Genomic DNA, 105,952 nt, shown 5'->3' on the forward strand with positions numbered 1-105,952 from the left:
AGTGAGAACATACAAACTCCATGTCTTTGGTTGGATTTGAACCCAGGACCCCAGCACTACAAGGCAGCATTGCTAACCACTGAGCCACCGTGCTGGCCTTGAAAAGAAACAACTAAGGGGGGACATGATTAACTTATATAAATATATGAATGGCACATACAAAAAATATAGTGAAATCCTGTTCCATGTAAAACCCCCTCCAAAAACAAGGGGGCACTCCCTCCGTCTGGAGAAAAAAGGTTCAATCTGCAGAGGCGACAAGTCTTCTTTACTGTGAGAACTGTGAATTTATGGAATAGTCTACCGCAGGAGCTGGTCACAGCAGGGACAGTAGATGGCGTTAAAAAAAGGCTTAGATAATTTCCTAGAACAAAAAAGTATTAGCTGCTATGTGTAGAAATTTTTCCCTTCCCTTTCCCAATACCTTGGTTGAACTTGATGGACATGTGTCTTTTTTCAACCGTACCCAGGGTACTCATGGGCTAATTTACATTAAAGTCCGGTGCACACGCTGCCCCTTTAAGAGCGGGCACGAGCTTGCACGCGCACCCTACGGGACATGGCCAAGTCGAGCGCTGGCTTCTCCTGAGGAGGAGACTGGGGCCAGCGCTCGCAGACCCATGGCTGCGGCCGTCAGGAGGTGAATGAGCCTGACGGCCCGCGGCCATGTACATGACAGAGATACTGGCCACCATAGCAGTTGTCAGACAAACTAGTGCAGACATTTTTGTTTGTTTATTTGTATGCAGAAACTCTGGGAAGAAAGCCACTCCCCATTAGCCACACCCACCAGAAAAACCATGCCCCATAAGACACACCTACCAAAGAAGCCACACCCTAAGTGTCCCTGAAAAAAAAATATGTTGGCAACTATGGACTTTGGCAAATTAATCACATAGATATATGTACATAGATTAGAGACAACGTAACTTAACTGTTAACAGGAACATAGATAGGATAATGTTAACGGGGAATCGGTTAAAGCGGTTTTCCACGTTCTGACAACTGATGACCTATCCACCGCATAGGTCATCAGATTATGATCGGTGTCCAACACCCGGACCCCGCACCGATACCGCCACTCCCGCTGCCTCAGGGCACCGGACGATATTGCCGGAAGCAGATGGCTCCAGTCAAGGAATAGCAGTACTGCAGCTCGGGTCCTATTCAATTGAATAGCAGCAGAGCTGCAGTTCTGCCGCATGGCCGCTATGCAGTGGTCGGAGCCATCTGCTTCCGGCTCCAACTACTGCATACCATTCAAAATATCCATTGCACAGAGGCAGCCAGAGTGGCACACACCAATCATATACTAATGACTTATCCGGAGGATAGGTCATCAGTTGTCAGAAAGTGGAAACTCCTTTAACATACACACATGTGCAAGTCAACAAAGAAATGCACACACGCCACACACATTAAAGACAATCTGTCAGCAAGTTAATGCTGCCCTAATTGAGAGTAGCATAAATTAGTGACAGACCCTGATTTAATCGCTGTATTACCTACTTTTCAATGATCAGTAGTTTTTATCAAATTCCCTTTATCTCCTGCAGCCCAGATTCATGAGCTGCAGCTAGTCCTGCCCTCCTGCTGATGATCGACAGCTATCTCTCCATTCTGTGCATAGGAAGAAAGCTGCCAATCAGTGGCAGGTTGGTGGGGCTAGCCACAACTCATTAATATTAAGGTCTGCATAGAGCGTGCTATGTAGTCCTCATTATTTATTTGCTGTGGCTAGCCCTGCTTATTCAAGGCTCCCTATGAACAATATGGGGAAAAATCTGGGGAGCTGCAGCTCATGAATACAGGCTGCAGCGCATTTTTTTTAAACTACTGATCATTGAAAAGGAAGTAATATAGCTTTGGAATGAGGGTTTCCGTCACTACTTCATGTTGCCCTCAGATAGGGCTGAATAAACCTGGTGACAGAATCCCCCTAATTGCCCCCATAACATTTCCAGTTACAATCAGTGCCTCCATAGCATTGCCTACAACAGTCAGTGTCTCTATAACATTTCTAGCCATTGTCAATCACCCTATAACATTACCAGCCATAGTCATTGCCCCATAACGGTTGGTCACGGAGCTCCAATTAATGCAGGCCACAGTGCCCCCACAGCAGAGCCAGCAACATAGCCTCTGTATAAGCCACGGAGCCCCAGGGCAGCTCTCCTCCACAATGAGAAACATTTCAGCTGTGCTTCACATCGAACCTCCTCTTCATTGCCAGGCCCTACAAAATCAAGCTGACTGATAACTTCTACAGCGAGAATATCATGTCCCCAAATAGTGGGACAGTAATAAATTAATTTGAGATACAAGGTGGGGTGCGGTTTTAATAAAGAGACTCAGTATCAAACTTCCTTCTATTCTGTGTTATACTCTTTGAAGTCCAGGAAACTCAGATACACTATATGGACAGACGTATTGGGACAAACCTCTTAATGATTGAATTGAGGCGTCTCATTCAGTCCTATTGCGACAGGTGTATGAAATCCAGCACCTAGTTATGCAGTCGCCTTTATAAACATTTGTGAAAGAATGGGTCATTCTAAAGAGCTCACTGAAGTCCAGCGTGGTCCTGTAATAAGATGCCGCCGTTGTAACAAGTCAGTTTGTGAAATTTGTTCTCTACTAGATATTCTATGATCAACTGTGAGTGGTATTATTTCAAATTGCAAGCGTTTAGGAACCACAGGAAGCAGTGGACCACGTAAAGATACAGAGTGGGTTCGCCGGGTGCTGAGGCGCATAGTGTATAAAAGTTGCCAATGCTTTGCTGATTTAATAACTGCAGATTTCCTAACCTTCTCTGGTATTGACATCAGCACAATCCATGCCCGGGAGCTTCATGGCATGGGTTTCCATGGCCAAGCAGCTGCATGAAAGCCTTATATCACCAAGCACAATGCCAAGGGTCGGATAGAGTGGTGCCTGCCACCACCGGACTCTGGAGCAGTGGAAACGTGTTCTGTGGAGTGATAAATCATCCTTCTCTATCTGGCAGTCTGATGGACGAGTCTGGGTTTGGGGAATGCCAGGAGAACGTTACCTACCTCACTGCATTGTGCCAACTGTAAAGTTTTGTGGAGGTTAATTTTTAGTGCTTGGACTACACCCCTTAGTTCCAGTGAAGGGAAATCTTAATGCTTCAGCATAACAAGACATTTTGGACAATTGTATGCTTCCAACTGTAACGTCCACAGCTGCGGACCGTTGTGCTTAGCTGCCCCCTGACGGCAGTGGCCATGGACAAGTGAGTACCGGCGGCATCTCCCTCCTGAGAGACGCCGGCACTCACTTCCGCATCGCTGCACTAGTTCCCGTAGGGTGAGCGCGTGCGCTCTGCCATAAAGGGCCAGTGCAAACACATGAGGAAGATCTGTAATTAGCCCATGACCACCCTGGACTATAAAAACGGCTCTGCCATTTCATTCATTGCCTGAGCGTTGTTGTGTTTACCCATATTAGTTTTAGCAAATGGTCCCTTAGTGTTGTCCTGTTCCTGTTGTTCCCATGCCCTGCTACCTGTATCCCGTGCTATATCTGTTCCTGTGCCTTAACCTGTTGGAGTCGTGTTGTGCCACCGGTCACACATGCTGATATACACCACGTCTGTTGTCTACAAGTTCATCTGTGCCGTGCCGTGCCTCCTGGCAGTGAACTCCATTGCACAGCGACTTGATGCGCAAGCTGCAGCCATCACGGCACCTGTTCCTGTTTCTACTACTAGACCTCCTGTCAGTATCAGTACCAACTCCCGATTCTCGCTGCCACTACCTCCTCGCTACGATGGAGACGCAAGTACCTGCAGGGGATTTCTGATCCAGTGCCAGATCCACTTTAGTCTACATTCTAGAGCATTCTCCACCGATGGCGCATCATCTCCCTCCTTACTGGCAAGGCCCTAGCATGGGCGAATCCTATCTGGGAATGCCAGGGACCAAAGACCCGTGACTTGCAGTGTTTCCTATGGACTTTTCACATGGTATTTGTGGAACCTGGACGAGTCTCGTCAGCAGCTGCATCTCTGCTGACCCTTCACCAGGGAGATATCTCCATGGGCGAGTACGACATTCAGTTCCGCACCCCAGCGGCAGAGCTGTCCTGGAACAACGAGGCCTTGGTGGCTACATTCTGGCAGGGACTGTCATCTGAGATTAAAGACGAACTTGCCGCTTGAGATCTGTCACCTACCCTTAATGACCTCCTTCTGCTTGCTACCCGGATTGGCATGAGCTATCCCAAGAGGTTCGTCGGGAGAGAAGATTTCCCAGGCTGGTGCCTACATTCCAGCAATCCCTGTCATCCTCACCAGTTGTTCCACCAGAGGAGTCAAGTGGATCGGCTCAAATTGTCAGCCCAGGAGAAACAATGCAGACGTTACGCAGACTTTGTCTGTATTGCGGCCTCAGAGACTATGTTGTACGCTTGTGCCCTCAGAAGCCAAAAAACTCCAGTGCCTAGGATTGGTTGGAGAGACAACCCTAGACGAGACGGCGCTGAACAAAAGATTCTCTTCAAAACTGTCCATCCCCGTGACCATAGTGTCCGGCGAGAAGACGCATCGGGTCTCTGCCTATCTGGACTCCAGGTCCACGACAAACTTCATCCAAAAACACCTAGTGGATCATCTCCAGTTGCCCACAGTTCCTTTTGAGACGTCTTTGTCTGTTGCCTCGGTGAATGGACTGCCTCTGCCCGATCCGATTGTATTTGAGACCAAGCCGCTGAAGCTCCAAGTTGGAGCCCTTCATCTTGTTTTGTCCAAAGCTGTCAATCCTGTTCTGCTAGGTCTGCCTTGGCTTCAACTACATGCCCCAGTCCTGGACTGGAATTCCGTAGAGGTTCTCCAATGGGGCTCAAGATGTCTCAAACGCGGTCTGTTGCAGAGCCATCCTGCCCAGCCTCCTCTGCCTCAGTCATTTGCAGGATTAGCCCCTCATTTCACTCAGTTTGCGGGTGTCTTCAGCAAGATGGAGACTGAGACGCCGGCCCCACACCGAGCTTATGACTGCCCCATTGAACTGGTTCCAAATGCGTCCCTTCCCCGTGTACGGGTATACCCTCTCTCCTTGCCAGAGACTCAGTCCATGTCGGCCTATATCAAGGAGAATCTGGTTTCATACAAGAATCCTCCTCTTTGTCAAGAAAAAAGACGGATCTCTTCGGCCTTGCATCGACTACCATGGTCTTAATCAAATCACGGTCAAGAAAAAATATCTGTTGCCAATCATTTCCGAACTATTTGACCGCATACGAGGAGCCGAGATTTTTTCTAAACTAGACCTACGTGGGGCTTACAACTTCCACCGGATTCGCCGTGGTGACGAATGGAAGACGGCATTCAACACTCGAGACAGGCAATATGAATACCTGGTAATGCCCTTCGGTCTGTCTAATGCTCCCGCGGTCTTCCAAGAATTCGGCAATGATATCTTCCGAGATCTCCTCTATGCCTTGTTGTGGTCTATCTCGATGATATTTTCATTTTCTCTCCAGATCCAACGACGCATCGGAGGCATGTCCGTCAAGTTTTCCTGCGATTAAGGGAGAATCGTTTGTATGCCAAGCTGGAGAAATGCGTGTTTGAGAGGAACTCTCTACCCTTCCTGGGCTACATCATCTCGGATCACGGCCTCAAGATGGATCCTGAGAAAGTAAAGTCCGTCCTGGAATGGCCACGTCCTCAAGGCCTTAGGTCCATACAGCATTTTTGGGGATTCGCCAACATCTACCGGCAGTTTATCCCAAACTTCTCTTCACTGACGGCTCCCATCTCTACTCTCACCAAGAAAGGTATGAACGCTAAGGTGTGGACCCCAGAGGCAGAATCTGAATTCAATAGCCTTAAGAGACCCTTCATGTCAGCCTCAACCCTCCATCATCCTGAAGTGTCTCAACAGTTTTCGTTGGAGGTGGACGCCTCCTCTATTGGTGCAGCTGCACTTCTGTTCTAGAGAGGTTCCAAAGGGAAGGCAGTGGTCTGTGGTTATTACTCTAGACTTTTTTCTCCTGCAGAGCGCAATTACTCTATTGGGGATTGGGAGTTACTGGCCATCAAATTAGCTCTGGAGGAGTGGAGACATCTACTAGAGGGCGCAGCTCATCCCATCCGGATATATAACACAAGAACCTCATCTATCTCCAGTCGGCCCAGCGTCTGAACCCCCGTCAAGCCAGGTGGTTGCTGTTCTTCGCCGGTTCCAGTGTGTGCTCCACTACCGGCCCGCGGACAAAATGTGAGGGCCGATGCCCTGTCCAGGTCATTTGAAACAGAGGACACTGTGGAGCCTCCGCAAAGTATTATTGACCCATCCTGTATTATTATTGCTAATCCTCTGCAAGTTAGTGACGTTCCTTCGGGGAGGAATTTTGTGCGGTTGGCAGACAGGAGGAGAATCCTTCGCTGGTGGCACAGCTCCAAGCCGGCTGGGCACGCGGGTGCTCGTAAAACCCGAGATCTAATTGCCCGTCATTTCTGGTGGCCCACGCTGCCCAAAGATATTGTGGAGTTTGTCTCGTCCTGCACTGTGTGTGCTTCCAACAAAGTTTCTCACTCCAAGCCTGCTGGTCTGCTCCAACCTCTGCCTGTGCCCAATGCTCCCTGGCAGCATATAGCAATGAACTTTGTCACTGACCTTCCTCCCTCTGCAGGATGCAATACGGTTTGTGTGGTGGTGGACCGGTTCTCGAAGATGGCTCATTTTATCCCGCTGACCGGCCTACCTTCTGCTCCTCGACTGGTGAATCCCTTCATCCAGCACATCTTCCGTTTGCATGGCTTGCCTCTTCACATCGTGTCTGATCGGGGGGGTTCAGTTCACCTCAAAATTCTGGAGAGCCCTCTGTAAACTCCTAAATGTGAAGTTGGACATTTCTTCAGCCTATTATCCCCAGTCTAATGGCCAAGTCGAGAGGATTAACCAAATCATGGAGAATTATCTTCGCCACTTCATCTCAATGCAGCATGATGACTGGGTACAGCTTCTTCCATGGGCCGAGTTCTCGTACAACAACTATACAAGTGAGTCCACTGCTTCTACACCGCTCTTCATTGTCTACGGCCAACATCCACGAATTTCTATTCCTGTTCCGGCTACATCCCAGGTACCCACAGCTGACTCTGCATTTGGAGATTTTCTACAGGTCTGGCAGCAAACCCGGTCCTCTATTCTACAGGCAGTCAATCGCATGAGCGAAAAGCAGGTGCTAAGAGAAGAGAGCCACATCTGTATCTTCCAGGTACCAAAGTCTGGCTATCCTCAAGGAATATCCGGAAGAGGGTGCCGTCATACAAGTTTGCTCCCAGGTTCCTCGGACCCTTTGAGATCCTACAGCAAATCAACCCTGTCTCTTACAAGCTTCTGCTGCCTCCTACCCTCAGGATCCCCAAGTCCTTGCATGTGTTCCTGAACCGCACACAAAAACGCCTAACCCTGCAGTTGCTCCCTAAAGGTACTATTGTACTAGGACTGTTGTCTGGCCAGCTGCTACTCGGCTAAGGCAGTGCGGCCTAGTGGGTCCACATACCCACGGATCGTGACACCAACTTTGTGGGAACAGATTGGGAAAAAATTTCTGTTCCAGCATGATTGTCCTCCAGTCCACAAAGCAAGGTCCATAAAGACATGGTTGGGTGAGTTTGCTGTGGAAGAACTTGACTGGGCCGCACAGAGTCCTGACTTCAACCTCATCTAACACCCTTGGGATGATCTAGAATGGAGATTGCGAGCCAGGCCCTCTCATCCATCATCAGTGTCTGACCTCACAAATGCTCTTCTCTATTCCTCTTCTCTTTTCCCACAGACACTCCAAAATTTCTTCCCAGAAGAGTGGAAGCTGTTTTAGCTGCAAAGGTCCTCCAACTTCATATTAATGCCTATGGATTTAGAATGGGTTGTCATAAAAGCTCCTGAAGGTGTGAAGTGTAGGTGTCCCAATACTTCTCTCCATGTAGTGTATATGGAGTTGTTTGCCATGGTCCTCAAACTGACAAAAGAGTTGATCTGCAGGGTCACGTCTATGGAAAATATCTAATAGCCGTATAAATAATGGACAATAAACTATAGATTTCAAATGAATTTGCACGTCTCATATGAGTTACTGTGGTACTTTGTTTTCTAAAATTAAAAAAAATATCTGGGGAAGGGAAGCAAAGTAGAAGCTCACACGAATCTCAAGAGTGCCAATCATCTCCTGTAACATAGAATTATTTATCAAAGTTCTCTGGTGCTCAGAATATTGTGCGCATCGATTTGTAGGCCATGTAGAAAGTATTGCTGTAATATAAAGCAAAAATAAGACATAAAAGTAGCGTTTGTAGTCTGTGAAGAGTGTGAAAAATGTAATTTCTAAAAAAGAATGTTTTATGTTAACTGTCAAAATGGTAGGATACAGTTGCTTTCAAATGACTGCGAGACTCATCACCCAGCAACATAGAGGTGCCAACTAACCGGCAGGAATCTGGATATTTTATTCATGTCTAGGGCCTCTGGAGGAACAATAGGATCATTTGTACAATTCTCTGTAAGTCTATGCTTCTATATTATGTAATGTAGTTATAAAAAATGTACATCTCTAGTTTGGAGGTGTATAAATTCTTCAGGTGGTATGTTCAGGCATAGATCTGTACAATATAAGCCAATGGATCTGCATACATCTAATCTATGCCAAAAACTTGAGGTGGGTAGAGCCTTAAAGGGGTATTGCAGTTTCAGACGCTTTCGGTCCTACTCATGTGATGATCACACAGGTGCAAACTTATTACAGTTACAGTACAGTTATCAGAGCTGTGTCTTGTAACAAACCCTGCACCTGTGTGTCCATGACCTGACCAGGACAGATTTTAATCACCTGGAAGTAAACAATTAATGTTCCTGTTAAATGACTGCAATCAGAGATCTTGAAAAGTGTAAAGAATTGATAAGATATACTTTTAGAACTTTTCATTATCCAAACAATAACATTTATTTGCTGTAACTAGGATAACCCTTTAATATTAGTCAAAGTAAAGTTTATGTTGTATACCTGCTTATTCCTGGACAAAGAAATTGAGTACATCAGTTTTGCCTAGCCTTAGGAATTGAGTTCCTTGGTTTAACCCAATTTTCCACTCTTTTGTCGGCTTGACACCAATGGTTTTTAGCTATGAAACTTTATTAAACTCACTTTATTGTCTATTTCAAAGGTTTTACAAAAACATCATATTAACGATATAAAACTATTTCTACATGTTTTATACATAATTAAGCAATCAAAATGTTGTAAAAACACGATGTTCTTCAGTCCTGCAGAAAAAAAACAGAAAAACTGATATTAGTGATGTCCCTAAAATATGTATTGGATCATAATATTGAAATACATTTCTCAGTTATAATAATAAATAGATGAGGTCTTAATAAAAGTATTTATCTTTAACATCGAAAACCAGGCTTATAGGTGTTTGTCTCATAATAAATATTACATTTCTCTGTTAGAACTTACACAACAAACATTTTGTAATTGTGTAGATATTGCTGTTACATACTTGTTATATCGCCCCATGGTGTTCTTTAAATTCTCTCTCAGTTTGTATACAAGGAGAACTGTCAATCAATCTTTATGGGGGGGGGGGAGAGCAAGATTCACCATCCTTGCAGCATTTCAAGGGGTTGTCTCACGATTAATCCCTTAGTGACCAGCCTATTTGACCGTGCCATTTTTTAAGTTTTTCCATCGTCGCATTCATAGAATTATAACTTTTTTATTCTTCCAACTACATATCTGTATAAAGATTTTCTTTGTTTGTTTTTAGCGGGACAAGTTGTATTTTTTAATAGCACCATTTTGGGGTACATATAATTTATTGATTAACTTTTATTAACCTTTATGGGGGGGGAATAGAAAAAAAAAAGCAATTTCGCCACTCTTTTTTGCTTCTTAAATTTACACCATTTACCATGTGGTATAAACATAATAACTTCATTCATATAGTTTTTTATGTTTTGCTACTTTTGGGCCTCATGCACAGTACGGATCCGCAAATACGGATGTACATCGTCCGTGCCGCCATTGCGGGCAAGAATGGGACATTTTCTATATTTTGCAGAACATTTCTATGGGCCGGACACACATCCATAAATATACAGAAAGGTGTCTGCGGCCAATATAAATTAATGAGTCTGCAATTTTATTCGTAATTACAGATGAAAATTACGGTCTTGTGCATGGGGCCTTACACAGTAAAAACACTTTTAAAACAAATTTTGTTTTATAGTTGGGTCATTACGGACACAGCACTACCAAATATGTGTAACTTTTTTTTTTTTCATAATAAAGCATTTTTTAAGGGAAAAAGGTTTGTTTGTTTTTTGTTTTTTTTTTACTTGGGATTTTTACTTATTATAAACTTATTATCCTTTTATTTTAGTCCCACTGGGGGACTTCACTATGCGATCATTTAATCGTTTTTATAATATACTGCAATACGTCTGTATAGCAGTGTATTATTGCCTGTCATTGTAAAACTGCCTAATGACTATCATGCCTAACATGTATTCACTAAAGGCAGACTTGGGAGCCTTTGTTAGGCCCACGGCTGCCATAAAAACACCTGATGGGTTGAGAGGGGGAGCCCCCTCCACCTAAAACCACTGAGATGTGGTGGTTGCTATTGAGGGGTTAAACAGGCGGAAACTATGCTGATTTAGATCCCGGCTGTTTGAGCAGGTGTGCTCCAAGCCCTCAGCTACCTCTTGTAGCTGAGAGCAGGGAGCTTTCACTCCTCCCAGCAGTGCTGCTTTATTCTATTGCAGCACCATAAAAAGGCTACTGCATCAGAATAAAGCCTGTTAGTGACCGCCGTAAAACACCTATGGGCGGTCACTAACGGGTTAAATATTACATTTCACTGTTTGATCACCCAAAACATAAATTTTTTTCCACTTGGAATAATATATATACACCGTGTTCCAAATTATTATGCACATTGGATTTAAGTGTCATAAACATTTAATTATTAGTTTTTCAATTAAACTCATGGATGGTATTGAGTCTTAGGCTGGGTTCACACGAGCACATTAACGTCCGTAATTGACGGATGTATTTCGGCCGGAAGTCCCGGACCGAACTCAGTGCAGGTTATGTACGATGCTAGGAGTCCCTGCCTCTCTGCAGGACAACTGTCCCGTACTGTAATCATGTTTTCAGTACGGGACAGTAGTTCCACGGAGAGGCAGGGACTCCTAGCGTCGTACATAACTATGATGCTAGGAGTCCGGCTCCCTGCACTGAGTTCGGTCCGGGACTTCCGGCCGAAATACGTCCGTCCATTACGGACGTTAATGTGCTCGTGTGAACCCAGCCTTAGGGCTCTTTGGATCATTGTAATCAATCTCAGACACCTGTGATAATTAGTTTGCCAGGTGTGCCAAATCAAAGGAAAACTACTTAAGAAGGACGTTCCACATTATTAAGCAGGCCACAGGTTTCAAGCAATATGGGAAAGAAAAAGAATCTCTCTGCTGCCGAAAAGCGTGAAATAGTGCAATACCTTGGACAAGGTATGAAAACATTGGATATTTTAAGAAAACTTAAGCATGATCATTGTACTGTGAAAAGATTTGTGGCTGATTCAGAGCACAGACGGGTTCATGCAGATAAAGGCATAATGAGGAAGGTTTCTGCCAGACAAATTAATAGGATTAGGAGAGCAGCTGCTAAAATGCCATTGCAAAGCAGAAAAACAGGTATTTGAAGCCGCTGGTGCCTCTGGATTGCCGCGAACCTCAAGGTGTAGGATCCTCCAGAGGTTTGCAAGTGTGCATAAAGCTATTATTCGGCCGCCCCTAAACAATGCTCACAAGCAGAAACGGTTGCAGTGGGTTCAAATACATGAAGACTAATTTTCAAACCGTGTTGTGTACTGATGAGTGCCGTGCAACCCTGGATGGTCCAGATGGATGGAGTAGTGGATGGTTGGTGAATGGCCACCATGTCCCAACAAGGCTGCGACGTCAGCAAGGAGGTGGCGGAGTCATGTTTTGAGCTGAAATCATGGGGAGAGAGCTGGTAGGCCCCTTTAGGGTCCCTGACGGTGTGAAAATGACCTCTGCAAAGTACGTAGAGTTTATGACTGACCACTTTCTTCCGTGGTACAAAAAGAAGAACCGTGCATTCCGTAGCAAAATTATCTTCATGCATGACAATGCACCATCTCATGCTGCAAAGAATACTCTGTGTCATTGGCTGCTATGGGCATAAAATCAGAGAAACTCATGGTGTGGCCCCCATGTTCCCCTGACCTCAACCCTATTGAGAACCTTGGACCATCCTCAGGCAAAATATCTATAAGGGTGGGAGGCAGTTCACATCAAAACAGAAGCTCTGGGAGGTTATTCTGACATCCTGCAAAAATATTCAAGCAGAAACTGCCCAAATACTCACAAATTCAATGGATGCAAGAATTGTGAAGGTGATATCAAAGAAGGGGTCCTATGTTAACATGTAACTTGGCCTGTTGATTTTTTTTTTATTGAAAGAGCTTTTGATTTCCGTAAATATGACCTCTTGATGCTGCAAATTCAACAAATTACCATTTTAGTTCTCTTTACAACCTTTAAAATGTTTTGATCTCTGTTGTGCATAATAATTTGAAACAGTGCATTTTGAGTTTTTTACTTCTAAAAAAAAATCTGTTATCATTAGATTTGTTCAATAAAATTTGCATTATACTCCAACGGTTAATGGCTTGAAGATTATACTGACTGTCATTTGTATCGACTATTTAGGAAAATCAGCGAAAAATAACATTTGCATAATAATTTGGAACGCGGTGTACATACACCTGTAAGAGACAACGATAGCTTGGAGACCAAGACCGAGGACACTGCTGCTGACCCGACACGCGTTTCGCAGAGGCTTCGTCAGGGGGTGTACTTTTACATAGTAACCGCTTCCCTGTTTGTCGTATGGATAATGCAATTTGCGGGAAGCACTGGCTTTCCATGACGTATCCATACGACAAATGTTGGGAAGGGGTTAAAGTTCTAGCCCTATTGAACCTAATTTATATGAAATCTGTCACTGGGTTTATGCTGCTTTATCCTAAGGCAGTATAAATTAGTGCCTCAAACACTGATTTCATTGATATACACATACGTACGTTGGTACATACATACATATATTAGTGCTGGTTATCACTTACCAGTCGACCAGTCCGCAATATCTTGCTATTGAGAGGAGACTGAATAGACTCCGCTTGCCGGCTTTCCCTTCTTACATGCAACACAGCAAACATATTTTAAAAGTGTGGTGGGCCCCGCAGACTCCCACCTAGCTTTTAAATCAACTTTTTTTATGTAGTGACACAACGTTGGCATCACAATAAATCGCTAGGTCACCCTGGAGATGGAGGCAGTGGCTGGAGCCTGGGTGAGGGCGTAGCTAATGGCTCATGGGCCCTGGTGCAAAAGTCCTTCTTGGGCCTCCCCCAACTTCTCATGGCTGACGGCCCACAGCTTTCAACTGCATCGCTGGGTCTCCTAAAAGACCCAACGATGCAGCACTAGCAGCCAGGTCTTAATATGCCAGGGTACACAGCATATGTATAGCACTACGACCCTATAACTATGTATAGGATTAGATAGAGTGGCTCAGCAAACTCGCTCGCTGGCATTGTGGCTCCAGCACTGGACCCAGAAAAGGTAAGATAATGATTGCTTTGCTTTTTTATGTGTTACTAATTTTTTTGTGTGTTTGTGTTTTTTTTACTGGTTTGGTTGTTGGACTACTTCAGATTCGAGGACTACTTCGATTACTTTTTTTTTATTTTCAATAAAATGGTTAACAAGGATTGTGTGTGTTTTTTTTATTTCAATAAAATATTTTTTCTATGTCGTCGTATTTTTTTAAAACTTTATTATTACCACCTTAGTAATGGCCGCTGGCTGACTGACAACGCCCATTACTAAGACGGGGCTTAATGTTAGCCAGTGAAAAGGCTAGCAATAACTCCCATTATTACCCAGGTACCCACCGCCACTAGGGGTATCGGGAAGAGCCGGGTGCCCAAGAACAGTGAGCCTTCTCACCCTGGTAATTCTAGCCTGCTGCTGCTATTTTGTATCTAGCTGGTTATGAAAAATGGGTGCCATGGGTGCTTATTTTTCATAACCAACTAGATACAACATAGCAGCAGGCTAGTATTACCAGTGTGGGAAGGCCCACTGTTTTTGGGCTTTCCCAGCCTAATAATACTAGTGTGCGGCTGCCCCAGTGCCCGACCATCACTACAGATTGTCGTGTACTGGATCGCATCCGGCTCTTCCCAGTACGCCTGGTGGTGGTGGGTACCAGGGTAATAATGGGGGTTAGTGTTAGCCTCTGCCCCATCTTAGTAACGGGCGCTGTCAATCAGTCAGCGGCCATTACTTAGGCAGCAGTAATAGAGTTTAAAAAAAATCAGACGTAGTCCAACAACCGAACCTGTAAAAAAAACACAAACACAAAAAAAAACCATTAGTAACACATGTGATAGGCTTAGATATAGGCTCAGATGTGTGATCCTGTCTGATGGGCCCTGTATCTAAGCCTACCACATGGTAGGCACAGATACATGGTCCTGACAGACAGTAATCAAATACAGTATAAGATTAATATCTGCTGGGGCTGTGTATCTAAGCCTACCATGTGGTTGACTTAGATACAGGGCCCGTCAGATAGGATCACACAGGGCCTGTTAGACAGGGGCTTGTATCCAAGCCTACCATGAGGTAGGCTTAGATACAGGGCCCCAGCAGACAGTAATATTATGCAGTATAGATACAGGGCCCATGCGTAATCCTGCCTGCTGGGGCCCTGTATCTAAGCCTACCAGGTGGTAGGCTCAGATACAGGGCCCATGTGTGATACTGTCTGTTGGACCCTATATCTAAGCCTGCCACAAGGTAGGCTTAAATACAGTGCCCAGCAGAAGGATCACACCATGTGTGATCCTGTCTGATGGGCCCTGTATCTAAGCCTACCATATGCTAACGTTATAATTACCCTCCTCTTCGGCTCCGTGCGCAGCGGAGGTCCTGACGCCACCCAGTGCCGTGACGTTGTGCACGGCATAGAGCGTTGTGTCGTCATAGACATCGGGACCACCGTTGCGCTAGGAACGAGGATGGTAAGTATACTGTTACTATAGTAACCATGGTAATGGAGGCCCGTGTAGTTTACTACATAGACCCCAGTTACTATAGTAACTTTTCATAGATGTGGTGCGGGGGGCCACGGGCCCTGCTGGGTCCTCGCAACTGCGACCGGTGCGACCCCTATATCCAGCGCTTGTGGTGTGCCTCTGTTGAGCCCGGGTCCCTGACAGGAGTACCATCTGTACTGCACTGATAGCGGCACTGCCTCTCGTTTTTTCGTGAGATGATGTGAAAAGAACAGAGTGTGTCTATCTGTCTGGAGACAGTAATACGGAGGGCTGCTGGCGTTTCCATATAGTGTGAGGTTTCACATGGATTTTGTTTTTGTTTTGGGTGGTTGGTAGTATGTCAGCCGCATAGTGAGGGAAAAGCGTGATTAGTTAGAGCCGAGCAGAGGTTACCTTATGTTTTGTTAACTCAAAGTTAAAGAGGCTCTGTCACCAGATTTTGCAACCCCTATCTGCTATTGCAGCAGATAGGCGCTGCAATGTAGATTACAGTAACGTTTTTATTTTTAAAAAACGAGCATTTTTGGCCAAGTTATGACCATTTTTGTATTTATGCAAATGAGGCTTGCAAAAGTCCAAGTGGGTGTGTTTAAAAGTAAAAGTCCAAGTGGGCGTGTATTAGGTGCGTACATCGGGGCGTTTTTAATACTTTTACTAGCTGGGCGTTCTGATGAGAAGTATCATCCACTTCTCTTCAGAACGCCCAGCTTCTGGCAGTGCAGACACAGCCGTGTTCTCGAGAGATCATGATGTGTCGTCACTCACAGGTCCTGCATCGTGTCAGACAAGCGAGGACACCGGCACCAGAGGCTTCAGTTGATTCTGCAGCAGCATCAGCGTTAGCAGGTAAGTCGATGTAGCTACTTACCTGCAAACGCTGATGCTGCTGCAGAATCAACTGTAGCCTCTGGTGCCGGTGTCCTCGCTCGTCTGACACGATGCAGGACCTGTGAGTGACGACACAGCGTGATCTCTCGAGAACACGGCTGTGTCTGCACTGCCAGAAGCTGGGCGTTCTGAAGAGAAGTGGATGATACTTCTCATCAGAATGGCCAGCTAGTAAAAGTATTAAAAACGCCCCGATGTACGCACATAATACACGCCCACTTGGACTTTTACTTTTAAACACGCCCACTTGGACTTTTGCAAGCCTCATTTGCATAACTACAAAAATGGTCATAACTTGGCCAAAAATGCTCGTTTTTAAAAAATAAAAACGTTACTGTAATCTACATTGCAGCGCCTATCTGCTGCAATAGCAGATAGGGGTTGCAAAATCTGGTGACAGAGCCTCTTTAAGACTGTACGTTTATTTTGGATTCTGTTGCAAAATAAATAACAGGCAAAGTATCTGTTTTGAAAAATAATTTCTGTGTCACTGTCTTTGACTGCTTTTTGCCTACCGCTACAGATATATATGTGTTTATCAGGTTGATCAACAAGATTCATCCAAGGCTAAGAGCTACTGTACTCCCAGTCTCATGCAAATTTGCTGTATACTCCCATCTGCACTAGAAATAACACCATACAACCATCTACACATCATGATGTGAGCTTTTATTTGAAAGAAATCCATCATCTGCAGCTGTGTGAGATATATGAGAATGCAACAGCTTTTATCATTGAAAAACACATTCTTATAACAAAGATCTGTCTACAGGTAACTGATGAACAGATACAAAGAGATACCAAGACTGCAGGGAGCAGCTGCTCTTGTATTATTAGAAGAAGGCTGATATCAGAAGGGCACCAACAACAATTACATACAATTGTCATGTAAATATCCTGAGAAAAATTGCTATTGATCTCCAAACCAAGATACCAGAGAGAAATATAACTTTATATAAACAGTGGACTATCTAAGACTGGTACTTTTCTATGCAACAAGCACCATCATATTGTATGAGGTGAACATGATATTACTATATGTACAAAATGCACCAATGGAGAGATATAAACAGCACTTACAATCCAGGATGAATCTACACAGATAAGCAGTACAACAGTAGCAGGATACACAGTGGGGAAACACTTAGGGTATGTGCACACACACTAATTACGTCCGTAATTGACGGACGTATTTCGGCCGCAAGTCCCGGACCGAACACAGTGCAGGGAGCCGGGCTACTAGCATCATACTTATGTACGATGCTAGGAGTCTCTGCCTCGCTGCAGGACAACTGTCCCGTACTGTAATCATGTTTTCAGTACGGGACAGTTGTCCTGCAACGAGGCAGGGACTCCTAGCATCGTACATAACTATGATGCTAGGAGCCCGGCTCCCTGCACTGTGTTCGGTCCGGGACTTGCGGCCGAAATACGTCCGTCAATTACGGACGTAATTAGTGTGTGTGCACATACCCTTATTTGGCTCAGTGAAGGACATTTTTAAAACGACATTAGGGGAGAATAAGGTAATTCATTTTTCATTCGTGGCCCGAATACAAATGTTCTTACATAAAGCTACTAAAAGTCATCAAATTATTAAAAATGACAGGATCCAAGATGAAAGCACGCTTTTTTTTTCATGCTGGATATGCTGCGGTGGAGCTGCTCTAAAATTACCTATTTTTGGATTGATAATGGGAGAATGTGGTCAGAGTCCATGCCAAAGGGTTTCATCCTAGCCCCCAAATCACTCCCCTCAGCCCGCTGCTGTAGGAGCTAACTGCTGTGAGAAGACTGTGGGTATATCGGAGCTTTATTAGAGAGGTGCCTGACTTCTAGACATTTATCAAAGGTTATGTTTTAAGATTAGCTTGTTCAGTAATAAATCAGTTTGTTGAGCTATCAGTTGCTAGCTGCTAAGTTAGGTTGTGTGTCTGTGATATTTTTGGGGGTTTTCTTCCAAAAACCAGGAAAGTCACTTATTTCACATCCTCTGGTCCTGCACATTCATAAAAGTTTTACTTAACCCCTTCCCACTCGTGGGCGCTAGTTTCTTAGCGCTTTCCCATGCAACTGTACGTGAGGGTGATGGCGTGGGGTCAGAAATTGAGCCCCCACCATTACCAGCGTGTGTCAGCTGTATATTATAGCTGACAACCTGCTGTAAAGACAGGAACAGGAGCCAGCTCCGATCCCCGCCGATTAACCCATTAGATGCCGCTGTCAATAGCGACCACGGTATCTAAAGGGTTAGAACGCCATCAGGCCCCCTCGCGAGGCAATTGCAGGGTGCCAATAGTCGGAATGGCAACCAAAGGCCTAACAATGGACTCCAAGTCTGCCATTTACTGAAGCCTATTAGGCCCTGTCAGAGGCAGGACCTATTAGGCTGCCTGTCAGTGTGACACTTACAGCTATAATACTAGTATTATACCAGCGATCAGACAGCTGGACTTTCAAATCACCTAGTGGGACGGAAAAACAAAACCATAATCATCAACATTAAAAGAAAAAAATGCTGGAAATAGATTACCCTGTGTGTAATGAATCTATAGAATATATGAGTTTCACTTTTTGAATTGAATTACTGAAATAAATTAACTTTTTGATGATATTGATGATATTCTAATTCATTGAGAAGGACTAGTATATTCCTATACCCGAGATAACCCGCTTAACAGTTTATGAGGTATTTGACTTCAGTGGTACAACCTGGACACAATATATTGTGTACTAAAATGGCATATCAGTGGAAAATGTCAATTTTTTCACCATCCGCTGCGCATTTATTTTTTGTAAAAAAATACCTTTTGGGTTAAAATACTCACTACACCACTTGATAAATGCATTACAGGGTGTAGTTTCCAAAATGGGGTCACTTCCTGGGGGTTTGTTTTTTACTATTTGGCCTCAGAGCCCTGCAATTCTGGGCCACTGCTGTGAAAACAGTAAAATAGGCCTCGGATGCCCATGGTGCTCTTTCATTCCTGAGTCCTGTCATATGTCCAGGCAAATGATAAATGCCTTAAAGGAATGTAGTTTCCAAAAATGGGGTCACTTCTCTGGGGTTTGCACAGTACTAGTACCTCAGGGCTCTGCAAATGCGACATGGCACTTAAAAACCAATCCAGCAAAATATTTATGCCAAAGAGCGCTCCTGTATTTGAGCTCAGCCGTGTGTCTAAACAGCAGTTCATGACCACATATAGAGGATTTCTGTACTCAGGAAAAATTGATTTACAAATGTTAGGATTCTATTACTCCTTTATTCCTTTTGAAAATGAAAAAATTATAAATTTTAGTGGTAAATTAAATTTTGATTTTCACTTCCTAATTCCAATAAGTTATGCAAAAAACCTGCGAGTTATGAATGCTCACTATATTCCTAGTTAGGTTTCATGAGGACTTTAGTTCCCCAAGTGGAGTCACTTTTGGGTGGTTTCCATTGTTTTGGTCCCTCAAGAGCTTTGCAAATGTGACATGGCACCCGAAAACCATTTCAGAAAAATGTGAGCTCCAAAATCCAAATGGCGCTCCTTCCCTTCTGAGCCCTGCCGTGTGTCTAAACAGCTGTTTCTCTCCACATATGGGGTATTGGTGTACTCGGGAGAAATTGCTTTAAAAATGTTGGGGTGCTTTTTCTTATTTAACCCTTGTGAAAATTAAAAAAATCTGAGCTACAACTACATTTATTGAAAAAAATATACATTTTTATTTTACTGCTTAAGTCAAATAAATTCAGCAAAAAAACCTGTGTGGTCAAATGCTAACTATACCCCTAGATAGATTCCTTGAGGGGTATAGTTTCCCAAATAGAATCACTTTTGGGGGGTTCCCACTGTTTTGGTCCCTCAGGGGCTTTGCAAATGTGACATAGCACCTGAAAACCATTCCAGCAAAATGTGAGCTCCAAAAGCCAAATGGCGCTCCTTCCCTTCTGAGCCCTGAAGTATGTCTAAACAGCAGTTTATGACCACATATGGGTTATTGGCGTACTCAAGAGAAATTGCCTTACAAATGTTGGGGTGCTTTTTCTCCTTTATTTCTTGTGAAAATTAACAAAATCTGAGCTCAATCTACATTTTACATGAAAAATTAAAATTTTCATTTTCACAGCTAAATTGTAATAAAATCTATGATATTTTGTAGGGTCAAAATGCTTACTGCACCCCTAGATGAATTTCTGAGGGGGTGTAGTTTCCAAAATGGTGTCTTTTTATTCTTTTTTCCTATGTTTTGATGCCACAAGACCTCTTCAAACCTGAATAAAAATAAGGCCCTAAAATCACCAGGTGCTTCTTCATTTCTGAGGCATGTGTTGCAGTCAAGTAGCACACTAGGACCACATATGTGATATTTCTGAAAACTTCAGAATCAGAGTAATAAATAACTAGTTGCGTTTCTCTGTTAACACTTGCTGTGTTACAAGAAAAAAAAGGATTCAAATTAAATATCTGCAAAAAAAATCTATGAAATTTCTACATTTCACCTTCACTTTGCTTTTATTCCAGTGAAACGCCCAAAGGGTTAAAAAGCTTTCTAAATGCTGTTTTGAATACTTTGAGGGGTGCAGTTTTTAAAGTGGGGTGATTTATGTTTTTTTTTTTAATATATAGGCGTCCTTAAAGCCACTTCAGTACTGAACTGGTCCCTAAAATAATAAGCTTTTAAAATTGTCTTGAAAATGTGAGAAATTGCTGCTAAACTTATAAGCCTTGTAATGTGCTAGAAAAATAAATGCCAAAAAATAATGCCATCATAAAGTAGACATATGGGAATTGTTAACTAGTAACTATTCTGTGTGGTATAACAATCTGTTTTACAAGCAGACATATAATTCTGGCAATAACAATTTTTCCAAATTTTCTTTACATTTTGGTGTTTTTCACAAATAAATACTGAATGTGTCTACCAAATTTTACCACTAACATAAAGCACAATGTGTCATGAGAAAATCACTTGGATAGGTAAAAGCATTCCAAAGTTATTACCAAATAAATTGACACGTCCGATTTGAAAAAAGGGGCTGTGTCTATAAGGCCAAAACAGGCTCGGTCCTTAGGGAATTAAATATTTTATAGCAGCTCTACTCTGGCTTCCCTAATGATATCTGTCTATAATTCACCATGCTATGTTAATGGTTTTAGCTGCTAAACTATTAATACTACTAAATTGGCTCAAAAGTACCCCCTAATGATTTACCTATGACATATAAAGTTGAATCAAATATTTCATCTCGAAGACCTAGCAAGCTGGGAATCCAGCCCATACAAGTTCATAAAAATATTGCAACCTTGGATAACTCACAAACATAGTTTCCTGTAAACTCCCTGATAAACTTTCTAAAGGTTATATTTAGGGTTCTGTCAACTTACATCTTATAGAACTACCTAATTTCTTCAGAACAGTCAGTACTGTGCAAAAGTTTTAGGCAGTTTTGTAAAAATGCTTTAAAAAATTAGAAGTTTTTTTTTATCAATTAACAAAATACAAAGTGAATGAACGGAAGAGAAATCTTAATCAAATCAATCTTTGGTGTGACCACCCATTGCCTTCAAAACAGCATTAATTCTTCAGGGTACACTTGCACAAAGTCATGGATTTTGTAGGATTATAGTCAGGTGTATGATTAACCAATTATACCAAACAGGTGATAATGATCATCATTTTCATATGTAGATTAAAACACATCATTAACTGTTACAGACACAGCGGTGTAGGAGACTTAAAACTGGATGAGGAACAGCCAAACTCTGCTACAAAGGTGAGGTTTCACAAAGGTGAGTTTCATGTCACAGGACCACCATGGGAAGACTGAGCACAGCAACAAGACACAAGGTAGTTCTACTGCATTAGGATGGTCTCTCCCAGGCAAAGATTTCAAAGTAGACTGGGGTTTCAAGATGTGCTGTTTAAGCTCTTTTGAAATACACAAATAAACGGGCATTGTTGAGGACCGTATGATGCACTGGTCGGCCAAGGAACGTTAGTGCAGCAGATCAAAGACACATCATGCTTACTTCCCTTTAAAGTCTGAAGATATCCAGCAGTGCCATCAGCTCAGAACTGGCAGAAAGCAGTGGGACTCAGATACACCCATCTACTGTTCAGAGAAGTCTGGCCAGAAGTGGTCTTCATGGAAGAATTGCGGCCATAAACAAGTCTCAACTACAGTGAATATAAAAAGTCTACACACCCCTGTTAAAATGCTAGGTTTTTGTCATGTCAAAAAATCATTAAAAAATGAATTATTTGAGAACTTTTTCCACCTTTAATATGACCCATAATCTCTACAATTCAATTGAAAAACAAAGTGAAATCATTTAGAGAGGAAAAATAAAAATAACAAAACTCCAATAATGTGGTTGCATAAGTGTGATCACCCTCTTATAATTTGGGATGTGGTTGTGTTCAGAATTAGCCAATCACATTTAAACTCATGTTAAATAGTAGTCAGTACACAGATGCCATTATTTAAAGTGATTCTGAGTAACCCTATATAAAGTTCAGCTGTTCTATTAGGATTTTCCTGACATTTTCTTTGTTGCATGTGACAGAAAAATCTGTGGTCCGTAAAGAGCTTACAACACATCAAAGGGGTCTGATTGTTGAAGGGTGTCAGTCAGGAGAAGGGTATCAAAGAATTTCCAAGGCATTAGATATACCATGGAACAAAGTGAAGAGGGTCATCAAGAAGAGGATTACATTTCGCTCAACAGTGACATTACCAACAACTGGACATCCCTCAAAACTTAATGAAAAGATAAGACGAAAGTTGGTCCGGGAGGCTACTAAGAGGCCTACAGCAACATTAAAGGAGCTGCAGGACTTTCTGGCAGGTACTAGTTGTGTAGTGTATGTGACAACATTCTGCCATATTCTTCATATGTCTGGGCTGTGGGGTAGGGTGGCAAGACGGAAGCCTTTTCTAACAAAGAAAAACATCCAAGCCCGGCTTTGTTTTGCAAAGACCTACATCAAGTCTGCCAAAAACATGTGGGAAAACGTGTTATGGTCTGATGAGACCAAGGTTGAACTTTTTAGCCATAACTCCAAAAGGTATGTTTGGCGCAAAGCCAACACTGCACATCACCAAAAGAACACCATACCTACAGTGAAGCATCGTGGAGGCAGCATTATGCTTTGGGGCTTTTTTCTGCAGCTGGAACTGGGGCTTTAGTCAAGGTGGAGGGAATTATGAACAATTCCAAATATCAGTCAATATTGGCACAAAACCTGCAGGCCTCTGCTAAAAAGCTGAAAAAGAAGAGGAATTTCACCTTTCAGCACGACAACGACCCAAAGCATACCTCCAAATCAACAAAATAATGGCTTCACTAGAAGAAGATGAAAGTTTTGGAATGGCCCAACCAGAGTCCAGACCTGAATCCCATTGAAAATCTGTGGGGTGACCTGAAGAGGGCCGTACACAGGAGATGCCCACGCAATTTTGCAAGGAAGAGTGGGTAAACATTGCCAAGTCAAGATGTGCCATGCTTATAGACTTCTACCCAAAAAACACTGAATGCTGTCATAAAGTCAAAGGGTAATTCAACAAATTATTAGTTTAATTGCGTGCATATTTATGCAACCACATTATTTTTGTTCTTAATTTTTATTTTTCCACCATAAAAGATTTCAGTTTGTTTTTCCAACAATTGTACAGATTATAGGTAACATTAAGGCTATGTTCACACGGAGTATTTTGCCGAGTTTTTTGACGCGGAAACCGCGTCGCAAAACTCGGCAAAAACGGCCCGAGAACGCCTCCCATTGATTTCAATGGGAGGCGTCTGCGTCTTTTTCCCACGAGCAGTAAAACTGCCTCGCGGGAAAAAGAAGCGACATGCCCTATCTTCGGGCGCTTCCGCCTCTGACCTCCCATTGACTTCAATGGGAGGCAGAGAAAGCGTATTTCGCGCTGTTTTATGCCCGCGGCGCTCAATGGCCGCGGGCGAAAAACGGCGCGAAAATCGGCGTGCAGGGAGAGGAAAATCTGCCTCAAAGTTCCAAACGGAATTTTGAGGCAGATATTCCTCCCCCAAAATACTCTGTGTGAACATAGCCTAAAGGTGGAAAAAGTTCTGAAATGATTCATCTTGGACTGATTTTGTGTGTAGGTTCAGACAGCACCAGATACGTGGAAGGGTGAGGTTTTGCACGGATAGGGGCCCAACCCAAACATAAATATAAAAGAGTATCCTGCACACCAATTTTGAAACAAAGGTATTTTTTATTTTGTGCACCATGATACAGCGGCCAGCCGCTATCAGCACCACTAGCGCTCGTCTATTCAGTTTCCCAGCACGGCTCAGTGCCTGATGAAGGTCACTTAGACAGAAATGTCGCACTCTGCCACTGGCCTTTAAAACAAAAACAAAATAAAAAATACCTTTGTTTCAAAATTGGTGTGCCGGATACTCTTTTATATGGACTGATTTTGTAACATGACAAAAACCTGGCAATTTAACAGGGGTGTGTAGACTTTTTATATCCACTGAAAACATAGGAACTGGGGTGTTAAAATGGCAGCAGGTGCTCTGGACTGATGAATCAAAATGTGTCTTTAGGGAACAATGAAGCATGGTGGAGGTTCCTTACGAGTTTTGGGCTGCATTTCAGCAAATGGAGTTGGCTCCAAATTTAATCTGCAGCAGGACAACGACCCCAAACATACAGTCAATGTCATTAAGAACTATCTTCAGCGTAAAGAAGAAATGGAGCCTTGCAAGTGATGATATGACCCTCACTGATCTCAGCATCATCGAGTGTGTCTGGGATTACATGAAGAGACAGAAGGATGTGAGGAAGCCTACATCTACAGAAGGTCTGTGGATAGTTATCTAAGATATTTGAAACAACCTCCCTGCTAAGTTCCTTCAAAAACTTAGTGCAAGTGTACCTAGAAGAATTGATGCCGTTTTGAAGGCAAAGGGTGGTCACACCAAATATTGATTTGATTTTTTTTCTGTTCACTTTGTATTTTGTTAATTAATAGAAAAAACTATTAACACTTCTATTTTTAAAAGCATTCTTACTTTGCAGCATTTTTCCACAACTGCCTAAAACTTTTGAAAAGTACTGTATATACTTTTACAATGTTTGCATCATACCAGCAAATTCTAGCTTTATAAAGGTTTATGGATATAACTACTATTTATTGTATAAATTATTGTGTACCTGATTAAACAATTACTTCAGAGCTAGAACGATGGTTCTTCTTCATCCTGCGTATGCTATGTTCGGAAACCTTGATTGACCCTTCAGCAAAGGCATCTCCAACCATATTAGTTGCGTGACATTGGTAATTTCCTTCATCTTCTTTTGTCAATGGCTTAATCTAAAGAAAACACCAGCTGATATGTATTTCCAAATAAAATATCATGAGTATATCTAAATCATATAATTGTTATGGTGGCATTAAACAGGTTTCTTTGTATATATCAAATTGCTCTGAACTCACCATAACCCAGCTCGAGCTTTCATGACGGGAGGGGCCACCACGGACTTGAACAGCGACATTGACTCTGTCTCCAGGAAGCTCTTCAAATAGCCTTATTCCCTTAGGAGACTCAGTAACCTCCGAAAAAAAGTAAATATGTAACAAACATCAGTACTCACTGGGGGGAATATATTAAAAGGTTTACGCCAGTTTTCTGGTGAAAAAAAGTTGCACATTTTGGCGCCTGCCAGTGTTGCACTAAAATTTGTGGCCTTTTAGCTTTCTTGCCACATCCCAAAAATGGCAAGAAAAGGGGCCGGGTTTAATGGGATGGGGCAGTTTCTCCAATGGAAGGACCGTAAGTTATGCCACAAATCCACTCCAGCTCTTAGTAGGCGTAGATTTGCTTTTCTGCCACATGAATGGCCAAAGATGCACCAAATTTATTAATTAATTTAGCAATTTTCCTGCCTACATAAATTAGTTGTAGACTGGCATTGCGAGAAATTTTGGGGCGTTTGGGGGAAATTTCATACGCCAGCCTTAATATAAAGATTACTGGGGTAAAATATGCCTAAATTATTAAGAAGCACATGCCTCTTAATAATTTAGTGCATCTCTGCCATTTATTAGCTGGAGAAGATTCCTGCTATAATTTACGCCAGTTTCTGGTGTAAATTATGGTGAATTTTCTGGTCGCAGCTGGCCAAGCCCCTTCCTGCTAAATCTCCCCTGTGTCTGGTAACCGCTTATTCACTGCCCCTATTGAGATAAACATGCATGCTTGGCCAATCAATGTGTAAGGTAAAAAAGGACAGGGATTGCCATAAAACAACGAAGGGGACATGGCAATCACATGAATTGTCACGGTTCCTTTGTTGTGCTAATTGGCGGGAGTCCCATAGGTCAGAACCCCATTAATAAAACATTGATGGCCTATCTTAAGGGTAGGCGATCACAGTTGTAGTCCCAGAGAACCCATTTAAATGTTACAATTTCTATATACACGCAGTATTTCAATATCCTCGGCTTCTAAGAAGAACATTTGATATTATACATTACCTAATACGTTTTTTGCCATTAAAAAAACACGTGTTAGTATACTGTTCACCTATTGAAAAATATTATATACATCATTGTGCACTGAATACCCATAATGACAAAGTGAAAATAGAAAGTTAGCAATCTTTGCTAATTTATTGAAAAGGAAAAACTAAAATATTGCATTGACAAGTATTCAGACCCTTTAGGCTACATTCACATGACAGTGAGAAAAAAGTGGCCATTATAAACTGATCAAATTTTCATCCAATTCCAGTCCGTTTGTCCTTTTTTAATGGCCGTTAAAAAACAGGATGGATTTCATATGTCAGGGATTTTTTTCTCCTCTCTGTGTGTGTGCTTGGTTAAATTGTGTGACCATATATGGACAGTGACTCTAAGGCCCTGTTCACACAGAGTTTTTTTGCAGGAGGAAAATTCTGCCTCAAAATTCAGTTTGGGATTTTGAGGCAGATTTTGACCTGCCTACATGCCGTTTGCCGTGATTTTTGGAATGGGAGGTCAGAGGCGTAAACGCCCGAAGATAGGGCATGACGCTTCTTTTTACCGCGAGACAGTTTTTCCGCATGAAATCAATGGGAGGCATTTTTGCCTGTTTTTTGGCGCGGTTTCCGCGTAAAAAAACTTGTAAAAAAACTCTGTGTGAATAGGACCTAAGAGCGGAATCCCCTGCTGTCTAAAGCGCTCTGGCCGGGGATGCTGCTCCAGAGTTAACCCCTCGACATCACTGACTATATATGGATAGTGATGACGAGGGCTTCTCCAGGAGCGGAATCCACGGCCAGAGCGGGGCCTGGCCGCTGGGGATTCCGCTCTTATAGGGAGCTACAGTGGCGCTATCTATCAGGGGCGTTGCTATCTACAGGGGGTGCTATCTACTGGGGGGTTGGTGCTATCGACAGAGGGGTGCTATCTACATGGGGGGTGCTATCTACAGGGGGGTTCAGAGGGAGCCCCTGACTCCACTGTCCATATATGGACAGTGACATCAAGGGCTTTCCCAAGACAGGAGTCCCCGGACAGAGATCTTGAGTTTGTCTGGCCGGGGACTCCATAGCTGAAAACCCTGACTTCACTGTCCATATATAGACAGTGCTGTCAGGGGCTTCCCCGGGCTTAGCGCTCAAAGAAGAGCTGTCTGTGGGGAGTCATCGGCCAGGATCAGTTTTTACTAGCTGTTACAAGGATTAATTCCTGAAAAACGGCCGGTAAAAACTGATTTATTGACTTCTATGGGAGCCGTTTGACTGTGAAAATAGCCAATAATAGGACATGTCCTTTTTTTGACAGCTGGTATTACTGGCCTGTTAAAAAAACAGACATGTGAATACACCCATAGAACTTCATTTGTCTGAAAATGGACGTGTGACGGCCGTTAAAAAAATGTTCGTCACACGGCCGTTTTTCAAAACTGTCCTGTTATGCTGTCAGTTTGCTCCCTGAAGAGCCAGTAAAATAGGCTGGTGAAACATGTTGGAGCAGTGAAATTAATATAGGGACTATCTACCAGTATAGTATAGAAGATCTGTGAGTCTGGAGGCCGCTCTTGTCAGAGCAAACCAGCAACCTCCAACATATAGGCTGGGTTCACACGACCTATTTTCAGACGTAAATGAGGCGTATTATGGCTCGTTTTACGTCTGAAAATACGGCTACAATACGTCGGCAAACATCTGCCCATTTACTTGAATGGGTTTACCGACGACCAGTAATTTACGCGTCGTCGTTTGACAGCTGTCAAACGACGACGCGTAAAATGACTGCCTCGTCAAAGAAGTGCAGGACACTTCTTTGAAACGTAATTTGAGCCGTTCTTCATTGAATTCAATCAAGAACAGCTCAAATGTTCGGCCGTCAAAGACGCCTCGCATAATGCGAGGAGGAGCTTTTACGTCTGAAACGACGCAGCTGTTTTCTCCTGAAAACAGCCTGTCATTTCAGACGTAAAAGCCAGTTCTCGTGTGCACATACCCTTACAGAGAAAAGGGCTTCAACTCTCACACAAACAAGAGGAATTGTGATCAGGGTCCAGGCTAGTGTGGGAATTGTATAGATGTTAGTCAGTCCCTAGTGCACGCAAAAAGAAAGTGACACTAGTGGATACAGTCCTGAGATTCTAACTCTGGTAAGAAATGTATTTTAACCCCTTACCGCACCAGGATACACCGGTACGTCCTGTATTGCAGTGCTTTAAGGCACCGGGACGTACCGGTGCGTCCTGGCTAAAAACTGTCACCCTATCAAAGGACAGGGTGACAGAACTGTGCCGTCAACTGTTTATGACAGTTGATCGGCACATTGAGAAGGTAGGGAACAAATGACACCGGTCCCCGGCCGGCGATTGCTGTGATTGGTCAGTCACAGCAGACTGACCAATCACAACTCCATGAGGTGGTGTATGCGATGGCAGAAGATGAGCCAGCGCCAACACCGCCGGTTATCGGCTGTCTGACACCCCACTGTAACGGCCAGGACCGGAGCTAGGCTCCGATCCGGCCAATTAACTCCTTAGATGCAGCGATCAAAGCGATCGCTGCATCGAAGTGTCTTCTAGCCTGTCGGCAACCATGATGGTTGCCATGGGCACGGGTGTCAGCGGTTTGTCACAGCTGACATCGTGCTCTAACAGCCAGGACCGGAGCTAGGCTCCGATCCGGCCGATTAACCCCTTAGATCGCACCCTATGGTTGCTAATGGCAACCATCGGCACCCGCGGGGGTTTCGATGGTTGCTGTGGCAACTGTAGACTAACAATCGCTTTCTAGTACGGAAGCATATTAGGCCCCGCCGGGAGGCGAAGCCTAATAGGCTTGCTGTCAGTGAATAGCTGACAGCTCTAATACACTGCACTATGTAGGTAGTGCAGTGTAATAGAATAGTGATCAGGGCTTCCTGCCTTCAAGTCCCCTAGTGGGACAAAAAAAAAGTTAAAACAAGTTAATAAAAATATTGTAAAAAAGTAAAAAAAAATAAGTTTGATGTTAAAAAACACTAACAGCCTTTTTTCCCAAAACGGAAAACATTAAAAAAAAGTACAGATGTGGTATCCCCGCGTCTGTAACGACCCAAACTATTAAAATATCACGCTATTTTACCTGCACAGCGAACATCGTAAACATTTTTTATAAAAAACTATTCCAGAATCGCTGTTTGTTAGTCACTACCCCTCCCAAAACAGAATAAAAAAAGTGATCTAATAGTTGCATGTACTCCAAAATGATGCCATTAAAAACTGCAGCCCGTCCCGCAAAAAAACAAGCCCTCCCACAGCTTTTTTGATGGAAAAATAAAAAAGTTATGGCTCTCAGAATATGGTGACACAAAAAATAAATAATTTGAAACAAAAGTGATTTTATCGTGCAGACGCTGCAAAACATAAGAAAAACTATATGCATCTGGTATCGGCGTAATCATAGCGACCCGCAGAATAAAATAAAATTGTCATTCATAGCGTATGGTGAACTCCGTAAAAAAAAGACTGAAAAACATCAGAATTGCTGGTTTTTGGTCACCTTGCTTGCCAAAAAATGAAATAAAAAGTGATCAAAAAAATCGCATGTACCATAAAAAGGTACCAATTAAATCTACAGATTATCCCGCAACAAATAAGCCCTAACCCAGCTCCGGTGGAGAAAAAATAAAGAAGTTCTGGCTCTCAGAATATGGTGATGCAAAATGTGCAGAGTGTCCAAAAGTGGTTAAGATTGGGCACCATTTATCAGTGCGACACCGGCCACATATCTATTAAATATTATTTATTTACCCCATTATTATACCCTCTTATTATGCCCTGATGTACTCTGGACAGCTTACATATACCCTGATGTACTCCACACAGTTTACATATACCCTGATGTACTCCGCCCAGCTTACATATACCCTGATGTACTCCACCAAGCTTACATATACCCTGATGTACTCCGCCTAGTTTACATATGCCCCCACATTATAAGATAAAATACCACTAAAACACCAAGCAAAATCTGTGCTTCAAAAGCCAAATGGTGGTCCAACTGAGCCTGGCAGTGTGCCCAAACTCAAAAAACAACAAACCAAAATCTACATGCCAAGTAGCACTCCTGCCATTCTGAGCCCTGCCGTGTGTCCAAACAGAAGTTTATTATCCCATATGGAATATTGCCGTACTCGGGAGAAATTGCTTTACAATTGTTAGGGCGCTTTTTCTCCTTTATTCCTTGTGAAAATTCACTGCCTATTTCCAATACATTCAGCAAAAAAACAGTGCGGTCAAAATGCTCCCTATACCGCTAGATAAAATCCATGAGGGGTGTAGTTTCCCAAATGGGGTCACTTTTGCGGGGTTTGCACTCAGAGGCTTTGCAGATGTGACATGGCGCTGCAAACCATTCCAGCAAAACTTGAGCTCCAAAAGTCAAATGGCGCTCCGTCCTTTCTAAGCCCCGCCGTGTGTCCAAACAGCAAATTATTACCACATATGGGGTATTGCTGTGCTCAGAAGAGTTTGCTTTACAAATGTTGGGGTGCTTTTTTTATAGTGGGAACGTAGTGAAACGTAAAAAAAACTATATAAATTTGGTGTCGCTGTAATCGTATCGACCCACAGAATGAAGTTAACATGTTGTTTATACTGCACGGTGAACACTGTAAAAAAAAAAAACCGTGCTAGAATTGCTGTTTTTTGGTTTCCTCATCTCCCAAAAAATTGAATAAATAGTGATAAAAAAATTGCATGTACCCCAAAATGGAACCAATAAAAATTACAGCTCGTTCCCCAAAAAACAAGCCCTCACACAGCTCCGTCAACGGAAAAATAACACGTTATGACTCTCAAAACGCAATGATGCTAAATGAAGGACCAGACTAATTTTTTAGGTCCAGTAGAATTTCACTAAATACCCCACATCATCATTTGCTGGACCCCACAGGTGGACCCCGTAGATGCAGCGGAGATGAGGAAACTTTAGGGCCTTGTGCTGCTTATAGGGCTAGTGAAGAAGTCAAAGATTAGGCAATACTGGAGCGCAGATATTTTGTATAATACCCAATAAACCCGGCCTGTGCATAAAGGATTGGTTCAAAGCGTACCACACCAATCCATGGATTATTCATTCACCCCATTATTACATCATCCTATTATGCCCTGATGCACTCCGCCCAGCTTACATATACCCTGATGTACTCCGCCCAGTTTACATATACACTGATGTCTGGAGGCCGCTCTTGTCAGAGCAAACCAGCAACCTCCAACATATAGGCTGGGTTCACACGACCTATTTTCAGACGTAAATGAGGCGTATTATGGCTCGTTTTACGTCTGAAAATACGGCTACAATACGTCGGCAAACATCTGCCCATTTACTTGAATGGGTTTACCGACGACCAGTAATTTACGCGTCGTCGTTTGACAGCTGTCGAACGACGACGCGTAAAATGACTGCCTCGTCAAAGAAGTGCAGGACACTTCTTTGAAACGTAATTTGAGCCGTTCTTCATTGAATTCAATCAAGAACAGCTCAAATGTTCGGCCGTCAAAGACGCCTCGCATAATGCGAGGAGGAGCTTTTACGTCTGAAACGACGCAGCTTTTTTCTCCTGAAAACAGCCTGTCATTTCAGACGTAAAAGCCAGTTCTCGTGTGCACATACCCTTACAGAGAAAAGGGCTTCAACTCTCACACAAACAAGAGGAATTGTGATCAGGGTCCAGGCTAGTGTGGGAATTGTATAGATGTTAGTCAGTCCCTAGTGCACGCAAAAAGAAAGTGACACTAGTGGATACAGTCCTGAGATTCTAACTCTGGTAAGAAATGTATTTTAACCCCTTACCGCACCAGGATACACCGGTACGTCCTGTATTGCAGTGCTTTAAGGCACCGGGACGTACCGGTGCGTCCTGGCTAAAAACTGTCACCCTATCAAAGGACAGGGTGACAGAACTGTGCCGTCAACTGTTTATGACAGTTGATCGGCACATTGAGAAGGTAGGGAACAAATGACACCGGTCCCCGGCCGGCGATTGCTGTGATTGGTCAGTCACAGCAGACTGACCAATCACAACTCCATGAGGTGGTGTATGCGATGGCAGAAGATGAGCCAGCGCCAACACCGCCGGTTATCGGCTGTCTGACACCCCACTGTAACGGCCAGGACCGGAGCTAGGCTCCGATCCGGCCAATTAACTCCTTAGATGCAGCGATCAAAGCGATCGCTGCATCGAAGTGTCTTCTAGCCTGTCGGCAACCATGATGGTTGCCATGGGCACGGGTGTCAGCGGTTTGTCACAGCTGACATCGTGCTCTAACAGCCAGGACCGGAGCTAGGCTCCGATCCAGGCCGATTAACCCCTTAGATCGCACCCTATGGTTGCTAATGGCAACCATCGGCACCCGCGGGGGTTTCGATGGTTGCTGTGGCAACTGTAGACTAACAATCGCTTTCTAGTACGGAAGCATATTAGGCCCCGCCGGGAGGCGAAGCCTAATAGGCTTGCTGTCAGTGAATAGCTGACAGCTCTAATACACTGCACTATGTAGGTAGTGCAGTGTAATAGAATAGTGATCAGGGCTTCCTGCCTTCAAGTCCCCTAGTGGGACAAAAAAAAAGTTAAAACAAGTTAATAAAAATATTGTAAAAAAGTAAAAAAAAATAAGTTTGATGTTAAAAAACACTAACAGCCTTTTTTCCCAAAACGGAAAACATTAAAAAAAAGTACAGATGTGGTATCCCCGCGTCTGTAACGACCCAAACTATTAAAATATCACGCTATTTTACCTGCACAGCGAACATCGTAAACATTTTTTATAAAAAACTATTCCAGAATCGCTGTTTGTTAGTCACTACCCCTCCCAAAACAGAATAAAAAAAGTGATCTAATAGTTGCATGTACTCCAAAATGATGCCATTAAAAACTGCAGCCCGTCCCGCAAAAAAACAAGCCCTCCCACAGCTTTTTTGATGGAAAAATAAAAAAGTTATGGCTCTCAGAATATGGTGACACAAAAAATAAATAATTTGAAACAAAAGTGATTTTATCGTGCAGACGCTGCAAAACATAAGAAAAACTATATGCATCTGGTATCGGCGTAATCATAGCGACCCGCAGAATAAAATAAAATTGTCATTCATAGCGTATGGTGAACTCCGTAAAAAAAAGACTGAAAAACATCAGAATTGCTGGTTTTTGGTCACCTTGCTTGCCAAAAAATGAAATAAAAAGTGATCAAAAAAATCGCATGTACCATAAAAAGGTACCAATTAAATCTACAGATTATCCCGCAACAAATAAGCCCTAACCCAGCTCCGGTGGAGAAAAAATAAAGAAGTTCTGGCTCTCAGAATATGGTGATGCAAAATGTGCAGAGTGTCCAAAAGTGGTTAAGATTGGGCACCATTTATCAGTGCGACACCGGCCACATATCTATTAAATATTATTTATTTACCCCATTATTATACCCTCTTATTATGCCCTGATGTACTCTGGACAGCTTACATATACCCTGATGTACTCCACACAGTTTACATATACCCTGATGTACTCCGCCCAGCTTACATATACCCTGATGTACTCCACCAAGCTTACATATACCCTGATGTACTCCGCCTAGTTTACATATGCCCCCACATTATAAGATAAAATACCACTAAAACACCAAGCAAAATCTGTGCTTCAAAAGCCAAATGGTGGTCCAACTGAGCCTGGCAGTGTGCCCAAACTCAAAAAACAACAAACCAAAATCTACATGCCAAGTAGCACTCCTGCCATTCTGAGCCCTGCCGTGTGTCCAAACAGAAGTTTATTATCCCATATGGAGTATTGCCGTACTCGGGAGAAATTGCTTTACAATTGTTAGGGCGCTTTTTCTCCTTTATTCCTTGTGAAAATTCACTGCCTATTTCCAATACATTCAGCAAAAAAACAGTGCGGTCAAAATGCTCCCTATACCGCTAGATAAAATCCATGAGGGGTGTAGTTTCCCAAATGGGGTCACTTTTGCGGGGTTTGCACTCAGAGGCTTTGCAGATGTGACATGGCGCTGCAAACCATTCCAGCAAAACTTGAGCTCCAAAAGTCAAATGGCGCTCCGTCCTTTCTAAGCCCCGCCGTGTGTCCAAACAGCAAATTATTACCACATATGGGGTATTGCTGTGCTCAGAAGAGTTTGCTTTACAAATGTTGGGGTGCTTTTTTTATTGTGGGAACGTAGTGAAACGTAAAAAAAACTATATAAATTTGGTGTCGCTGTAATCGTATCGACCCACAGAATGAAGTTAACATGTTGTTTATACTGCACGGTGAACACTGTAAAAAAAAAAAACCGTGCTAGAATTGCTGTTTTTTGGTTTCCTCATCTCCCAAAAAATTGAATAAATAGTGATAAAAAAATTGCATGTACCCCAAAATGGAACCAATAAAAATTACAGCTCGTTCCCCAAAAAACAAGCCCTCACACAGCTCCGTCAACGGAAAAATAACACGTTATGACTCTCAAAACGCAATGATGCTAAATGAAGGACCAGACTAATTTTTTAGGTCCAGTAGAATTTCACTAAATACCCCACATCATCATTTGCTGGACCCCACAGGTGGACCCCGTAGATGCAGCGGAGATGAGGAAACTTTAGGGCCTTGTGCTGCTTATAGGGCTAGTGAAGAAGTCAAAGATTAGGCAATACTGGAGCGCAGATATTTTGTATAATACCCAATAAACCCGGCCTGTGCATAAAGGATTGGTTCAAAGCGTACCACACCAATCCATGGATTATTCATTCACCCCATTATTACATCATCCTATTATGCCCTGATGCACTCCGCCCAGCTTACATATACCCTGATGTACTCCGCCCAGTTTACATATACACTGATGTACTCCACCCAGCTTACATATACCCTGATGTACTCCGCCCAGCTTACATATACCCTGATGTACTCCGCCTAGTTTACATATGCCCCCACATTATAAGATAAAATACCACTAAAACACCAAGCAAAATCTGTGCTTCAAAAGCCAAATGGTGGTCCAACTGAGCCTGGCAGTGTGCCCAAACTGCAATTTATGACCACATATGGGGTATTACTGTATTCTGGAGAACCCGCTTAACAATTTATGGGATGTGTGTCTACGGTGGAACAAGCTAGGCACAACACATTGGGCACTGAAATGGCATATCTGTGGGAAACTGCAATTTTCAATCTGCAACATCTATTGTTTACTCATTTTTGCAAAACACTTGTGCGGTCAAAATGCTCACTACACCCCAAGAAAAAATTCTTTGAGGGATCTAGTTTCCAAAACGGGGTAATTTTTCGGGGTTACCACTGTACTGGTACTATAGCTCAATGCAACATGGTGTCAAAAAACGAATCTTGTAAAATCTCCACTCCAAATACTAAATGGTGTTCCTTCCCTTTAGAGCCTTGCTGTGTGTCCAAATAGCAGTTTATGACCACATGTGGGGTATTTACCTACTCTGAAGAAGTTGCTTTACAAATGTTAGGTTGCTTTTTTTCCTTTATTTGTTGAGAAAATAAAAAATGTTGAACTAATGCTACGTCTTATTGGAAAATAATGTAATTTTTCATTTTCACTGCCCATTTCTAATAAAATCTATGAGACACCTGTGGGGTCAAAATGCTCACTACCCCCCTAGATGAATTCCTCAATGGGTGTAGTTTGCCAAATGGAGTCACTTTTGGGGAGTTTCCACTGTACTGGTACCTTAGGAGCTTTACAAATGCGACATGGTGCCGAGAAATCAAACCAGCAAAATCTGTACTCCAAAAGCTAAATGGCGTGCCTTCTCTTCTGAGTCCTGCCGCTTGTCCAAACAGCAGTTTATGACCACATATTGGGTATTTCCGTACTCTCGAGAAGTTGCTTTACAAATGTTGGGGTGCTTTTCCTCATTTATTTGTTAAAAAAATTAACAATTTTGAGGTAAAACTACATATTATTGGAAAATAATGTAATTTTTCATTTTCACTGCCCAATTCTAATGAAATCTATGAAATACCTGTGGGGTCAAAATGCTCACTACACCCCTAGATTAATTCCTCTAGGGGTGTAGTTTCCCAAACTGAGTCACTTTTGGGGGTTTCCTTTGTTTTTGCACCACAAGACCTCTTCTAACCTTACATGGTGCCTGAAATATAATTTAAGAAAAGGAAGGCTGAAAAATCCACTAGGTGCTCCTTTGCTACTGGGGCCTTTGTTTCAGGCCCGTAGCACACTAGGGCCACATGTGGGATATTTCTAAAAACTGCAGAATCAGGGCAATAAATATTCAGTTGTGTTTCTCTGGTAAAAACCTTCAGTATTACAGTAAAAATTGAGTAAAATGGAATTTCTGCAAAAAAATGAAATTTTCAAATTTCCCTTCCACTTTGCTTTAATTCCTGTGGCACGCATAAAGGGTTAAGAAACTTTCTAAATGCTGTTTTGAATACTTTAAGGGGTGCAGTTTTTAAAATGGGGTGATTTGTGGGGGTTCCTAATATATAAGGCCCTCAAAGCTACTTCAGATCTGAACTGTTCCCTAAAAAAATAGGCTTTTGAAATTTTCTTGAAAATGTGTGAAATTGCTGCTAAACTTATAAGCCTTGTAACGTCCTAGAAAAATAAAAGGATGTTCAAAAAAATGATGCAAACATAAGGTATACATATGGGAAATGTTAACTAGTCACTATTTTGTGTGGTATAACTATCTGTCTTACAAGCAGATACATTTGAATTTAGAAAAATGCTCATTTTTGCTAATTTTCTCTAAATTTTGGTGTTTTTCACAAAAAAGATTGAATTTATCGACAACATTTTTTCACTAACATAAAGTACAATATGTCACGAGAAAACAATCTCAGAATCGCTTGGATAGGTAAAAGCATTCCAGAGTTATTACCACATAAAGTGACACATGTCAGATTTAAAAAATGAGGCTGTGTCATTTGGTCCAATAAGTGGAGGCATCCTTAAGGGGTTAAGGGTTTAAACACTTTCACACCAGGGTGTTTATTTGTATTTTTTTTTGTATCTTTTTAAACAAATCCAATAAAGATTACGTTGTAGATTAAGGGTCACGTCCTGTCACTTTTGTATATCCTTTAGGCAGAGGCGTAGCTTGGTTCTCCTGCACCCGGGGCAAAGATTCAGATTGGCCCCCCCCCCCAACTTATTTCCCGACATCTCCTTCCCCCTCGCCATGTTTGTTTTCTCTACCAATCAACGAGGTGTAATTTTTTTTCCACAATTTTTTTAATGTAACTCGAGCATAAAAGCATTTCTACATTTTATAAGCGATATAGTTATATAACGTAGTTAATATAAAAATAAATTAAAAGAAAATAAATGAAAGAGGCCACACACAGCCTCCTGTAGATAGCGCCTCACACAGGCCCGCTTGTAGTTAACGCCACACAGCCCCCCTGTTGTAGATAGCGCCACACACAGCCTCCTGTTGAAGTCACCCCCACACACAGCCCCCCCTTGTAAATAGTGCCCCACACATCCCCCCTTGTAGATAGTGCCACATACATCCGCCTTGTAAATAGCGCCACACACCCCCCCTTGTAGATAGCGCCACACAAATCTGCCTTGTAAATAGCGCTACACACACCCCCCTTGTAGATAGTGCCACACACAGCCCCTCTCTTGTAGATAGCGCCACACATCCCCCTGTTGTAGATAGCGCCACACACTGCCCCCCCTTGTAGATAGCCCCACACAGCCCCCCTTGTAGATAGTGCCACACAGCCCCCCTTGTAAACGGTGCCACACAGCCCCCCTTGTAAATAGCGCCACATAGCCCCCTGTGTAAATAGCGCCACACAGCCCCCCTTGTAGATAATGCCACTCTGCCCTAAAGCCCAGATTGGTGGAGTGCTGCAGTGATAGTTGGCCTTCTGGAAGTTCCTCCCATATGCATACAGGATCTTTGGAGCTCAGCAAGAGTGACCATTGGGTTCTTGGTCACCTCTCTTACCAAGGCCCTTCTCCCCCTGGCCAGCACTAGGAAGATTCCTGGATGTTCTAAACTTCTTCTATTTAAGAATTATAGAGTCCACTCTGTTCTTGGGAACTTTTAATGCAGCAGACATTTTTTTTGTACCCTTCTCCAGATCTGTGCCTCAACACAATCCTGTCTCTGAGCTCTACAGGCAGTTCTTTCTTTCTCATGGCTTGGTTTTTGCTCTGATATGCATTGTTCACTGTGAGACCTTATATAGACAGGGGTGTGTCTTTCCAAATCATGTCCAATCAAATTAATTTACCACAGGTGAACTCCAATCAAGGCGTAGAAAATTTTTAAAGATTATCTAGAGAAATGGGAGGCCCCTAGAGCTAAATTTCAAGTTTCATAGCAAACGGTCTAAATACTTATATCCATGTGAAATTTGAGTTATTAATTTTTAACAAAATTGCAAACATTTCTAAATTTCTGTTTTCACTTTGTCGTTATTGGGTATTGAGTGCAGAATGATAGGGAGAAAGCTGATTTTTTTTTTATTTTAGCACAAGGCCTCAACATAACAAAATGTGAAAAAAGTGAAAGGGTCTGAAGACATTCCGAATGCACTGTAACCCACATAAAATCTTGAGAAATGTTATAAATAGATTTAATGAATTATCTTGCACTGATCCTGAGTTAAACCTTGTATTAAAACCTAGAGATGGATCTACAATCATGCTGCTTACTATTGTAAACAAATCTAACAGACACATCCCTCACAGAATAGCTGAGCTCCATTGGCGCAACTATAGCCGTGGCAGCCATAGCAGCAGCTCACTCAGGGACAAGAACATTGTTCCCTTTTGTAGGGAATAACAAGTTGGTCACTTTCTGATATTTAGCCCTACTATGTGGGTTCTCCTATACAGATGCAGCAAGGTTTAACTTGACTTTGATAACTTGCTGTAGCGTGATATCACACAACAAACGCCATTGAAAAAGTCAAGTCAAAGTTTCTTGCCAAAGTGTATTTAACATGTCAAGTTAATGATTGCTACATCTGTACAGTAAAACCTTTTTGAGCTGACTACCCAAAATTTTCTTTTATGGGAGTGGCGCTCTCAAAGGAAAAAGTACTCAGAATGCAAGTTAAATTGTCTGATGCAGTCGGCAAAGATATGCAGCACATATGGGACTAAGAAGGAAACCATGCATGTTTCCTTCTTAGTCCCCAGCATGGTTTCCCTCTCATTCCTGGTCCCCAGCATGGCTCTTCTCTGATTCTTATACAGTACAGTACACCAGCATGTGTCCCCTCATTTCTAGACCCCAGTCAAGCTCCACTCTCCATATCTCCCCTCACTGCTAAATTTCACACGTCAGTGGTAGTCTACAGGCTCCCTTGTTTAGCTATAGTATGGTCAGTTCAGTGCAGCAGGACGCGTGCTGCACCCTCCCCTTTTTCTGACAGCCGTCCTCCTCCTCCCTTCGTGGTGCTAGAAATGCTCCTCCTCCTACTCCAATGCTGACAGCTTCTTTTCCCTAATGAGAAGTCTCTTGCTCTCTCTGTCCAGTCTGGCGATTTAGTACAGACCTGCATCCCGAGGATTCACCTTGCATGTAATTCCAATTTGTGGTCTTTTCAAAAGAACTCTAACTGATGTTCTAATAGGGGGTGGTCTAGATTTATAGAGCGGCATCTTCCATAGACTATAATAGTGGAAAAATGTATCAAAAAAAATTTGCTCGGGATGGGGGCGTCTGGGGAGGTTTAGGGGTTAAAGCTTCGTCTCTTTGGATCTTTTTTAATAATTTTTATTCTGCCCTGATGTACACCGCCATAGGTAAATAGCAAGAAAAAGGGACGGGGATAAGAAAAAGGAAGGGCAAAAGTTACTTGGATCATTCAATTTCTTATAGTATGGAACCAGCAATAGAAGGCAGATTATGCCTACCAAGGGGATATATGGCAAACAGTCCCTCTGTTGCAAACACCAATAATTAATTTTCAAATCCCATTAATATTTCTATTATTATTTTTTAATTTTTGAAATATTTTTATGTGGTTATAAAATCAAATATTATTCCTCCTGAGCTGCCATTGGTACTTCCAATAGCCAGCAGAGGTGAATACAGAAATAAGAATGGGAATATATTATTTAAAAATAATAATAGAATTATTAATGGGATTTGAAAATTAATTATTGGTGTTTGCAACAGAGGGACTGTTTGCCATATATCCCCTTGGTAGGCATAATCTGCCTTCTGGTGCCGGTTTGATACTATGAATGATCCAAGTAACTTTTGCCCTTCTTTTTTCTTATCCGCATCCCTTTTTCCTACTATTTACCGTCTGGGGAGGTTTCATTGTATATGATGTTATCATCCATATTTTTAATTATTTATACTTATGCTGCTGTTTCAGTTCCTTTTACTAGGTGCTGGGGGGCCCTTTCCTTTTTTTCTATGGGAGCCAATGTATTCTAGTTTTGCCCCTGCTGAGCTCCCTTTAATGCAGGGAAACAGTTGCATTTTCCTTTATCAGATTACTATACAGTGACTGATGTAAAGATGGCACTTCCCAAAATACAAAAGCTCTTTGAAAACATTAAGTCAGCAAGGAATGCAGAATGGACAGCAATATAGGCTGTAACTCAGGATCAATCCGAAATAAAGACATTTCAAAAGTGCCTAACTTTTTTATGTAGATTAATTATATCTGAAAATTGCAAAATGTAATCACAAGTCATTACCAAGCACTGCAGTCCACAAGTATTCTTTTTACCTTTCTCCAGGAGATGCTGGGAGTTGGAATTGCCTTTACTTCACAAGATAAATAAACCTGGGCTCCAGTTACATTGTGAATCTTTTTAGGTGCCACAGTAATCACAGGAGCTAAAGGGAAAAATAAACAGAAAATTATTAAGAATACATATTCATCTTAAAATTTAATTTTATGTATGGAGTTACAAAATTATACAGTAACACAATAGAAAAGTAAGGGTATGTTTTAATGAGATTTTTAGGGGGCCTTTTTTACCATGATATCCATAGTCGAAGTAAAACTACATTTTTGTAAAAAAAAGGCAGTAATATTGCCGCAATTCCCCAAAAAATTCCACCAAAACAAAATACAACAAAACCGCAAAAACAGGTCTCTAAATGTAACAATATTCTTACTCTGCAGGCAACAAACCAGTAGTCAGTTGCGAAAAGTTTTTCATATTCTTCATGTAGCAGAAGTAATCTGTGTTCTTATAATGTGTTATTTTAGAAACTGAAATCCCTTTATGTTTTGAATTGTTGACACCAAATGTATACAGCACCACAGCTGTGTATATACAGTCATAAAAAAATATTCCTTCTTTATCCTGTCACCAGAATAGAAAATTATCATTTATAGGAAGTGGATGCCATGTTTTGACAAGCAGAACAGCTGGTATAAATTGGTTAATTGGTAACATTTTGTGTATTATAGGGGGTTTTCCTTTCTTAGCAAATGACAACATATTGGTTGGATATGCCATCACTTGCTGATGGGGGGGTCTGTTCACAGGGACCCTAACTGATAACGAGAATGAAGGGGCCAAGAGAATTTTCTCTGCACAGCACCATACCCGGCGAGGTTCTGTGCAGTGAATTGAAACGCAATCCCATTCAAGCTGATGAGGCTGAATTGTAGTTCCTGCACAGCTCTTGACGGGTGAGTTGCACTGTGGATGGAAAAATTCAGAAAGAGTGGCGGTGCTCCAGAGACATGCTGGCACTTGCTTAGATGTGAAAACCCATTTAAAGTCCTGCTCCACTTAAAGCCTCACCCCCCTTGTCCTCTATTATCACACTAACAATGGTATGTACGAGTTCCATCCTTAAATGACCTAAATGTTTTTACAGTCAATACGTTCTTATACTTATAGAAACAAGGAACAGCACTGATGTCCTACATAACCACACACCTAATGGTAATTCAAATAATAATAATTAAAATAACCTTTTAGAATCTATGTTTCCAGTGAAGGGTTTAATATACCAAAAAAAAATTCCACCAACTTCTGAATTGACTAGCCATACTCACAAAACCACCAGTTTAAAAATATTTGATAAACTATACAATGCCCATACAGTGTAAACAAAAGACTGTCCCTCACAACTCCATGTATGACGAAATCAGCAGTGACGTCAGCCATGGCATCATCACTCAGTTCAACAACTGTGGCTGTCTGGCAATTTTTAGGGTCGGCACCCTTAGGGACTTCATCAACTGTGATGTCACAAACTGTTCTGGGGCTTTAAAGGTAGCATGTCAGGCAAGGTCCCTATTGGTGCCAATTATGATGTCCTCATCCCTGTGATGTCATCACATGCACTAGAGTCATACGTGGACCCACCGGCTCCATGACAACCTCCCGGATTATCTCATTAGCAGTGACATCATGAAGAACGTGATATTGGCCCTTGTGACCACACACCCACAGCATCATCACCTGCTATGGAACCTTAAACATATAGAATCCCTCCTCTGGCATGGGCCACACCAGCTTTTTGATGAAGCTGTTGTGAATATCTGGCACTTGCAGTTACCGGTGCTCAATTTATAAGGCCAGCACCCCTTGTCATGTCACTGCCTGACACCCACCTACCTGGGACATCACCACTTTGGGGCTTTAACGGGGACAGTTCAGGCAATGTCACTACTAGTACTCATTATGACATCACCGCCCCTGTGATTTCAGCACATACCCTAGTGAACTACATGGGACCCACTAGCCCATGTTCATGACAAACCCATAATGATATCATCACCCTCAATGGAGTCTTAAAGGGGACAGACTATGCCTCCCACATGGGAAACTCCTGCTTCCAGGTGCAGCAACTGTGGTTGTATAGCAGCTGTGGGCCCCGACACACAACTTATAGGGCCGGCACCCCTTGTGACATCACTGCCTGTCACATCCCCACCTGTAACATCATCACCTGCGATGTCAGCACCTGTTCAAGGGCTTTAAAGGGGATTCTTCAAACTATGACCGTATAATGAGCAATGTTAGTGTCATAACCAGTTAATCTCCCTAAAAACCCTCTCAAAGATGTCATCAGATATGAGAGCACCAAGGTAGTGATGTGCCCCCCCCCCTCACTATCGTCATGCCCATGACATCATTACCCTCAGTAGAGCCTTAAAGTGGTACACACCATGCCTCTGGCATCACCCACCCCTGCACCCAGGTGCAGTCAATGTGACTGTCTGTAACGGCTGCCGCGCCGTTCCCACGTCCTCCGCTCCAGTTCCGGCGCCCTCCCTCATCAGCTGCTCGTCCCGTGCTCCACTTACCCGGTCCGGACGCTCTGCTGGCCCTGGACGGCATCAGGTGAGTGCAGCCATTACCTCCTTCCACGGTCGGCATCCCCGATGTGTGGCTGCTGTCACTAAAGGGCGCGCGCGCTGACTCGTCCTGCCTTAAAGGGCCAGCGCGCTCCTTAATTCCCTGAACTTCCTATTTAAGGTTCCTCCTCCCTTCTATCCCTGCTTGTTCAACCAAGTTCCCCGTGAGTTCCCTGTGCCCTAGTTCCGTTTCAGTTCCTTCTGCCTTTGTCTGGATTTCCCGTTACTGACCTCTGCTTGAACTTGACTATCCTTGTCTGCCGCCTGCCTTGACCTATTGCTGCCATACCCGTTACGACTTCTGCTGCCTGTCTTGACCTATTGCTGCCATACCCGTTACGATGTCTGCCGCCTGTCCTGACTTCTGCCTATCCATCCGACCGCCTCTACCCGCTGGGCCAAGCGTTGCCTGGGTTCCAAGCACCATCTCCCAGACGACAACGAGAATCCACGAACAAACCGGTGAGAACCGTTATAGTCTGGCAGTTGTTGGTGCTAGCACTCAATTTATAAGACCAACACCCCTTATGACACCACTGCTCACCACGCTTTTGCATGAACTAGTGCCGTACAGTGGATCCACCAAGACATATCCCAGATAACCTTCTCAATAACGTCAACACCCACATAGCATTGTCATCCAGCACTTGAGCTCTTCTGTCTCCTCTCCTGCTGTCTCTGTGGCTATCAGCTGCTGTACAGTCTAATGACTGACTATTAGCCAATCAGAGGGATGTTTATTCATTCTGGTTCAATGTGTAAGCTCTCACCATTAGCTAGTTTGACAGTGAATCAGATTGCACAGGCATACCTCTGTTACACTGCCTGGCAGGCACAGACTCCAGAGCACGACTTTGGGTAATTCTTCTTTGTATTGTTTGTTTATTTAATAGAAACTCGCATTGGAGTGAATAATAAATATTTGGTAGGTACCTAAGTGGGCCCAGGGTACAGTAGAGCCCAAACCAAGAGCTCCAACATCACCTATAATGACCCTTCCCTGGTAGGGAGCATTCAGACAGACTAAAGGCTCATCAGTGCAAGCAGGTGCAAAAGCAATTCTTCTTACATTGATTTCTATGTAAGCAGGCTAATCCTTGCAAGCTAATCCACTCATTAGCGAGAAAAACTATAAATGAATAATAAAAGATTAACAAGAAAAAAAAGGAAAAATATTTTACCTTTCCTATAATAATAAGGTAAATACTGTATAATACTTAAACATTCAGATGTTACAAATTCAATATATATTTGCATTAATACTATCATTAATAATAAAATATAGCTCTGAACATAAGGTGCAAATAAATGTGAACTGACTCTGAACAACCTGCCCCAGTACTTGTCAGCTCAGCACTTGGAAAGCCATAAAAGCTACCATAGGTGTGTACATTATTCATACCATTGCCCAAGTGCCCAGGATACAATAAGACAGACTGCTTACAGTCACATCACCATTGGACCAGTTCAAAAGAAAGGAACCTAAGACTCAGTGACAGAAACCAACAAAAAAGGACAAAAAAAGATAATAAAGAATGGTATGATTTGTCAATTCTCAACAAAATAATCTGAATAAAAGAACTCCATTAAATATTTATGGTATGATAATAACACAGTACATAAAAATAGTAGAGAGAGACATTACTGGTAACCCCCTGGTGTTCATTTATTATACTAGTGAATGACAATGGCACAGTATGGAATGGTGTGTTTGTATACTGTATGCACATGAAATAATGAGCAATCCGCATAGGAGCCTAGGACTCCCACAGATACTTTGGCAGCTGCAAGAGGTCACATCATTTCTCCAAAATAGATGTGAAGGAAAGAAGGACCATCTGTTAAAAGACATGTCTTCTGCAAATTTACCATTGAGACAAGTATATCTGCATCTGTAAGTGCCTAATTGACTGTGCTGAAAGATGATGTAGCTCACACAAAATCCCCAAATTATACCCCTTGAGAATAAGCATTAATACCTGCCAAATGCCTGCTGGCCTTCTTTGTTGTATGTGTGTGCGTGACTGTTTGAAACTTACAGCAATCTAAGCACATCTGAGGTCGTTTATTGAAGTGGTTAGAACAATAACAAAGTATTCATTTAGGATAGATAGATAGATAGATAGATAGATAGATGATAGATAGATAGATAGATAGATAGATAGATAGATAGATAGATAGATAGATAGATAGATAGATAGATAGATAGATAGATAGATAGATAGATAGATAGATAGATAGGATAGATAGATAGGAGTTGAGCAAATTACCCAAAATTTATTTTGAGGCCGATTCTATCGAATCGCCTGTCCAGTTCAATTTGGCCCCAAATAAATTTGCCAAAAATCACAAGTGCCCCGATTGCCCTATCTGACTCTCTGTTGTATTCTAGGACTGTTTTAAAGTTGGATAATACAAGCCTAGAAGACAGAGTGTCAAACAGGGCAATCGGGGCACATGCGATTCCACACCTAAAATAAAAAAAATACTATACTCGCCTCCCCTGGTCTCCCATAGAGACGCGTCCCTGTCGGCCTTTTATATGCGCTTCACCCCTAATTTTTTTCATCTATAAAATGATGGCCACGGCCGCTATTTTACGTATTCGCGCGCCACAAACCCCAAGTTTCAGATTTTGAGGAATCCTAAACTTTATGAAAATTCAGACCGAATTCGATCCACTCATCTAGATAGACGGTGTCCTTTGTTTTGATGGGAAGAATGTATCACTATTCCTTCCATCAAATCTGAATTTGCAACGAAGCCTTACTGAATTATGGGGTGTACATATTTTTTCACATTTAGATTCTGAATGTTGGTTAAAATTTGTAAACAATTATTACATATTGAAATCTATTGTGGTTTTTTTTTGTCACCGGAGGTTGTTTGTTTATAGAAGTTGGTGAGTACAATTGTTATTTAGGCCCTGATAAATAAAAACATAGCATTTGTAATGATTGTATCTACATACACTATCTGGCCAAAAGTATGTGGACACCTGCCCATGACAATTATATGAGCTTTTTGGATGTCCCATTCCAAAACCATCAGGGTTAATATGGAGTTGGTCCTCTCTTTGCAGCTGTAACTGTGATGGCAGGAAGGAGGTGAAGGGAAAGTGAGCCCTAATCTACCCACCGCCCTGTCCCTGCCTACTTGCAACGACCCGCCCTAGGCGACGAGGTACAACTGGGCGGCGGTCCCTACGCTGTCTAAGTGCACAGGAAAACAAACAGGGAACACGCAAGGGAAGGGGCAGTAGCCACGGAACGCCACGAGGAAACGGAGCGGCGAACGAACAGTCAGGACCAGGACGAAGTGAGTAACCCGAGCGGGCACGGAGACAGAAGCAAGCCAGGGGCAAAGCAAAGCAAGACAAGGGGAACTGCAGCAAGGCAGAAGCACGGCAGAAGCAGGCTGGAGCAAGCAGCAGTGGGGCCAGGAATCCAAAAGAATAACAAGCAATGAGGAAGAGAAAACTGCAGGTATAAATGGACAGGGGGCGGAGCTAACTCTGACTGACCAGGCCGCGATAGGCTCTCCCACTCCTGAGCCTGCCACCCTGATTGGTGGGAGCCGGTGTCAGTCTAAGAGGTCTGGCCTCAGGTGTCGACTGATTAACCCTGGGAGTCTCCACAGACGTAGTGCCTGGCAGATCCATTACAGTACTCCCCCTTTTATGAGGGGCCACCGGACCCTTACTAAGAGGACCCGGTTTAGTGGGGAAGAGAAGGTGGAACCTCCTGACCAATACCCCAGCGTGAACATCTCGAGCAGGTACCCAAGTCCTCTCCTCCGGCCCGTATCCTCTCCAATGGACCAGGTACTGGAGGGAGCCCTGGATCATCCTACTGTCCACAATCTTGGCCACCTCGAATTCCACCCCCTCAGGGGTGAGAACGGGAACAGGAGGTTTCCTAGAGGGGGACCAGGACGGGGAGCAGCGTTTAAGGAGGGAGGCATGAAAGACGTCGTGTATGCGGAAGGATGGGGGCAGCTCCAGACGGAAGGATACAGGGTTGAGGACTTCAATGACCTTATAAGGCCCAATAAATCGGGGAGCAAACTTCCTGGACGAGACCTTAAGGCGCAAGTTCCTGGACGACAACCAGACCAAATCCCCGACGACAAACCGGGGGTTAGCAGAACGTCTACTATCTGCCTGAATCTTTTGTGCGCTCTGGGACGCCTCTAGGTTCTTCTGAACCTGGGCCCAGACAGTGCACAGTTCCCGATGAACATCCTCTACCTCAGGATTATTGGAACAACCAGGGGAGACGGAGGAGAACCTTGGGTTAAACCCGAAATTACAGAAAAACGGGGAGACCCCTGACGAGTTACTGACCCGGTTATTCAGGGAAAATTCAGCAAGGGGAAGGAATGAGACCCAATCGAATTGACAGTCAGAGATGAAACACCTTAAATATTGTTCCAGGGATTGGTTGGTCCTTTCCGTTTGGCCGTTAGTTTCGGGATGGAAGGCGGAGGAGAAGGACAGATCAATCTCCAACTTTTTACAAAAGGCTCTCCAAAATAAGGAAACAAATTGTACCCCTCTGTCCGAAACGATATTGACTGGGGCCCCATGGAGACGCAGGATGTGCTTCACAAACAAAGAAGCTAACGTCTTGGCGTTAGGTAGCTTCTTAAGGGGCACAAAGTGGCACATCTTGCTGAAGCGGTCGACTACCACCCACACCACCGACTTGCCCTGAGATGGAGGCAAATCGGTGATAAAATCCATGGAGATATGGGTCCAAGGTCTCTGGGGAATGGGCAAGGGACGTAGTAGGCCCGCAGGTCGGGACCTAGGGGTTTTGGACCTAGCGCAAACCTCACAAGCGGCGACGTAAGCCCTAACATCTTTAGGCAACCCAGGCCACCAATAGTTTCTGGTAATGAGGTGTTTGGTGCCCAAGATGCCAGGATGACCAGATAGAGCGGAGTCATGGTTTTCCCTGAGTACCCTCAGCCGGTATTGCAGGGGAACAAACAGTTTGTCCCCAGGGGCGTTCCCGGGAGCTGCACCCTGATCAGCCGCGATATCAGAAGCTAAATCAGAATCCATGGCAGAGACGATTATACCAGGGGGTAAAATACAAGCGGGATCCTTCTCGGAAGGAGGATTGGCCATGAAACTACGTGACAGAGCATCAGCCTTAATATTCTTGGACCCAGCCCTATAGGTAACCAAGAAATTAAATCTGGTAAAGAATAGTGCCCACCGAGCTTGTCTAGGATTAAGCCTCCGGGCCGATTCTAGGAAAACCAGATTCTTGTGATCCGTAAGGACCGTTACCTGGTGTCTGGCCCCCTCCAGGAAGTGCCGCCACTCCTCAAAAGCCCATTTAATGGCTAGAAGTTCGCGGTTGCCAATATCATAGTTACTCTCCGTGGGCGAAAACTTCCTAGAGAAGTAAGCACAGGGGCGGAGATGGGTGAGGGAGCTGGTACCCTGGGACAAGACGGCCCCCACTCCCACCTCGGAAGCGTCAACCTCCACAATAAATGGCTCCTCTTGGTTGGGCTGAATCAGCACGGGGGCCGAGATAAAGCACTTCTTGAGAGTCTCAAAGGCCTGGACGGCCTCAGGGGGCCAATGGAGGACATCAGCACCCTTGCGGGTAAGGTCCGTAAGAGGCTTAGCGACGACCGAGAAGTTGGCAATAAATCTCCTGTAATAGTTGGCGAACCCTAAAAAACACTGTAACGCCTTAAGGGAGGCAGGTTGGACCCATTCCGCCACAGCTTGAACCTTGGCAGGGTCCATGCGGAATTCATGAGGAGTGAGGATTTGCCCTAAAAATGGTATCTCCTGTACCCCAAAGACACATTTTTCAGTCTTAGCAAACAGATTATTCTCCCGAAGGACCTGGAGCACCTTCCTGACATGCTCCACGTGAGAGGACCAGTCCTTGGAAAACACCAGTATGTCATCAAGGTACACAACAAGAAAATTACCCAGGTACTCTCTCAGGATTTCATTAATAAAATTCTGGAAGACAGCAGGGGCGTTACACAACCCAAAGGGCATGACCAGGTATTCGAAATGACCCTCGGGTGTGTTGAACGCAGTTTTCCACTCATCCCCCTCTTTGATGCGGATAAGGTTATATGCCCCCCGTAGATCGAACTTAGAAAACCATTGGGCTCCCTGAACCTGATTAAAAAGATCCGGAATCAAAGGAAGTGGGTACTGGTTCCTTACAGTGACCTTATTCAGGTTACGATAATCAATGCACGGCCTAAGACCACCATCCTTCTTCCCCACGAAGAAGAAGCCAGCACCTACAGGAGAAGTCGAGGGGCGAATGAAACCCTTGGCCAGGCATTCCTGGATATACACCCTCATGGCTTCACGTTCAGGACATGAAAGATTAAATATCCTACCCTTAGGAAGCTTGGCACCAGGCACCAAATCGATAGCGCAATCGTAATCTCTATGGGGGGGCAACACCTCGGAGGCCTCCTTAGAAAACACATCGGCGAAGTCCTGAACAAACTCAGGAAGCGTGTTTACCTCCTCCCGGGGAGAAATAGAGTTAACAGAGAGACATGACGTAAGACATTCATTACCCCATTTGGTGAGATCCCCAGTATTCCAATCAAACGTGGGATTATGCAACTGCAACCAGGGAAGACCTAATACCAGATCAGACGATAATCCCTGCATCACCAGTACAGAGCACTGCTCCAAATGCATGGAGCCAACAAGGAGTTCAAAAACAGGAGTATGCTGAGTAAAATAACCATTAGCAAGGGGAGTCGAGTCGATACCTACTACAGGGATAGGATAAGGTAAATCAATACAAGGCATCTTTAGAGACATAGCAAATTCCACAGACATGATATTAGCAGATGAACCAGAATCCACGAAAGCACTGCCCGTGGCAGACCGGCCAGCAAACGAGACCTGAAAGGGAAGCAAAATTTTATTGCGTTTCACATTAACGGGAAATACCTGTGCGCCCAAGTGACCTCCCCGATGATCACTTAGGCGCGGAAGGTTTTCCGGCTTCTTATTCTTGCGCCTGGGACAGGTGTTCAGTAGATGCTTGTCGTCCCCACAGTAGAAGCAGAGACCGTTCATTCTGCGAAACTCCCTACGTTGTCGAGGGGACATGGAGGCCCCGAGTTGCATGGGTACCTCCGAGTCCTCCGTGGAGGGGCGAGGAGGCGGGACCTCGGGGGGGATCGCAGAAAAGTCAGAGGGGAGCACACTGAAGCGTTCTAGCTGACGTTCCCTGAGACGTCGGTCAAGTCGTACTGCTAGGGCCATAACCTGGTCAAGGGAGTCAGACGAGGGGTAACTAACCAGCAGATCCTTCAGGGCGTCAGATAATCCTAACCTAAACTGGCACCTTAGGGCCGGATCGTTCCACTGAGAAGCTACGCACCACTTCCTAAAATCAGAACAGTATTCCTCAACCGGTCTCCTACCCTGACGTAAGGTCACCAGCTGACTCTCGGCTAAAGCAGTCCTGTCAGTCTCGTCGTAAATGAGTCCGAGGGCAGAGAAAAAACGATCAACAGAGGAAAGTTCAGGGGCGTCAGGAGCCAAGGAGAAGGCCCACTCTTGGGGCCCTTCCTGGAGTCGGGATATGATGATACCCACCCGCTGGTTCTCGGAACCTGAGGAGTGGGGCTTAAGTCGGAAATATAGTCTGCAACTCTCCCGGAAGGAGAGAAACGTCTTACGGTCCCCTGAAAACCGGTCAGGTAACTTGAGGTCGGGTTCTAGAGGTGAGGTGGTGCGCCCAACCCCTTGGGCCAGGGCCTGGACCTGTAGGGAGAGGCCCTGCATCTGCTGGGTCAGGGTCTCAAGGGGGTCCATGATAGCGACAGCGTAGGAGAAATGGTAGACTAGGTAAGGGCTTGTTATTCTGTGATGGCAGGAAGGAGGTGAAGGGAAAGTGAGCCCTAATCTACCCACCGCCCTGTCCCTGCCTACTTGCAACGACCCGCCCTAGGCGACGAGGTACAACTGGGCGGCGGTCCCTACGCTGTCTAAGTGCACAGGAAAACAAACAGGGAACACGCAAGGGAAGGGGCAGTAGCCACGGAACGCCACGAGGAAACGGAGCGGCGAACGAACAGTCAGGACCAGGACGAAGTGAGTAACCCGAGCGGGCACGGAGACAGAAGCAAGCCAGGGGCAAAGCAAAGCAAGACAAGGGGAACTGCAGCAAGGCAGAAGCACGGCAGAAGCAGGCTGGAGCAAGCAGCAGTGGGGCCAGGAATCCAAAAGAATAACAAGCAATGAGGAAGAGAAAACTGCAGGTATAAATGGACAGGGGGCGGAGCTAACTCTGACTGACCAGGCCGCGATAGGCTCTCCCACTCCTGAGCCTGCCACCCTGATTGGTGGGAGCCGGTGTCAGTCTAAGAGGTCTGGCCTCAGGTGTCGACTGATTAACCCTGGGAGTCTCCACAGACGTAGTGCCTGGCAGATCCATTACAGTAACATTCTCCACTCTTCTCTGAAGACTTTCCACAAGATTTTCCAGTGTGTCTGTGGGAATTTGTACCCACTCAGCCAGAAGAGCATTTGTGATGTTAGGCACTGATGTTGGATTAGAAGGTCCGGCTCGCGGGTTGTGGTCAAGGACCTCAAGATCCTCCACACCAAACTTGTCAAACCATATCTTTATGGACCTCGCTCTGTGCATAGGGGCGCAGTCATGCTGGACCAGGCAAAGGCCTTCCCCTGTTGCCTCAAATTTGTATAGCGTACAATTGTCGAAAATGTCTTTGCATGCTGCAGCATTAACATTATCTGTAACATTCCGTCATGGACTGTAAGCTCAAGAGCATACCTATATGCTGGTCCCCTTCTTGAGTGCTGGTCTGGTTCGCCAAAGACGTTGAAGCACAGTAGCACAGCATAGCGGGATGTCTCATGGACACTGAAGCAGAGTAGAGCAGCCTAGTGGGAACAGACTTCAGTGGCACCATGCAGACTCGTTGGAGAAAGAGTTGCACACAGAGCAAGAGACGTTTTAAAGGCAAGAGCAACAATGAATTACTGGGACCTTTGTTGATTTAGCACAGGTTAACCTGGCGTAGGTAGTCTAAGGGTATGTGCACACGAGAACTGGCTTTTACGTCTGAAAAGACAGACTGTTTTCAGGAGAAACCAGCTGCTTCGTTTCAGACGTAAAAGCTCCTCCTTGCATTATGCGAGGCGTCTTTGACGGCCGATCATTTGAGCTGTTCTTCATTGAATTCAATGAAAAACGGCTCAAATTACGTTTCAAAGAAGTGTCCTGCACTTCTTTGACGAGGCAATCATTTTACGCGTCGTCGTTTGACAGCTGTCAAACGACGAGGCGTAAATGACAGGTCGTCGGCACTGTACGTCGGCAAACCCATTCAAATGAATGGGCAGATGTTTGCCGACGTATTGGAGCCGTATTTTCAGACGTAAAACGAGGCATAATACGCCTCGTTTACGTCTGAAAATAGGTCGTGTGAACCCAGCCTAAGGAATCCAGTTCTTCACCCTTAACCCCCTTAAAGGTATGGACTTTGAGGAATTCCAAGGTTGCCATCGCAACGACAGCCCCCAATAGGTGGTAGGCTGCAGTTGGTGGGTGTGAACCATTTTGTGGTCAAACAGATCTGGGTTGGTATCAGGCGGACAAAGTCAGGTCCAGCAAACAGAATCAGGAGGCCAGGTAAGGGTCAGGCCAGAGGTCAGTATACAGATAAGTAAGATCCAGCGGAGTCAAGACAAACGCTGGATCAAACACAGGAAAATCCCAGGGAACAACAGGAACAAATGCCAGGAAACTCACCATCAGGGCTGCTAATCAAGCACTGCAAGACTGGAGCTGTTCTCCTTTAAGATCCAGGAACAGTGACATCCTGTGTTGCACAGGGTCCCACTCCTTAGGCTGGAGCCGTGCAGCACAAGCAGGGGAGAGCCCTGCTGTCCTGCTGCATGGTGACGCCATGGCCACGTCTCCTATTACTACTCACTGGAAATAAGGAGTCTAGCCCAAATCCTGAAAAACAACCCGGACCATTCTCCCTTCTCCACCAAATTTTACAGTAGGCACTATGCATTACGGTAGATAGCATTCTCCTGGCATCCGCCAAACTCCGATTCATCCCTCAGACTTCCAGATAGTGAAGATTGATTCATCACTTCAGAAAACATGTTTCCACAGCTCCAGAGTCCAGGCGGCATTCTTTACACCACTCCTGGCGACACTTGGCATTGTGCATGGTGATCTTAGGCTTGTGTGCAGCTGCTCGACCATGGAAACCCATTTCATAAAGCCCTCGTCGACACACAGTTCTTGTGCTGATGTCTCTTCCAAAGGCAGTTTGGAATTCTGTAGTGAATGTTGCAACAGTGATCAACATTGACCACTCATGTAAAATGTTTAAATAGTTAGCTAAATCTATATAAATTGTTTATTGTGGCAAACGTTCATCTAAAATTCACTGTTGATCTAGCCGCTCTCAGGGTGTTTTTTTTAAATTAATTTAGACTTCCTATAAAGGCAAATTGGAGCTACACAAAGTGAAAAAAAATAAATAACGGTGGTGGATCAATTGCATGGTGAAGCCACAGGGACCACATGTAGAATAACCAGGGAAGCCCCTGCAACTGTTATGGCAATTCTGGCCTTTAGAAATGTCTCTCTGGGGAAATGACAGACAGACATTAGCTGACAAGGACAAGCTGAGGTCATCAATCAATATCAGACTTATTTAGTTGAAGACAAGCCGTGGAACACTGAAGTATATACACAAGGTCTACAAATATCTACACATTTAAAGGAACTTGGCACAAAATGTTTACTTTGCTTTTAAAGGATGCCTCACATTTTATAAAACTTGTATTACTTCATTTTTCATTGATGAGGGTCTGTTAGCTGGGGTGAGATGAGGTACCATATCACTAGAATGAAGGGCTCTGACATTCGGATATCTGTGCCTCTCTGACTTTTAACTCAAATGCTACTCATTTCTGATCGCTGGAAGCCCCACCACTGTTACACCTACCGATCACTAGAATAAAGGTCTTGGGCCCCCTGTTTCTCCTTACTGCACGATCCCAGTGAGAAGGAGATTTAATGGAGGGGCAGTTAAGCATGCGCTCTACCACTCCATTCAATGTCTATGGGGCTGACGGAAACAGCAGAGTGCTGTACTCGTCTGTCTCCGTCAGTCCCATAGACTTTTAATGGAGAAGTAAAGGTGATAAATGTAAATCAGGGAGAAACTGCTTATAAATTAGAAGAATCTGAGCTAAAAGTCAAAGAGCCATGTTTCTCTGAAGGGTGTCAGAGCCCATTACTCTAGCGGTAGGGTACCTCATCTTACCCAAGCTAAAACACCCTCATCAATAAAAAAAATTACGTGATATAAGTTTTATAGAATGGGAGGTACACTTTAAAGGTAAAGAGAACATTTTCTGATTGTATTCCCAAGTTCCTTGCAATGTGTGTATATCAACATTAAAAGAAATGCAAATTATTGTAGTTATTATTATTATTTTCCTGGTCAGATACTACCATGCACATTTCAAGGAGTCTTCATGGAAAGAAGCTCACAAAAGTCTTTTGTGTTGAGGGAAAGCCTTTGCATCATCTTGCCAAGGCCTTGTGAATTTGCCCCTCCATTCACTTCTTTCTTTTGAATACTATCAATGCATAAACTAAAATAAAATGTGAAGATAATAAACCTCTGCCTTTCCCAATACAGGTTGTATCTTACTATTCACTTAGAACCTTATGGAGCTTCAGAGAGTTGTATTTTAGTAACATGTACTGGCCACCCAATGGTCTATTCTGCAAGGTTGAATGATGTGCAGTCCACACTGTTACTTAGTTCAAGCAGGGCCGATTCTAGCTTTTCTGTGGCCCGAGGCGAAAATTGAAATGGCGCCCCCTTAATTGACATCCCCCAGGCTTTTCTATATCACTAACAGCCTCCTCCAACTCTTTCATATGCGCCGTTGCCTTGTACTCCCCTGGCATGCACAGTGCAACAATGAAGCCTGCCAGAAAACACCTCGCTGCATGGTGCGTGCCCATGCAATGGCACATCCGAGAAAGTTGGAAGAGACTGGTCGTGAAGTAGAAGAGCCATGGGAATGTCAATCAAGCATGGAAAGGTGGGTTTGGAGTCAGGACTGTGCGACTCAGGATAGCGGCACCGTCCCATGACCCTTTATAGAGTATTTAGCATACAGCTGTAGATGGTGCTCCCTGTAGATATTGCCCCCATAGAGCCCCTGTAGATAGAGCCCCTGTAGATAGAGCCCCCTGTAGATAGAGCCCCCTGTAGATAGAGCCCCCTGTTGATAATGCAACTCACACTGTTAACTAAAAAAAAACAGCTTTACATACTCATCTTATCCCGTTCCCATGCTGTCCTCTAGCAATGCAGGCCTGCTCTCTTCTGAGCTGGTCTGCTGGAGCTGAACAACACAAGTGGTGCGGCATCATTGAAAAGCGCTGAATGGCAGGGCAAGGAATTAATGTTCCGTGCCCTGCCATTCAGCGCCTTTCAATGTTGCAAGTGGCGTGATGATGTCATTGCGCCACCTGCGTTATTGAAAGGCGCTAAATGGCAAGGCAAGCAATAATGTTCCTTGCCCTGCTAACGCTAGTAATTGTATCTGCATCCTATAGATGCAGATACAGATACAATTATAGTGCAGGAGGGGGTGGTGGCGGTTGTTTCAGAGAGGCAGCAGGTCGCATTCCTGAGGCAAGAGACACACCTTGCCTCATGGACGGTGCGGCCCTGAGTAGATACATATTATACACATACAGTACATACATACATTACACATAGTATATACATATATTACACATACAGTACATACATTACACATACAGTACATACATACATTACACATGCAGTACATACATTAGACATACAGTACATACATACATACATTACACATACATACATACATTAGACATGCAGTACATACATACATTACACATACAGTACATACATACATTACACACTACACATACACATTACGTTTACCTTTTGTGCAGGCTACTGCCTATATGTATCTTTCTCTTGCTGTGCAGGGAGATTCCAGAGAACATCAGTAGCAGAGGTGGTGAGTCCATGGCAGGATTTCCCCTCAGCCTCTTAATGCTGGCAGCAGTGCAGACACCCTTCTCACCTCCCTCTCCGTCCCGACACTTAGCAGGATCGTATTACAATAGCTCTGCTATTGTAATGACAGGAGATTGGAGAGCAGGGGGGTTATTATGGAGGAACAGGAGAGATGTTTTTAAAGAAGCAGCACATCTTGTAGCTGCTGATAAGTGGAGGGAACCTCGGCCAGCAGCTCTGTAATGCCGCCCCCTCTGAGACTCTGCAGGGTGCCATCTGAGACCAGAGGCTCAACTCGCCTCATGGTAGATTCGGCCCTGAGGTCAGGCATGCAATATATAAATTGGAGGAGGGTTGGCAACTGCTCCAGTGGTGCCTAGAATGATTCAGCCAATTGGCCTGATAAACTGCATAGTTGGATCTTGCCCAAATTGGATGTTAATCCAAAAGCATACGTCTGTCTTCTTAGGTCCATCTTTATTCTAGTCAATTAGTCTTTTTAGACTACATAAAAAACAGGGATCCTTATAATTACTTATTTCTAATTTTTTATTAAATAGTGCATCCAAATTGGAAGTACATTACAAAAAATATGAAGGAACTGCAAAAACATCAATGCATTTTAAAGGGAACTGATCCCATGTGCAACAAGAAAGATCTAAACAAAGACTAGGGAACAAGGGAGGTTTCAAAAACCCTATGGTTGTTCTGAGTCCTCTTCAGACAGTCACCTATAGACAACCATTTAAAGAAGTCTATGATCTGTACAAAGCAGCAGACTATGGATTGCTGTAAATTAGTCTACAGCTTACTGCCATTGTTTGTACTGCTTTATTTTTAGATCCATCCTATTGGTAAAGGGAGCGTAGAAGAATACATGTTCCATATGTCTTGTCCCATGCCATGCCATGAATTGTTTATGTTAATTTTTTGGTTGCTTCTCTTAAAGGCACGGTCATCCAGCTCTGAAACCTGAAAGACAAAGGGTATGTTCACACGACAACGCCAAATACGTCTGAAATTACGGAGCTGTGTTCAGGAGAAAACAGCTCCTGAATTTTAGACATTTTTACAAGTGCACGCGTTTTTCGTTGCGTCTTTTACGGACGTAATTGGAGCTGGTTTTCATTGGAGTCAATGAAAAACGGCTCCAATTACGTCCCAAGAAGTGTCCTGCACTTCTTTGACGTGACCGTAATTTTACGCGCCGTCTTTTGACAGCGACCCGTAAAATTACAGCTCGTCTGCACAGAACATCGTGAGACCCATTGCAAGCAATGGGCAGATGTTTGCCGACGTAATGGAGCCGTCTTTTCAGGCGTAATTTGAGGTGTAAAACGCATCCATTACGCCTGAAAAGAGGTCGTGTACACATACCCTAATAGGTAACCTGTTCTAATCAATTGAATGCATGGACATTGTTTCTAATAGGGTACCCTGTTATATATTTTTCCTTCTACAGCAATATATGCATATACATTACCCCTCATCACAAACAGATAATCATCAGGGGGGGCTTCCCACAGAGAGGCGCCCACACTGCTTGCACGCACACAGTTTCTTTTATGTGCTTTGTAGGCAGTTGGCTAATTGGATACATTTCTAATAAATAAAGGGTTAAATAGAGTTATATAGTTTAATAGTCATCCTAAAAAAGTAATTATGTATGGTTATGTCATCATGCCCTTCTATACAACACCGCTGCCACTGTTACTCAAGAGGAAAGCATAAGTAAACAATACAGTTTATTTATTTTCGGTCATCTAAGCAGTGACAATTACATTCGGTTTGCTATGAAAAAATAATTTCCAGTATAGTATATTAGGAGTTTATAATATGCGCTGAACATTCAAATTTTGATGCCAGTCCATGTCTGACACTATATTATTATCAGAATATATGCATTGGGACATTTGCATGCAGGGAAAGTCACTTACAAGTGTCAGATATCCACATAACAATGTAGAAACCATTCATGTTGTGTACGTTCTTGACAGTATGTCCTCCACTTTAGTACAAGCCTTCTGAAAAATGGAAATACGGAGTGTTTCAATCCTCGGCCACATTTTAATGATCTCCAATTACTTGTGGCTTTTCCTCACACTTCGATAATTGGAATTCAACTAGCATTTCATAAAGCTAATTTCTTGTTCATCTAATCCCCAGTAGTGTTGAGGCTTAATTACAAGTAAACAGTCAGGGGTCACCCATTTTCTTGGCAGGAAAGCCTCGCTCATTGTTCTGTCACTAGTCTAGTGAAACTAAGCTCTTCTTAATAACATTCATGCAATATCTGGGAATGGCAGCAAAAATCTTTTTTAGTGCCTTATTAATAGCTTCCAGTTAAAAGAGAATATATCGCATAGGGAATAACTGAAAATCATTGATATTGGATTTCCACCTGTCTTTAGTAAGAAAAGAAGACCCATATGTAAAAGGACTTATCAATTGGATTTAAACAGATACTAAACTGAACTTTCATTATAGTGTTCATCTAAATGTTGTTACATGTACCAAAAGTTATCCTATTGGATAATGTCAAAGGAACCCTGCAAAGTCTAAGCCTGAATAGTATTCCAATGCTTAGCTGTCAGACACATTCAAGGTGAAGGTTATGTTACTGTGTCATACAGTAGGTGTAATGCGATCCAACATCAGTGAGATAGGACCCTGCCACAGCAGTTATGTGTGGTCAGTGCAGTAAATATGTGGTACGTGCACATCCATTTCAACATGATATTCTAAATGTGTCCATGGAATTGGTCACAGCGGTTTTATAAAATAGTCTTAGGCCTCATGCACACGACCGTATTTTTTCCCACCCGTAAATACTGGCGTAAATACGGGTCCGGTGTCACACGTATTCGACCCGTTTTGCACCAGTATTTACGGACCCGTGCCCGTAAATATGGGTCCGGTGTCACCCGTATTCCACCCGTATTTACGGGCACGTTTTTGGCGGCAAAATAGCACTGCACTAATCGGCAGCCCCTTCTCTCTATCAGTGCAGGATAGAGAGAAGGGACAGCCCTTTCTGTAATAAAAGTTAAAGAAATTCATACTTACCCGGCCGTTGTCTTGGTGATGCGTCCCTCTCTTCACATCCAGCCCGACATCCCTGGATGACGCGGCAGTCCATGTGACCGCTGCAGCCTGTGATTGGCCTGTGATTGGCTGCAGCGGTCACATGGGCTGAAACGTCATCCAGGGACGGCCTGGACGTCGGGCCGGATGTCGAGAGGGACGCGTCACCAAGGCAACGGCCGGGAGACCGGACTGGAGGAAGCAGGAAGTTCTCGGTAAGTATGAACGTCTTTTGTTTTTATTTTTTACAGGTTGCTATTCTGTTCTGATCGGTAGTCACTGTCCAGGGTGCTGAAAGAGTTACTGCCGATCAGTTAACTCTTTCAGCTCCCTGGACAGTGACTATTTACTGACGTCGCTTAGCAACGCTGCCGTAATGACGGGTGCACACATGTAGCCACCCGTCATTACGGGAGCTCCATAGACTTCTATGGACTGTCCGTGCCGTTATTACGGCCTGAAATAGGACATGTTCTATCTTTTTCAGCGGCACGGGCACCTTCCCGTAAGAAAACGGGAAGGTACCTGTGGCCAATAGAAGTCTATGAGCCCGTTATTACGGGTCGTAATTACGACCCGTAATGACGGGAGTTTTTACGGTCGTGTGCATGAGGCCTAAGGCCTCATGCACACATACGTATTTTTGTCCTCCCGTAAATACTGGCGTAAATACGGGTCCTTGGTCACACGTATTCGACCCATATTGCATCCGTAAATACGGGTCTGGTGTCACCCGTATTCCACCCGTATTTACGGGCACGTTTTTGGCTGCAAAATTATACTGCAGTAATCGGCAGCCCTTCTCTCTATCAGTGCAGGATAGAGAGAAGGGACAGCCCTTTCCGTAGTAAAAGTAAAAGAAATTCATACTTACCCGGCCGTTGTCTTGGTGACGCGTCTCTCTCTTGACATCCAGCCCGACCTCCCTGCATGACGAAGCAGTCCATGTGACCGCTGCAGCCAGTGATTGGACTGTGATTGGCTGCAGCGGTCACATGGGCTGTAATGTCATCCCGGGAGGCCGGACTGGAGGAAGAAGCAGGGAGTTCTGGGTAAGTATGAACGTCTTTTTTTTTTTTACAGCTTTATCTATATTGTGATCGGTAGTCACTGTCCAGGGTGCTGAAACAGTTACTGCCGATCGTTTAAGTCTTTCAGCACCCTGGACAGTGACTATTTACTGACGTCGCCTAGCAACACTCCCGTAATTACGGGTGCACACACGTAGTCACCCGTAATTACGGGAGCCCCATAGACTTCTATGGGCTGCCCGTGCCGTAATTACGGCCTGAAATAGGACATATTCTATCTTTTTCAACGGCACGGGCACCTTCCCGTAAGCATACGGGGAGGTACCCGTGGCCAACAGAAGTCTATGGGCCCGTAATTACGGCCCGTAATTATGGAAGTTTTTACAGTCGTGTGCATGGGGCCTTAGTTGACAGAGCTGTATCAGAGATGAATAATTTAATTAAGTGTGCAGAATATACATAAAGTAACAACAATATATATAAAGCAGTGACAGTTATAGGCGTGAACAATATACTTGGCCAGATTTGATGTCACATCACCTACCACACACACACACAAGACTGGCATCCATCTAAACTGAATGCAAATCTTTAATCCTATGCTTATTTGTGAATAGTGATATTATATGTATAAATGTATATAAAGTGCAGATGTTCTTTAATTTATGATGCATCCAGTAGGACAGTAGGGAGATATGTTAAGTAGTCAATACAAGTTTTATGTAACAAAAGTCTTGGGTAGGGTGAGAAATTATTCTACTTCTCTATTGTAACTCTACTGTTTACTCCCAGGTGACTGAATAACCCTACAAAAAGTTGGAGTTGATACATAGTTACATTTTAAATATAGTTAATATATAGGAATCCATAGTTAAATAAAAACAAATACAGTCACACATTCAGCTATATTGCATTCCTTAAACAAACAATAGGTAACAATGCTATGGAAAGAGGGTTCTGATAAGCCTGCCCCAACATACGTTGGGTTAAGGGCAGGCAGATGAGAACCCTCTCTACTTATCTCCCAGTCAGACAGATTTTTTTGGGGGTTTAGATTGGAAAACAGAAACATTTAGGTTTCGGAAGAAAAATTCACAGCAATGCTGTGGTATCTGAAAATGATGTGTTGAAGATCAAATCTTAGAGTAGCCAATAGAAATTAGTTGTCTGTGTTGCGTACATAGATTGGGTGAAACCAATGCATTATGTTATTATTCTTATTAATTTGGCTAAAATAAACCTGTGACTGAATTTATATGACCTGTAGCTGAGACAGTGATATTCAATAGCTTTGCCCCGTGCCCAATGCCTCTCAGTTTAATGTCTAAATTTATTTGGCATGACTATGTTCCTGAAATTAAGATCAGCAGCATGCTGTATCTTTTAATAGAAATTACATTCTAGATGTGATAATGACATTGCTAGCAGAGAACGGGGACTGTGGACTGGACTTGTGGGTACCCTCAACTGTTAGCCATTGAGCATTGTTCTGTATGACGCTATCAGACTCATGAACAAGCTTTTTAGACAAGTACTTCTGTTTTTTATAAGACAATGAATTCATGTAGCAAAAAATAGGTACAAACAGCTAAGAATGAAAACAAATTCTTAAATGTATATATATTTATATTCTAGAGAAAACCCCTTTTAATGGAGCTATGTTGCTGTTCCCATCACTTTTAAGTTGGGAATACACCTTTAACCTCCTTAAAAATTCTTGACAGTGAGAGATTAAAGGGCAGTACCCCTGACTTGGCTTTTAATAAGGGAGAGAAATAGAACGTAGTACCAGTGAACTGATGCCAGTGGAAAAAAAATTTGCTACATATGAATGGGACCTTATGGACCAAATGTAGTAGTTCATTTGTGGACATTTAAAAGGGTTTGTATTAGTACCTGTAAAGCCTGCAGTCGCTGACCGCCGGCATCCCCCACTTATCGGCAGCCGCGACCACAGGACTCTGAAACTCCTTCCCCAAAGACGCCGGCGCGCACTGCTCTCTCCTCCAGCTGAAGCGCAGTCTTAAAGGGCCAGCGCATGCACCAGGAATTCCACCCCAAACCAATCCCAGGACACCCGGGACTTTAAAAATCACTGTGCCCACTTCTTCATTGCCTGAGCAATGTTGTGTCTAACCCTGTGTTAGGGTATGTGCACACACAAAACAAAAAGAGTCTGAAAATACGGAGCTAATTTTCAGACGTTTTTTAAGCGACTCGTGATTTTCGCTGCGTTTTTTTACGCCCGTTTTTGGAGCAGTTTTTCTATCGAGTCAATGAAAAACAGCTTCAAAAACGTCCCAAGAAGTGACATGCACTTCTTTTTCGTGGCCGTTTTTTGTACGCGGCATAGAAAAAGCGGCCCTTCTGGACAGAACGCCGTTTTCCAATTGAAATCAATGGGCAGATGTTTGGAGGCGTTCTCCTTCCAATTTTTCTGCCATTTTTCGAGCCGTGTGAACATACCCTTAGTCTGCAAAGGTTCCATAGCAGTATCCTGTATCCGTGACTGGTGTCCGTGCCAAGTCCAGTGTCCATGTCGACTTCAGTATCCATGTCCGTGCCAAGTCCAGTCTCCGTGACAACTGAAGTATCCGTGTTCGGTCCAAATCCAGTGTCCATGACGACTACAGTTTCCGTGTCCTGTATCCGAGACAAGTCCGATTGTCCAGCACAAGCCAGCTTCCGATAATCCAGCACAAGCCAGCTTCCGAGAATCCGACAAAAGCCAGTTTCCAATAATCTGGCACAAACCAACTTCCGATAATTTGGCACAAACTAGCTTCCGATAATCCGGCACAAGCCAGCTTCCAATTATCCAGCACAAGCCAGCTTCCGATGAACCAGCACAAGCCAACTATCCGGGTATTCTCGCCCTAGTGACTGTCATTGACATTGGTTTGGGCAGCTGTTATTGTGTTACGGTGGAGTGGCCCAGTGGGTCCACATTCCCCACAGCCGTGACAGTTCCTCCTAGAGGTTTTTAAAAAATATTTATGGAACTAAAATTATGTTTTAATTATCTTGATACTGTTTTGCCCGGTGAAAATGACAGTGATTTCTACACTGAGAAATTACATCATGACATATTTGTATAGCTCTCTCAACATCTAATTCAAAGGTAGCTCCAACTGATCCAATTTTGATCAAATCAACTTGTTATGAGGCATTTATGCCTCGAAAAACGCCTTAAAAAATGATAGCTGAACGCCTACAAACATCTGCCCATTGAAATCAATGGGAAAAACAGCATTTAGTTCATACGGGGCGTCTTTTTACACCGCTGTTTTAAAAACCGGAACGTAAAAAGATGCTCCATAAAAAGAAGTGCATGTGATTTTCTATTCAACACTATGAAAAACTCCTCAAAAAACGCATTAAGGCTGGATTCACACGAACGTGTATTGCGTCCGTGCGGGCCGCCTGGTTTTCACGCGCCACGCACAGACCAATACGAGTCTATGGGGCAGTACAGACAGTCCGTGCTTTTTGCGCAGCGTTTGTCCGCTGCGCAAAAAGCGCGACAGTCAATATCTCCGCGAATTTTGCTCATCACGCACACATTGAAGTCAATGGGTGCGTGAAAACCACGCAGGTCGCACGGAAGCACTTCCGTGCGAACTGCCTGTTTCGCGCACCAGCTGTCAAAAGGATGAATGTAAACAGAAAAGCACCACGTGCTTTTCTGTTTACAAACATCCGAATGGCGTGTCATAATGATGGCGGCTGCGCGAAAAGCACGCAGCCGCGCATCAGCAGGTAAGTGGCTTTTGCGCAGGCAAAACGCTGCGTGTTTTGCGTGTGCGCAAAAACGCCACGCACGTTTGAATCAGCCCTAGGGCTATGCTCACACGGACTATTTTGCAGGCAGAATTTCTGTCTCAAAATTCCGTTTGGAAGTTTGAGGCAGATTTTCCTCTCCCTGCACGCCGATTTTAGTGGCGTTTTTCATCCGCGGCCATTTGGCGCTGCGGGCATAAAACGCCACGAAATACGCTTTCTCTGCCTCCCATTGAAGTCAATGGGAGGTCAGAGGCGTAAACGCCCGAAGATAGGGCATGTCCCTTCTTTCTCCCGCGAGGCGGTTTTACCGCTCACGGGAAAAAGAGGCCTCCTCCTCCCATTGAAATCAATGGGAGGCATTTTTGGCCCGTTTTTGACGACTTTTGCGGCCCTGTTTCCGCGTCAAAAAACTCATCCAAAAACTCTGTGTGAACATAGCCTAAGGTGGCCTTAGATGTACATTATATTTGCTTGAATTAAAAAAATTATTTATTGCTTCTGATGGAAATCTTCACCAATGATTACAAAACATCAACTTTGGGATGCTGGAGTAAAATAATTTTACTGTATGAGGCCTTATTCAGACGAACGTGATATACATCCATGCAACGCACGTGATTTTCACGCGCCTTGCAAGGACCTATGTTAGTCAATGGGGCCGTTCAGTCCGTGATTTTCACACAGCGTGAGTCCGCTGCGTAAAACTCACAACATGTCCTATATTTGTGCGTTGTTCGCGCATCACGCACCCATTGAAGTCAATGGGTGCGTGAAAATCACGCGCAGCACACGGAAGCACTTCCGTGGGACGCGCGTGATTCGCGCAACAGCAGTAAAAAGTATGAATGAAAACAGAAAAGCACCACGTGCTTTTCTGTTTACAATCATACAGAGTGTCATAATGATGGTGGCTGCGCGAAAATCACACAGCCGCGCATCATACGTGGCTGACACACGGAGCTGTTAAGTACCTTTTGCGCACGCAAAACGCCGCATTTTTTGCGTGCGCAAAACGCACACGCTCGTGTAAAGGCATTGTTCACACCTGCGGCAGTGTGTTCCGCTGTTCTGCTCTGTCAGAGGAGCAGAACAAGGGAATAACGGAAGCAACTGTTCCGTTGCACAATGGACACCGCCGGCAACCGACGGAACCCATTGACTTTACTGGGTTCCGTTGGCTTTCCGTCGCCGTATCCATGATTTCTCCGGTAATCTCAGGCAGATCTGCGACGGAGGCCCCTAACGGAGTCTCCAACGCAGATGTAAATGAGGCCTAAGCAATCATTACAGTGAATGGTTATTTATAAGTATTTTACATATTTGTCAAATTTCCAAATTGTTTATGGTCATTGTTTGATAGAAAAAGAAAGACAAAATCCAAAAGAATAAAAGGACAAACAAAACAAGACCCAGGTGCAAATTGTAACCAGTGTATTTGCAAAGTGTTGTGCTCGGCACTGTCAGGTTGAAATGCACTTCAAAGACCCAGACACTTGCTATTCAACAGTGGATCAGCCTTTGAATAATAGACCTCAATGAAGCACAGGACACAGACCAGACCAAAGCTTTTCTTAATCCCTCCTGATCTGTGCTAGCTTTAGGAATAAAATGACTATGAAAACCCTCGCGGATGGCCGGGAATAAATATTCAAGGGGAGGAATGCAATATGAAGGCACTAGCTTTGTCTATTAACAGACAGGATCAGTAGCAGTGAAGCCCTCAGAGAAGAATATTACAAGAGGCCTCATTCCCTGTGTGCAGAGGTTAATCGAATCATACAACCTGTCAGGCGGGCAGATCGGAATGAACCTGCCAAATATATATGCAAACTCCACAAATTAAATACTTCAATAGTGCATTTAGCTTTCCAGTTTTCAATTATTTTTATACTGAAATGATCTTTGTTGGATTTCTTATGGCACATTAATCATACATGCTCTTTTAATCTCTACCTTGGACTCACAAAATCCCTAGGCAAGCAAATTCCGCATTACTAAATAGTTTATTTAGTAACATTTTGGTAGGCACAATCCCCATCCCCTCCATCATGTTCAGTGACCACAATATACTGTATAGCATGGCGAAGGAGCGACAGCTAGCTTGGCTTCTTTTAGACTAGGTTCACACCACGTTTTCGCATCCAGTTGAAAGTAACTTTTTTTTTTTGTTGGTCAAATTTACAGATGCAACAGGGCACACAAATGATGCAGGCTCCTTTTTTCTGTCCTGTTGAAGAACAGGATTAAGACGGTCTTCAGAAATGAGCTATTTTAACGTCTTTAACATGGCGACATGACATAAGGATTTCATAATAAGCGAGCTAATATTAATTTTTATGAAAGTCTTTTTCTAATTTTTTAAACTATATTGCATTTTTTCAGGCCTCGGTTACAGTTATTGACTGCACAGTTATCACACCAAATAAAAAAAAACTAATCAAAAACAAAAGGAAAAAAAAATTATGTTTTATTTATGGTTCTTCTTGTTAGTGTGCTGTATGTGTGGGCTTTTTTTTTTTTTACATATACGGTCCTTGCAAATGTTCTTAAAATATTTTTTCTAGACAGCACAAGTGAGGTACCATGTTTTTCTCTATTGTCCTTAAGAAAACAACACCCCAAAGATATCCCAGCTTTTGTGTACTAAAACTACAGCACGCCGTTAACGACAAGCAAATAGTCTTTTTACATGGACTGTTCGGGGTAGCTCCTTTGAAGAGCCGCCTTTTCACGTTGGCACTTAAGAAGAAGTTGTTTTGCATTGGGCGTGGTGCTCCTAAAGGTTGTTGCTAACAGCCTCGGGCTTCAGTGCATAGATCGGAGACCTCTAGCAGGGGTCTCCGATCATGTTTAACCGCTCAGGTGAGGCAGTCAATAGCGATTGCCGCATCTGAGTGGTTTCAGAGGGAGGGGATCCCTCTCTCACCCCATTGACACCCCACGATGTAATCGCGGGATGCTGAAGGTTTTTATGGCAGTTGGGAGCCTAACAAAGGCCCCCTGGTCTGCCTTTAGTAAATGCCTGTAAGGCTGGGTTCACACGAGCATGTTACGTCCGTAAAGGACGGAACGTATTTCGACCGCAAGTCCCGGACCGAACACACTGCAGGGAGCCGGGCTCCTAGCATCATAGTTATGTACGATGCTAGGAGTCCCTGCCTCTCCGTGGAACTACTGTCCCGTACTGAAAACATGATTACAGTACGGGACAGTTGTCCTGCAGCAAGGCAGGGACTCCTAGCGTCGTACATAACTATGATGCTAGGAGCCCGGCTCCCTGCAGTGTGTTCGGTCCGGGACTTGCGGCCGAAATACGTTCCGTCCTTTACGGACGTAACATGCTCGTGTGAACCCAGCCTTAGGCTATGCCATGGGGCATAATAAATCAAAAGATCGCATAGTTAAGTTTCCTGGTACGACTAAAAAAAAAAGTTTAAAAAAGTTTAATAAAGTTTGGAATAAAAAAATAAAAGTCCCAAGTAAAAAAACAATAAAAAAACACTTTTTCCCCTTACAAAATACTTTATTATGAAAAAAAGTAAAAAGTTACACATATTTAGTATCGCCGCATCCGTAACAACCCCAACTATAAAACTATTGCATTATTTAACCCGTACAGTGAACGCTGTAAAAAATAAAATAAAAAAACAATGCCAGAATAAAAAGCAATCCTGCCTTCAAACAAATTTGATAAAAAGTGATCAAGTCATCCCACAAAAAAAAAGCCCACTAAGGCCTCATTTACACGAGCGTATTATACGCGCGTGCGACGCGCGTGCTTTTCACGCGTGTCGTACGCACCTATAATAGTCTATGGGGCTGTTTAGACGATGCGTGAATTTTGCGCAGCGTGAGTGCGTTGCGTAAAACTCACGACATGTTCTATATTCTTGCGTTTTTCACGCAACACGCACCCATTGACTTCAATGGGTGCGTGAAAACAACGCATGCCACACTGACGGTCCTGCGTTGCATGCGCGAAAATCACGCAAGAGCTGTCAAAAGGATGAATGTAAACAGAAAAGCACCACGTGCTTTTCTGGTTACAAACATCCAAACGGAGTGTCAAATTAGAGATGAGCGCACCGAACTTCACCGGGTTCGGCCGAACTCGTTTTAACCGAACCCGGCAAAAAATGTTCGGGTACGCGACGTCAGGAGACAGTCACTGCCCACGGTGCTGAAAGACTTACACTGTTTCAGCACCATGGACAGTGACTTTCGATCACAATATACATATACGTGTAAAAAAAAAAAGAAGTTCTGACTTACCGATAACTCCCGGCTTCTTCCTCCAGTCCGACCTCCCGGGATGACAATTCAGGCCAAGTGACAGCTGCAGCCAATCACAGGCCAAGCACAGGCTGCAGCCAATCACAGGCTGCAGCGGTCTCATGGCCTGCCGCGTCATCCTGGGAGGTGGGGCCGGATGACAAGAGAGGGACGCGTCACCAAGGCAACGGCCGGGAGACCGGACTGGAGGAAGCAGGCAGTTCATGGTAAGTGTGAACGTCTTTTTTTATTCACAGGTTGATGTAGATTGTGATCGGCATTCACTGTCGAGGGTGCTGAAAGAGTTACTGCCGATCAGTTAGCTCTTTCAGCACCTTGGACAGTGACGGGCGTCGACTACCTCATCTCTATGATGGCGGCTGCGCGAAAATCACGCAGCCGCGCATCATACACGGATGACACACGGAGCTGTCAATTGCCTTTTGCGCACGCAAAACGCAGCGTTTTTTTGCGTGCGCAAAACGCACACGCTCGTGTAAATGAGGCCTAACAGCTATATCAGCGGAAAAATAAAAAAGTTATGGCTCTTAAAATATGGCGACACAAAAACAAATAATTTAGAAAAAAAATGCTTTTACTGTGTAAAAGTAGTAAAACATAAAAATTAGATAAATTTGTTATCGCCGCAATCGGAACGACCTGCTGAATACAGTTATTATGTTATTTATACCAGAACGTAAACAGTGTAAATTTAAGACACAAAAAAAGTGTCTAAATTTCAGGTTTTTTTCCTATTCCCCCACCAAGAAAGTTAATCAATAAATTATATGTACCCCAAAATGGTGCTATTAAAAAATACAATTTGTCCTGCAAAAAACAAGTCCTTATACAGCTATGTAGACGGAAAAATAAAAAAACTTTATAGCTCTTTGAATGCGATGAAGAAAAAACGTTAAAAATTGCTTGCTCATTAACCCCTACCCGCACGAGTAAGTAACTGTACAACCCTTAAGGTATGTTCACACGCAGCGTCCGTTACGGCTGAAATTACGGGGCTGTTTTCAGGAGAAAACAGCTCCGTAATTTCAGCCGTCATGGCATGTTACGGACGTAAATGGAGCTGTTTTTCCATGGAGTCAATGGAAAACGGCTCCATTTAACGTCTGAAGAAGTGACAGGCGTCTATTTACGCCTTTTGACAGCGGGGGGTAAAAAAAATGACCGTCGGAACAGAACATTGTAAGACCCATTCAAATGAATGGGCAGATGTTTGCCGACGCTATCGAGCCGCATTTTCGGACGTAAATCGAGGCGGAAAACGCCCGAATTACGTCCGTATATAAGCCGTGTGAACATACCCTAATAGATAAACTGTGTTAAAGAAGTTTATACTGGTGAAAGATTCCCTTTAAAACCACAAGGTGAAGTAAAACTGTACATAGAAGGAAATGTATAATATTCATTTCCTCTCCACCACTAACACACTAGACACATTGCTGCACATGAACGCTACTAATACACAAAAGTCACATTGCTATATTACCTGCTTTCTTTTGTAGACAATAAGGCTACATTCAGGCGAACAGAGGTGGTGCGGGACGTGTTATCACGCATTCCCCATAGACTAGAGTCTATGGATGGATGCGTTAAGGGTCCTATTTTTTCACGGACCCTTCACACGCTCCGTTGAAACAACGGTCTTGTGAACGGCCCCATTAAAGTACATGAGTCCGTGTGACGGCCATTGTTTTAACGGCCGCCACACAGACTACTTATACTCTCATCTGAATGAGCCCTTAAACCTTGGGAAGCAGAATCCTGGCAGGAAAAAGACGCCTGAGACACCTCTCCACCGCTAAGCCACAGCCTTGTACTCCACCCCTTTGTCATACGAACATCCACCTCATGTCTTGCTAAGTAGCGCCTATTATTGTCGTGGCTGAAACCAAAATAAAACGACATCTGACCCTCCCATCTATAGATGTCCTGCTGTCAGGCTGTGCCTCCTCTCCTCGGTGGCCCCTGTGCAGCTAAACCGGCTGCACAGGCGGTGTGTTTGCCCCTGCCTAAAAGTATGGAGGCTAACTGAAATCAACTGATGACATTGGCCATGAGAGAAATCCCATTAAAATCAATGGGAACATTAATGAAAACGTTTCTCTATGTTTTTCTGTAAAATTGACAGAGCTGAATAACACAGAGAAATGGCAGTGTGACTAGATCACCTTATACTCCACAAAGGAGTGGAAAGCTTTACAGGTCGACTAATATCCACTCGTGATAGATATTGGGCCTCCATATGGCCATATTAATATATACACAAGAGATAGATTTCCAAGGTTTTTTTTTCATAAAAAACCCCTTAAACATATTATCTAAATAAAGAGTACAAGCTGTTTCTGCATCCTGTTCTACAGCCAGATGTGCACCATAGTTTAGAATCTATTTAATGTGTGTGTCCAATATGTTTATGTAAGCTGTTCATTGCTTGGATTGTGACATCACAAGAGGACCACACAAACATCTACAGGACAAGTAGAATATTGCCATAAACTAGTCCTCCTTACACAGATATGTTAACATTTATTATACAATTAACATGAGATGCCATCAACACTTTAATTTGTGTATAGGCCCTAGAAAAGCCTTCCCTATGTGCCACTGTGAGGGTATGTGCACACACACTAATTACGTCCGTAATTGACGGACGTATTTCGGCCACAAGTACCAGACCGAACACACTGCAGGGAGCCGGGCTCCTAGCTTCATACTTATGTACGATGCTAGGAGTCCCTGCCTCTCCGTGGAACTACTGTCCCGTACTGAAAACATGATTACAGTACGGGACAGTTGTCCTGCAGAGAGGCAGGGACTCCTAGCATCGTACATAAGTATGATGCTAGGAGCCCGGCTCCCTGCACTGTGTTCGGTCCGGTACTTGCGGCCGAAATACGTCCGTCAATTACGGACGTAATTAGTGTGTGTGCACATACTCTGAAGATACGTGGGGCCAGTTTGTTTCAAGATGACAGCTCCAGTGGATTTCACAAAAGGGGCCTCAGGTTATGCATGTCAGAGACGACAAGTTTTAAGAAATGTTATAAATGTAAGAATTTTTTATAACTAAGCCCTGTCCTCAAATACTGACCAGGTTTCTATGATTGTAAACTGTAGTCAGAGTTCTCCCATAACAGTGACAGCCCATCAAAAATAGTGCTATCCAGGGTACCTCCATGAATAGTTCCAGCCAGTGTGCCCCCATTAAAAGTGTCAGCCAGAGTGCCAGAAACAACCCATATCAGATCTGAACATACTGTAAACCTTACCATGCACTGCAGAATAAATCACAAGACACTCATCCAATTTATAAGTAATGCTATGATGTGATGTTTGCTAATGAACATAAATATATACTGTAGAACAAGCTGCTAACAATCACTTATAGGTAAAGAAAAAAAACCTGTTTAAAAATCAATGATAAAATTTTTTGGGGAAAGTATCCTTAGGATGGCAGTGGCATGATTATTATGTCAACTCATTAAAGGAGCACTCCCACAAAATGTTTTATTCTCTGGCCCATTAGAGGGGCACATTATGTAAATTGCGGTGAAGGTAAACTTCTAAGGCGGAACGTATTTCAGCCGCAAGTCCCGGACCGAACACAGTGCAGGGAGTCGGCTCCTAGAATCATAGATGCCAAGGGTTTGGTGCAACGTTTCGGTCAAAGGACCTTCGTCAGGCACTATAGATGTACAGAACATATATATTATTATACATTGGTATTATTAGCATCATATCCATATATGAAAAAAATTAATTAAAGTAGAATGCCCAGAGCATGACAGCACTGCATGACGCGCGCCATACACGCCCACAGCCCGCCCCTAAGCAGGGATATTTAAACCAGGAGTGTATCTCCTGTTATTTAGCGCCAAAACGAGCGGAAATCCGCCATTACAAGCAGCGCCATCCTTCTGGACACTCCAGCAACCAGGGTAACCAGGTATGTGCACCACAATGCTACACTACACTAGGACTATGCTTTGATATCATGCCAGACTGCATTGAACCATCATTCGACAGTGTGGGTGATAGGTAGTTGATATATGTTGATATATGTTGATATATGTGAATGTTTGAACTATACGCTAATGTTGTTTATCTGATGTTTGGAAACAAATGAGTTTATCTAATATGAGGGATAAAATGTGGTCTGTTTTTCTTGGTTTTTTCTCATTTTTCTCCTTAATGACAGATGGTTAGATTTGTCCATCTGAGTTTAAACTGTGAACCGATCACTCTGTTGCTATGAGGTACCTATCAAGTGATTACATACCTGACTACACCATTGTGCCTGGGATGAGAATGTCGTCCACTCACAGTTCCTGGTTGATGATTATTATTTTTGTGGTTCTTTATACCACAATTTTGCTTTGATTTTTGTAAGATTTAATTTGTCCTTATTTATGTCTTATTTTCATTTCATTCTACTTTAATTTCTTTTTTTCATATATGGATATGATGCTAATAATACCAATGTATAATATAATATATATGTTCTGTACATCTATAGTGCCTGACGAAGGTCCTTTGACCGAAACGTTGCACCAAACCCTTGGCATCTATCATAATAAAAATTTCAAGAAATTTGATATTGACGTCTCAGTGTGCCGAATACTTCTTCCATTATACGATTGGGTTGGGACCCTATTCGTGCACCTTCCCTGATCTTGTGCATTCCGAACCTACCTCTACCTAGAATCATAGTTATATACGACGCTAGGAGTCCCTGCCTCGCTGCCGGACAACTGTCCCGTACTGTAATCATGTTTTCAGTACGGGACAGTAGTTCCACGGAGAGGCAGGGACTCCTAGCGTCGTACATAACTATGATGCTAGGAGCCCGGCTCCCTGCAGTGTGCTCGGTTCAGGACTTGCGGCCGAAATACGTTCCATCCATTACGGAAGTAACATGCTCGTGTGAACCCAGCCTTACTGGTCGCTGTATTTGTGAGTTATCCACTCCCTTCTTGTCCTCAGCTGTGTCATGTGACCAGCAATAGGACTCTCCAAGTGCCACAACATCTCGTGTGGACAGGAAGTCCGTTTCTCCATTCACTACTATTACAGCCTCGATGTGAGTCTTATAGGAATGAATGGAGAAACTGTCTCCCTAGACTTTTGTGATAATAGTAGTCAAAAACTGAACTTTTAGAAAATATAGATAAAACTAAACAGAAGAATATCATACCAACAGTCAAACATGGTGATGGTAGTGTGATGGTCTGGGGCTGCTTTACTTCTGCAGGATCTGGACGACTTGTCATAATTGATGTAACTATGAATTCTGTTTTTTATCAGAAAATTCTGAAGGAGAATGCCCACCCATCAGTTTGTGTCCTAAAGCTCAGGCACCGTTGGGTTATCAAGCAGGACAATGATCCGAAGCATAAAAATATTTTTTTTTTAGTTTCCCAGTATATTATATTATCCTTGAAATGGTGAGATCAAAACCAACAAATAGGCCTACAAAAAATAAGCCCTCATACGGCTAAGTTGATAGAAACATAAAAACTATCGTTTTTGGATGGCGGGGAGGAAAAAACAAAAAAGAAAAACAAAAAAATGGCTGCAGTGCCAAGTAGTTAAATGGGCATTTCATGCTCGAAAACCCTCCAATGTAGCCAAATTAAAACACGATTGCAAAAAGAGTGGGACAAAATTCCTCCGCAGTAATGTAAAAGATTCATCGTACATTATCGCAAACGTTTGATTGTTACTGTCAAGGGTGGCACAACCGGTTATTAGGTTTAGAGGGGCAACTACTTTTCTACATCGGTGATACAGGTTTTAAATAAATCTTTATCCTCAATAAATGAAATAAACATTTAAAATCTGCATTTTTTTATTTACTTGTGTTGTCTTTATCTTATATTAAGATTAGTTAGATGATATGAAACTTTTAAACGTGACACATTAGCAAAAATAGAAGAAATCAGGTGAGGGGCAAATAGATTTTCACTTCACTGTATATGGGCTTTCTTTTTTGTGTGGTGAATGAAGATATCATTTATAACTCCTACACGGTTCTCCTAAACGAGAATCTTTGCCAGCTTAAGGAATATTTACAATTCTTAAAAAAAATAGCTAGTACCATGTAAGATTGAAACTTCTCATTTAAATCGACTAGTAAATTAAAGAGGACCTGTCAGCTCTCCTCTACTTATTCCTCAAAATCTAAATTCTGGAGCTTCTTTTATTAGAATTTTGCATTGTACGGGTCCTCTTATTCTTTGTAGAAATTTTTGAATAAATTGACAACTAGGTGTTGTCAAAGTGGTCTGTACCTACACAATCTGAGACTGTGAGCGCTGATTGGACAGCTTTAGACTGTGTAGGGACACACCCCCAACTGGTAACACCCAATAGTCAATTTATTCATAAATTTACAGGAGAAATAACGGAGGAACGGCATAACACGAAGTTCTAAGTAAAGTTGCTGTAGACTTGGTTATTTATGGGGAATAAAAGTATTTACTAAAACAACATGACAGGAAAGGTGACAGGTCCTCTTTAAAGGTTATGCAAAGCTGGTGATACACATTCCAAAACGGTCTACAGATTATTACAGGATCCGCCAACATACAACGGTTAGGAGATCATACATAAAGCAGAGTAGTGGCTCAGTGGTTAGCCTTATTGTCTTGCATCACTGGGGTCATGTGTTTGAGCAGGGACAACATCTGCATGGAGATTTCTACGGGGGATTATCTATGGGGATAGAGAAGTACCCCCATAAGAACAACAGTATTATTAATGCCACATGGTAGGTGAGGGGCTATGTTACAGATTTTGCATTGTTAGCCCCATGAACCCCTGAGGACGCTACTTAGTAGCGAAACATGTCGGGGGGGCTCTCTGTTCTATTTTAATACATGCTGGCATTAGGGCAATTTAGCAATTTAACTATCTTACTGCCTAGAAATCCGCTGTCGGTGTCGGTGCTTGCTGTATCAGTCTGTCTGTAGACACGGACGATAGACACACGTGTCACTGCTACATTTATTGTTTATACAATCGGCACACTGTTACCAACAGGGACTATCCAAACGGCATACACATATGCACATTGCTATAACCACGAACGGCTATTGACCCCATCCATGCATTGATAATTTTACCCTTTATGTTGGTTTTGTCTGTATGTCTGTTTGCTGTAATAGCACATTAAAGATTCTAAATACAATTTAATGGTAGTTGGGAAATAGGGTCATTTTTGCCTTTGGCATCTTGTTGTTTAATTGTTATATTAGACCTGCTAACTACCAAGGGTCCAAACCTTTTTTCATTTTGAGATTTTGCATTGTGACCCAGGAGCTTCAAGTTATGCCTCTGTTTGTATGTTATCCCAGTGTTCTTCTGGGTTTCCTCTCACACTTCCAAAACATTCTTATAGTTTATTGGCTTCCTATGAAAATGACCACTGAAAACAGAGACTAATGTGAGTGATGACAACTATATAAACTATTTTAATTACTCAAAAATGTAATATTTTAGCCTAAAAAAAACATTAGAAATGCCACTCTGGCACATTGATTTACCTGGCATGCATCACTTTGCTCTTCCAACAGTTTTTAACCAGTTTTAAAAATACCATAAAAATGAAGCACTCAAATTCATGTTCAGCAACAGACTTGGAAAAAAATGCAGTATTTAGTCTTATCTCTTGGGATTTGGAGTCATTTATAAACCATAAATCAAATGGGAGTGCCAGGGGAGAAGGTCATTGCTTCTGCAGGCATTAATAAGTAGGCAGATGGCATGTTTCATAACCCCATGTTCACTGTGTTTTGACCACATCTCCCAAAGGGTGCTTACAAAATTAGTACACTCATTAAATTAGCATACATAAGCAGTTCTTTGTCTCTGACTGCGGTCCTAATACTGAATACGGATGAAAGTCCTCTATTTAAAGTGTTTTAGAGTATGTTCACATCTGCGTTGGAGGCTCGGTTAGGAGCCTCAGTCGCAGATACGGTCAAAAGTGCCGGAAATCAAAAACGCAGAATGCAGTGCTATTGAGTGAATTAAAGTCAATGGCTTCTGTTGGGTGCCATTGGTATTTGCCATGCGATGGATCCAGTGCCTCCGTTTTTTGACGGAGCAGAACATCAGAAAACTAAACGCAAATGTGGACCCAACCTTACTTACGTAATTTAAGACACTGGTGTAAAGGATAACTAGCAAAATGAATGGTACTATGGCTATCCCATGTGATTTGGTCTTCTTGTGATCTAGAGAACTTTAACCTACAACACTTAGGCCATGTTAACACAGCATATTTTTAGGCAAACTTCGGAGCATTAGATGCTTGTTTTACGCTCAGAAATACACTTAAAATAAGGCAGCAAACAGCTTCCTATATGGAGGCTTTTTTTAAAGCTGCTTGATTAAAAAATGCCTCGTAAAAATATGCTTTATAAAAATGTCACTTTTTATGAGCTGTTTTTTTTATTGACATTTCAAAAAAATGGTATGAAAATACACCTCAAAATACGCTTGTAAAAATCAAAAATGCTTTAATCATAGTCTCTAAACACGCCTATATTTCAGAGGCTGTTTTCTCTTGAAATTAACCTCGTATTTTTCAGCCTGATGATATGCCGTGTGAACATGGCCTAAGGCAAGAAAAACTACTGGGCATTACAGCCATGCGTGTATATAAGAACAATGCCACAGATTCGACTATATCCCAGACATACAGTCCCAATGCACTGACAAAGGATGTAGTCTAAAATACATTCCTGGAGTTGTATTGAAGGGTTATTGTATCAGCCGTGATGGCAGCCCGGTATTGTGCTCTTTGTGCATTCGGCTGCTATTGTATTCCATTGTTCTCAGTGGAATTAAGAACTGATGCTTATTGCAAGATGGTATCAGACTATACTTTATACCAGCTCTTAGTTACAGTGCAGAAAAACAAAACACTGTGAGTGGCACAATGACAGACGGTAATAAGTCTGACACTACATCAAAATCTTTTGTTCTGTAGGCCTGTTAAAGGGAACCGGTCACCAGCATTTCACCTATTAAACCAGCAATACCTGGTGGTAGTGGGTGAAAAAACATTTCTATATAACCTATAATTGTCTTCTTAGTCGGCTCTGTAGCTTCAGTATTCAGTTTTTTAGTGTTCCCGAGCTGTATGCTAATGAGCAGAAAAGAGCCAAATCTTAGTTTGAAAAGAGTCAAATCTTCATTTGAAAAGAGTCATACCTTTATTCCTCAAGTCTTTCCGAGTTAACAGGCCGTCTCCTTACTTTTGAGTGACAGCCCCTCGCCTCCCCTCAGCACACAAAAAATCCTGCGCTTGCGCATCAATGCCCTGTTCTGGTGCATGGGTACAGCGGGACACCATAGCAGCGCAGTAACTAGATTTGAGGCCAGGTCGAAGCAAGGAAGGGTTGTCAGACCTTACACGATGGCCGCGTGCGCGCTATGTCAGACGAGATTTCGGCATTCAGGTCGGGCCAGTTATCGACGGTGGGCGCGTACAAGAAGAGGAATGAACGAGACTGCCAGATTATTACTATAAGAGGTCCAAAATGTTTGCAGATCGTTATTTACAGTCGGAGGAGTAGTTTAGGAGAGTGGATAATGGCAATGAACTTTTGACAGCAGCGGCCAGCGAGGGGTGAGTAGACTTCAATAGGTGACATGCTGGTGACAGGTTCCCTTTAATGCTGATCCTGCTCAATACAAACCAGATCCAATTTCTACAAGTGTGCCTGTGTGCAAATGTCCTACGGAGGGCATGCTCCACCAAAAAAAAAAAGAGTTCAATTCTAGTTAGTGAGAGCTCTACTGTGAATGCTTCTATTTACAAGTCTGCCGGGCAGACAAATGCCACAAAAAGATCAGAAGACAGAGGCAGATTTACTAAGACTGGCGTTTCATACACAAGTCTTAGCTTACTGTCCTGCTGGAATAAGATGCAACACACGCCTCTTAAAAAATATGTTGCATCTTTCCGATGGCCGTGTGCCAATCATTGCTTCCCCATCTGACATAAAATAAATTATATTCACTGCTCCTCTTCGCGATCCGCTTTGTGTCCTCTAAGAATGCTGTGGCCTATACAAGGTCCTGATGCCGAGCAGCATCAGAGCCTTATTTGTGACACAATGGTCAATGTGCTGCGTTACACACAATGTTCGGATTCTGCCCGGTGTCAGTACGTTGTATGAATCGCGGCATGCTGAGTGTGCACAATAACCTTAATGGGATGCCAGCACATGCGCATTAGCACACTCTGGGCTCAGGTCCTGTCCTGACCCCATATGGATCCATCTAGCATACATTTTATTCAGTTGTATTAATGCTTTACGTGTTTTGAATTTTGGGCACACCTGGTCATCTAGTACTGAAATTATCTATATCCCTCATGTATAATCATACTTGAGGGGAAGGGATTAATTTTGTACGTACTGATTGGCTTACCCTAAGTGGGAGCCTTAAATATATATACTTACACAATCTGTATGTTATGTCTGCTTGTCAAAGACTCCTGCGTAATTTGAACTGTTGCATGTTCCTATTATTAGTCAATGGGATCTGTTAGAATCATCTAGGATCTGTAACAATGATCATTGATATCTTTAAAAACAGAAACCATGATGCCAGCTGGGACCGAAATCGATCGCGGGAACGGAGGTCACAAACCCCCTGTTCCTCCTCCCTGCTCAACCACAGTGAGGATGACATTGAATGGAACAGCGATCAAGCATGTGTGCTGGAACTCCATTCAAAGTCTATGTGAATGACAGAAACAACTGAGTACAGTGCCAATTTCCATCAGTTCCATAGACATTAAGGGTAGGAATACCCTAGGCGTAAATACTGAGGATTTTCCGATACAAATTTCATTGTGGAAAATCAAAATAACAAATCATACATTCACAGCGGAAAAAATAGCTGAAAAAAACTTTAATAAATTGAACTGTGGTGCAATTTTTTTTTTTATGTCAATTTATGCTGTGGAATCGCTGCTTTTCTGCTGCGGGTTTTCCCCCATTGAATTCAAATGGGAGGTACAACCTGCAACAAAGAGCTATGTGTTGCGACTTTTGCGGCAGAAACACTGCGATTCTGACGCAAAAATTGCAAATAAACAAAACTGAATTTTTTTTATTGTTTATGTGAAATGAATAAAGTTTATATTTACCCCGGCCGTAGCCATGGCGATGCGTCAGGCTCTTCTGAGCGCAGCCCGGCCTCCTGGGAAGACGTTTCATTCCAAGTGACTGCTGCAGCTAATAAAGCCTGCAGTGGTCTCATGGAAATTCTGCCCAAAAAACTGCACCACAATGTGGTGCGTTTTTTTCGATGGAATGTGCTGCGGGTTCTAGATTGGATACGCGGTGTATTTTTACGCAGTATATCAGCCTAATATATTCTTACCCTTAATAAAGTGGCGGTGGGGGTCCCAGCAATCAGACAAATCTCTCAATTCAGTAAAATGTCATTCCTTCCATCAGAGTGACACAGTTTAGCTGAAATAATCCATAAAATGATGATTGTGTTTGGATCTAGTACAAACATATCTCTCCATACTGGTTTAGGTCCAATGATTAGACACTGTCACTGTAAATATTATACTTCTCCTGTTGAATATCATAAGAATTAGTGATCACTTACAACCCAAACTATTAAATGCAGACATAAATAAATTGCATGAAAAAGAGCATAGCTTAGGCACAGCCATAACCACTTGTACATTGGCTAGTGTTCAGATCTTTAACCGCTGGCCTTTTTTTTTGCTCCCGTAATGCAAATAATGGCACAAATGTAAAGGTGCCTTCATACCTGCCACCACTGGCATCATTACAGTGGTCTCGTCATTTGTATACAGAGAGCAAAAACCTCCAGAGCTCTAAGTTCTAGAAATTGTCCTCAGTATTTGCTGTCGATTCAGGTGCCCGCTGCGTGATTATTGCAGCGTACATCTCCACGACAGATTTTCTTTAACTATTTCACTTTTACCTTTATTGAGAACACTGTTGTCTTGTTCCTTCAGACAATGCAATATCCATAGGCTGTCATACAGGCTCCAATTGGTTACGTACGTATAGAAATATTCTCCCCTAGTAACAATTCTTTTAGGGAAAAATACCTTACATACGGAATACAATGAAGCATGTCACAATTTATTTCCGTACGAATCCGCAAAAAAAATCCTTCATATAAAATGCTACACTGTATTAGGCACCATACAACTTGGAGCTTGTATGAAGCCATCATAAGGCCATGTGCAAAGATAACATGGAGCACCAAAGACAGCACAACATCAGAATCATGAAATACCCACATGATCATGTGAATTTAAGCGCATGGCCAGATGTGGCGGAATTACTCTGGAATTCCACTGCGGCCAGTCCGCTGCGGTAATCTGCAGTGGACATTTTCTCCATTGCTTTCCACTGCTTTTTAGTTAGGTTCGTGCACACGTGGCAGAAAACTCCGCTGCGGACCATAGGCTGCAGTGCAGAATTTGGTGTCCGCAGCATACACTGGCTGTTGCGGACGTGTAGCTGACTTGTTTGCGGACTCATTGCGGAATTTCTCCATTGACTTCAATGGAGATTTAAAATGCTGCAATGAAATCCGCAGATGTTATGTGTGTTGCGTTGCGGTTTGGTTTTAAGAACATGATATTTCTTCATTCTGGCTGGACCTATGTATTTCTAGGTCTATAGCCAGACTGAGGCCCCATGCACACTAACGTAAAAATGCCTGTAATCACGGTCGTTATTACGGCACGGGCAGGCCCATAGAAGTCAATGGGGCTCCCGTAATTACGGGTGACTACGTGTGTGCACACGTAATTACGGGAGCGTTGCTAGGCGACGTCAGGAGATAGTCACTGTCCAGGGTAGAAGTTCTATAAAAAATAGAAGTTCCTACTTACCGATAACTCCCTGCTTCTTCCTCCAGTCCGGCCTCCCGGGATGACGTTTCAGTCCATGTGACGGCTGCAGCCACTCACAGGCCAATCACAGGCTGCAGCGGTCACATGGACTGCTGCGTCATCCAGGGAAGTCGGGCTGGATGTCGAAAGAGGGATGCGTCACCAAGACAACGGCCGGGTAAGTATGAATTTCTTTGACTTTTACTAGGAAAAGGGCTGTCCCTTCTCTCTATCCTGCACTGATAGAGAGAAGGGAAGTACTCTTGCGAAGACGCAACGGCTAATTTGCATCAATTTCCTGCCCAATTTAGGCAAAGCCGCAACAGAATCTGCAACGCAGATTATGTGCGGCATTGATGCGGGCATTGATGCGGGCAGTGGCGGCCATGCCCTAAGGAATACTAGCTTGGCATTATCAAGCAATAGGGTATATTCACACAGTGCGGTTGAATTGCTATTTATTGTAGCGATTGATGTAAAATCACAGCAATTTTGGTGTGATTTTGCACGTGCTTTTCACGCGTGTGGTACGCACCTATATTACTCTATGGGGCAGTGCAGACAGTCCATGAGTTTTGCGCAGCGTGAGTGCGCTGCGTAAAACTCACGACATGTTCTATATTTCAGCATTTTTCGCGCATCACGCACCCATTGAAGTCAATGAAAACCACGCAGGTCACACGGAAGCACTTCCGTGCGAACTGCGTGATTCGCGCAACAGCTGTCAAACTCTGAATGTAAACAGAAAAACACCACGTGCTTTTCTGTTTACAAACATCCAAACGGAGTGTCATAATGATGGCAGCTGCGCGAAAATCACGCAGCCGCGCATCATACACTGATGACACACGCAGCTGTTAAGTGCATTTTGCGCACGCAAAACGCCACGTTTTTTGCGTGAGCAAAACGCAGACACTCGTGTAAATCAGGCCTTAATGTTTAAGTTAGGAATACCTCTTTTCATAAAAAAAGCTAACAAACCATGTTTCTATGTATGCTTGAATGACCTCTTGAATATCAGATCAGTAATTTAGTACCCATAACTTGTAATATTATTATACTCAAGAAAGACATCCAGGCCGCTTTTAACTGGTTGCCGACACAGGACAAGAATACTCGTCCTGAGCGGCGGGTACTTAGCGCATCAGGACGAGTATTCTCGTCCTGTGTGACAACCAGTGTCCAAGCGCCATGATGAGCGGGGCAACGGATGCAACGTCTATAATACACAGCCGCAGCCCCACTCTATCGGCGGAGAGAAGAGAAACGTCTTCTCTCCGCCGTTAACCCCTTGAATGCGGCGATCACAGCTGATCGCGGCATTCAAAGCTATAGTGAAAGGGGGTCTCCCCTTTGATCGTGTCACAGGAAATGCCTGTTACGCGATCAATGGCTATATCTGGTATGGGCAGGCAGCCCAGGGTCCATTTAAGGACCCCAGGGTTGTCTGACATATTCCCTGTTAGGGCATACTTAGGTATGCCCTAACAATTGCCTGTGTACAATCAGTACACAGGCTAATGTACTGGCATATAGATATATGCCAGTACATTAATGTTCAAAAATCTAAATGAAAAATCCCTTTATTGGATTTAAAAAAAAAGTTTAATTACTTAAAAAAAGTTTTGTAAAAAAATACACAGAAATACAAATTTTTTACAATAAACATTTCAAAATATAAGTCCCAAAACATGAAATAATATACTCATATTTGGTATCGCCACGTCCGTAACAACCCGTACAATGAATGTATAATGTTATTTATGATGATCGGTGTATGGTGTAAAAAAAAATAAAGCAGCGGGACTGCTTTTTTTTCTACGTTTGTGCCAAAATAAAAAAAAGAGTTATAAGCGCCGGGATGCAAAGAGGGAAATATAAAAAAAATTGTTCGGTCCTCAAGGCCAAAATTGTCCGTATCCTTAAGGGGTTAAACACAAAGAATTAACCATGACAGCGTCCTCTGGCAAGGAGTCCCTTAAGGTCCTTTTACACCGGCCAATTACCGGGCAAACGAGCATTCTGTGAATTCCCGATAATTGCCCTGTGTAAACAGGGCAGCAATCAGCAGATTGCTCGTTCATTGGCTTGTTCATTGGCTGATTGCGTCGTTTTAAATGCCGAAACTATTATGCCGTTTTTAATGCCGAAACTATTATCGTTGTCGACAACACATCTCCCTGTAAACCGGGAAATGTGCTGATAAAAATGGTAACGAGCGCTCGTCCCCATACAAAGCTCCTTGTGAAAGGAGCAAACGAGTGCCGATTAATGAGCTGTCTCGTTGATCGACGCTCGTTTACAAGGCCCACGTCAGGCCGTGTAATGCCACCTTTAGTCTCACTCCAGTACAATATGTTAAAATCCTAAAATCTACCATAAAGGTCAAACTAGCTGTATAGGAACAAATATCAAATAGAGCTGCTATATTTCTCACAGCATATACCTTAAAAGTAAACTTAAAATATATGATAGTTCAGCATAGTGACTTTTGGTCCTATTTGAAAAGGATTAGGTGGGTATTGGTGAACTCTGAACGTACTACATATAAACATACACTGCAGCTCCCTTAGCTGAGATCCCTCAGATTAGTGGTTGGGAACTTGGGACCAAAATAAAGCACATACTCACATACTATATTACAAAGTTTCCGCATGTAGTGTGCTCTCGTAAATAAGCCATATTTAACACCCTTATTTTTCTCAGATAACCCCTTTAATTATTTGTGTTTGTAAGGCTGGAATAATATGCAATTTTTGATGCAGTTTCTAGAGCCAGACACATGAGTTGATACAAATCTAAGTATTTATTTTATACTGCTCATCTTTTTTTTGTATCCAAGAATTGGCTAAAACAACAAGAACTGCATGTGTAAATCCAGCCTTAGGACAAGTAGTGAGTATTCTTGGATTTGACAATCCTAGTAATAAATTAAAAAAAAACTTACCAAATGTACACTCTCCATCATGGACCTTGTGGACAGAACCTTTGCCTTGGCTTTGTGTCTTCCAGCTGTGCAGACGTAGGGCGCATACACTTGCATGGGTCTTTCCATCAGAGCCACATACAGCGCCGTCCTCTTCACACAAGCAGAACCCTGTTCCATCGGAAAAAGAGGACGATCCACTTCCTAAACTTGACCGGCTTACACAGACCATACCAGGAGCACAACGGGCTCTGGTCTCATCTCGTCCACCACATTCTTCTCCTTCTACGCTGAGGCAACGGTCGCAGCAGTCACAATCATCTTTGGTGAGGAGCTCAGGAGCTGCACAGGTGACAGATCTACAGACATTCTTGATACAAGGGCCACAGTCAGCTGCACCAATTTCATGTATCTGGTCCAAACATAAAAATAATGGTAGCAAACATAAGAGGTTCTGCATGTCTCTGGTAACTTACTACTGACTTTGTGCTCAGTGACGGTCTGCGTCTGTTATCCCAAACAAACTGCGAGTGCTAATGGGATCTGACAGCAAAACCATGGACAGCTGGGGCTTAGTAGCCACTCCCCTGGATCACTAATGTGCCAAAGAAGTTTGGAAAAAGGACAGTTCTTTCCATCACTCATTCAGCTCCCATGTACAGATAAACCCAGCAGATTAGATACAGCGATGTTCTAGGAAGGGCTATTGTGGGTTCTGTTATCTTCCTCGCCTTGTAGCCAAGTGGCTATAATACCACTTTCACTAGAAGCTTCTCGTGAGAAAGAAAGCCTCCTCCAAGCTGACTGGTTTCATTGAATAGCAGCAGAGAGAAGACAATAGAGCTTACAAAGGATGTGGAGCCACAACAGAATGCTGCTTTGGAGGCACAGTTATCAAACACGGTCCAGTCGAACACAGTCTAAATATAAACAATAGAAAAAAAATCCTCTCAAATATACAAGAATTGATATCAAGAAAACTATGCAAACATAAAGAAACAAGTGCGTGACGTCTATGATACCATCATTTATTCTAAACAACATTTATAATGTAAGCGCTTGCCATTTATATCTTTTGTCCTTGTTACACAAAGAAAGGATTAACCAGAAATGGGTAATAAAAAAAATATTTTGTATAACGGAAGAAGAAAAAAAAAAGACGTTTTATTTTATTATCTAAATATTCATGTAATCCAGAATCGTAGTTAGACTTTCCATCACCCAGGGTAAACATTCAGTTCCTGCTCCGGTTAGGTTAAGGGTGATGGGTGTCTCTAACATTGATTATGCTTTTGATGCCAGGGGGCACAGTGTAACTTTTTACATGCTGTGTGGACATGTGCCAAGGTGGCACCATTCTGGTCTGATGTGCCTCCTTTCTTTCACACTCACTTTGGATTCCCTAGAGGTTTATCCCCTCAAGTGTGTCTCTTAGGTGTATTAGATGAATGTCCACTCTTAGAAAATACAATATATGAATAGAAATTGTCCTGTGAAATTTGTTCAAATCTGTCCTGCATGGGTACAAAACCCAGCCACCACGACGGTTGCTACTGGGAATTGAATAACATTATATGACCACAGAGACTGACAATGTAATGTGTAATAAGAGGAGGGGGCACTGGGTGAGAGGCGTATAGCATAGACCGCCCCATTGCCCACATGCACCTACTATATACCTTACCACAAACTTCACCCGTCATTACATAAACCAACAGCTTCATTGTTCAGAACTCCCACACAGCCCCATTGTATAGATCTTTGTGAAGACCCATCTAACATAGCCGTATAGAGCTCTGACCTTTTACGAGCTGCTAACTAAAGATTATGTTATAAAGAAATCCCCATTACGGGGAACATCCCCAACCCATACACGTATACAATCGAACACTCAGGCAGTAATGGGGATCTCATTTTATGATTTTCTGTGGAGTAACAAAGAGAAATCTCTTCATATAGTGGCATTGGTATTGAAATGATTGTTATACGGAAATGGGCAATCCAAGGATTCACCCAACTGAAGCGCCATCCTCCTAAGGCAGAAACAAAGATCTTGCATACATGAACTTTAAAAAACTCTTGACAGAAATCGCAGCAAAAACAATTTTTTATCCTGCCCAACAGATTTTTCTTAAAATACAGTCAGATGTCGCCTATAAATGTACACATTGTATACTGATTGACAGCGATGAACTCCGCAACTGTATAAATACTCAACATCATCTGTATATAGATATATAGATACAGAGCACGTATCTACAAAGAACTTTCTGAACAAAACTGATCCAGAGTATAAACCGATATCATTTTATTGAATGGAGGACACAGGAAAAAACAGAAGGCGGCCTTTTCCTCCAACCTTTTCTTGCTCCATACACCAAGATTGGTCAGAAAATATACAATTGGCTATGGGATATTTTTACTATTTATTTAATGATCACTAGCACCATGCTGGCTTTCAAACTAATTTATCGGTCAGGAACCTTTAGGTCATTTTGACCACATACCACACCTACCCTAAATATCACCAGCACCAACCCGGAAATTCAAGTACCCCAGCGATCCAGAATGTGGTTGGGGAGTTGGCAAGAATAAAGAAAGTGAGCTACAATAAAGCAACTGTCGGGAGGAGATAGGTGAAAGAGAAAAAACGTAAAAGATAAGGGTGAGGGTGGGAAAGGGTTTGTGAATTACTGGAATGAGCAAAGGTTGAGTAGGTAGAAAGGGAGAATTCTCCTCATCCCATGTATTTAAAAGCTATGTCCACCCCACAACCGTTTTTTTTTATTGTTCAAATATATTTAAAATGATAGTATTAATTAAATGTCCTATAGTTTTGTGTCCCCAGCTCCTATACAGGCTTTTATGTTTGCATACTGCTTCTGTCTGTCCCCTACCCCTTGCTTGCCTACCAAATGTATGTTAACCCCTTAATGACTGCGCATGAAAAGGCCTTAATGACCAGCTACATTTTTCTGCTTTAGGGCACATTGAGACGTGGCGGAATTGCTGTTGAATTCCGCTGTGGACAGTCCGCAGAGGAATTCTGCAGCAGCCGTTTTTTTTTTTCATTTCTTTCTATACATTTTTAGGAAAGTTAGTTCAGACGTTGCAGAAAATAACTGTGCGGAAATCAGGCTGCGGTGCAGCATTTCCCATCCGCAGCATGCTCATTCCATTACGGAGAAGAAGTGGAATTTCACTGCGGATTTCAGCCTTTGCAATGCAAAAACTGAAATCTGTGGCAAGTCCGCTGTGATATCTGCAATGTCTGAATTACCTGTCAAATATGCAAATGTTGCTGCCGATTCATTGCGTAATTGCCCCAAATCTGCACCAACATTTGCAGCGGAAAAATTCTGCCACGTCTAAACATGGCCTTTGACTCTCCGACTTTCAGCAGCCATAACTGTTTTATTTTTTCATTGACGTGGCTGTATGAGGCCTTGTTTTATGCATGACAAATTGTATTTTTTTTCTTGCATGGTTAGGCGGTAGAAAAATTCACTGTGTAAGTTATATAATTTATTTTTACGGTATGTATATAGGAAAAAGCGATCTCGTCACTGCTTTTTTTTATTTTTTATCCCATTCATGTTTCACGCTAAATTACCTGTTAAATTAATTCTTCAGGTTATTACGGTCATGTAGATACCTAATAAGTGTAGGTTTTTGTTTTATGTAATGTATGACATGTGTTTTATTTATTCATTTTTTGCTTACATTTTTTTTACACCCATTAACCCTTGAAATTTACCATTAACTTCCTGAAATTTGACGTATGGATACGTCATGGAAAGCTAGTGTTTTCCGCATTTTGCCGTATCCATACGACAAATGGTGGACACCAGCTCAGAAGCTGAGTCGGTGCCATCATCGCCGGATGTCAGCAATGTATTACAGCTGGCATCCGGCTGTAATGGTGGGGACCGAAATTAGCTTAGATCCCCGCCATTAACCCCTTAAATGCCGCAGTCAAAAGCGATCGCTGCATTTAAGTTGTTTGCAGCTCATCGGCACCTCAGCAATCAAATTGCAGGGGTTCCGGTGGCTGCAATGGCAACCGGAGGCCTATACTGGCCTCCCGGTCTGCCTAGCACGGAAGCCGTTCAGGCCCTGCCCGTAGGTTGAGCCTGAAAGGCTTCCATAGCCGACGGCAAGATAGCGCCGGCTCAGGAGCTGAGCCGGCCTCATCAGCGGTGGATGTCAGCTGTATGTTACAGCTGACATCCACCTGTAACGGCAGGAACCAGAGCTAGCGCCAATTCCTGCCATTAACCCTTTAGATGCAGCGATCGAAAGCAATCGCTGCATCTTAGAGGTTGCTAGCAGTTCGGCAGCCCTGACATGCAATCAGGGCTGCCAACTGCTGCTATGGCAACAGGAGGCTTAACAATGGCCTCCTGCTCTGCCATTACGGAAGCCGATTAGGCCCCGCCGGGAGGCCAAGCCTAAACGGCTTGCTGTCTGTGAATGACTGACAGATCTAATACATTGCACTACATAGATAGTGCAATGTTATAGAAAAAAAAAACATCAGACAGTTGGACCTTCAAGTCCCCTATTGGGACTTGAAAAAAAGTGTAAAAAAAGTATAAAAAAAAGTTTTACAAAATATTATAAAAGTTTCAAGTAATAAAATAAAACACAATTGCCCTGTTCCCTTATCAAGTTCTTTACTATTGAAAAAAAAAAATAAACCATACATATTTGGTATCTCCAAAAAAAACCTTAAAAAACAATACCAGAGTTTCTGTTTTTTGGTCACTTTGCCCTACAAATATTGGAATAAAAAGTGATCAAAAAGTCGCACGTATCCAAAAATGGTACCTATAAAACCTATAGCTTGTCTCGCAAAAAACAAGCCCTCATACAGCTCCGTCGACAAAAAAATTAAAAAGTTATGGTTCGCACAACTTGGCGACTTTTTAAAAAAGTAATTTTATTGTGCAAAAAGTTGTAAAACATAAAAAAGTGCTATAAATTAGGCATTGCCGGAATCAGACTGACCCGAAGAATAAAGTTAACATGTTGTTTATAACGCATGATGAACACTGTATAAAAAAACTAAAAAACTATGCCAGAATTGCTGTTTTTTTGTTCACCTTGCCTCCCAAAAAATAGGATAAATAGTGATAAAAAAGTCGCATGTACACCTAAATGGTACCAATAAAAACTACAGCTCGTCACGCAAAAAAACAGCCCTCATACCACTACGTCTATGAAAAAATAAAATTGGTTAAGGCTTCCATAAATCAGGAAATAAAAAATATGCAGTTGTGCAGTCCGAGGGGAACATTTCTTCTGTTTCAAAAGGCAAATTATCAACGCCATAAAATTAGGGAACCAGGAAGGGGAGGGCCAAAACATATCTGCTGGAAGCGAGGGCATCCGTATTATACCAGGACAACACTTCCCAGAAAAATTGCCCAAACTGCAAAGGTGCGGAGTTTGGACCAAAAGGGGAATAAGTAAGGACATTTATCAGTGCAACACTGGCCTGTGCAGAAAGGATTGTGTCACAGTGTAACACACATCTATGGATTATTTTACTGTTTATTTTAACCCAATTATTATACCACCTGACTATGCCCCTGATGTACTCTGCCCAGCCAACATATGCCCCCACAGTATAAACAGAAACACCAGCAATGCTCAAACAAAACTACTACCAAGCAAAATCCACGCTCCAAAAGCCAAATGGTGCTCCCTCTCCTCTGAACCCTACAGCGTGCACAAACAGCTGTTTACTTCCACATATATGGCATCGCCATACCCGGGAGAACCCTTTTAACAATTTTTGGGATGTGTGTTTCCAGTGGCACAACTGAGCATGACATATTTGCCACTGAAATAGCATATCTAGGGAAAAATTTCAATTTTTACTTTGCACCATCCACAGCACAATCATTTATGGAAAAGACCTATGGGGTGAAAATGCTCACTACACCCCTTAATAAATGCCTTAAGGGGTGCAGTTTCCAAAATGGGGTCACTTCTCAGGGGTTTCTTTTATTATTTCACAACAGAGCCTCTGCAATTGTGAACCAATACTTTGTAAATCACCAAATTAGGCCTCAATTTAACATGGTACTCTTTCACTCCTGAGCAATGTCAAATGTCCAGGCAAAAGATTAAGGCCACATGTATGCGGTTTCTGAAACCGTGAAACACATCATAATAATTAGAGAGCTGTCTTGTTATGGTGGCACAAGCTGGGCACCACATATTGGCATATCTATGGAAAAAAAAAAAAACATTTTCACTCGAGTGCACACTAATTTCTGCAAAACACCTGTGGGGTTAACATGCTTACGGCACCCCTAGGTGAATACCTTGAGGGGTGTAGTTTCCAAAATGTGGTCACTTCTGGGGGGTTTCCACTGTTTTGGTCCCACAGGGGCTTTGCAAATGCGACATAGCGACTAGAAACCAATCCAGCAAAATCTGTACTCCGAAAGCCAAATGCCGCTACTTCCCTTCTGAGCCCTGCCGTGTGCCCAAACAGCAGTTTATAACCACATGTAGGGTATTGCCGTACTTGGGAAAAATTGCTTTACAAATGTTGTGGTTCTTTTTTTCCTTTATTTGTTGAGAAAATGAAAAATTTGGAGCTAAAGCTACGTCTTATTGAAGAAAAGGGATTGTTTTTATTTTCACTGCCCAATTCTAATAAATTCTATAAAAAAAACCTGTGGGATCATAATGCTCACTACACCCCTAGATAAATTCCTCAAGGGGTGTAGTTTTCTAAATAGAGTCACTTTTTGGGTGTTTTCATTGTTTTGTCCACTCAGGGGCTTTGCAAATACGACATGGCCTCCGCAAATCAATCCTGCTACATGTGATCTCCAAAAGCCAAATGGCGCTCTTTCTGTTCTAAGCCGTGGCGTGTGTCCAAACAGCCGGTTATGACCACATGTGGGGTATTGTTTTACTCTGGAAAAATTGCTTTACAAATGTTGTGTTGCTTTTTCCCTTTTAGTCCTTGTGGAAATAAAAAAATATTTGCATACATACATTTTCTTTGAAAAAAATTTAGATTTACATTTTTACTGCCTACTTCCAATAATTTCTGAAATAAAACTGTGGGGTCAAAATGCTCACTATATCCCTAGATAATTTCCTTGAGGTGTGTAGTTTCCCAAATGAGGTCACTTTTGGTGGATTTCCACAGTTTTGGCACAGCAAGAGCCCTTCAAACCTGACATGGTGCCTAAAATATATTCTAATAGAAAGGCCCAAAATCCTCTAGGTGCTCTTCTGCTTCGGAGGCCGGCGCTTCAGTCTATTACCACACTAGGGCCACATGTGGGATATTTCCTAAATCTGCAGAATCTGGGCAATAAATATTGAGTTGCATTTCTCTGGTAAAACTTTCTGTGTTACAAAAAAATTAAAATTAAAATAATTAAAATTCTGCAAAAAAAAATGAACCCTGGGACCCACACCTATCTTTAGAACGGGTCCCCCAAAACACCGTTCTACCTCTCTGTGATCCGGCGTGCAATTCCCGACCATGAAAAAGAAAACAGCGTATCTCGCTGAGCTATGCTGTTTCTGTAAATCCCAGAACTAAATGGTAGTTACGAGAAACAGCGCAGCTCGCATTCTACGCTGTTACCGTAACTGCCATTCACTACTATGGGACTTACGAAAACAGTGTAGCTCAGCAAGCTACACTGTTTTGTCTTCATGGTCGGGAATCACATGAGTCAGCCAGAAAACAGAGAGGTAGAAGGGGGTTTAGGGGGCCCCGTTCTAGAGATAGGTGTGGGTCCCAGAGGAGGGACACTCATCTATCTGACATTTATGGCATATCCTGTGGATATGCCATAAATGTCCCTGATGGGAAAACCCCTTTAATACTATGTAAAAACAGTACTTTACGCCACTTTTTAGCTCCACCTTCTATTGTTACAGTGTGTACTGTAGCAGTGTGTGTTTGGATCATCGGACAAGAAGGTAGGCTCTCCTATTCCCACTGAACCAGATTAATACTGCCTGCTATGAACAGTCGTATCTTCAAGATCCTGGACTCCAATGCTAAATTTGTACCACGACTCCCCGCCTACCATTTATAATACCAGTGTCTATAAAAACATTAGGGCTTCCTCAGGCACCAGGGCCTGTGTGTTCTGCTACCTTGGCACCTATAGTTACGACCCTGCTTGCGACATCTTAGACAACATTCCATCTATGTACAAGTGCTGTCTATTTGAATGGGTTTGGCCAGTTAGTAATAATTTTTAGATGGTGTGAGATAGTGCTTGTGATATGGTTTACCTATTTTGTATCTGGCAAGCACTCAATAGCCCAAATATGTTGCTGTCAATTTTTTAAACAATCTGTGAAGCATTATACAGCACTTGTGACGTTTTCTGGCCTTGTCTTGTAGAAATCCATGTCTTTTGATATAAGCGACTGGCCGCATGTGACTGTAAAACCTTGCAGCACAAAAGATCACAATACCTCTATTATTATATGAATCTGTAAAGCAAATGTGCCCGCAGTTACAACAAATAATTACACCATTTCTGATAAGTTTCTACATTTATGTGTCAAACGGAAAGATAGCTTCTATAATAAAAAATAAGATGGAACATAAAAAAAAAGTAATAATGCTGAATAAGAGGTCTGAGTGTCCAAAAAAAGCGACCGATGTGCCCCAGGGCAGCTAACAAAGAATACAATGACATATGTGTGAGCTTCTCATATGCTATCCAGAATAAACCAGGCAATGTATTAAATCAAAGAAAACAGATGATGCCAGATGACCACTGCTGCATGAATAATTGAACAACATATACCTAATTCTATGATAATGTCATAAATTATGCTTCCTAATTGCCAATCTGATATAGCTGTTAAGAATTATTCTGCAAATGATTTCTTTCTTTCTCGATCTCTCTCTCTCCGACAGTCAGTGCTAGGCTGTGCCCATATATTTAGTGCCTGATAGAGAGTGCTCCCACACACATTACCTGCCAAAGATTGCACCCCAAAGCAGTTACTTCCAGAGAGTACCTACCATACACAATGATATTGTGGTCCCATAAACACTACCTGCCAAGCTCAGTGTCTGCCGGGCAGTCCCCATGCTCAGTGCCTTCTGGACTGTGCTCCCATATACAGTGCTTGCCAGAGGGTTCCCCCTTTTATATATACACTGCCTGCTGGAGAGTGTCCACACAAACAGTGCTTGCTAGAGAATGTCCACATACAATTTTTTTTTTTACCAAAACGTGCCCCTAAATTCAACCCCAATTAATATTCACCACCTCCATACATTCACATGCAGTGTAAGGGCATCTCCAATGTGAGAGCTGAAACGTTGCTGTTTATGTACAGGTGAATAAAGTTCCAATAGCTGATTTTTACCACAATTATATTTACACAAGTAATACATTCATTAGGGGAGAATTATTAAGCAAACTGCTCCAGAATTCTGGCGGAAATGACAACAAAAAGGAGTACATTCGATTTACTAATAAAAGACAGTGTAAACTTAGACTAGGCAGTAAGAAAATGCGCCAAATTTATTACAGTGCATGCTGTATGATAAATTTGCCGCATTTTGCTAAACATTATAGACACTTTTCTCTTCCTTATACGGGCCAGTTTACATGTTGCGTAAATACTGAAGATTTTCCACAACGGAATTAGTTGCGGAAAATCCGCAGCAAATACAGTAGCAGCAAAGTGAATGAGATAAAGCAAAGCTCATCCACACGCTGCGTAAATAGTGAGCAGAAAAACGCTCAGAAATTGACCTGCGGTGCAGAGTTTTATTCCGCAGCATGTCAATTGTATTTACGTAAACGCTGCTTATTTTTTGCGGGATTTCCCCATTGAATTCAATGGGGAGGTGAATCCTGCAACAAATAGCAGTTGTTGCGTTTTTTGCGGCAGGTTTGCAGCGATTCTGCCGCAAAAAACGCAACTCAGAAATCAAGAAATATATTATACTTACCTAGGAGTCTGTGTTTCATCCTCCTAGGATCACGCTTCATCCCATGTGACCGCCGCTGCAACCAATCACAGGCTGTAGCAGCGATCACATGGATGAAGCATCATCCCAGGAGGCCGGCCTCGATGACGTCAGAAGGCCGGCCTGCTGGGATGACGCTTCATCCCATGTGACACATCACTGGGAGGAAACGTCATCCCAGGTGGCCCGGCCTGCTAAGTGCTGCAGTTTTTCGCAGCAGTCATTCCGGACGAAAAACTGCACCACAGTTTGGTGCGCTTTTTCCCCCGGAATTCCCTGCGGCGCACAGGGCGGATACGATCCGTGCTACTATGCAGCGTATCTGCCCCGTGTGAACACAGCCTACCACCTATTGGTTTACTTAGTTTACGACAGTTTTTTGCATCAAAATTTCTGTGCATGCTGTCACATTTTAAGCCATGCTCCATTTTCACTTGACTATCTCCCCTTTCTAGCTAAGCCATGCCCCTTTGCTGGGCGCAAGGTGCAAAAAGTGTCAAAAACAGTTAATAAATCTGACACACAGCATGTACGCCAGTGTTCTGGCTCAATTTAAGCCCGATTTCTACCGCATTTTAAATAGTAATGCTTCCCCATTGTGTGAGCCAAATTTATTATGTGTTATAAACACTTTTTGCATCTTGCTCAGTGTCAAAACAAAGGGTTCGGTAAAAAGGAATCGTAAAATGTGCAAATATATTAAAGGTGTAAAAAAATACATATGTAAAGTTTGCTAGCCATGAGTTGGTGTAAGGAAGAGAAACCTGTCTTACATGTCTAGTGAGTGTGCACCATGTTGGTTCAATTTTCACTTCAGTGCATTTTACAATACTATTGATGAATCTCCCTCATTTACAATCACTGTATTCATGAATGTCTGCAAAAAAAATTTACACTTTCGGGAAGGTTTTTAAAATTTTAATGTGATAAATACCATAAATGCCTGATGCATGTATCAGAGCTTCTACCTATCAGAAAAATAAAGTTTGTGGATAACCAGCCACTACTTGCTCTGTCAATGTCTATAGGAGTTATAGAAAGAGCTCAGCAACAGGGAGAGACACAGGTGCACTGCTTGCAATGTGTGCCAGTTTTTAGAAATCCCCCCTCCAATTAATCATGTTGTGCTCCCAATCTATCAAGCCCCACTCCATTTTACCGACATATCATTTTTGGAATTGTTGGAAAGAAGGTGGATTGGCTTTCAACTGCAGTTCAAAACCGCAGCAATTTGAAGTGAAACCGTGAGTGGTTTTTCCGCGCGGCACACTTCTGCAGCAAAGCTGTGTGTATGAGCACCCTTAAAGCGGCTCTGTCACCAGATTTTGCAACCCCTATCTGCTATTGCAGCAGATAGGCGCTGCAATGTAGATTACAGTAACGTTTTTATTTTTAAAAAACGAGCATTTTTGGCCAAGTTATGACCATTTTTGTAGTTATGCAAATGAGGCTTGCAAAAGTCCAAGTGGGTGTGTTTAAAATTAAAAGTCCAAGTGGGCGTGTATTATGTGCGTACATCGGGGCGTTTTTAATACTTTTACTAGCTGGGCGTTCTGATGAGAAGTATCATCCACTTCTCTTCAGAACGCCCAGCTTCTGGCAGTGCAGATCTGTGACGTCACTCACAGGTCCTGCATCGTGTCGGCCACATCGGCACCAGAGGCTACAGTTGATTCTGCAGCAGCATCAGCGTTTGCAGGTAAGTAGCTACATCGACTTACCTGCTAACGCCGATGCTGCTGCAGAATCAACTGAAGCCTCTGGTGCCGATGTGTCCTCGCTCGTCTGACACGATGCAGGACCTGTGAGTGACGTCACAGCGTGATCTGGCAGAAGCTGGGCGTTCTGAAGAGAAGTGGATGATACTTCTCATCAGAACGCCCAGCTAGTAAAAGAAGTAAAAACGCCCCGATGTACGCACATAATACACGCCCACTTGGACTTTTACTTTTAAACACACCCAGTTGGACTTTTGCAAGCCTCATTTGCATAACTACAAAAATGGTCATAACTTGGCCAAAAATGCTCGTTTTTTAAAAATAAAAACGTTACTGTAATCTACATTGCAGCGCCTATCTGCTGCAATAGCAGATAGGGGTTGCAAAATCTGGTGACAGAGCCTCTTTAACGACCGCTCATCATCTTTTGATGGCAGGCGGTGCATCGCCTTCATCTACAGTGACGTCTTTTGGCGTCGCTGTAGAAGAGGCTGTGAGCGCTCATACTCTAAGCAGGAGTTGTAACTTACAGCTCCTGAACTTAAAGCAGCCTCCTGAACACAGCTGGGATTATAAATAATTTGGACCCCAGCTGTTTAACCCTTTGATTGCCGTGATCTGTGACTGCGGCATGATCAAAGGGAACTCCCGTCTTCAATCGCGTCGCATGGAAACCTGTGACGTGATCGAAGACAGGGGAGTCCCTCTGCAGTCGGCCCTGGGGACCTAAAAAGGACCCCAAGGCTGTCTGTTCAGTTTGCCTGCTGTTAGGGCACACTATGTTCTGCCCTAACGGAAGCATGTGTTATAGTGACACAGTGTAAGGTATTAGCATACAAGAGTATGCTAATACATTACAAGTAAAAGATAAAGTTGTAAATAACACTAAATAACACTAAATAACACTAAAACCGACAGGTCTGAACGAACTTAATAAGACCATTATTTAATACGTTTTGTCGGATCCATATATAGTGGATATAGATATATGATGTGATCATTCCTAATGTCATTTTAACCTTCAGCAATAATCTGCTTTATGTCTATCTATTTATTTATATATTTTCAATTAGCGTATATATGCATTTACATCCTTTTGGATGGTCTTTTCTCGTGTTTTCAAGAGAGGTGTGTGTATATATATTTTTCATGTCTTTTAGATATATCCTTTTTAATGCAATTGTTTTAACATTTTTTAATGTATTTTTAATATTTTGGAACTCTGTGTAGGCTTGGCGGATGTATACCATTGTATATATATATATATATATATATATATATACATGTTTTTATGGGTTTATTCCAATCACAATGGTTTATTTGAACCCGCCTTTTAATCTGACCTCTCATTTAACCCGGTAGTCATCTGTGTTTTCTGGATTATATAAACTGTGTGTTTTCGTAGGATAACCACTTGTACTTTGACCTGACGAAGAGGCCGGTATGGCTTCGAAACACAATTTTTTTGTTGTTGTTTTATGTACAAATAAAAACATTTTATCCTGACACGGCTGCGCCCTTGGATTTCCCCGATTTTTTTCCTTATACTGGATTTATTCAGCGGATATTGTGCCTTTAAATCTCCGGACTGGGAACTGTGGCTGCAACCGACATTGACAGAGTTACCTCTGAATGCACGTGTGGGATGTTGTGCTCCTAGCATAACATCACCAGGTCAGTACCTTTGACCCTTTTCTTTTTTTCGTTGTATATACAAATTCAGGCACGATGTGCGCTTTGTTTTTATTTCTGTAGCGTGATCAATACATTACAAGTAAAAGATAAAGTTGTAAATAAAGTTGGAAAAAAAAACAAATGTCCCAAAAAAAGTCATTATTTTGCTTAAAGGGAATGTGTCGCTAGAAAATTATAATTATTTTTTTAGTTAAACTGTTAGTATATAAATGATTAAACATTGTTCTAATTTTTTTTTTTTTTTCACGAGTCAGGAAATATTATAAATTAGATTCTAATTTATAACATTTCCCTGTGCTGGTCACTAGAGGGAGCAATTTCCAAAATTACAGCATTGGCATGTGGTAAAGCAACCACATTGCTTTATGCTGCAAAATTTGAGAAGACACACTCGCTCTAGCGTCCTCAAACAATCCCCCCTCCTTTATCCTGGCTAGTGCCAGGAGAAAGGAGGGGATTGAATGTACAACCTCCTACACTGTGTGTCGCCATTTTTTGAGCGAATACACAGTGTAGTAGGCTTACATACAGTGGTAATCACACAGTAAAACACGAACAAACACAGACATAACTTACCTGCTCCTGCTGCCGCCGCTCCCTCTGGTCCGTCCGCTCCCTCCGCTCATAGTGCTTGCTTCAGAACACACGTCCGGAAGCCGCGACCGGAAGTAGTAATCTTACTGTCCGGCCGCGGCTTCCGGTCCACAAGAAAATGGCGCCGGATGTCGCTCGGCCGAAGACCTTCCATTTGGACTGTGTGGGAGCGGCGCATGCGCTGTTCCCACACAGATGGCGTACAGCATAGTGAATGGAACGGGTCCCGTTCGCATTCTCTATGGGGATGTATGTGCCGTATTCCATCTCTGTATGTGTCATTAATCGACACATACAGAAATGAAAAAAAAAATGCCAGCCCCCATAGAGAAGAAAAAGTTAGAAAATAAAAAAAAGTAAAACACAAACACACAAATAAATACATTTTTTTAAATAAAACACTAAAAGCAAATTGATATAAATTTTTTTTTTTTTGCGACACCCTTCCTTTAAAGAGGCTCTGTTACCACATTATGTCACCTACATAATCTGATTGGCGCTGTAATGTAGATAACAGCAGTGGTTTTTATTTTGAAAAACAATAATTTTTGAGCAAGTTATGAGCAATTTTAGATTTATGCTAAAACAGCGTCGTACACTTCTCTCCATTCATGTCCATTTGTACGCAGCAAAGCGTGATCTCGCGAGATCACGCCGTGCTGTCTCATACACCCACATTAACTTTACTGAAGTGTCTTGAGAGTGAATAGACATTGCGGTTTTTCTTACGGAATTTCAGCTGCAGAAAGCGGCGGTAGACAATACTATGTAACCCGTTGTTATGGCGACGCATCCACGCTGCAGGCCATGTGACCGCTGCAGCCTATGATTGGCTGCAGCGGCGTTCACATGGGATGTAATGTAATCCCAGAAGTACGACCCTCTAACGTCATCCGGGCCGGCCACCTGTGATGACGTATCATCCCATGTGACCGCCGCTACAGCCTGTGATTGGCTACAGCCGTCACATGGGATGCAACATCATCCCAGGAGGTCGAACTGCAGGAGGAGAGCGTTCTGGGTATAATTTTTTTTTCCGTAGTTGTGATTTTTGTTGTGTAATTGCTGCGAATTCGCTGCAAAAGTTGCAACACTTGGCTTTCTGTTGCGGGTTTTGCATCCCCATTGAATTGAATGGGGAAAACCTGCAACAGAAAATCAACAATAACACAGCATAAATTGAGATGCTGCGGAATTAAATTACGCATCGCAGGTCAATTTATTAACGTTTTCGCTGCGTTTTTTTTCCACAGCCTAGGCATTAGATTTTCTGAAACTCATCCACTTTTCTGCTACTGTAAATGCTGCGGAATTTCCGCACACAATTCCGTTGTGGGAACCCGGCCTAAGGCCTTTTCAGGCCCGGTCATTAAGGGGTTAATCCAAGTCTGGTATAAACATTTGCTAGGACTTAAATTCTGGGTCCTTCAAACCTCCCAATGTGTTGGCTTCCCTTAGCCTATAACAGATCTGAAAATAATATAATTGAGTCTCACAGAAGAAAGTTGTAAAAGATATTTAAAAACTTAAAGAAGATTTCCAAGATTAGAAAGTGTTTTTTTTTTCCAGAAATATAGCCACGGGCTGTCAATGGTGCTGTTTACATTGTGCACTCAGGGGGTTTCTTTCTAAAAAATAACATAAGTAACGGTCTGTAAAGTCTTTTTTAACACAATGGGCAGGTTTATTAACCCCTTCCCTACATCCGCCGTACATATACGACGCTGTCGGGAATGGCTTCCCGCAAAGCGCAGTGCTATTACCTTGCGGTGATAGTGCGGGCTCAGGAGCTGAGCCTGCACCATCACCGCCAGGTGCCAGCTGTATGTTATAGCTGGCACCATGATGTAATGGCCAGGACTGGAGCTAGCCTCCGATCCGGCCGATTAACCCGATTAAGTTCAATAAATATTGCAGCATGTGAGGGGTTTTTAGCCACCGGCACACCAACAATGTGATAGCTGGGTTGCCGGTGGCTGCAATGGCAACCGGAGGCCTAATACTGGCCTCCAAGTCTGCCAGCAACGGAAGCCTCCTATGCCTCGCTCAGTGGTGGGGCCTAAAAGGCTTTTGATACCATCGGCAAGATGGTGGCGGCTCAGAAGCTGAGCCCGCGTCATCAGCAGTGGGTGCCCGCTGTATGATACAGCGGACACCCCGCTGTAACGGCAGGAACCAGAGCTAACTCCGATTCCTGCCATTATCCCCTTAAATGCAGCGATCCAAGCGATCGCTGCATCTTAGTGGTTTGTAGCAAATTGCCAGCCCTGCCATGCAGTGGCAAGGCTGCTGGCTGCTACTATGGCCTACAATGGCCTCCTGTCTGCCATTAGGGAAGCCGATTAGGCCCCCAACCGGAGGCGGAGCGTGATCGTCTTGCTGTCAGTGAACAACTGACAGTTCTAATACATTGCACTACATAGGTAGTGCAATGTATTAGAACATCAATCAAACAGTTGGACCTTCAAGTCCCCTAGTGGGACTAAAGAAAAGTGTAAAACAAAAAGTGTAAAAAAAGTAAAAATAAAAGTTCTAAAAAATAAAAGTTTCAAGTAATAAAACACAATCGCCCTTTTTCCCTTATCAAGTCATTTATTATTGAAAAAAATAATAAAACCTTACATATTTGGTATCGCCGCATCCGTAGCAACCTGAGCTATAAAAATATTATGTTGTTTGTCCCGCGAAGTGAAATTGCCGTAAAAAAACCCTAAAAAATACTCTCAGAATTGCTGTGTTTTTGGTCACTTTGTCTTCCAAACATTGAAATAAAAAGTGATCAAAAAGTCGCATGTATCCAAAAATGGTACCTATAAAAACTATAACTCGTCTCGCAAAAAACAAGCCCTCATACAGCTCTGTCGACAAAAAAATTAAAACGTTATGGCTTTTGCAACATGGCGACAGAAAAAGTACATTCTTTTTACAAAAGGTTAACGTAAAAAATCTATGCCAGAATTGCTGTTTTTTGATCACCTTGCCTCCCAAAAAAAAAGGATAAAAAGTGATCAAAAAGTCGCATGTACTCCAAAATGGTACCAATAATAACTAAAGATCGTGATACCACTACGTCTATGAAAAAATAAAAATAAGTTAAGGCTCCAATAAGTCAGGAAAGAAAAATATGCGGTTGTACAGGCCCGAGGGGAACACTTCTGTTTCAAGTGGCTAAAAAAAGGAAATCAGGAAGGGGAGGGCCCAAACATATCTGCTGGAAGCGAGGGTGCCCGTATTAGACCAGGACAACACTTTCCCAGCAAAATTCCCCAAACTGCATAGGTGCGGAGTGTGGACCAAAAGGACACCATTTATCAGTGCAACACTGGCCTGTGCAGAAAGGATTGCTTCACAGTGTAACACACATCTATGGATTATTTTATTGTTTACCCCATTATTATACCACCTGACTATGCCCCTGATGTACTCTGCCCAGCTTACATGTACCCCCATATTATAAACTGAAACACTAGTAATACTAAAACAAAACTACTACCAAGCAAAATCCACGCCCCAAAAGCTAAATGGCGCTCCCTCCCTTCTGAGCCCTACAGTGTGCCCAAACAGCAGTTTACTTCCACATATATGGCATCACCATACCCGGGAGAACCCTTTTAATAATTTTTGGGGTGTGTGTCTCCAGTGGCACAAGCTGGGCATGACATATTTGCCACTGAAATAGCATATCAGAGCCTCTGCAATTGTGAACCAATACTTTGTAAGTCGCCAAATTAGGCCTCAACTTCGCATGGTACTCTTTCACTCCTGAGCCCTGTCGATCGTCCAGGCAAAAGATTAGGGCCACACGTAGGGTGTTTCTAAAACCGAGAAACACAGCACAATAATTAGAGAGCTGTCTTGATATGGTGGCACAAGCTGGGCACCACATATTGGCATATCTATGGAAAAAATCCCATTTTCACTCTGCAACATCGAGTATACTCTAATTTCTGCAAAACACCTGCGAGGTTAACATGCTTACTACACTCCTCGGTGAATACCTTGAGGGGTGTAGTTTCCAAAATATGGTCACTCCTGGGGGGTTTCCAGTGTTTTGGTCCCACAGGGGTTTTGCAAATGCGACATAGCGATCACAAACCAATCCAGCAAAATCTCTAAAAGCCAAATGGCGCTTCTTCACTTCTGAGCCCTGCTGTGTGCCCAGGGCTGCCATCAGGGCTGTACTAGGGGTACTGGTGTAAGGGGCCCGGCCGAAGCTAATTGAAAGGGGGGCCCAGCAACTGCCGCGACTTGCCTTTGGTAGAAAAAAACAGGCCCCTGCAATGGGGCCCATTCTTTTCACCAAAAGAATGTCGTCAGCTCCCCCTCTCGTCATGGGGGCCCGGCCATCAAACACTGCCTGCTCGCGCGCACCCGCGGACGCATCCACTCGCACTCGCGGGCGGACACCGGCGCACACACAACTTACCTGGGCCTCCTTCTCCAGAGCCTAGCTGCATAAGGAGAGGGGGAGGAGTCTAGTTGTAGCGTGGCGGCAGGCGTTCTCCGATCCCCGCCATTTTCTGAAGCCTGGCTGGAGGTGAAGGACTGGACTTGGAAGACTGGACCTGGAAGACATCGCCTGACGAGGACTGGAGTGGGAGCCAGCAGCTCTTCTGACACAGTGAGTAAAGTGTCTGAAAGTGCTGATTATGTATGGCCCTGTTCACACAGAGTATTTTGCAGGCAGAAAAAATCTGCCTCATTCTGACCTGCCCACACTATCTTGCTGCGTTTTTTGCCCGCAGCGATTGAGGACAGCAGACAAAAAACGCAGCGAAAAATGCATTTTCTGCCTCCCATTGATTTCGATGGGACGTCACAGGTGGAACCGCGGCAAGAAAGGACATGCTGCTTTTTATTTTTTCCGCGACTGGCTCCCATTGATTTCAGATGAAATTGAAATAAACTGTCCCGTACAGTCCGCTTTGACCATTTTATTGGTAAAAATTCGATTCCACGACAATCCAACATTGGCCAAGACACGGAAACCTTTAAACAAAACACAGACAGTAAAACATAAAAGACCATTACAAGCATACAATGTGATATACTTACATACAGAATATAATTCATGACAACCCTGGCGCTGTCTTCCTCCGTCCTCCACTGTGAGGATGTTGCTGCAGCCAGAACCCCTGTCAAGGACCCAGCAGGAGAAGTGTCAGAAGAGATGGACACAGCGCTGACATCATCTGTGCTTGTCCTTCTGAGAGCAGTGAAGGAGGTGGTGGCATGTCTCAGACTGGCAGGCAATGCTTTCTATCTGCAAGGCTGAGACAGCAGCAGCCATCTTGGATTCTGGAAAACGGGGACCGGAATGAGTAAGCAGAGCCAGTAGCAAGTGAGCCCAGCAGGTAGGTTAACAATAATTTAGCAGTTTTTATTGTTTTTTTTTTTGGGCTGAATGGTTGCTTTTTAACCAGTAAGCAGCAGCTCCAGTGTGCGTCTGGCTGGGGTGTATTTAAGTTGCTCAGCGGTCTCATGCTGCAATCTAGCACATCTTGATGTCACGCTCAACGTCATAAGCGTTAACCCTAAAGTTTAAAACTCTGTAGAACTAATGACGAAGCTCTTTACAATGTTTATATATATTTATTTTTTCTATCACTTAATAAGGTCCAAAGCGATGAAGAGCAATCCCAGCAACGCCAACTGCTGTGTCTGGATAGGGCAGAGGGAGCGACTCAGCTTCAGTGTGTGGTAAGCATCAGCGTTGCCCTTTTGTTGAGGGTTTCCGTCGGAGGTTTCTGTTGGGTAACCCCTCAACGGAACGGCAAACTAAAACCTCAGCTTCCGTTTCCCTCACCATTGACCTCCATGGTGAAGGAAAACGTTGGTAAAGTTTTCCGTTTTTCACCGCTGTGACAGGGTTCCGTTGTTTTTGGCGCAACCAATAGTGCAGTTGACTACGCTATTGATTCCTTCAAAATAACAGAACCCTGTCAACGGTGACAAACAGAAACCTTTAGGAACGTTTTCCTTCACCATGGAGATCAATGGTGAGGGAAACGGAAGCTGAGGTTTTAGTTTGCCTTTCCGTTGAGGGCTTACCCCACGGAAACCTCAGACGGAAGGGCAGCAGTGATGTGAACAGGGCCTTACTAATTTTTATTGTCAATAAAATGCTTAATGAGGGTTGTTTTTTTTTAAAATTTCAATAAACCTGTTTTTTCTATGTCTTTGTATTTTTTTTATAAACTTTATTACTACCACCATAGTAATGGCCGCTGGCTGATTGACAGCGTCCATTACTAAGCCGGGGCTTAGTGTTAGCCGGAGCAGAGGCTAGCACTAACCCCCATTATAACCCCGGTACCCACCACCACCAGGGGTGCTGGGAAGAGCCGGGTATGATCCAGTACCATCTGTAGTGACAGCCGGGCACTGGGGCGGCCGCAGGCTGTTATTATTAGGCTGGAAAAGGCCAAACCCAGTGGCCCTCCCCACCCTGGTAATTCTAGGCTGCTGCAGTGTTGTATCTGGCTGGTCATGAAAAATGGGGATAAGACCTTTCACACGAGCGTACAACGGACGGCACACGGACCTATGCAATTGAACTTCATGCAGTGTGTGTCCGCTGCGTGAAACTCACTGCATGTCCTATACTTGTGCGTTTTTTGCGCAGCACACGGACGCATATTGTCCGTGATTCAAGCAACAGTTTATAAAGAAATGATGAGAAAAAGAAAAACACCTCCTTTAAATTTTTTGGGTGACGTGCAAAACGCATGACATGCGCGCGTAAAAAACGCAGACACGCACCGTACACGGATGTCACACGGAACTGCAACGCAAGAAAAACACTGCGTTTTTTACGTGCGCAAAGCGGACACGCTCGTGTGAATAAGGCCTATGGGGTTGTGCTTGAGTCGTTTTTCCAAAAAGTGGGTTGCAGCTCGGGAGATAAATGTTATCAGAAAAAAATAATAAGGATTTTTGATGGCGCTGC

At 43.1% G+C, this 105,952-nt stretch overlaps 1 protein-coding gene across 1 annotated transcript; it reads right to left on the reverse strand.

Annotated features, from left to right (window-relative positions):
* Positions 1-9,160: 9,160 nt before the first annotated feature.
* On the reverse strand, positions 9,161-85,769 carry IGFBPL1 (insulin like growth factor binding protein like 1). Its single transcript, XM_075851556.1, has 5 exons — positions 85,027-85,769; positions 41,289-41,398; positions 25,542-25,658; positions 25,259-25,418; positions 9,161-9,293 (listed from the first exon to the last, which is right to left on the reverse strand). The coding sequence occupies exons 1-4, from the start codon at positions 85,463-85,465 to the stop codon at positions 25,263-25,265; spliced, it is 822 nt and encodes a 273-aa protein (XP_075707671.1). The 5' UTR covers positions 85,466-85,769; the 3' UTR covers positions 9,161-9,293; positions 25,259-25,262.
* Positions 85,770-105,952: the final 20,183 nt, after the last annotated feature.

Source organism: Rhinoderma darwinii, chromosome 1, assembly GCF_050947455.1.
Source record: "Rhinoderma darwinii isolate aRhiDar2 chromosome 1, aRhiDar2.hap1, whole genome shotgun sequence".
NCBI classification, from domain to species: Eukaryota; Metazoa; Chordata; class Amphibia; order Anura; family Rhinodermatidae; genus Rhinoderma; species Rhinoderma darwinii.

Bases quoted from the DNA above. Each gene is read 5' to 3' on its own strand.
- IGFBPL1 (XM_075851556.1), bottom strand. From the start codon at position 85,465: ATGCAGAACCTCTTATGTTTGCTACCATTATTTTTATGTTTGGACCAG. The intron at 41,399-85,026 runs GTAAGTTTTTTT...TTTTCCCTTTAG, and splicing joins TGATGGAGAGTGTACATTTG to CTCCTGTGATTACTGTGGCA. The intron at 25,659-41,288 runs GTAAAAAGAATA...TTTTTTTCGGAG, and splicing joins CCAGCATCTCCTGGAGAAAG to GTTACTGAGTCTCCTAAGGG.